Source organism: Trichosurus vulpecula, chromosome 1 (genome assembly GCF_011100635.1).
Source record: "Trichosurus vulpecula isolate mTriVul1 chromosome 1, mTriVul1.pri, whole genome shotgun sequence".
Lineage (NCBI taxonomy): Eukaryota > Metazoa > Chordata > Mammalia > Diprotodontia > Phalangeridae > Trichosurus > Trichosurus vulpecula.
Window position 1 is genome coordinate 57,061,882 of NC_050573.1, and position 143,303 is coordinate 57,205,184.

Genomic DNA, 143,303 nt, shown 5'->3' on the forward strand with positions numbered 1-143,303 from the left:
AATTGTTGGGACATGAGAGTTACTACCACTGACATGTGTAATCCTACATGTTCTTGATTTGCTCCAAGTCAATATGCTACAGTAGAAAGATCACTGGATTTAGAGTCTAGATTCCTGTGTCCTTCAAGCTCCCATTCCATCAGTCTAGCTATGTCTCTTAACTCCTCGGAGCCTCAGCTTTCCTATCTGAAGAACGGGGGACATGACTGCCTGCTTCAAGTGGCTATTGTGAACAAAGTGCTTTCTGAACTGTGAAGCATTTTAGAAAAGAAATTAGTTTTTGTCTTTTTATGCTTGGTGCCCAGCACAGTGCCTGGAATATAGGAGGTGCTTAATTAATTCTCGTTAAGACAATTCCAAAAGACTCATGATGGCAAATGCTCTCCGTGTGCAGAGAAAGAACTATGGAGTCTGAAGGCAGATGGAAGCATTCTATTTTCACTTTCTTTTTTTTTCCCCATGCTTTTTCCCCCCTTTTGTTCTGTTTCTTCTTTCACAACATGACTAATGTGGGAATGTTTTACATGATTGCATGTGTATAACCTATATCAGATTGCCATCTTGGGGAGGGGAAAAGGTGGGGGAGAAAAATTTGGAACTCAAAATCTTATAAAAAAATGAATGTTGGAAATTGTCTTTACATGTAAAAAAAAAAACTTGTTGAAGGGGCAGCTAGATGGTGCAGTAGATAGTGCACTGGCCTTGGAGTCAGGAGGACCCGAGTTCAAATGTGACCTCAGACACTTACTAGGTGTGTGACCCTGGGCAAGTCACTTAACCCTTTGTTTGCCTCCAAAAGAAAAACGGAAAAGAAACAAAAAAACAAATGCTTGTCGACCGACAGATTGTTGTAGAAGGACCAGATTGTCAGAACCAGAAGGCTTCTCAGGGGGCTTCTGTATTAAGTATCGAGAAGACCTGGGTTCAAATTCCACTTCTGAAACTAATTATCTATGTGGCCACAGGTGGGTCACTGAACTTCTAGAACATGGGGATAATAATGCCTGCCAGACCAACCTCGAGGAGTTGTTGTCAGGTTGGAATGAGAGAAGCGCTCTGGAGACTTTAAAGTGATATCTAGATGTCTCTTGTGGTTGTTACTATTATCCTTTGCTCATGTTCTCCCTCCAAAGCTGTTATCCACCCAAACACCTCCAATAATAAGGAACTAAGTGCCTTCCAAGGGAATTCATTCTATTTGTGCTCAGCACTCATGAGAAAAGGGAAATAAATAATAATACCTAGCACTTAGAGAGTATAAATTTGGAGAGCACTTTACAAATACTATCTCATGCAAGCCTTGAAACAGCCCTGGCAGGGAGGGGCTATTATTACCCCCATTTTCCTTGAAGAAACTGAGGCTACTAAAGGTTAAGTGACTTGCCCAAGGTCACCCAGCTAGTAAGTATCTAAGGGAAGATTTGAACTCAGGCCTCCCTGACTCCAGGCCCTGTGATCTGTTCGCTGAGCTTCCTAGCTGCCTTAGTGTAACTTCTACCAGGGGTGGGGAACCTTTGGGCTCGAGGCCACATATGTGATTCTCTAGGTCCTCAAGTGTGGCCCTTTGACTGAATCCAAACTTCACAGAGCAAATTCCTCTTAATAAAAGGATTTGTTCTGTAAAACTTGGACTCAGTCAAAAGGCTGCACTCAAGGACCTAGAAGGTTCCCCACCCCTGTTCTACACATTGCTCTTCATTCTTACCTTTGAAGCCAAACAGGACAAACCCCTACCCTCCATGAGGGCCCTTCTTATAGTTAAAGATAGTGATAACGCACCTCCCTCAGTCTTCTCTTCCCCAGGCTAACCACCCCCAGTTCCTGTAACTGCTTATCTGTGTTCAAAGCACAGGCTGATTTCTCTGCTAGAAGTGAAGGAAGAGGGGCTTAAAGAACCCCCTGGATTATCAAGAAGAACGAAAAGCTCCCTTTAAAAAAGGCTTCAGTGTAAACACAGAGAAGGAAAGGATCAGAGGGAACTCAGCCCTGTGCCAGGAGGATGTGGCACTCAGGAGAAAAGAAACAAGAAGCCTCTGAGGAGGAAGCAGTTGCTTGTCCCCTGTGGGATAATGACGAGGATGCGGAGGTGCCATAAGAAGAGGGAACATCCGGCAATGGGCAGAGGGAGAAGCCATGGTGTTGGCATGTCATGTGGTTGGCTCTTCCCTGCTGAGGGGGGACTCGGGCAGCCAAGCATAATCCACCTCAATAAAACAAGAGAGGCCTGCCATCTTGCCAGGGCTTGACCCTGTCATGTCACAAAGAGCCTCCGAAGGCCTGTCAGATCTAATGATTACTATCCATCCCTGTGCATGATAGTACTGCCTAAAGCAAGCCAGAAAACATGGCTGAAGATGATGACATCTTGGGCAAAAACCTGAAGGAAGGCCTTGGGAGTCCAGGAGGTAGGGTTACGGTATCAGTGGGAAGAGAGGGGGTACAAATTTGGATTATACTGATAGTGAGGGACCACAAGCAGCCAAGGCAACTCATGCCTTGTATAGCAGCACCCCAATGTCCTGTCCCTTCCGGTGGTATTCTCATGTTATGTCCTGAGTGTAGCATCTCTACTGGGCAGGCCATTAAGCTGGGCTCCTTGGCTCTTCTCCTTTATAGTCCAGCTAAATTAGTCCAATCCCTGGTCCCCAGATGGCATGCCAGGAACTCCATCTCCTATGTAAGTTCATTTGCAATGGCCACCCCGCCATGAGTGGATTGTACTCCTTCCTCATCTCAGTCTCTTAGAATCTCTCACTCCAGCAACGCCCCCTCTCCAAATAGCTTTAACACCACCTTACAAATGAAGCTTTGATCCCCCAATTGTGAGTCCTCCCTCCCTACGTTTATTTATTCCGTATGTAGTTTTTTGTATACACATGCATATGTACATATCGTATCCCATGATAGATTATAAACTCTTTAAGGACAAGGCTTATTTTATATAGTGCCTTGCATATAGTAGGTAGTTAATAAATGCTTGTTGGTTGATTGAATTTCTCATATTCATCACTTCTTATGGCATAATAACATTCTATTCATATTCAGTCGTGGGTTTTTCTAATCTGTTGTCTAGTTGGTGAACTTTGCTTCTAGTTTTTCGATAAGAAAAAAATACTGCTATAAATATTCTAGCATATGTTGAACCATTATTTCTGTCTTTGACTTCCCCGAGGATATGCTCAGTAGTAGGATTCATGGGTCAAAAGTTCATAGATCTTGAACTGGAAGGGTATGGACAGGATAATAATTTTTCTGGTATAATTTCAAATTGAAATCCAGAACTGTTGAACCACTGCAGAGCACCACCAACATTGTGCCTTTCTTCCCACAGTCCCTCCAACATTGACGGTTGCCATTTTTGGCTGATTTGCATGGATTAAGATGAAACCTAAGAGTGACTTTAATTTTTGTTTCTCTTACTGCATGTGACATGGGGCATGTTCTCTTGTGGGCTTAATGATAACTTCCTCCTCTCAAAGCTGGAGAAAGTAACAAAGGGAGCTGTTATTCCAGACCCGATTCTCACCAACTAGGAGATACTGATTGCTGAAAAATAGAAATGATGAGAGCCTTGGAGGGAAGTTACCAGCTTAGAATTTGTGATGCAGATGGAGAGGAAAGCTTGATTATATATCCATAGTTGGTGAGACCAGATTTCAGAGGGTTCAGAGAAAGCATGGGTAGGATCCCGGGGCTAAAATTCTGCAGGGAAAATCAGCCTAAAGGGAAGGGGAAACTCTCAAGAATGAAATTTTGAAGACAGAGTTCTGATAAGAAGGAGAAGTGGAAATTGTCTAAAAAGACTGATTTATGGATATCAATCTTTTAATAGACATGCACAGAAAATGGTGGCAAAGTCATGTAATGGTGGATAAACGCAGGAGTGTAGCAAGGCTCTGTAAGAACAATGTAAAGGAGTGTGACAATTCAGAATGAGTTGAATGTTGCAAGGAAGGCTAAGGACAACAAAAAGATGTTTGGTGGTTTTTTTTTTTAAGAAATATTGGGGGAGGGGGAGGATTCAAAGAAGAGTTAGAGGCACGTAAGATAATGAAAAAAGGGGCAGCTAGGTGGCACAGTGAGTAAAGCACCGGCCCTGGAGTCAGGAGGACCTGAGTTCAAACGTGGCCTCAGACACTTGACACACTTACTAGCTGTGTGACCTTGGGCAAGTCATTTAACCCCAAATTGTCCTGCCTTCTCCCCTCCAAAAAAAAAAAGATAATGAGAAAAGAAGAGTGAGCAAAACAAAACTACTCAATTCTTAATATGCTCTTTCATCACTGCCAAGAAAAACAACCTTGTACTGCAAAGAACAGGGTGAAGAGGACTCAGAAATCACATATGGAATTGAAGCCCAAGATAAATAGGAAGGGAGTAAGAGAGTATCTGGCTGTCCTTGATGAGTTTAGGTTGCCAGGCCCTATGTACTGAAGGAACTGGTGGATATGATCACCATCTTTGATAGATCAAGAAGAACAGGAGAAGTACTGTTCAAACAGATAAGGGCAAATATAATTTTCACAAAGAAGGGAAGAAAGCTGAGCGTTCAAATCAATCATTAAGTATTTATTAAACACCTACTATATTCCAGGCAGCTAGGTGGTGTAATGGATAGTACGCCGGGCTGGAGTCAAAAGGATCTGAGTTCAAATCTGACCTCAGACACTTACTAGAGACATGTGACCCCAGGCAAGTCACTTAACCCTGTTTGCCTCAGTTTCCTCATCTGTAAAATGAGCTGGAGAACGAAATGGCAAACCGCTCCAGTATCTTTGCCAAGAAAACCCCAAATGGGGTCATGAACAGTTGGACATGACTGAACAACAAAAATATTCCAGGTTTTGTTAGGTGCTGGGGATACTTGCACAAAATGAAACAATCCCTACTCACAAATTTACATTTTAATGGGGAAGACAAGTACATATGTAAACGTAATGGCGGACTGGTCCCTGAGCCCATCCTTATGAACATTTGCTGAAAGTCTCTGATGCAATTCCTCATGTGGAAGAAGTTGGGGAGCCTGATTCAGGGAGAGATGTGTTAGTGTGTAATGCAAGTACCTTCGAGAGACTTTGGAGCATGCATAGCATGTCCATAACTGGTTTTGGTCGGCTTCCTATGTCATGAAGAGGGACCTATTTGATTGACTGTATAGCTGGAACTGGGAGTTCATTCGAAAGTCACTAGCAGACTGGAGCCTTGGTCCCCTTCTCTGCAGTCCCCTTGACTTCTTGCCTGATGGCATTTTGTGTGGGAAGAGACAATGTCATAAGGGGAAATGTCTTGGGCCTTTCCCATCCATTACATGTAGCCTGTAAATATGGGTCTCGTTTGTTTGGCTGCATCTTTCATTTTAGCTGAATGGACTGGAAGCGAAGATCTTGTGAGTTTCAAAAAAGGAACGAGGTTGGGCCACTAGGAGGTCTGAGAGTGAAGTCCATGCTAGAGTCTATAGTCAACCAGTTTAATTTTGAGGCCCTAAGAATTGAGGAGCAATCTTTCAGGACACAGCCCAGTGGGCAGTGAGTCATGGGTTCATCTAGTAGCATCCTCACATTTGGAAGTGAATTTGGGGAACCAATGCTACTGTGAAATGGCCAACGAAACTGTTAAGTTTAAGCCCATTCTCCCTAGAAGCTGAAATGCTACAGGGGATAGTGTACCCCTCTGGTGGTGGTTGTACTTTTGTCCTTGTTACATCTGCAAAGTAATACCCCTTTATAAAAGCTAATTGATGTCAATTGATTAAATGAAACAAGGGTGCCAGCAATTGGTGGTTAATGGTGGGGGAAGGATCATACTGGCTCAAGTCAATAGCATTAGAGATCTTAAGCCCTAAGGGATAACCCTAGAACCTGAGAGGGAGATTTAGCCAGCCTTCCTCTGGGAGAATGAGGCCAGAGAGTACTTACTACATTTTGGCTTCAGATGCGGAGGTTCAAGGCCCTTGTCCTCAGAGCATTGGCTCTCTTCTCTCACTGGATAACATCAGGTGGGAAGAAGTCACCTGAAGAGAAGGGAACCGCTAGTCCACCTGTGACTTTTGAATGCATCCTCAGTTCTGTTTATATGGCTAATCATATGGTAAGTGGACCCAAAGCAGGTATTGAATGTCTATGCATGCTCCAAAGCTTCTCCAAGATTCTTCCATTATACATTACCCCAACTCTCCAGGAAGCAGGCTTCACAGCCTATTCCATATGAAGAACTGCATCAGATGCATTTTTTAAACACTCATTGGGCTCAGTGGCTGGTCTACTATTGTAACTATCTCTATCTATCTATCTATCTATCTATCTATCTAGCTATCTGTCTATCTATCTATTTATCTAGGAAACATAAATATAAAGTAAATAAATGCAAATATATACAAAGTAGTTAAATACAAGGTAGTTGGGAAGGGAGTTGTGTCAACAATCTGGCTAGCAGCTTCTGATGGGGGTATAAGATTCACCCACAGCCAGCACCCAGAAAGCTGCCAACAGCACAGGTTCTTCTGATCTGCTTAATTAAGGAAAGCAAGGTGAAGGGGTTGACAAGCTTACTTTTAATTCAGCATTCAAATATCATTCAGTTAGTTCAGGGGAAAAAGCCAGCACCCTGAACTTCAAAACAAAATGCAAACAAATTACAAACATCAACAGACTTTGTTTGATTCAAATCCCAACACACAGTTACCAGAGTTCAACAAAATCTCAGCATCCGGATTTACAAGCTGGAGGGCTCCTTAGCTACAGCTGCCCGGAGTCTCCTCATCAACACCATCTCCAGAGCCCCGCACAAATGGCTCTGTCCTCCCTTCTTATAGGGCTTCAGACATCATCAAACAGCATCTGAATCACCAGAGCTCAGGCTCTGGCAATTGGTTCTTGAGTTGGCCCCTCCCCTTAGGGCCCTGGGAGGTTCACATCCACATGGATTAGGTTAACACCTAATGGGCTTTGGGCCTGGGGCTTAGCACCTAGTAAAGCTCACTGAGATAAATTGAGTCACTCAAAGAAAACAAAGGCCATTCTGGTTACAGGAGTACATTAGCTGTAGGGGAGGGACTCAGGAAAGGTTTCATGCAGAATGACACTTGAACTTTGTCTTCAAGGGAGAGAAGTACTCTATGATGTGGAGGTTGGGGGCAGAGTTCTCCCATTTGGGGCATGGGGATGGCCAGTGCAAATTCACAGAGATGGAAGATGAAATGTCATATGTGAGGAACAGAGAGAAGGCCAATTTGGCTGGGTCACTGAGTGTGGAACGGGAAAGTAACGTCCACTGGGGCAGGAATGATAAGGTGGGGGGCATTTGTATAAGAGTTCTAAAAGCTAAATGGAGAAGTTTATACTTTATCCTAGAGGCAACAGTAAGCCACTAGAGTTGACTGAGTAGGGGATTCACATGGCCAGATTTGGGCTTTGGCAGAAGTGTGAAGTAGAGTGTTGAGAGGCTTGAGGCAAAGAGACCAATTTCACTGCAGTAATGTAGGCCAGAAGTGATTAGGGCCTGGACTAAGGTGGTAGCTGAATGGACAGAAGGGTGCCAATGAGAGAGGTGTCGTAGAGGTAGAAACAACAAGATTTGTTGGCAACTGCTGGGATATGTAAGGTGAGACAGGATAGAGAGGGTCAGGAATGCTGCCAAGCTTATAAACCTGGGAGACTGGAAGGACCACGGCGCTTTGGCAGTTTGGAAGAGGGCAGGGTTGGGAAGAGGAAGCGATTGAGTTCAGGTTTGGACGTGTTGAGTTTAAGATGTCTCTGGGGCACCCAGCTTGAAATGTTGGGGTGGGGTGGGGTGGGGAGAACTGAAGCTCAGGAGAGAGACTGGGATTGGATATAGAGCTCCGAGTCATCTGTACAGAGGTGATAATTAACTACTGTAGGACAGTGAGCTTGAATTCAGTTCCTGGAAAGAATTATTAATGGAATTCCTAGTGAACATCTGGGAAAGGAAACTGAGATGATGGTCAGCATGGCTTCATCAAGACCTAGTCCTGCTAATGTAAGTACTGTCCCTTTATATGGGACAGTGTGTATGGATGAGGTAAGCCTGCTTAGAATTCTAAAAGAAACACTTTCTGAAACAGTTACTCAGAGTTCTAAGACAGATGTGACTTATTTTTAAATGAGCAAGCTGCAGTATATTGGAGCTACATCAGAATGATTTAAAATTTTTATTAAAATTTTAAAAAATTAATTAATAAGCATTTATATTCTCTCCCATTCTCACTACTGGGGAAAAAGAGAGAAACAAAGCCTTTATACCAAATATACAGAGTCAAAACAAATTTCCACAATTGCCATGTCCAAAAATATGTCTCATTCTACATCTCGGAGTCTGTCTTCTTTCTGTCAGGAGTTGGGTAAGCATACTTTTCCATTGGTCCTTTTGGAATTGGGATTAATCACTCACTGATCAAAGTTCTTAGATCTTTCAAAGTTGTTTTTCTTTACGACATTTTTGTATAAGTTGTTCTGTTTTTTACTCATGTCACTGCATCAGTTCATGCAAGTCTTGAGTTTCCCTAAAACAACCCCTTTTCTCATTTCTTATAGCACAAGGGTATTCCATTTCATTTATAAACCATAATTTATTCAGTGATTCCTTAACTGATGGGCACTCCATTAGTTCCCAGTTCATTGCAACTATAAGCAGAACTGTTACAAAATTTTTTGCACATGAATTCTTTCTTTCTTTCTTTTTTCTTCTTGGGGAACAGGCCAGTGGTTATATTGTTGGGTGACAGGATATGCAGTGTAGTGACTTTTTGGGCATGGTTTCAATTTGCTTTCCAGAATGGCTCGACCAATTCACAACTCTACAAACAGTGCCTGTTTTCCTGCAGCCCCTCCAACATGTCATTTTTCTTTTTTGTTGTCTTTGATACGAAGACTATTTTATGACATAGGACAAATATGATCGATCAGATCACAGAAGTTGTGAATTTGGTTATTAACCACAAGTTATTGTGAAGTTAAAGAAAGTAGGATGGCTTGAGGCCAGACAGAATAAGGTAAAATACTCACTGGTGAGAGTCCAGGGTCGCAGGGTTAGTGCTTTTGGTACTGGATGGAGGTGGAAGCTGGAGAGCAAGAATGGCGTACGAACAGCTGGGAAGAACAGAGTGCCGGTATCATATGAGGACACATTTTGTAAGTTCTCAGAATTCAGTGGCAGGAAAATTCTGTCTTTGCTGGTGACCCTGTTTGCTTCATTTTGTCAACAAGAAGTAGATACCCCACGGTCTTCCCTCGCTGTCTCCACTGATAAGAAGCTTAGGGCTAAACATAGTGCGTACCTATTGGACAGCTAGATGGCTCAATGGATAATGAACCAGGGGGCAGGAAGGTCTGAGATCAAATTTGACCTCAGACACCTACTAGCTGTGTGTGATCCTGGGCAAGTCACTTACCCTGTTTATCTCGCTTTTCTTCTCTGTGAAACGAGGATAATAGCGCCTAAATCCCAGGGTTGTTACGAGGATCAAATAAGATAGTATTTGTAAAGTGCTTTGCAAACCTTGAAGCACTATTTAAATGCTATCACCTCTATATATAATCTGCAGTGGCTAATTCATAACCTGTGCTTGAGACTTCTGTTTTCCTGCTCTGTTCAACACAATAAGCTTTGTTGCGTCATTTCTGTGACCCCATTTGGGGTTTTCTTGGCAAAGGTACTGGGGTACTGTGGTAGTTTGCCATTTCCTTCTCCAGCTCATTTTACAGATGAGGAAACTGAGGCAAACAGGGTTAAGTGACTTGCCCAGGGTCATACAGCTAGTCCATCTTAGGTCAAATTTGAACTCAGGTCCTCCTGACTCCAAGCCCTGTACTCTATCCACAGAACCACGGTGTCAATAAGCTTTTATTAGGTGACTATTCTGTGAGGCTCATTGAATTATGGTTATACAAAGACAAAAAAAATTAGTCCCCGCCCTGGAAGAGTTTCCATTCTACTGTGTAGTGCCGTTCTATTTTAATCTTTAATGGATGTATTTTGGGTATTAGCTTTGACTTCTGCTAAAGTCCCCTTCAGGTGTATTATCAGGGCATGGGGGTGATTTGGGGTTCTTAAAGGTGATTCCAGTAGAGCACAAGCTGTTAGGCCCCTCCCACCTCTAAGTGCCCTGGTATGTTGGGACCTCAGAACTTAGTTACACATCTCCTTGGGGTTCTAGGGGTACCATGAGACATTTGGAGTGTATCTAATGCTATATCCCACGATCCCCCACTGGGTGCTTCTTTCTCCTCCTCATGTGGTACCCCAAAGTCTGTGAAACACTCTCCCATCAGGACCTATGACCAGGGTGGGAGGAGACAGGAGACCAAGTCCTAAGCTGAGGCTGGGCCAAAGACTCTTCTTCTCCCACCCCCACCCCCCACTTTTCCCAGCTGGTGGTGTGCTGCTTGGTTTTTGCTAAATTGATTTTGAAAATCTTTATTACAAGAGATAGCTTGCTGTGTAGGGAAAGAGGAAGGATATATTTAGATGTGGATGTGCTACAACCCCAAAAGCATCAATAAACATTAATTTTTAAAAATGTAAGCACTCTAAGGAAGAAGGCTATTTCCTGTTTGTTTTTGTATCCCACCATCTAGTATGGTTCCTTCTGCGCAGTAGGTACTTGATGCACGCTGGCTGAATTGCCAGAAGTCAAGGATAGTCACACCGCTGTGAAGCATCAGGGCTGGGACCTGAACCAATATCCCATTTCTGCAGCTTTGGAGTCGGAGCACCCAATTTCAAATCCTTCCTGTGTGCCTCTGGACATGTCACCAGCCCTCCCTCGGGTCTCACACCCCTCATCTGTAAAATGGGGTAGAGCCTATTGGACTAGAGACAGAAACGACTGACAGGATCACTTTATACATGTTCCCATCAGCTTGATTCTCACAACAACCCACCTGTGACTTGCCCTAGTAGGGTCACAAAGCTAGTAACTGAGGCAGGTTTATTCAAAGCCAGTTCTTTTTTGACAGATTCAGTACTCTATCCATTAACTGCACTACCTAAAACTTTACTCCAGGCTCAAAGGTTCCATTTTATTTGAGCCAGAGCAAAGAACTGATAGAGGGTTCTCTTCAGATTGGGAGTTGGAACTCCCAGTCATCTATGGGCCACTCCTGGGTATCTGAGTCTCTCTCTCTCTCTCTGTACTGGAGTAATACTGGCAACCTATACCAGCTTTTGAACTGCCTTCTCTTGGTCTGCAGAAAGACAGTGGTACCATTTTAACATTAACCAGAAATGGGAATGTAGTTATAATTTTGCCCACCAGGTGGCACTCTACTCCACCGACCATCCCACCAAAGATTATCCTGGCAGCCCACCCTGGACAAGCTATAAGCTTGAAAAAGCCTGGAAGGAAAGAAATATTCACTGATCTAGGTGATGAATGAACACAGGGCACAGACAACTGCCTAGCAGTTGAGAAATTGGGCCGTTTATGACATTGGGGTCCCCATTTCCACTCTCTGGGCTATAGGCTAGTTCATTCTCTCTTCTCAAGGTTAATATTACAGAAGGAGTCAGCTTTTTCATAATTCCATGGTTTATTCAACATAGTAAAGTTGTAAAGAAACGGAAGCGCTCCCCTTTTGTGATTCATTTTACCAAAATGTTATTTCCACCCCTCCCCCACCTCCAGGTTGTAAAAAATTAATAACGGGGGGCAGGGGAATGGGATGGACACATGTAGTGAGGTTGGCAGTGGCTGGAAAGTTCACCTCTTCTTTTAAGCCTCGGGCAGACAGGAAAGAAAGGGGAATTTTGAGAGGATTAAAGAATTGGGGGAGAAGGCACTTGAAAAGGATGGTCTCTATTTTTTCAGTAAAATCTGAGTGGTCTTCAATTGTGAGGACAAGGTGAGGGCGTCTTGAGGACAGAACAAGTTTCTATGGGAAGAACAACAGGGGGAACCAGGAAAGACTAAAAAGCCTGGGCCCCAGCAGTGATTAGACAACAGACATTTGGATGGTCCCAGACTGAACTGTTGTATGACCCTCCAGCCCTTGAAGCAAGAATGGAAAAGGCAAATGGTAAATTTATCCAGGCTAGGGGCAAGGCCAAAGAAAGGTGGAGATGAGCGAGAGACTGGCAGCAGGGGAAGGGAGTTTTCCTACGGGTAGCGACTCTCCATTGTGGGAATCTGCGGTGGAAAAGGAGAGGGAGGTAAAGGATAGTCAAGACTAAGATAAGCAATGGGTTATCAACCTCAACTACCCAATTCTTGAACAGTCTAGAGTACAGATTTAGAGTGGGAACAGACCTTTACAGATAAAGAAACTGAGGCTCAGAGACATAAGGGACTTGCCCAGGTTTCACACAGGAAGTAAGGAATTTGAACCCAGGTCTAAAACATGAACATTTATAAGGGGGAGGGGAGGAGTTCCCAGAAGCAGTGTTACACATTGGCATATTTGTTTCCATACCACCTATTTCCAAATCTTTCTCCTTTCCTGGCCCGGAGAGTCAATTCCTTGTAACGAAGATAAAAACAAAGGGAAAAAAAGCAGTTTAGCAAAACTAACCAACATATCAAACAAGTGCGACAATCACGCGGGGTTCCATACAAGGCCCCGTATATGTGGGAAGAAGGAAGGGACGCAAGAGATGCCACAGGAAGAGATTCCACAAGAGATGACAAGCAGGCAGACTTCAGAAAAACCTGGAAAGACTTGCATGAACTGATGCTGAGTGAAGTGAGCAGAACCAGGAAACACTGTACAAAGTTACAGCCATAGTATGCGATGATTAACTTTCATAGGCCTGGCTCTTCTCAGCAATGTAAGAATCCAAGACAACTCCAAAAGACTCATGATGGAAAATGCTGTCCACATCCAGAAAAAGAACTATGGAGTCTGAATGCACATGGAAGCAGACTATTTTATACTTTTTTGGTTTTCTTTCTTCTTTCTCATGGTTCCTCCCATTAGTTTTTTTTTGGGGGGGGGCAGGGCAATTGGGGTTAAGTGACTCGCCCAAGGTCACACAGCTAATAAGTATGTCAAGGGTCAGAGGCTGGATTTGAACTCAGGTCCTCCTGACTCCAGGGCTGGTGCCCCACCTCCCATTAGTTCTAATTCTTCTTTTACATCATGACTAATGTGAAATTTTGTTTAATATGACTGTGTAAGTAGACTTTATATCAGATTGCACACCATCTGGAGGGGAGAGAGGGAGGGAAAATTAAAAACTCAAAATCTTGTGGAAGTCAATGTTGAAACTAAAAATAAATTATTAAAAAAAAGAGAGGGAGAGGTGTTTTACATCTTTTTCAGGATCAAACTTCATTATTATAACTGTACAGCATTCAGTTTTGATTTATTTTTGGTTTTTCTTTCCATTAACTGTCGTAGTCATTGTCTATGTGGTTTCCCTGGTTCTGCTCACTTCCCTTTGCATCAACTCATTTAAATCTTCCCACACGTCTCTATTTTCATAGTCTCCTACGCTGTAGCAACACTCCATTCCATTCCATACCACAATGTGTTCAGCTGTTTCCCAATGCATGGGCATCTACTTTGTTCTAAGGTCTTTGCCACTACAAAATATTTTGGTGCACACAAAACCTGTGGATTTAGGTCCTCTAAACTCCATGTGAAGAATCCCTTGTGCGTGACCTCAGCTTATTTCACTCTATCTGGACCTGTTTTTCCATCCATAAATTGAGGACATTCCTTTTGTCAGGAAAGCGATACAGGAACACATGCGTTTGAAACCACCCTAAACAGAGCATCCACATTCTCCTTGAAAAATGTCCTATGGTGGAGGAGTGTGGGTGTAGAAAACTGCATATACCAGGAGACATGCTTATATCGTGCTTGGTTTTCCTGAATCACTTCTCTCTCTCTTAAAGAAATCTTTGTTACAAGCATGAGAAGTATGCAGACCCCCATCACATAAGGGAAGACTTACTGGGGAGGGAGGGAGTGTGTGTGTGTGTGTGTGTGTGTGTGTGTGTGTGTGTGTATGTGTGTGTGTGTGATATATATATAGAAATGAACAGAATGGAAAAACAAAGTGTATCAAAAATAATTTTTAAAAAAGAATGAAAATTTCCCCCTTCTTAAAAACCTCAAAAAAGAACAAAATGTATCAAAAATAATAATTTTAAAAAAGATTGTGAAAAATGTCCCCCATTCCTTCTTCAGCATCCCCCAATACTGCAAGGCAGTGGAGAGAGTGGTAGATCTGGAGTCAGAACAATGCTCCATCTCGTTCAGGGATATATGTACTGTCACCTCCCTTTCTTTGAGTTGCTCTTTCCCTGTCTGTAAAATGAGAGAATGTATGAGGGGGTCTCAAAGGTCTCTTCCAGCCCCCAATCTGATGGCCTTATAATTTCTCAGGAGCCAGCTGGTGGTAGGGACACAGCGTGTGACCTGAGCGCAGAACAAGGTGAAACAGAGACAACCAGGAACCCTGGCTTCAGTGGGCCAGCAGAGCTTGTCAGCTTCTCCTCCGTGAGGCAGCTATGGCGCTCTGGATGATCTCGACCACAACTGGGGAGCTCGCTGAAGCCTTAAAGCCCCCTACTTAGCACAAACCAATCCAACACCAGCTTCCAAGGGGACACGAGGGCTTTTTTTTTTAAAGTACAAGGTAGAACCTTTATTACAACTTTTTTTTTTAAATTTTCATTCATAGGTATACAACATCTGAGAGACAGATATGGAGGAGGGGAAGGGAAGGGATATTATTATAAAATGTCACATTTATTGCTACATTACTGTTATATACAAGACAGTTCTCAAAATCTACTTAAAAAAGTTAGGATTATTTAAAAATTCCAAATAATCCAGCCAGCTGTTTGGACACTTGTATAAAATTACTTTTTTTAAAAATGAGAAACAAAACAAAAACCAGTCATCTTGAGGCACTCAGAGACACAATTTCCCCCTAATTGTGAATTCCCCTCCCCACCCCACCCCAATAATTTTTTTCCTTTTTGCTGGGTTAGGAATATCTACGTGCGTGTGTATGCATACATATACACACACATATATGCATACATATGCACATATATATTGGATAGTTCAAAACTATAATAATGTGTTATTTGATTTAAGCACAAGGTTCCTCAGTCATGAAGCACATCTGGATTTACAGGCAGGCAACATCAACACCACAACTGGGGTCCAAAGAGGACACCGAACAGAACAAAAATACATGCTCCTCTTCCCCAACAAAAGATTATGGGGGGAAAACCCACAAACAAAACCAAAGAAGAAACACCACTGGTTTCTCAGTCTTCCTCCTCCCAGTTTCTCCCCCTGGAACTCAGAGCTCCCAAGAATTCATAGGCTGAGTGACTAGAGGGGAAAAGAGTATGTGTGTTGGGGAGGGGGGGGGGCAGAAACTGGGGAAGTTTTGTTCTCTGCTGATGGCTTCCACTGCCTGGCTACTGGGGAGGAGGGAGGGAAAGAGGTAGGGTTTGAAGGGAGATTATCCATTTTGTCCTGACCCACTGAAAAATGAGGCCAAGCAGTGTCGAGGACAGCTCCTCGGAGGGAGGTGTGGGGGGGTAGCCAGAGGGGATCTGCTTTTCTAGGAGGGTGGACACAGTTGGGAGACACTGGCATCTTCTCTGACCCCATTAAGTAGGAGCCCCTTGTTCTAGCTACGTGAAAATAGAGGAGATGCCAGCATCTCCCTGCTTCCCAAGACCACAGGTGGCAAGGGAATGAACATTCCTCTCTCCTCTCCCGGTCCCACCAAGACTTTCAACACTTCCACTGTTTAGTCCCAAACATTCTCCTATATCTGAAACTGCTCGGTGACCCGTGTTCCCCTATCAGTTCTCCTCTGATGGCAAGCCATGACGTCCACCCATGGGGAGACAGATTCCCAGAGAATATCTTGCTTGTTACGCACTAGTTTTGTGATCTTAGGGCAAGTCACTTTCTCTGGGCATCAGTTCCCTTACCTGTAAACAGATGGGCCTCTGAGAGCCTTTCTATCTCCAGAGTTATACCACTGGGACTTAAGGATTGGCCCAGTGCTAACTGTCCATAAAGTGGGACATTCCCATTCAATCCTGACTCTTGGGAGTCAAGATGAAAATGGAAGGTTGGTTCCTTCCATAAGGAATAACTTAATTCTATGCCTGGACTTATCTCCAAGTTGTCTAAAGGGGAGAAGAGTGGTGGGCTTGCTCGCAATTTCCTGGCTCACACGGGGACAGGGGCAGTTGTCCATCTCAGATGGTAGAGGGAGAGAACTGGCCTGTCTTTCCTAGAACAGGGCTTGGCTCCTCCTCCCTTCCTGACCATGGGACAGTTATGAAGTCCTTCTAAGCCAGATGTATGTGTGTCCCCACTTGGCCCGGAGAAGAAGGCCTAAGGAGGGATATGGAAGGGGCTTGTTTTTTGTCTGGGACTGCAGGCACAGCCATCCTGGCCATGGGGCATGGGGTCATGCTCATTAAGAGATCTGAGTGTCTTCTATCTGGGTAAGGGTGGGTATGTGGGGGGAAATGGGGAGGTATTAATGCTAGAGTCACATCACGGACCCAGTGACTTCCCAGTGCAGTTCTCTCCCACTTGGCAGGAAGATACTACCCTGGGGTGTATTTCAGGGTGGGCTTGGTAGTTTCTGAAAGGCCAGAGAACAGTATTACTTATGTCTCCATGAATTCCTGGCAGGGCCTGAGCTGATCCAGAAAGTAAAGTCCCATTCTAAGAACCAGACCAGGTTGGGCTTTGGCATGCCTGGGACTTGAGAACTTGGGGTTCCTGGTTTCTGTGAGTGTATGTGTGGGAACAAGGACCAGTTCCTTCTGTGCTCTTGGCTATCAGAGAATGAGGGTCATGAGTGTGTGTGGGGGTGGGGGAAAGGGCACTGTGCTGGTTGGACATATCCTGTGGTATCTCTATTGGGTGTTCTCAGCAGAGATGACCAAGCAGGGTCAGCCATGGGAGATGGGGTGTGCCTCATGCAGGTTAGCTCCACATGGGGTTACGTGCCTTGGCTGGCAGTGCCAGGCAAGGATTCATTCTTTATTGGGGGTGAGGGTGTAGGGTTGATTTCTTCCAAGATTCTTTTCTCCCCAACCCAGCCACAGGGAAAGAGCCAGGCTCTAAGTCTTCCCTAAAGCAAGAGATGTTTCAAGGGTTCTGATGACTGGTCCCTTCTTGGGAAAGCTGTAATAATGAACTGTTTTTCTGGCATCCCACCTACATCCCTGGGTCATGGAATCCAAGCTCTTTTTGATGGCCTTCTTGAAAGGAAAGAGGCAGTGGGGAGAAGGCTATACTACTATTCTGAGAGATCAGTGGTAGGGGAGAGGGGGCAGAAAAGATAGCCATCAGTGACATGGAGATTCCCAGTAGACCATCCTTCACAGGTTCAATTCTGGAAGCAAACTTTCTGACATGGGTTGGGGTAGGTCACACTGGGCGAGAACCACATGAAGTGAAGCTTTCCAGCCAAGAATCGAGCCTGAGGGTCTCCCCTGAAGCCCGAATCTAGCATTCTTCTGGCAGAAACCAGGGGGCCAGGTTTTTCTGGTGGGTACCACCCAGCTTCCTGGGTTATCATCTTGCCCTTGCCACATTCCTCTTCACTCAGCTGGGTGACCCTCCTGCCTGATCTGTGTCCACGTCCTCAGGAAGGCTTTTTTCCATCTGAAGTCAGAGTCTCCTTCTTATAGGATATGGGCAGGGTCCTAGACCCAAGATTTCACTGATTGAGCAAACTCTCTCTGCCACTGGGCGCTGGTATCTTTTTGGCATCTTGTCTTAGAACCCAACATGGAATTGGCTGAAATGGCCTCTAGATTGTGACTGGATCTATGATTTCACTGATTTAGGGAAACCACTACTGAGGCAGGCAGGCCTCTTCCTTTTCTGTGTCTCGGTCAGAACTGCCACATGATTTAAGTGACTTGCCCCGGGACACACAAGCCAGAATAGGGTAGAGGTGGGCAGAGGGGAGAGAGGCAGCCAGGTGTGGTAGATATAGGGAGGACTATGCCAGTTTATACTTTTTGGTGGGGAAGGGAGGAGGGGGAGAGAAAGAGCAGCAATGTTTGTGGTCCCCCCTCCCAGCCCCATCTATAGTCCTGAAAAACTCCCTACACCAAGAAACCAGGGAATGGGGAACCTCAGGAAGCTCAGCCTCTGGGAATCCAGGGGAGGGAGCAAGGAGAAGTGCTCCCTCTGCCCAATTCCTCCCAATCCGAGGTGGCTCAGAGCAACAAGGTATGTTCAGTCCATGAACTCTATATGGAAGATCTATGTAAGACATAGGGAACACAAGACTTGGACAGCTGGGGTGGGTGGGGAGGGGGAGCAGAAGGGAGCCTTGGAACAGATTTAAAAAATAACAACACAAGAAAAAGTCCCCTAAATAAAACCACTAAAAAAAAAAATCAAGCCCAAACAGAAAAAAAAAAAAACAAGATGAAACCGAGAAACACCCACATGGCTCCATTCACACTGAGCGGCTTCCCGAGGAGTCAACCTTGCTTTTTAACCCAGTCTCTTTTTAATACAACTTTTAATAATCTGGTTGATCGTAGAGAGGCAACATTTAACTATAGAAACAGCAGCAGAAAAGCATGGGACACAAGACTTTTTTTTTATACAAAAAAATTTGTTGCTTACAAAACATACGCAAAAGAAGCTTTAAAAAAAAATCCCAAAGTTATCGCTATTTTCTTCTACATAAAAAATCTCGTAACTAATGTTCTTTTATTCTCCTTTAAAAAAAAACAGCAAACAGAAATATTAGGCTTAGGCACAATTTGCTGCTGGCTGTCTGTGAACAAGCCAAGTTTAACACAGCGTCTCCCCTTCTTAACTGAATGATATGTATTGACTCTTCCATTCTTTATACTTAAGGCAATTTTTTGACGAAGTGTTTATTTTCTTTCCTTCTTTCCTTTTCCCCCCTTTCTTTAGAAAAAAACAAAAACAAAAACCAAAAACCAAAACCAAAACATTGCTCCTTACGGCGTGTGCCAGGGTCTCCCATCTTGGGGGCAGGCGTCGGTGGGAGGAGGGCCAGGATTTTCCACTTTAGGAAGATGGGCGAGTCACAAGGCTTCCTGGGGTGGCGGACCTAAGAGACAAAGAAAGGGCCAAAGAGTTCGGTGAGATGGAAAGGTTGGCAAGTCAGAACAACCAAGTAACAGCATTGGGAAGGTCTTTACAACGTGGAATTTCAGAGCTGAGAAGGACCTTAGGACACAGAATGTCAGAAGTGAAGGCTGACAGGCCATCCTGTTGTACTCAGCCCCAGTCAGACCACATTTGGAGAACGGCATTCAGATCTGGAGGCTGTCGTTTAGAAAGGGCAGTGATAAGCTGGAGGGAGCCCAGAGGAGGGCAACCAGAATGGTCTTAGGATCACAGATTTAGACTTTGCAGAGACTTGAGAAGCAGGCTAGTCCAAGGTCCTGATTTTACAGATACGGTAGAGGTGATGAAGAACCTTGACTGCAGGGTTGTATGAAAATCAAAGAAAGGAACTCGGGGGATGGTGTGTGTGAGGATGGTGTTCATTCTCAAGAGAAGACTCTAAGGAAACATGGTACCCATGTATTGGGAGGGCTGCACGTGGAGGGAATGTCCTAAGGAGCAGAGAACCAAGGCCAATCTAGGCTCTCCACATATGGAATGTTGGACCCCCTTGGGAGGTCTACAAGCCAAGGCTGGTTGCCACTTGTCAAGATTGTTGCAGAGAAGGTCTCTTAGTAAGGCACAGCTAGATGATCTCAGAGGTTCCCCCCAACCCTGTAGTTCTGGGATCCTTGAGAATGCAGAATGTCAGGGTGGGGAAGGGCCTAAGAGGAAGTAAGGCCAGCGCTATATTCAGAGTTGGAACACTTGGGTTCAAACCTCAATTTGCAACCCTTACTAGCTGTGTGACTTTGGGCAAATTATTTAACCTCTCTGGGTCTCAGTTTCCTCATGTATAAAACTGGTGGGGGGTGGGGAGAGAGTGAGGGACTAGAAAACCTTTGGGAGCCCTTCTAGCTTTAGAGCCTTGGAGATAGATGTACAAGTGAGCCCAGAGGCCCTGCACGTGAATGGGTACTGGACCCCACTGGAGAAACTCAGCAACTGGCATTTCTGGACTATGTTTTGCACAACATAATAGCTCCCGTGCCACATTTCCATTTCCTTTTTGTACTCTGGCTCACCTAACCTAACCCTCTTGGCTCTGAACTTTAGTGCGGGGCCTCTGGGGGTGGTCAGAGGGTGGGGCTAACCTCTCCTCCCAGAGAATGATTAAGGAGTGCAGGATGACAGCTGCCCCAGGGGATAGGGATGGTAGGGATGGAGGTGGGTGTATTGAGACAGAGATGGCTTTGCTTTGGCCCCAGACCAAGAGCTGGCTGTGTCATGGGCAAGGGGTACAAAGGGCCCAGCAGGTTTCAATTGCCCAACCTCTGCTGGGCTTGACTCTGACAACTGTGAGGTCATGAATTCAGACCAGAGAGGGAAGAGAGAAGGTGGCTGTGTGGGAGTGGGGGCTTGTGAATATGAGTGCATATGTGCATGCGCAGACGTTTGGTTCAATAAGAAAAACTTCCTAATAAGAGAGGGTGCCCAAAAGTAAAATGGTCTGGGCTGAGGGGCAGCAAACTGACTGTCACTGAAGACCAAGTGGTGGTGGCACAATCACCTGTCTTACACATTATAGAGGTGGCCAGGTGGTGCAGTGGACAGACCTCTCTGGACCTGGAGTCAGGAAGACCTGAGTTCAAATGTGACCTTGGACACTCTCGAGTTGTGCCACCCTGGACAAGCCACTTAACTCGTCCACCTCAATTTCCTCAACGATAGAAGAAAACTATAAAAACTGTAAAAATAAATAGGACCTTTACTTCCTGGGACTGCTGTGAGGATAAAGTGAAATAATGTTTGTAAAGGGCTTTGCAAACCTTCAAGCACTACAGAAGTTGTTGTTTCTTATTAGGAGATGATCCACGCTCCTCCGGTACAGGCTGGCCCAGATGTTTAAAGAGGCTTCTGATTCTCAGATTCTGTGGTGAAGGGGATCCACCTGCCCTAGTGCCCCAGCCTCTATGGATGACTGTTCTGGGATTGTAACATCTAGATCTGCAGGGACCTTTACAAATCATCCATATTCTACAGATAAGGAAAGTCAGTGGTCTGGGATGGTGGAGTATCGGGGTGGCCTCTGAAGCCCCCAGGCAGTACGCTTCAATTCAAACCCCAGAACTTGGGACTCTGGACTCGGGCATCCTTCTACCACACCAGACTGTCCTGTCCACTTTTTCAGGGGAGGAAAAAAGCTGGAAGATCTGGGTCCAGCCTGGAATGTCCTGACCATGTAATTTTGAGGAAGTCATCTCTCTCTAAACCTCAGTCCCCCTTCTCTAAAACGGGGTCAGTACAGTGGTTCAGTATATAGAGCGCCAGGCCTGGAGTCAGGAAGACCCGAGTTCAAATCCATTCTCAGACACTTACTGGCTGTGTGACCCTGGGCAAGTCCCTTAATCCTGTTTGCCTCATTTTCCTCATCTGTAAAGTGAGCTGGAAAAGAGAATGGCAAACCACTCCGGTATCTTTGCCAAGAAGATCCCACATGGGGTCAAGAAGAGTCAGACACAACTGCAAACAACTACACAACAACTATTCATCATTACATCTACCCTCACTAAGGCTACATTGGCATGGATGGAACAGAAGGAGCCCTGAGCTTGAGTCTTGGCTCTGGTATTTAATAGATGGGAGTCCATGTGGATTCCTTTATCTCCCGAGCCTCTATTTTAAATGCAGATTAGAAAACTTGTACCTCCCTCCTAGGAGAGCCGCAGGGGGGGAGGGGAAGAGGAGTATGTAAAGTGGAAAATGCTCCAGATACGGGGTTACCCTCATTGTTGTGCAGGGTCAGACACAGCTCAGCCCAGTTCAGTAGATGGGTTCTAGTATTTACGGACTCAATTATAAATTGAACTCATCTCCTGTTACTCAATCCACAGGAGAGAAGACGGACAGCCTCCCAAGGGTGGAGTCTCAAGAGTCATTTTGGGGGTGGCAAGCAAACGGCCGTGAATTATGAGGAGAAAATTTGGGGGCTCTGAAGGAGGGGGAGGCCAGCAGGTATCTGTCGTTTCATCTAGCAGCTGACCAAACAAACAAGCTGTACCATCCCGGCGGGAGGAAGAGACACACCCCAGCTGGAGCTGCAGGCTGTTGCTCTAAGGGGCTGGGTGCCTTCTACATACCACAAGGATGTGTAAGGCCCAGGTGCTTTCTGGGGCCATGTTTTTAAATGATGGTGTGCTATCTCTTACCACATACAGACAATCCTCAATTATCTGCAGGGGGTGGGTAGATACAGATAATCCCGAATACTCAAGGATCTAAAGTAATGGTCTGGGTAAGGCAATTTAAGCTCACAGAATGTCAGTTCTAGAAGGGCTTTGAGAGGTTATCCAGTCCAGCCCTTTCATTTTACTGATAGGGAAACTGAGGCTGAGAAAGGGTAAGTGGCTTGCTCAGGGCATTAAGTGCAACGCTCCTTCTAACACACCATCGCGGGCTCCAGAAGCCCATTAGTCATCAATAAAGGGCCAGAACAAAATAAGAGCAAAGAAAGTCAGGTTTTGGATACAAGGCAAGTTTCTTGGGGACTGGGACTACCACCCTCCTGTCTTTCTCTCCTCAGCACTCATGCCCGTTACACAGCAGGCACTTAATAAGTGCAGCCTGTTGATTACACTCCTTCACCTCAGTCTCAGGAATGACTGAACATAAGTTAATCTTTACTGGATGGCACGGAAATCACATTAATAATAACAGGGAGTGTTTATATGGCGTTTTCAAAACATTATGTCACCTGATCCTCACGATACCCCTGGAAGGCAGATGCTATTACTGTCAATCTTTTACAGACGAGTAAACTGAGGTAGACAGACCTTAAGCAACTTGTTCAGGGCCACCTAGCTAGGTAAGTATCTGACATCAGATTTGAACTCAGGTCTTCCCGATTCCAGGCCCAGCACTATCCACTGGGCCACCTCACTCTCAATTTCAGTTACCATTCAGGGTTATAACAACCACAACCACTACCACCACCACCACCACCACAACCACCACCACTACTTAATATCATACATTCTTCTGCCTCCCAGCTCAGACTGTTATCAGTTTAACAACTTCTCGCATAGTTCCCCCATACCTCCTTTCTCAATTGACTGTGGGCTTGGTAACAAGACAACCCAACTGGTTACATCTCTATATAAGGTAGAATAAATATGTCCCCGAACAAAGATCTGGTTTTCTCTTGCGAGTGTCTGCACTTTGGTGCATGGCCTTACGCCCACTATTTTGGCTCCCCACAAGGATTTCCAGTGGGTTACCAGATATGAGAAGTCACCAGATGAATGAAACATTAGTTTATTACTCATAATTAGGGAAACCAATATAAAAAGGATAAGGTTTGGGCGGGGGGGAGGGGGGCTAGGAGGCCCTCCAAGCTGACTTCAAAGTCTTCACCCAAATAGATGACTATGGTTTGCTCGACTCGACCCCAAGAGCTTTGCCGTCCACACGCCTCATTTTTCTTAGAATCAGATAGAGACATCATACCTTTCCTGATCTGACAAAGCTGTATTTGAAAATGTACGAAGCGCTTTACTTGCATTATTTCATCATAGCCTCACAAGCAGCCTGGAAGTGGGCAAGACTGGTATTCTTACTGTCAGCACCAAAAGTGAGACTGGAACTTGGCCTTTCCTGACTTTAAAGCAGCCACATGATCACATTCTCTATTGCAACGAGGCTGTCCTGCTCCTGCTGAGAGCAAGACAAAGCTGCTCCAAGGTAGGGCTGGCTGAGTGAGGCCTTCTAGGACAGGACTCACAAAGGGGTCCAAGCAAAATCACAGAATCCAAGTTGAAAGCAACCCCAGAGTCTAAGTCCAACCTGCCACTCAACAAGCCTCTCTTACACCATCACACTCTCCACACCTCGACCAACAGTCACCCAGCCCCTACTTGAAGACCCCCAATAAGGGCCAGGGAATCCACGACTTCCTGACGCAGTCCATTCTCCTCTTGGATAACTTGGACTGTTAGGAAGTTTTCCCTAATGTCAAGCCTAAATTTGCCTTAAAAAAAAAAAATCTACATTGCTCCTGGTTCTAATCCTTCTTTATCCTGACTGCCCTTCAGATACTGGAAAGACAGTCCCCATGCGTCCTGAATCCTCTCCTCTCTATTTTAAACACTCTCACTTCTTTCCAATGATCCCCACGTAACCTATACTCAAGGTCTTTCACCATGCTGGTTACCCTCTTATGGACACTGCAGCCATTAATGTCCTAAAATGTAGTGAACATGGTATTACAGATGTGGTCTTGTGGGCAGGACAGAGGTCAGTGGGACCATCACTTCCCTATTCCTAATATCTCTTAACGCAACCCGAGATGGTATGAGCTTTTGGGGCGTATCCCCGCACATCTGGGCATGTGCATGCATGCATACATATACACCACACACAAGCATACATACTACGTATGTCATGTAGGCACATACACACACAACAATAAATCACACCATGCTTTTGGTCCACTCAAACTCATTTCCAGCCTGCCATGTCACTCCCTTCTGGTACCCAAGAAGTTGATTTTTTGCACCCGAGACGCTTTCCATTCATCCCTATCAAATCACAGCTCAATAGATTTGGTTCAGTGCTCCAGCCTTTCGGGGAGCCTGACCCTGGCACCTAGAGAGACCACTCTGAAATAAGCAGATGCACTACTAAAAGATGGTTAACTCTAAAGTGGACAAGCTCCACAGCCAACTGTAGAACATCTCCAAACAATGTAGGAAGCTCAAGACATGAGACTAGGCCCAGCTGGTTTCAGGAGAGAGGGCAGGTGCTATACCTTTACATGTGTCCAACGGGGTTATGACCATCGCCCAGGCCCGGATGACCAGCTGAAAGTGTCATCTGAGGATCACCGACCACTCCGGACACTTTCTCTTCTTCTCGACGCTTCAAGCAGGCAGCTTTGGGGTTCAGATTGCGCTCTGTTGAGACAGGGGAGCAAGAACACAGACCCAATGGGGAGATGCCTGAGGAAGCAGTAGGGAGTTAAGAGTTTGGCAGGAAGGCCAAGACTGACAAGCGGATGAGAAAATGAGAAGAGGACAGAGTAAGCTAGAGATGAGGTGGGGCTGGGGGCTGTGCCTCCAAATGAAGAGGGAAGGTAGGCAGCAAGGAAGGGGCCCCGAAAGAATTTCTTCTTTGGGCTATTCCCTCTGGGGGAGGGGCTCCCTCCCTCCCATCTAAAACATCTCCCGTTCCCCCACAACGGCCTAGCTCACTCTGCCCCAGGGGGAGTTAACCTTGGCGGAGAAGGAGATAGAAGTGATTTCTGTGCCAAGAAATCATCATCTAGAGTGGGGCCCTCAGAGATCATTGAGTCTGTCTCACTTTAGACAAGGCCACCGAGGCCCTGAAGACCTCCAAGGAGCAAAGGGCAGATGTGGGATTGAAACCCAGGTCCTCTAACTCCAGAACCAATGGTCTCTCCACTGTATCATGTGGCATGGCCTGGCCAACAAGCATTTAAGTGCCTACTATGTGCCAGGCACTGTGCTATGTACCCTGGTGAAATCACAAGGTCTGAGGAGAATGCTACTATCCCCTCTGAGCCAGTCCACCATCCAGTCTGAGAAAGGTAAACGTTCTGCGGTTAGCTGTTCTGCTTGGACCCCACCAGGAGCAAGGTTTTCACATTTGGGAAGGCCAGGGAAGCTGGAATGCGTCCAGGGGACGGGGGTCCAGAGGGTGAACGAAATGAAGCCTAGCCTATAGGTGAAGAAAGTGGGGCCGTTTAGTCTGGGGAAGACAAAATTTAGGAAGGATGTTCAAATTCACTTCAGCTCAGCCTCCATTACTGTGTTAAGACATCACAAACCAGGTACTTATGGAGTGACAAAGGGAAAAAAAGCCATCCCTGACCTCAGGGAGTTTACATTTCTACTGGGCAGGAATACAAACATAAGACATACATGGAGAGAGAAGGGGACAGAGCCCCCTGTCCAGAGTGCTTCTGGACTGTCTGTGTAGAAGGGAGAGCGAAGTGAAAGGCAGACAGGGAATCAGAGGAGGTTTCTTGGAGGAGGGAGCTCCAGGAAGAGACAGGAAATGAAGGAAGACTGACGTACGAAGACCAGGAGGGAGCACCTCTGGCTACAGGGATGGATGGCCTGCAAGAAAGCACAGAGGGGCGAGGGCCTTCAGGGCTTATCAAGGCAATTCCCTCATTCTGCAGATGGGAAGACTTACAGGGAGGCCAGAGAGAGAGTTAGTATTAACCCAGTTTGTCTAGAATACAGAGTTGTCCACAAAGTGAATTACTGGACGTAAAGCTTGGAAAATCACGGAGGCCTCACGTTTGTATTTGGTCCCAGATGCCATAAGAAGCTCCCAAAGTTTTGTGAGCAGGAGGAGAAAGAACATTTAAACCCATGCCTTAGAAAGATGTTGCTAGATCTCACACCTTGGCATCTAGGCTCTGGCCCCGTTACTTTTCCCGGAATCGGACCCTCCACCTCCTGACTCTGGACATTTTCAGCTCATGCCTGGAATTTTCTCCCTCCTGCCTTTCCTCAAATCTTGGCTAAAGTTCCACCTTCTGCAAGACTCCCCCTTAATGCCGGTGGTTTCCCTCTGCTGATCTGCCCGTTGTTTCTCCCATTAGACGTGAGTTCTGAGAGAACAGAGAGACTGTCTTTCTGTCTTTGTAGTTCTGACATGTGGCACGGTGCCCGGCACACAGGAGTTGTTTAATAAATGTCTGAATGACAAGAAGGGACGGTGACACAATTAACAGAAACAGGAGAGTCTGGGCAGGGTGGAAGGATAAGGGGTACGGGAGTGAGGTCGAGGAGAGAGAGAAGAAAATAATTTCAATATTTTGACACTCAATCTGGGCTCCCACCAGCATCAGCCAGATAAAGATGTCCAAGCTTGAGGCTGGAGTTGAGAAGAAAGAACGGGGCTGGCCAGAGAGATCTGAGTCACTGAGGAAGGGTGTTAACTGAGACGAGGGAGCAAATGAGATCATGAGGGGAAGGGGGGAGAAAGAGAAGAGGAAGAAGGCTCAGGATGGAGCCTTGGGGGATGCCCGTGCTTAGCAGGCTAGAGATGGATGATGGACCAGTGCCTGAAAGGGAATGCCCGCACACACATGCACGCACACGTACACGCACACCCTGATACACAGACACGGGCGCACACAGACAGGCAGGTAAGTGTCTCTGGGCAGGGAGGGCTCCTGGCGGCGAGGGGCGGCACCCGCCTCGTACCGTACCTCGCACTTGCTGTTCAAGGCCCAGGATGACCTGGACGGCTTGCTGAAGGATGATCAGTTTGGTCTGTGCTTTGTCCGATTTTAAGTGCATCTGACACATGCGTCCCAGCTCTTTGAAAGCCTCGTTTATGTCCCGCACGCGCACCCTTTCCCTGGCGTTATTGGCCATCCTCCTCTCCCGGTCCCTCAGATCCTTCTCTTCCAGTGACAGGGCCTCGTCGGTACTGCTGGGTTCACAGCACCACAGGCATTAGTCAGGGAGGGCGGGCTCTCTCTGAGGGGCTGGCTTGGCAGGACGGGATGAGGCATAACAGGACATGGTGGGAGATGGGGCCCAGACTGTTACCATCCCATCTGGTCAGCATCCCTGCCTTGGGGTCAGCTAAGGGGCGGTCAAGACCTTTGGCAAGGACCCGGCTGGGCCGGGCACAGGGCCTGGGAGACTAGAATTGGGCCCGTATAGTAGACTCCCACCTGTAGTTTCAAGGAACAGTGTGTTGGTGTATGTGCATGCCCATAGCCATGTGTACAGCCCACACATGTAATACGGGTGGAAGGTGCTTGTCCCCACGTGAGTGCTTCTGTACATATGAATAAGTGAAGATTTAAACCAGGGTTGGAGCCCACGGCAACGTTAAGGGAGGCAAGAGGCAGGGAGGCTGGCCTCAACTAAGACATGACCCATTTGCATGAACATGGCCAACTCTGAGCCTCTTTCTTCTCAGCTCTAGGTTAACTGAACACGTCTGGCAGAGGCCCACCCTTGGGGGTGCCACCTCCTGAGGGAGACTCAGCTACAGGGATCAAGGGGTGGTGGGTGTGCAGTCTTCTAAACTGACTACTAACTTCCTTTTCCCCTGGACAACTTTTTCCTCCCAGAGCAAAATTCTTGCTACGATTCCCAGTCTCGGCATGGGCTACAGGTCATCTTTCTAACCAAATGGAGTAAAACATGCCTTCTTTGGTGGCTTCATGCCTGGGATAGCACAGCCTTCACAATTTGAAGGTGTGCTATATATGGTGGTGGTGGTGGTAGGGGTCTCTGCCTAGCAGGAAGGTACACTCAACTGGTCTGTCAATGTCAGGGCTTACTCCCTGGCTGCTCTGTGGATCTTAAAAGTGCTAGAGAAGAGGGTATTCTTATCATTATTATTAATACGAATTGCTATAAACTATTGCAGGGTCTGCTTTTTAGCTCACACCGGAGATTATGCAAAGAGGATTCAAATAACAGATCCCAGGACCAGAGATCCTGGGACAGGCACAGAATTGGGAATGCAGAACTGGACATCAGAAATGATGGAGTCAGCCAGTCATGGAACCCCAAATCACAAACCACAGAGCTCATGGAACATGGCCTGCAATCTGTAGGGGGTGCCTCCCAAGATCAACTGGACAGCTCCACACCAGTGGCTGATGGCCATCTACCTGTTCTTATCTGCAAACTGTCCAGGCACACTAACCCCAGGATGCAACACGAAGGAACTTGGGGCCTTCCGAGTCAACCTCCAAACCTGAGAATTGTCTTAAGTGGAGGTATATAATACCTCCTTGGGCCAGCTGGCTCTAGCTTCTGGTAGATGGGGGGGGGAACCCCCATACCTGCCTGCCTCTAGCTGCTAAGATGGGGGTAGGGGATGGCAACGCACTCATGTCCCAGCCAGCACCCTGAGCTCTAACCCTTCCAAATGCCATCTTGGGAAGTAGGCATAAAATAGGACAACAGCAGAAGACCAAAGTGATCACGAATGATGGTGATTTGTCCCGTCTGGATTGGTTCTCTCTCCCCCTCTCCCACCATCCCTTGCTTTGGAGGAGAATTTAGGTTTGGATGCCTGGCCCTCAACTTCGATCCTGCCCCAGCCCGGGCTCCGTCTCCATCAGCAAGTACAAGGTAGGGAGTGGGCCACCGGGGGGTCGGCTGGGGACTGTCTGTGGGAGATTGGAAAGAAATCAACGGGGGGGAAAGGAAAAAGAGTGGGAGAGAGAGAGAGAAGAAGATGAGAGAGAGAGAAGGTGATGAGCAAGGGAGGGGAGGGGATTATCAAACACACATTGCAACAAGACGCAAAATATTACGGAACAAGAGAGGCATGGGTGAAGTCCAAATGCCATGACGGGACAGCGGAGGGCAGGCAGAAGGGAGGGAGGCTCAGGCCCCAGGCCTGACATTCCAATTTGAGCAAAAGTGCTGCAGGGAATAAAGAGTTAATGCGGCAGAAGGGATTTGTTTTTTGCGGGCAGAACCCAAAAGGAGAGGAAGGGGTTAATGAGGAAGCACATAGGTTCCAGACTTGAAAGGCAGGGGAAGACAGACACAGAGAGGTAATTGCTCCAAGAGGTGGCATGGGCATACTAGAAAGAACTCTAGTCCTAGAGTCAAGAGTCCTGGGTTCAAGTCCTAGTTCTCATGCTTACTGAGTGGGTCTGGTCAAGCAATTTCACCTCTGCGCCTCAGTTTCCTCCATCTGTAAAATGGAGATAATGATGCTTGGGAGAGGCAGCAGGGCACAGAGTGGGGGAAAGCCCTCGATTTGGAGTCATAGGACAGAGAGTGTGAAACCTAGTTCTACCCCTTAGTAGCTGGGTGACTCTGAATGGGCCCCTTCCCTGATGTGCACCTCAGTTTTCCCCATTTGTAAAATGGGGGATGGGGAGGGGAATCTTGATGAGATGACTGCTAAGTTTTCTATTATGATCTCTGCTGGAGGCCAGGAGAGGTTGGGGAGGTAGGCTTTAAAACCCAGATGATCCCTATCTTCTGAGTGATAACTCAGGGGAGAAAAGTGGCATCTCCATGACCAGGAATAAGATTTTGGATGGGCTCCCAGAATACATCGACTAGCGGGAAAGAGGCCATCCAGGAAATGACACCTTGTGGTCTGGGCACGAGTCCTGTCTAGATTCTGCTACAGTGTGTGTGCACACGTGCGTGTGTGTGAGATATGTTCCACAGTCTCCACCACGTGACCACCTACCCCAGCAGAAGGAAGCGGAATATCCTTCAGGCCAATCCCAGGGCTCCAGCTGGGGCTGCCCTATCACCAGCTGTCAGAAGCTGGCAAGCCCAGAGCACCCAGGGCTACAGTCTAAGTCCCAAAACATGTGAGGTACGGTTTTAAATTCAGATCGACCACCCCCCGCCCCAGCCATGCCAGCTCCTCTGGGCAGATGTGTGCATGTGAGGGGCCCCAGCTCAGACACTCATCTAAGGTCTCTCACGATGTCAAGGACCTTATTCTAGGCATTCTATCAAGGGTCTGGTGGGGTATGTGTGTAAGACTCAGTGAGGGAGGACAGGGAGAGAAGCAGGGGTGGGAGGGGGAGGGAAAAGAGACGGGAAGCGATGAAGGGGCTGGGGAGGCCCCCGGGGTGGGCCCAGGAGCCGCAAGACAGACAGACAGACAGACAGCCAGACTGACGGACAGACAGACAGACAGCCCACGCCGGCCGGTTCCGTCCCAACGCTGGGCCCCCCCAGCACCGCGGGCCTCTCACTGACCTCGCACTTGCTGTTCCAGGTTCAAAATAACCGACACGGCCTGGTGGAGAATTAGAAGTTTGGTCTGCGGTTTTTCACTGTTAAGGTGGAGTTGGCACATGCGGCCGAGCTCTTTAAAGGCCTCGTTGATGTCGCGGACACGGAGGCGCTCACGGGCGTTATTGGCCACCCGCCTCTCCTTCTCTCTCTCCGCTTTCTGCTCTGGGGGGAGAAGGTCGTCCTCCTCATCCTCATCTTGACTAGGGGGTTCCGAAATGAGAGAACGAGACAGGGAACATTCTCCATGGGTGCCCTTTGGGCTTAGGGCAGGGGACCCCTGGCATCCTGTCCTGGCACCCAGCTTGCTGGGACTCCAAACCCCAGCCCTGTTGTCCTTCCCACCTTCTGAGTGCCTCCTGCCATCTTGCCATGGGAGTGTGTGTGCGTGCACGTGTGTGTGCGTGTGTGTGAGTGTGTATGTATGCATGTGGGGGAAGGCACCAGTACAGATAACCAGGGACACCCATCTGACTTATGGAGGAATGTGTGCATGTGTCTGAGGGCACTGGGCAGGCAGCCAGTGATGCTTGTGTAGGGAAGTAGGGCATAGTGCCCTATATTGCCTCTTCTACCCAGGGCCTGGGGTAGGGCAGAGGGGCCTTGAGGCTGAAGGGAGTCGACACACAGGGTGGGAGGAAGTTAAGACAGGATCCCTCTAACATACTGGCCCTTGGCCCATGGCTGAGCAAGGGCTGGGCCGCCACCCTCCCATGTGGGCTGTGGAACGTAGCTAGGAAGGAAGGGGTGGGGAGGAGGGGCAGGGAAATCAGGCAGAGAGGGATCAACTCCCAGGGGGCACCTTGTTCTAGTCCGGGAGGGCTTCATCTCCTTCTTCTCCTCCTCCGAGTTGTCCGCCACGGATGTGTTCTCTTCATCTTCCTTCTCTTCCCTCTTGATCTCACTAGTTCCTGAAGAAGCGCCGGCTCTCCCCAGCCCCGACGCTAAGCCTGCAGCAGAGGGCAGAGACCCAGTGAGAGACGCTGCTTCCATGTCCTACCCACCTGAGACAACAGCCCGGAGAAGAGAGAGTGCCTCGGACTTGGAAAACTGGCCTGCCAATGCGGATGCCTACGGGCACATATCAATCAGCAAACATTAAGTGTCTACTATGTGCCAGGCAGCTGCTGAGCCCTGAGGACACAAGTGGCAAAAGGCAGTCCCTGTCCTCAAGGGGCTTACAATCTAACAGGGAACAACACCAAGCAAGCTCTCTACAGGAGATAATTAATGAGAATTAAGATTTTTAGCCAGGATTTAAAGGAAGCCAGGGAGATGAGCATCCCGGGCCTGGGGGGCGAGCAGAGAGAACGGCTCCAGGGATGGGGCTATGGAACAGCCAGGAGGCCAGGGCCCCAAACTCCCCAAGTCCTCCCCCTACTCCTCCCTCATCTGAGAACCCCACCTCGTGCTTTACAGAGAAAATCTTCACCCCTCCTTACTCCACCACCCTCCTCCTTTTCTCAGCCAAATTCCACCAAACTGCTCTCTGTGTTCAAAATGCCATCACTTCCTCTCCTCTCTCTCAAACCCTTTGAAACTTGGCTTCTGACTTCCATTTGAATAAAACCGCTCTCTCCAAAGCTGTCAATGATTTCAGAATCGCCAAATCTGACGCCTCTTTCCTCCATCTGGACCACCATTTCCCATCTCTCTACCTTCAGGCTGGTTGTCCCCTACGCCCAGAATGGCCCCCTTCCTCACTTCCATCTCTTGGAATTCCTGGTTTTCTTCAAGAATCAGTTCAAGGTCCACCCACCTTCTGCATGAACCCCTTCCTGGACCCCCGCCCCCCACCTCCCGCCTGGCAGCTACTCATTCCCTCTCTCCCTCCCTAACTCCCTGATATTCACTTAAGTATGTATCCATATGTTCTCTTATATGGACATGTTCTGCTCCCTCCCCCCTCCCCCCAATTCAAGTGGAAGCTCCTTGAAGGCAGGGACCAATTCACATGGTGGTGTTAGCATCTCCAGCTTATTTTTTGGCTTGGGAGACAGAAGGTCTTTCCTCTCCCTTCCCCCACTCTTTCTAGCACCCACGTCCTTACCACTATAGGCATCCTGCTGTCGAGTGAGGTCGGGTAGTGAGCCGGGCTGGGAGGGAAGTGACACATGATTGTGAAGGAGACTGGAGTTGCTGGGGAGGCCATCTTCAGTGTGACTGCTCCCTACCTACAGGGCAGTCAGAGGAATGGGCCCACGAATGTGGTCTCCCTACAACCCCACCCCCTTACCTATGACCAAACACTTTGAGGACCAGGCAAAACCCCCCTCCCCCACCCATTCCATAACAGAGCAAGGGATGAGGACTCAGGACACTTCCCCCACTGTGGGGGAAGGCGTAGGCCCGCTTCTCTGTCCTCCACTTTTCCTAATCTGGGAAGAAGGTTAAAAAAGCCATAGCAGGGCACAGAGGATTAGATGAGAAGATTGGAGTTTGAATCCCAGTGGCCACTGTGCTACATCTCCTCTCTAATAAGGCTTCTCACCGTTGCTTCTTCTATCAAAGGAGGGGGCAAGTCAGATTCTTTATTGTGTGCTTTTCTAGAGGTAATTTCCCTTAGACCCCAGATTCAGGGCATGTCCCCAGCCAGCTCTGGGGTGGGCACCCACCCTGCCTCATCTGGCCCCTGCTCACCAAGCTTGAGTGTCGCCCCACCAGGGGCATGACGGAGGAGGAGAAGGCCTGGCTGAGGGCGCCCACAGTTCCACTGTGCCCTGGCGTGCCCCCAAGAATGCCATGCATGTCTCCCGTCTGCCCCACGGCATGACTCCTCAGCACGTGGATGGCTTCGTCTAAGTGGTCTTCCATCTTGTTTTGCTGTTGGGGGTGAAGAGGAAGAAAAGAGGAGGTGGGATTAGGGTTTTCCCTTTGAACACTGCTGTCCTGCCAAAGCCAGAGAGGGCATTGGGCTGACTGGCCAGTGTGGCTCATGCTTTGTGGCTCTGGGAGAGGGAACCCTATAACCAACCCTCTGGGGGAAGGGGTGTCATTTCCTCAGGCTGTGGAAGGGCAATCCTTCTCCCCCTCCGAGAAGCCAAGAGAACAAAGGAGAAATCCCTTCTGAGGGACTGGCATTCAAAAGGTGGTCCCTCTGTCTTACACTCAAGCGCACCCATCCCCACTTGCCCGGGTACCTCTATACACACAGGCACCGGAGTGGGAGAGGGTCTTTTTCTGTGGACACCAAAGCCAACCCTATTTGGAGGAGAGGCAAAAGGGAGCCCAGGGCAGCCCCTCTGAATTCTCCAGGAGTCTCCCCTGCCAGATGGGCAGACATGTTTGTCCAGGGGATGGGAGAAGAGGAGGAAGCAGGGACACTCACTAAATTGTGAAGAGTTCCTTCGTAGCTGGGAGATAAGGCACCGGGTGCTCCTGGTCGGGGCCACTGGGATGTGCCTGAAACACAAGACTTGGGTTCAACCCCAGACTCTATTGCCGCTAAGCCGTAAGACCCTGGACAAGTCACTTCCAGTCTCTGGGCCTCAGTTTGCTCACCTGTACAATAAGAGGGTTAGATCAGATGATTTTTACAGTTCTCAGCACACTATAAGCACTTAATAAATGCTGTTACGTTAGGTTTTGTTTCTTTTCCATCTATTCACCCAAAGGTCCCTTCTGGCTTTGACCAACAACGTTCTAAAGCCTGACGACCTGCGATGCCGAGGCCCAGCATTTACAACAGGAACGGGCTGATTTGTAGTCTAAGAGTTCTGGGTTTGAAGCCTGGCTCCAACACTTACTAACTTGGCAACAAGGCAGCAAACCACTTCCCCCTCACCAGGCCTGTTTTCTCCTCTGTAAGACGGGGATATCAGCACCTGTGCTACCCAGCCCCAGATCTCCAGGTTTTTTTTGAGGAAAGTGCCTGGTGTTGTAAAACCTGATGGGGTGTAGAATTTCTGATCATTTATCATTATGACCTTGAGACACCTGCAGTGCTGACTCATGCCACAGGGGGGCACCATCCGTCCACACAACAAAATTCTGTGTTGACCAAAAAATTCAGTGCAGCCCAGGGAGTGCTAATGGCAAGTGGGAAGGTTTTTAGGGCACTGGGAGACCTCCCCTTGTATCTCTCTCCTAAAGTCTTCCCCATTTAGGTCTCCTCCAGTTCATCATGGCAAGAATCAAACACCAAAAGCAATACCTCCACTAATAAGATTGGAATGGGCAACAGGAAAAATCTGAAGGGGAGGGAGTGGGGGATTGGGGCACGCGTGCCAAAGCCAACACGGCGTGGGAAATCTGGAGTTAGACCCTGCTCCTGACCCTTTGGCAAAGCACTCAGACCTCTCTGGGACTCAGCTTACCCACTTGTAAAATGAGGGAGTTGGTCTTGCTCCAAGTCCTATGATTCAATGCTAAAACTCAGGACATCAGGCATGGGAGGAAGAAGCATTACTATCCCTTCTGCCGACTTAACCTCATCTCCCTTCAGCCTCCAACCACAGAGCCATCTCAGGGGGCTGTGTGCAGGCAGCCACTTTCCAGGGGGGTATAGGGGAAGAAGGGCAGGAAGTCTGGGAGCAGAGCCTGGCTCCTAGAGGGTCAGAGAAATCAATTCCCCTGCTAGCGCACTCTAAAAGAACTCAGGAAGATAGTGGCCCCACCACCCCAACACTCCCCGTCGGCCAGCAGTTTAGCCTAGAGGGACAGTTCGCTTGGATAGCCATCCAACAGTCTCCCTTATCCCGTCTAGTGGTTCTTGGGGCTACAGGGGAGAGAGCTTCTGGGCCCATTTAGCGAAGTGAGAGTCAGTAAGGCTTGTAGTGAGAGCGGGAGGTGGCCCTGAGATGGCTGGTGGCAACCCCACCTACTAGGGGACCAGAAGTATTTTTAACCTAACTGCCAGGCCTTCCAGAAACCCAGAGATTTCACTTCCCTCTCCCTCCAGCTGATCCTGGGGGGGAGGGGGATGTGAGCAAAGCAGGGGACTGAGTGCACACCTATAAGCTACTTCTATAAAGATATCTGGATGTGTGTGTGGGGGGGTGCAGAGGGGAAGAGAGAGGTAGGAAGGGAAACAGAGGGAAAGGGAGAGGAGAGAAGGGGGGAACAGGAAAGAGGAAGAGGGATGGGGAGGGAGACAAAAGGGAGTGGGGAGCAAGAGAAAGGGGAAGGGGAAAGGGGAGAGAAAAGGAAGAAAGATAGAGAGAGGAGGAGAGAAAGAAAGGAAAGGAAGAGGAGGGCAGGGAGGAGAGAGAGGGAGGGAAGGGAGAAAGGAAGGATGGAGAGAGGAGAAGGGAGAGGGAAAGTGGTCCATTGTTGAAAGCTAGCAACATGACCTAAATGGGCATATGTGTCCATCTGTGCTGCTGGCATGGGAGGGGATGAGCGTGTACATGTATGTTACAGTATGGTAGGTCTGTGCATGAAGACCAGGATGGGTGGCGACATCAAGCAGAAAGCTAGGCCTGGAATCCAGAACTTGGGTCTCATCCCTGTTTTGCTGTTCACTCGCCATGTCCACCTGGACACATCACTCGGCCTCGGCCAGGTTCACTCTCCTGACCCACACACTCCTTTCCTCACCTCCTCCCCACCATGGTCAAGTGATACTCCAGGGCCGTGAGGCTGCAGCAGGGGAGGTAGGTTTGGACGTATGTGCTTTACAGCTGAGTGGTTCACCTGAGGGTGGGATCCCATGTATCCGTGTGTCAGAGAACGTGGCTGTGAGCACAGACAGGCATGCATATGGGAGAGGGAAAGAATGAATTTTTCAAGCACTCATGAAACGTACCAGACGTGTTAAACACCAGGGACACAAATATAAGGGGTAGAAAGGCCCTGATCACAGGAAGCTTACTCTCTAAATGGGCAAGATATTTCATCCAGGGGGATGAGTGGGGACTTTGCTGTGAGGGCCAGAGGCAACAGTATTATGATTCTGACTTGTTTTCAAAGTAAGAAATAAAAAGGAGTGAATGAGTGTGGCAGAGGAAGAGGAGGAAGACACCTGACTAGATACGGTGGGCTCTCACCAACAGGCTACCCCTTCAGGGGGTTGCTCATTCATTACTGGGTATGTATGTGGGGAGGTGTCTATGAGTATAAGGACATTAGATTGTGGTGGTGGGGGGGGTGTACACATGGGGGTTACAGGTGTGAGCTCATCTGTGGATGAGTGAGGTTGTTCATATAGAGATGTCCATGTGTACATGAGGAGATGGGTGTCAGGCCAGGACATCTAGATTCAAACATCTCACTTATCTGATGTGTGACTCTGGGCAAATCACTTAACCCAGGGACTCAGTCTCCTCTTCTGTCAAAATGAGGCTAATACCACTAGCACTACCTACTTCTCCCAGTGTACCTGAAGAACCCTGTAGGTGCTCTAAAAATATGAGCAGAAGTTCTATGTGTGGGGCAGCCAGGTGGCACAGTGAGTAGAATACTGGCCCTGGAGTCAGGAGGACCTGACTTCAAATTCTGCCTCAGACACTTGACACACTTACTAGCTGCGTGACCTTGGGTGAGTCACTTAACCCCAATTACCCTGCCTTCTCCTCTCCAAAAAGAAAAAAAAAGAGAGTTCTATGTGTATAGGGAGGAAAGGTATATAGTGGGGATGTGAGGGAGGGTGGAGCTGAGCCCAAGTGTGAGGACGGGGAGGTATGTGTGCATGAAACAGCCCATCCCACAGACCCCTCAGCTTGTTCTGGGATGGTTGGTGGTGGTGTGGCTGCTGATGTGAAACCCTGCACACCTCGTCTTATTGAGGTGGGCTCAGAGAAGTGTGTGATGTACAGAAGGGGGATGTGCAGGCCACAAACCCACCACACCAGGATGCTTCAGAACCAGCCCTGCCATGTCTGAGCCCCAAGGAACCTTCCTAGGGCAGAACCCTCGAAGCTGCCCCGTTCTCTGGCAGCACAGTGGACTTCACCGGCCACATCCCCCCCATTCCTGGCTTCATAGGGGCCTTCTCTTGTTTTCTCCCTTGGCTGAGACATGACCTCAGCTCTCAAGTCCAGCACCAGGGCTTGGGGAGGGGGCCAGAGGCGCTGGGTATGGCTGTGGCTGGGGAAACTCATAGCTCATCCTTCCGTGCTTTGTTGCCTGGTGTTTGGGGGTGGAGAAGGGGAGATGGCTGCTCTGCCGTGGCCAAGGCGACAGCATTTATTAAGCGCCTCCCATGTACTTGTGCTACACGCTGGGGGTGCAGTGGAATTAACTCTCGCTGGGTCAGAAGACCCGAGTTTGAACCCAGGCTCAGACACCATCACCTGTGCGATGGCAGGCAAGAACAGGACCCAGGTATGTCATACTTGCCTGTGCTTTGAATTCAACGGGCAAATTTCCCATACAGCCACCTTTCCAGGGGGGAGCCAGGTGGTGCAATGGATAGAGCGCCAGGCCTGGAGTCAGGAAGACTCATCTTTGAGAGTTCAAATCCGGCCTCAGGCAGCTATGTGACCTTAGGCAAGTCACTTAACCCTCTTTGTCTCAGTTTCCTCATGAGCTAGAGATGGAAATGGTAAACCACTCCAGTATCTTTGCCAAGAAAACCCCAAGTGGGGTCAGGAAGAGCTGGATATGAATGAAATGACTGAACAACAAAAACCTATCCAGTAGGCCAGATACGTGAATGGGATGACCCAGAAGGGCAGATTCTGGTGGGTCCCAATCCCTCCTGCCCCTCCCCCCATTCCTCTAGATCACATACCTGCAAGTCCCTGAGGGGAACCCACCGGGGTCGAGGGGTTAGAAGGAAAGTTATTGCTTGAGTGGTCTGGGGAATAAATCTAGAGAGAAGAGAGAAAGAGACACATTATTCAGGTGGGACCCCTGAACTGGTGAGACATCTGGGGGCTGGTGGGCTGTGATTTCCCCCAATGTTGGATTACAAAACAAAAGGAACCAGGTGGCCTCTCACTGATGGCTGGGCTAAAGCGGTAGAGGTGGCCTTTGAAATATCACCATTACTGGGGCAGCTAGGTGGTGCACTGGCCCTGGACTCAGGAGGACCTGAGTTCAAATCCAGACTCAGATACGTATTAGCTGTGTGACCCTGGGCAAGTCACTTAATCTTAACTATCTCCAAACAAAAAAATAAAATAAAGAAATAACACCATTATTGCAGATTTCTTGTTTTGTAGTTACTGATAAGAAGAGCAGGGACGTTCTACTGTGTGGAGGATCTGGAGGCAAGGGGACTTGGGTTTGAATTCTAGTTTTCACAGTGTGACTTTAGAGGCCTCATTTCTTCTGTGAATGGATAACCCCTAAGGTCTCTGGTCCTACTGTCAGAGTAATTGAATCCGAGGCCATAAGATGTGAGTGGACACTTGGGAGTCAGGAGGCCTGGGTTCAAACTAGATTCTAGACATCCACTGATACGGGACCAGGAGTCTCCTGATAGTGAGAATGTGGCCTCTATCTGATATGAAAGTCCCTGCCAGGGCTCCTCTGGAAAGCAGAGGGAGGTAAAGAGATGGGAGCATTTCCTGGCTTCTGGCATGACTTCAGAACTAGTGCCCTGGATGGTTAAGTTTTCAGCCTTGACCTGTCTGTCCCCAGTCAGATAGCTAATGAAGCCATGGCAGAGGGTATGAGCAGAGGCCCTGAGAAGCCTGGTTACCATGGTGGACTGGGGCAGTGTGGCCTGGAGGATGCTCCCAGGAGAACATCCTGGATGTGGGCTCGGGCAATTAGCTCCAGAGAGAGGAGAAGGTATGCTGGCTCCGAGTTGGAGGATCTGGGTTCAACTCCAGGCTACCCAGGTGACCTTGGGGAAGTGATAACTCCCCTGGGTCTCAGTTTCTCCTTCTGTAGAATGCCTCCAGAGATATGATTCTATGAACAGCCTCGCCCCCACCCCCATACTCTGGTCAGATGGAAGTCCTTGGGCCAGGGGGCAGATGAGGTCTGGGCAGGCAGTGGGAGGGGGTGGCCCAAGGGAGAGGATGATGGTGAGGGGAGGTATGGGTATAGTCGTCGAATGTGAGGCCCCCCAGTGCCGCTGTTCCCACCATGCCTTTCGCTTCCTGGCACATACACCCGGTGCTCTCAGTTTCAGCCACCTTGGGGCGACTGTGGTGAGGCTGTGGGGGGAAGCCGTGCCGGGGGGAGAAGGAAATGGGACTACCTACAGCATGGCAGAGCTCAAGGGCAGCCTGAGTGAGCTGCGGGGAATATGGGCTCCCCAGCTCAGTCGCGGGGAGCAGGAGGGCGAGCTTCTGCCACTGTCTCCTCTCTCGGTCAGTGGACTCTGGGAGCTGGGGCATGGAATAATGGCCGAGGGGCCCAAGAAAACAATGAGGAGATACACGGGAGGAGCCTCAGATCCCCTTTTATCATGCCAGCATCTCCCCTTCTCCCACCATCTGAATGAAGGGTCTCAGGAGGGAAACTCTGGGCCAGTTCTCTGCCACAGGGCTGGGGCGCACCCTTGGTAGCACTCTCCCCTTCCAACACACGAGGAACCCTCCTGGGGGCAAAGGGAGGCCTAGAGCCTGAAGTACCCTTCCTAGGCTTAGGCAAATCTCTCTCTTCAATTCCCTAGTCCTGCCCATCAATATCCCAGGGAGAGAAAAACTGGCAGGAGCAGCTCTTACCGAAGCCAGTGCCTTCCCAAGTGCATCTCCAGAGCTACCAGCTGTAGTCCCCCTGTTACCTGTGATAGAAGGAGAAAAGAGGCCCAAGTCACCCCACCTGCTCCCATCCCACAGGAGGAGAGAAACCTCCTACCAGACATAGGATCTCAAGTGTTAGAGGGTCCACTATCAGACAGCCATGACCAAGATGGAAGAGGAACTCAAGTCCCTTGACACCCAACTCAAGTGTGCCTTCCTCTGCTCTGCTGACACAGCTTAAAGGGAGCCATCCAGAGGTGCAGCTGGGACTAGCACCTAGATCCTGATGGATGCCCCAGCTCCCACCCCTGCCACCAGACATTTCAAACATTCTGCTCTATCCTGGCTCCACTGAGGCTGGGCAATGTAAGGGTGAAGCCGGTGGGAGAACCGTGAAGAGAAAGGAAAATCCAGTGGTAGGAACAAAGTGGTACTTACCCATGATGCTGTCTGTGCCACTGATTGGTGGTGTGTGGCTTGAGACGCCATAGGGAGCGGTGGCAGAGGAGAATCCGGACACTGATGGGATTCCACCATTGACCTCCCCTGAATGCATCTGGTAGTTCTTAGGAAGACCCCGCAGAAGCGGAGGGAGAAGGAGAGAGGGGTCAGATGGCTGCAGCCAGACATGGACCGAGCTACTAACCCTTAGGGGCAGCTTTCTAATCTCCTTGGGGGCTCCCTGGGGGAGGGGAAGGTGTTTTCTTTAAGGCAGGGGCTATATTCCACCATTTTGCCCCCACCTCCCTTCAATATTGTCTTGCTTCAGGCAGGGACTACAGGGAAGGGAGAGCTTTCCAAAGGGTTTTCTCTTACCATTCGTTCATGCTGGTGTAAGTTACTGAAGCCGCCGCTCTGAGGGAGAGGGGAAGGGGAGCTGCCCAGCATGGGGGGAGCATAGTTGGACTGGTTCATGGTGCCCGATGGGCTCCATAGGTCCGCTGAGTTGTGTAGTCCATCTGTAGGGAGCACAGGGTCAAAGTCGAGGGAGCAGTGTGTAGAATTAGGGTTACAGGGATACAAAGGTGATCCCAGATGCTTTTATCTACCTACTTTTCCAACACTTTTTACCTGGAGATTCACATGCCACCTCGGGAGCATGTAGATCTTGGCACTAGACTGAGCCCTGATCCCCAGTGAAACTTTGACTTGGACCCTGGACTGAGTGCTGCACAGTCCCAAAAGGAAGTCTGACCCCCATAGGTGCTCCCAAAAGGCAAACCCTTATCCCCCAGGCAGTAGAGTACAGATGGCTCCCAGGCATCTCAGCCCACGTGATGGGCATCTAGGCCTGACCTTACATATGGTTGGCAGAGGTAGGAAACCAGGACGTCTTCCTCTCTCTATCCCATGAACCATACCTGGCATGTAGAAGGCTGCAGGGTACACAGTACTGGCAGGTTTGGAGGAAGTGTATCCCGTGGGGTCTCGGCTGTAGTCATCACCTGAGTTGGAGGGATATACCTGCCAAGGAAGAGATTCAGTCAGAAGGAAAACTACCAAATGTCCAGCCCTCCTTGTCGGGAGGCAGCAGCAGCAGGTGCAGTGGGCAGAGCACTGGACCTGGGGACTGGAGAAGCCAGGCTGGAATCTTGCCTGAGATCCTTACTGTGACACCAGTCAAGTTCTTGGCCTCAGGTTCCTCTTCTGAAAAATCAGGATGATAATAATAGCACCTCTAGCTCACCGGGCTGTTAAGAGGCTCGAACCTTAAAGGTCCATATAACTGCTAATCCTGCCCCTGCCCCTGGTGCCAACACACCTGCCATCCACTGGACAGGGCTACTGCGCTGCTTCCTCCCACCCCCTGGCACCTGCTTGGCCCAAGCAGGAGAATTCTCGATTTTTCCACAAGTTCCTTAGGAGTGCGGGAGATTGTTGGAGAGAGGGTGACACAGGGCTCTAACTCCTTAGGAAAGAAACAGGAGGGAAGGGAGAAGGAAGATGGCAGGGAAGCAAAGAAAAAAAATGGAAGAAGAAATATCAAAAAAGGATAGTATGTTGTGGCAGAAACTTGCTGAGATTGGAGTCAGGAGTCTGGGTTCCAGTCCTGGCGGTGGCACAACTCATTGGATGGCTGTAAGTCACTTTTCCACTCCAAATTTGTTTCCTAATGTGACGTTTTCTGTTCTAAGGGTCCTCCCACCCTGACATCCTGTGTTCTAAGATTCCCCTCAGCTCTGACACCCTGTGTTCTAAGGGCCCTCCCAGCTCTGACATCCTGAGTTCTAAGGCCCCTCCCAGGTTCGCAGGCATGGTTCCCCACCCCCCTCCCTGGTCTACAGTTTCTCCGCTGTAAAATGGGCCAATAGCACCTGCTGCACCTCTTGTGAAGGTTTAACAGTGATAAAGCACTCTGGGAGTGTTAAAATGCCAGTAGAAACAGCAGTGATGATTCCTCTCTAAAGCCCCCTGCGAGCCCCAGTCGTGAAAGAGGAGGGAGGAAGGATGAGGCGCTTGGCCTGAAGCCCCAAGAGTGTTCTCCGAACAGTTTCCTTTGTGGTCTGCCTCCCCTCCCAGGGGCTGACTGAGCCAGAGGGGACCGGTGATCAAGGAGAGTTAGGAATAAAGACCCCCATAAAATCCCCTGGCTAGGCCCCCTGCTGTCCCTTCTCCTGCTCCTAACCTTCAAGTGCCTAGGTGGGGAACAGAAGCAGGCCCTGGGTGGGGCCCAGGATCTTTGTTTCCTTTGCTGCCCCTCCCCCATCTCCAGGCCCCTCCAGTTTGGGAGAAGAGGAGTGAGTTCCCCGCATGGGCCTCCTTCTGCTGTGGGCGGGGGGCTGGGGTAGCCCAGATCCCTTACACCGAGATTCAGTTACATTTTCAGCAGATGGTAACTTAGGTTTTAGAGGCCCCAGCAAGGGCAAGCTAATAGTGGTTTTTTTTTTTTGGTCTCTGTTTGAAAAGGGTGGGGGTTGGAGTGGGAAAGGGAATGGGATTTCTTCTCCACCCCCTTTTTTTGAGGACACCTTCCTCAAGAATGCTCTGGATCAGTCCAGGACCTGGGAACCCCTCCCCCCACCCTCTAGCCCAACCATTCACAAAGTTTCTCTTTCCTTCCTCCTTTGATGAAGGCTGTGAAAGTGAATTGGCCAACCCACTGGACCTGGGACTCCCCCCGGGCTCGGCCAGATGTAGAGAGGAAGCTAGGCTGGGCTAGGGCCAGGGGAGGCAATGGGGTCAGGACAACCTTGGCCAGCTGGGTCTGTGCCTGTGGAATTTCTGAAATCCAACCCCATGGATTGGGCCTGGGATCCCTTCTCCTGCTCTGGACCCAACAAATGATGACGGTAATGCCCATTTTTCTCTAAAAGGTCCTTTCCTCATAAACCTGTTAGGTCCATTGTGAAGTATCACCTCCACTTTAGAGATGAGGAAATCAAGACATTCCCATTCTCCCTCCACAAACTGGAACCAGGACACCCCAGCTCTTGACCCAACTGAAGCCACCATTCTTATCCGAGGTGCAATGGACCAAAAGTCAGGAAACCTGGCTTTGAGTCTGGTTACAGCTCTGACTAGATATATGCCCCAGGTGGTTCCGACTGCATTTCTGGGGGTTCAATTCATCCCTCTGTAAAATGAGATTGGACTAAGTGACTGCTACAGTTCCTTCCAGTTCTGCCATTCAGCGTTCTAAGGTCTCTTTCAGGCATTACTTTCTCTGTTCTAAGGGCCCTCCCAGCTCTGACATCCTGTGTTCTGAGGGCCCTCCCAGCCCTGACATCCTGGGTTCTAGGGATCCTGCCAGCTCTGACATTCCATGTTCTAAGGGCCCTCCCAGCTCTGACATTCTGTGTTCTAAGGACCAATACGGCTTTAAAATGAGCTGATTCTCCAAGGTGGCTGGCAAGGGGAAAACACAAAACTTGGGGATTTAAGAAGAGGGAAGAAGAGACCTCAGGTGGGTGGTGTACTGTAGGCCTGGGCCAGCTTGGGTGGATGGGGGAAATGAAGCCTCTTTCCCTCTGGCAGAGAGGTGGGGTGGGGGTGGGGATATGTGGCGCCAAGGAGCCCAGAAACGAAGGGAATGAGAAGGGCTACAATGAACAAGAATTCAGCAAATTGACTTTTTCTATAATTTGATTAAATAGCGGGAGCTGGGAGAGCCAAGCCTGTCTAAGAGCTCCGTGCCATCTGTCGGGCCCTGGCCCCCCGCCAAGGCTTCATGCAGCTGTGCTGCAAGGGAGGGGTGGGGGGGATTGGGGAGGGGAGAAGGGGAGCGAGCATGTGTTTGTGTGTGTGTGTGTGCGCACGCGCGCGCGCGCGCTCTCGCGCACACTCGAGCTGGTGGTGCTACTGGGAAGCTCCTTGATGTGCAGATGTGGGGGAGGCAGGGGAGAGCCCCTCTCCTCCACCATCAATACTTCCTTCCCTCCCTCCAAAGCCCAGTGACTACTCTGGGGTGGGGGTGGCAGGAAAGTGTGTCAATGGGGATAGAGGAGTCAGGTTTCAGGCCCTGGCCGCTCTCCCTAATACATTCTCCCCTCCCACCCCTCCCAAAGTCCCAGGCAACCTATCGTCCCCTCTTTCCCCAAATAACAAACTGGCCCTTCAGTGTACCACAGGATAAGACCTGCTCCTTTGTCAGGGACTCAACTCCCGCACCCCCCCCACCCCGAGACTGAAACTGACGTTAGACTAGATGGTGGGGGACACTCCCAGAGAAGAGATTCTCAGATCCTCCTTGGTTCTCTGGAGCGGCAGTAAGAGGCCCTGATTAGAGACAGAGAGCCCAGGTTTCATACCTGGCCGTGCCCATGACTTGCTGTCACCTTGACAAGCCACTCTGATCTCTGAGACTTCGTTTCCTTATCTATAAAATGGTAGTGGGTGTGTGTGTGTGTGTGTGTGTGTGTGTGTGTGTGTGATGTGAGGGGTGTGAGGGAGAGGTCAAACACTGGAGTGAGAACATGGCGAGAGACTATGGCAACCCCACCCTAAGAATGAGGCTCAGAACCATCCGAGCTGGAAGGCACCTGAGCAATCGGCCATCGGTCTGACAGATGGCCATGGCATATCCTTGTGGTCACGTAGTCATTTAGGGCTAGGGGGAGAGCCTGGATTTGACCTCTGATCATCTAACCCCAAGCCCAGCCATCTTTCCATCACACCACAGTCTTCAGAAACAGGACAGAGGTCCCCCACCCATCCTGAGACAACTACTTGGAGCCCCAAGCTGGCGCTGTGGGCTGTGACTAATGCCAAGGGACCACAGTCATGTGCTCCAGTAGACATATCTGTACAAGCTAACAAACATGGCAGGGAGATCTCAAGGAAAAGTGTAACCTTGGCACCGGTCACACAAGCTCAGCTCGGTCATGGAGAATGGGGATGGGCATATCATAGTGGGATCATTTACTGGTCCTTGTCTTTGCTCCCATTAGGGGCTCCCATGTACATGGCTATTCGATGTCCCAGGGATCCCCTCCAGGAGGGGGCCCCCACAGAGAGCTGGGAAAAGCTGCTGGGCTCCGGAGACAGCTGACTTTTAGGCAGTGCCCTGACCGGAGGGGCGAGGAGAGACTCTGTGTGCCAGATGTGAAGTGGGAGGGAATCTCAACAATGAAGACTAAACTATTATAGTTATTCCTCCTCTCTGGGCCTCAGTTTTCTCATCTGTAAAATGGAGCGGGTGATGTCTAATAATTCATGCTATGTATTCTAGGGTTCTTCCCTGGATGTTCTGATAGGATATTCTATGATGTCATGATTCTTTGAGTGTTATGTCTCCCTAGGGTTCTTAGACGGAGGCCTGGGAGTAGGGGCCTGTGTGGGCATCTCCTGGGGTGGGAGCATGGTGGCAGGGCCCCTCCCCCACCCAATACAGACCTCCTATGTAACAGATACCCATGTCTAGTGATCTCCTCCCCACATCCATCAAGACCAGCCTACTCACCGAGGAGGGGAGTCCCGGAGGCACCTTCCGGACCTTCTTAGGTTGCCCATCTAGCCGGGCAGAGGCAGGAGAAGGGGAAAACAAACAAAAAACCATGAAACCACAGGAAATGTTCATCTTTGCTCGTGCAAAGCAAATAGGATTTCAAACCCCTCTGCCAATGCTTGCCAATCATGATCTGGAACATCCTCCCCTTCCCTCCCTCCCTCCCTGTTGAACTTCCCTCTGTCCTTCAATGCTCAGCTCGATACCCCTCCTCACAGGAAGCCACGAGCCATCCCATCACGTGGCCTCAGATAACACTCAGGGTGGTACCATGTGTCTGGGACTTGGTTGATGTATAACCTTCCGTTGCTTTCTACTTATTTCAAGGCTTAGAAACCACTCATTGTCACCCTCACTATCATGTAAAGTGATCTAGTGACCTTAGCTCGGTCATACGTAAAATGGAGATCATGATATTTATACTACCAAACTCGCTGTGGGGGAAGAAAGGGCTTTCGAAATCCCTTGAAGTGCTACAGAAGAGGAAGCGTTACCCTTTTCATCATCATTCCTATCTCTATAGACAGACTGGGAGCTCCCCAGGAGCACAGTCCAAGGGGCCTCCTTTCTCACCCATAGTGCCCAGCAGAAGGCTGGGCACATAGAGGTGGGAGTCTGGGTGTGCAGAGGTGAGATAAAGAACATTAGGGCACATAACAAGGGTGCCCTTATCTCCTTAGACCTGAGGGAGTCAGGATTTAGAGCCAAAAGGAAAATTCAAGGGAATCCAGACTATATCCCTTATTTTATAGACGAGGGAACAGAAAGCCAGAGATGAAGTGGACACCCCCGCCCCCCAGTAATAAGGGCCTAAGGCTGGATTTGAACTCAGGTCTTCCTGGTGGCATGATGAACTGGAATTCAAACTCAGGTCTAGTAACTCTAAAGCCAGCACTTTCCATTGGACCACATGCCTCCTAGGGTGGGGACCTAGTACAGGGCCAAGGTCAGAGCAAGCCTCACTGCCCCACATACCCTTGGTCCACTCAGTGCAGCATCACAACTGCAAAGCCATCACAGATGCTCGAGTTAAAACCAGCTGGTGGTCCAATCTGCCATTCACTCGCTGACCCACAATACAGACCAGCTCTACATTCAGGGCTGTGAGAGAGGGAGGGGGAAGTCTTAGGCTCCCATCCTTAGGGAGGTCCCACATTGGCTGAGGGCAGGCAGCCTGACAGAAAGGCCACAACTCTCGAGTCAGGACCCGGCTCCTTCAGCGGCTAGCTGTGTGGCCTTGAATAAGACTCATGTGGCCAGGAGACTTGGCTTCCTCATCTATAAAAATGGAAACGGTAAATTTCGCATTCGAGGTATCGAGGTGGAGCAGTGGATAGAGCTTTGGGCCTGGAGTCAGGAAGATCTGAGTTCTAATCCAGCCTCAGACACTTACTAGCTGTGTGACCCTAGACAGGTCACTTAGCCTCTGCCTGAAAACTGGGGCAGTAACAGCACCTCCCTCTCAGGGACTGATGAGATAATATTTGTAAAGCACTTGGCAAATCTTAAGCACTATATTAATATTAATCATTATCATTAGAAGCAGTGCTAGTGATAACAGTGGTAGTTTACCACCACCACCACCACCACCACCACCACCACCACCACCACCACCACCACCACCACCTCCTCCTCCTCTTCCTCCAGAGTTAACGTGAGGAAAGCACTTTGTAAACCGATGTGCCTTGAAATGGAAGTTCTGTTGTTACTACTCCAGTTTCTGAAGCAATGAGACCTCACCCCTACACTAGAAGTGCACAAGGTCAGGGAAGGAGGGGGGAGAAAGTCTCCAGAAAGGGAACTCGTCCTTTGACCTCCCTTTGCTCAGGTCCTCCTGTAAAGCATTCCCCAAACGCTGACTCCAAGCACATTTCGGGGTGCAGAGAGGGGAGAAGAATTCTACAATACAGTCCCTTTGCTGCTCATTGGCATCTCTCTGGGAGACAGGAATGTAAATCCAGCTTTATTTGCAGGAGTGGGGAAGTAAAGTAATTTCCGAGGGGTGAGCCATGCGGTTTCCCCGGGAGCTTTCCCTGGGAGGATCAGAGAAGACCGTACCATCCCTGCCACTGGAGCAACGCCCGCCGGGCAGCACCTGATATCCTGGGGCCTCTGGGACACACCTGTCCCAGCTCCACGTGCTTTACTCATCCCCTGGGCTAGGCTGGGTGGGTGGTTACTAGGAAAAAGAACAAAAGCTGATACCTATAAAGAGCCTGAAGGCTGGGGAACGGAGCACTTCACATATATATTATCTCCTTTGGGGATCCTCACGACAACCCCGGGAGATAGAAGCTATTATGACCCCCATCTTATAGATGAGGAAACCCAAAGACTGAGTGTGGTTAAATGCCTTACCTCAGGGTCATTGGACTAGGGTGACTCCAGGCCCAGCGCATTATCTACCATGCTATGTCTGGGGAAGGTGGGGGAGCCGGGAGTCTTGGGAAGGGGCTCTTTCTGGGGAACAAATGATGGGACTGCTTTTCAGGGAGGGGGATGGGAAGAGCTTTGGGCTGGGACTCTGAAGATAGGACCAGCTGAAGGAACTGGGCATGCTCAGCCTGGGCTGGGGCAAGGTGGCAGGGTAAACCATATATGATTTCTGTCTCCCAGTGTTAGAATAAGACTGTTCTTCTAGGCTCCAGAGGGAAGAACTAAGAATAATGAGTGGAAGCCATTGCTGATGGGACAGATTCTCCAGCCCAATGGAAGGGGAAATCCCTCAGCCACCAGAGGTGTCCCCGAGTCCTGGGCTGTCCTGGGGAGACCTTTGGTTCTAGAATCACCACACTGAATCTTCCAAGGAACCTCAGAGGTCACCTAGTCCAAATTCTTCATTTTACAGATTAGAAATCTAGCCCTGAGAGGTTAAGTGGCAGAAGATCCTGCAGTCAGAAGGGGCCTCAGGAGGCATCTCGTCCAACCTGTCTGGGAACCTGTCTTGGACAAGGTAACTCAGCAAACACTTATTAAGTACCTACAACATGCTCCTTCTAGCAGGGGGTCGATCCTGCTCCGGTGATCTCCCAAGCCAGCCTCCAATCCACTATGAGAGCTCATTTACCAATAAGTAAATAATAAGTAAGAACTAATAAATAATAAGGAAGAATCTTCCCAAGACACGCTCCTTGACTCAAAGAAGGGGAGGGGTTTGATGAGACTGAACAGAGGATGAGACAAGTACATTGGCGAGCTAGATCCAAGCCTGTGTCTTCTGAGGGCAGCCTGGAGAAAAGGCCAGAGATGGTCCTTTACACAGTGTCTGAAGGTCTGAAAAGGCCTTTATAGAGCTCTTTTCTTAACTGATTCTTTGCAGGCAGGTGTCATCACTGTTCCCATTTCAGAGAAGAGGAAACTGAGTCTGAGAGTAGTTATGTGACTTGCCCAGGGTCCCCTAACTAGGAAGTATCTAGTATCTGAGGCTGGATTTGAACTCAGGTTCTCCTGACTCTAGGCACAGTGATTTATGGGGCTTTCTATCCCTGGAGGGGAATCCTATTCAAGTCTGGGTGGGACTGGATGCTCTTTTTGCTCATTTTCAGCTGAGATTCCTGGTTTCTGATTCTAGCCAGGACTTGCACTCACGGGCTGGGTGGGAAATGCGCCCCCAGTTCCAGCCACCTCCGGCCTTCTCCCCAAGTTGTTGCTAAGAGGGACCAGGGTGAGGAAGCCCCCGTCTGAGTGACTCCCGGGCGCTGTTATTTTGGGTGTGGATTTTGGTTGGGAGTGAATCTTCCCATTGGGTCAGGCAGGCAGGAAGGCGAGATCAGAGCGTTCTGAGCAAGAACATTTATTGCTCTCTGCTGATAAGCATCAGTTGGCAGTTGGAGTCACCACTGCCATAGCTGGACACGGCCTTTAAGGAAACGGGCTGCCAGTGTAAGGACTGGCTCCATTTTTAAAGGTGGGGGAGGGAACCAAGGGGGCAGAAAATGTGGACTGCAACCAGGCCAACCAACCCCACAACCCTGTCCATCTGATTGGCAAGGGCCTTCTGGCCAGCCACTGATCAGCTGGCACACAGGAGTAAAGCAGTATTGGGCCGGGTCCATGCAAAGGACACGGGAGCTCTGGGCGCTCGGACACACAGTGTATGAGTTCAGGCACACAGTCTATGAGTTTGCGGGGAGCTAGCTATACCATGGCCTGGGCTATCTACACTGGCCGAGGTTGGAAATTAGGAAGACTGGGATTCAGATCCCACCTGTGACACTTCCTATCTATGTGATCCAGGCAAGTCACAGAAAACTCTTGGCCTGAGTGTCCTCGTCTCTAAAATACGGATAATGACAGCACCCACCTGGCAGGGTGGTCATCTTGCTCCAAAGGGACAAGGTATGGAAAGCACCTGGCTAACCTCAAAGCACACTATACATGTGGGTTATTACTAATATTCCCCAGAACACCACCCCATCATTCTCGTGAACCCTTCTTTTCTTTTTCTGGCTCAGGGTACGTAACGGTCTCATTGATATGAGACCTATTAAAATCCTTTAAGGCTGGTCACTGCACTCCATGAACCATACCCACTCTGTGTGACCTGGAAGTCATCTCTCTCCCGCCTCAGCTCTTGGGGCACTCTGGGCTCCATTTCTGCAGAAATTACCTGCTAGTCACAAACATAAGAAGGGTCTGTTGTTTCATGAGCATGGGGAGCTCCTGGTATGGGAATTCCTTCCGCCAAAAATAAATGGCAAAAGCTGGTCTCTAACCTATCAGGAGTAATGACCGAGGGGAGCCTTTCCCCAGCCCTCACTGCTCACTCCCACTTGGCCCTGGATTTGGATGGTCCTACCTGGCCAGAGGCAGATTCACACCCCCCGCTCCATCTTCACCCAGAGCCCTGCTCCATTCTGACTGGTCAGCCAGGTTACTGCTTATGCCCCTTGGATGGACAGAGGTCACTTCTATTAAAGACAGAAGACCACCAGGTCTTATCTACCCTGGTACTGCCCCCTAAGGTCCATGGGATCTTCCCACCTACTCCACCGCTATGCCCTCAGAAACCCCTGGCATTGCTATCCTACTCAATGCTATACTCCAAGGCCCTCCACGCTTTGTTCCCCATCCAAAGGTCTGCTGGGCCTTCCCATCTGCCCTACAGTTGAGCCTTTCTATACTGTCTTGTCTTCCCTGACTGGAATGCAGACTCCTGGGCTTTTCTATCTGCATCTCGAATGCCTGGCACATGGGAGAGTACTAAATACTTTTCCACTCTATGACCCATCAAGTTCTAAGGAGCCAGGAGGCCCTGAGAGGCAGGTCACTTGCCCAGGGTTAGGCCCTGGAAGAGTGACGGAGGCAGCTTTTCGGGACTCTGGATTCAGCCCTCTCTCCAATACATCAGGCCGCCTCTGAGATCACACTGGAAACCGAGTATAACTCAGTTCTGTGTCTCCCCACTAGGATGTAAGCTCCACGAGGGCATGGACTACGTCCCAGTTACGGACTAATAAATGTCTATTGAAAGCAGAGATTTCTTTATTCTATCCCAGAGGCCAGCACATATTTTGTTGGTGGAACCATTTACTAGAACAACAAGGGACAGGTCAGTTGGCCTATGTGAATCTCAGTTTCTTTATCTGTAAAATGAGATCTGAGGCAGCTGGTGGCTCAGTGGACGGAGCACGGGCCTGGAATCAGAAGACCTGAAGGTTCAAATGCGGCCTCAGACACTTACTAGCTGTGTGACTCTGGGCAAGTCACTCCACTGTGTTTGCCTCAGTTTCCTCATCTGTAAAATGAGCCGGAGAAGGACATGGAAAACTACCCCAATGTCTCTGCCAAGAAAACTCCACAGGGGTACAGAGGGTTGGACACAACAGAAACAGATTAAACAAAAACGACATAATACCACCTGTAATATCTAACTCAAAAGATTGTTGTGAGCCTCTTACAACCACACTTGCATACAAAAAACTCCCGAAACTTTGCAAATCTGTAGATAAATTACAAATGCCAGCTATTACCATCAATAAGTTATAGACTAAAAAGAAAAATCAAAAGTGAATGTGGTATAATTAGTATGGCTGAGCGTGAATACGGAATTCCTCCTTTTTTTTTTTTTTTGCAGAGGCGAGGGACTATGGGTGTGGATCACTGCATACCCTTGACTTCTCCATGAAGCCTTTTCTGATTCCTCCCCAGTTGCTACTGCATCTGCCTTCCTCCTCACAATTACCTTGCAATGCATGTGTGAGTATGTATGTATGTGTGTGAAAGACAGTGAGTGTAAGAGTGTGTGTGTGTGAGTACGTATGAGTGTATCTGAGTGTGTGCGCATGAGTGCGTGGGTGCGTGGCTGCATGCATGTTTTATCTGCCGTCTCCTCTGACTGAATATAAGCTTCCTTAGGGCAGGAACCACTTCCTTTTTACTTGTGCATCAGTGCCCAGCACAGTTCCTGGCACAGGGTAGGAACTGAGTGAACGCTCGTGGTTGGGTGAGGTTTTGTCAAACCGCCTTTCTCCGCCTCATCTCTTCATGTTACATCCTTCCTTGAAAAGGATGGCATTCTAGAATACTGATAACGATTCCAACAATAAGATCATCGGTGCCATGCTTTAAGTTGTGCCAACATGTTCCTGTTGGGTCCTCATGTTAACCCTGGGACATAAACGCTACTGGTCTCCCCATTTTACAGTTGAGGAAACAAAGACAGAGGTTGGACGACTTGCCCTAGGAAGTGTCTGAGTCTGGATTTGAACTCCAGGCTCAGAGCTCTGTCCCCTGGGCCGCCTAAAGTTGGTGATGTAAAAACAAAATTATAGATAAAATTTTTAAATGAAAATTAAAAAGAAACAGGTGGTTTAAAGAAGGAAAAAAAACCCCAACAGAGTGGCCCTCATGGAGCTTAGAGTCTGTTTCCTCTGTGTGAGTCCTACCCTTCAGGAGCACTGAGACAGAGGAAGTCCTCATTCTGAAGTCAGGAGACCCCGAGCAGACTAACCCAAAAGGCAGAGGGCTGGTCTCAGCCCTTTGAACCCCACCTGTGACACTTACGAGACCTCAGGGAAGTTATTTTACCACCAGGGGCCTCAATGTTCTTCTTTGTAAAATGGATTGATTATGACACCATTTGGAATGCCAAGACTTCACAAAATTGTGGCAAGGCTTAAACCAGAATGTGCATAAGGCATTTCTGCAAATTTTAAAAGCATCATAGAAACATCAGACATTCTCATTGGGCCTGGTCCTAACAACGCCTCTGTGTGATCGCAAGTCTCTTACCCAAACCTCGGTTTCCTCATCTGTAAAACAAGGCAAAACCATACCAGACAGCTTCTACAGTCCCTCCCAACTGAAATCCTCTGTTTTAGGTTCTGATGTCGCAGTTAGCTCCGACATTCTGACTTCATCAGGGTCCACTTAGGATCTCTATGTAAATGACTCCCAGATCGATAGCTCCGACTCTGGTCTTGCTCCAGGCTGCCTGCCATCTCAGCAACCGCTGACTGGACATTCCAGCTCAAATGTCCTGGGTTCAAATTACTGCTCAGCACCTTCGGGCCCCTGCTGAACCTCCTCCCTGTTACCGTGCTGAGTCACACAGGCCGACAAGCTCAGCTCATCCCCTACTCCTCGTTCTCACCCCACACATCCCATCGGTCTGCCAACCTTGTCATTTCTTCCTCCTCACTACCCACCTTGGCACGTCTCACTTGGACTCTTGCAATAAGCTTTTGGGTTGGCCCAGGGCTGACCAGGCCACCTCCCTACTCACTAAACTCCAGCGGCTTCCTAAAGCCTCTGGGATCAAAGAGAAACATATCTGGGGCACTGAAAGCTCTCTCAACCTGCCCAATCCTTCTCTTCCAGCTTTCCTTATTCTCCTCCACACATTCCACAATCTAGGGACACTGGTCTCCTTACTGCTCTTCACAGGGGTCCCCTTGTCTCCCACCCCCATACTTTTGCACTGGCCATCCCACCTCTGCCTGCTGGAATCCTTGATTTCCTTCAAGACTCAGCTCTTAAGCTACCTTAAACAAGAGACCTTCCCTTATGTGCCCCTCAAATTCGCTAGTGCCCCCTCCCACCCTGGGTTCATTTTCTAGGTGCTTATACATGTCCATGTTGGCTCCCCTGCTAGTGATTTTTTTGACAGTAGGGACGGTTGGCCTTTACATTCCTAGGGATGAGCACAGCAACAGGCAGCTGGAGCTTAATGAATGCTTACGGATGCCCTGAGTCTGGGTTCTAGAAGGCAGCTACAGAGCTGGCCTTGGGGCCAGAAAGACTTGGGTTCAAATCCAGCCTCGGACACAGCCTGGCTGCACGACCCTGGGCAAGTCATTTAACCCCTTGACACTCTAGGCCAGGAGTGGGGAACCTCCTCCAGGCAATTCTAGAAGATGTTCAAAAACTTTCAGAGAAGGTATGGAGCTCAGTGGGTAGAGGGAGTTTTCTTACCTGGGGGTTCCCTTGTACAACAAAATCTCAGGTCCAGGCCCTACCCCTCAGTCTATGGCCCTTCCCAGCTGACAGTCTCTGGTGTGTGTTCTGAGGGTCCACCTAGCCGTGCCATTCTATGATGTACGTTATTACATGATGTATGATCTGAGGGCCCACCTAGCCGTGCCATTCTATGTTGCATGTTATCACATGTTGTATGATCTGAGGGCCCACCTAGCCGTGCCATTCTATGATGCATGTCATTACATGCTGTATGATCTGAGGGCCCACCCACCCAGCCATGCCATGATATATGTTATTACATGTTGTATGATCTGAGGGCCCACCTAGCCGTGCCATTCTATGATGCATGTCATTACATGCTGTATGATCTGAGGGCCCACCCACCCAGCCATGCCATGATATATGTTATTACATGTTGTATGATCTGAGGGCCCCCCAGCTGTGCCATTCTACGTTGTGTGTTCTGAGGGCCCACCTAGCCTGCCATTCTATGTTGTATACTATGTTGTGTGTTCTGAGGGCCTATGTAGCCATGCTATTCTATGTTGTGTGTTCTGAGGGCCCACCTAGCAGTGCCATTTTATGTTGTATGTATTCTATGTTGTATGTTCTGAGGGCCCACCTAGCAGTGCCATTCTATGTTGTACGTATTTTATGTCGTGTGTTCTGAGGGCCCACCTAGCCGTGCCATTCTATGTCGTATGTTCTGAGGTCTCCCTCAGCTCTTCTATTCAATCTGATATGTCCTAAGGACCCTCCTGGCTCTGACATCCTTCTCAAAGAGAAGAGCCTCTTCTTTCTTCCCCCAGCCCAGTACAGGTCTGGGAGATACAGGAGAACTCAGAAAGGCTTGTCACCTGGGAGATTAGCAAGTAAGATGATTTCCCCCCCACAATGCCACTCACCAAGGTTGCTGTCGGCTGCCCTCCGTCGAGGGTTGTTGGGATACGGGTAATACTGTGAACCTCCCTTGACCCCTGTTGGGGACAGCGTGCTCGGGCTGTTGATTCCCAGCTCACTGGGCAGGAAGCCAGCCTACGAGGGAAAAGAGCCATCAGATGCCCAGCCCCCGTTCCCCAGGGCAGCCCCAGCCCCCGGGCCATGGCACAAGGCTTCTTGCTAAGCACTCAGAGATTGCCCCCAAGGAGCCTGTCATCTGGGGGCACACAAGGGCTCCAGCAGGACAGCTGGGCAGCGCTCTAAAGGCAATTGGGTGGGGCTGCCAATGTCCAAGCAAGGTCACGGGGAAATCTGCCGCTGACTGAGTGTATGCTTTTGGACGAGCCCCTTCCCCAAAACGGGGCTTGGTTTTTTCATCCAGAAAATGACAGGCTTGGATCACATGACCAGCTCTCAAAAGGCCAGACCCCTGGTTCTCTCCCTTCCAAACTGACAACTTTCCCCAGAGTGTCAAAATAATACAGGGCTGTGAGCAGAAAAGGAAGTCTGGGAACCCCTGGCCCAAACCTGCTTGCAGATCATTAGTGGCTCTCATAGTCTCTGTTCTACAGTTCTCTCAGCTTGAATGTTCTACGACGGAGCTCCTCCACGGAATGGTTTCCTTTAGTTTAAAGTGGGGATGGAGCAGTGGGTGGTTCAGTAGACACAATGCATTTACCAGCCTGTAGTCAGGAAGACCCAAGTTCAAATCCAGCCTCAGACACTAGCTATGTGACCCTGGGAAAGTCACTTAACCCTGTTTGCCTCAGTTTCCTCATTTGTAAAATAAGCTGGAGAAGGAAATGGTGAACCATGCCAGAATCTTTGCCAAAGAAACCTCAAAAGAGAGTCATGAAGTCAGACAAGACTGAAAATGACTGAACAGCAAGCTGAAGAGAACACTAAGCTGAGACAAGAGCAGCTCTAATCCTGTGGGCAAGCTAAAAGCCCCGAGGTCTCCCAGGGAGGAGCCAGAAGGCTGGATTCCAGACTCTGGGGGGGAGAGTAGAACACAGCACTCTTAGGAAGTGGGAGACCTGCTTCCTCATGGCAGCCTTGGCCAGTCACTTACGCTTTCTGGGCCCTGTTTCGGCAATAGCTGAGGGCACCATTTTCTCCAGCATTTGAAAGAGATGATATGGGTGGAAACACTGGAAAGGATTCTGAAATGGGAGCCAGGAGGTAGGGGTTTGAATTCTGGCCCTTGAAACTTCCGAGCCCTAAGAGCCTCCCCCGAGCTTTAGTTTCTTCATCCATATAGGACTATTGATGATAATAATTAACTCTTACATAGTACTTTCAAGTCTTTAAGAGCGCACGTGCCCTGCCTCCCTCCATGGACACGAGATAAGAAGAAGGCCTCTTTCGAAGCCCTATAGAAATGGAATCTACTGTTACTTGATTTTATGCATTCAAAACCAGGATTCTGAGAAGAGGCTCGTATGTTTCTTCAGGGGTCTATCAATCAAAAAAGGTGCAGAAGCCCTGATTTACCCCGACTCTTTATTTTACAGATGACAAACTGAAGCTCCAGAGAGAAGGATTTGTCTAAGGCCAAAGAGGCATAAAGCAGTAAAGCTGGGGGTCCTTCTGACTCCAATTCTGACTGACATTCTCTCTGCTGCTACTGCCTAGTGACGGGAACACATGAAAGATTCACCATTTTGAACCCGCTCCCACAATGCAAATCTATGTTCCTGGCTCATAGCTCTGGGACAAACGCAACCCCTCTCATCTTCAAGATGAGGGAGCGGAGGCCCAAGGTCACACCGATGACCTCTTCTATCAGGAAGAGCAAAGGTGGACAGAGATCCTCCAACTCCAAGTTCGGGCTTCTCTTTTTCCTGGACCAAAGGAATTGCTGAGGCTGGACAGTGACCTGCCTGAAGCACCCAGGTCATTTGGGGGAGGGGGGGAGGATTCTAGGCCTTCCCAACTCCAACAAAAATGCCTATTTTCAAGAAATGAAATGAATGAAATTTTCAACATTTCATTTAATTGGAATATTAACAAACAACATCTTCAATATGATTTCCATCATTTGTGATGCAAAGGTTGACGTGCTTTGCAAGATTCCTGTGAACTCGATGCAGTAATACCACATTGCCTGTGTGTCCAGACTTTAGGGACGCCCTTACTTTGCTGCCTCATCTTTACGTACTTACTTATCAATATAAGTGTTAGGGACAGGGACCAGAACCGTGATTTCATTTAGCACAAGGAAATCCAGGGTGAAGACATTCCCTCTACCGATGCCGGCTGGCACCTTCTTACTGCGTATGTACACACGTGTCAAATTGCTTGCCTTCTCAAAGGTGCAGGAGGGAGGGAGAGAATTTGGAATTCAAAATTTGGAAAAAAGAATGTTAAAAATGTTTTAACATGTAACTGGGGAAAAAGGCCACCAAAACCAGAAAGAACCTGAGTCTTAGTCGCCCTGAGCACTGAGGGGTTAAATGAGTTGGGTGGGGTCACACAGCCAGGATATGTCAGAGGCAGGATTTGAACCCAGGTCTTTTGGGGTTCAAGGCAAGCTACCTACTAACACTTAAGAGTAATAATTACTATAACTATTGCTACTACTACAAATAATGACATGAGGAATGACGTTCTGGACAGCCGTAAAACCCCGTGGCTCTGGGTTCTGAAGTGGGACCGAGGTCCTTTCCCATGCTTTTTTGGGGGAGAGGGGGAAGATCTCCCTGCTATCCAGCCCTTCCCCAGCCCCCAAATTCAAACCTCTGCCAAATGACAACATTAAAAATAAAAAATCCCCCCTCGTGGGCCTTTGGCACCTGTCCCGCTGCTATTTTCACAGCTTCGGTGGTAAATTAAATTCACCGCGGCCGGCCCTGGAGCCAGCGCAGCTGGTGTAGCAAAAGGAAACATTCTCCGTTCAGAGAAGAGGAAATTATGACAAATTTGTGCAAAATTAAAACATGGGACTTAACAAAAAGGGAAAGAGGGAGAGAAAGAGCTACCCAAACCACACCCTACAAAGAGCCGAGCAGACAAGACAGGGAGTGAGGCTGGGCCAAGGAGAACGGCACCAGGATCTGCCCCTGGTCGCTGGTGCTTGGACAAGCCCCTTACATTCCCCCCTCATCTGCCCACTTTCAAATCTCCAAGAATCCTGTCTTCCTCTTACACAGTGTTCAGTGGCCATTTTCTAATATTTGTTTCTCTCTTCTAAGGTTCCTTCCAGTTTCAGCATTCTTTGTTCTAGGAGTTAAGATCCCTCCTAGCTCTGACATCCCCTGTTCTAAGAACCCTCCCAGCTCTGACATTTCTTGCTTTAAGATCCTCCCACCTCTGACATCCTGTGTTCTAAGGACCCTCTCAGCTCTGACACCCTATGTTCTAAGGGCCCTCCCAGCTCTGACATCCTATATTCTAAGGACCCTCCCAGTTCTAACATTCTATGATTTAAGGACCTCCCAGCTCTGACATTCTGTGTTCTAAGGGCCCCCCCAGATCTAATATTTCCTATTCTAAGGGCCCTTTCAGACTTAACATGGTATTCTAAGTGCCCTCCCAGTCCTGACACTCTACGTCCAGTGACAGATTCCTCCCAGTGCATGAGCTAATATCCTTTCCACTCTCATACTCCATATTCCAAGTGTGGCAAATCACTTTAAGGAGGCCATTTAAGAAGCCTGACAAACTCTCATCTTCCTTGTCCAAGGGCCCTTGATTTGAGGAACATAGCCACTGGCTCCCAATCCCAGCCTGAGCAGCACTCAAGTAATCCCAGTGACCCCCTCACCCCCACTCCCTTGGTTGTATTCCAAGCTCCAAGTTGGACTGCTCAACCCCTGGGGAAAATCCAGAAAATGGGAGGAATGGCCATTCTCCCCCTCCCCAAAGTCCTGGAAAATCTGAATTCAGGCTGTTTCTGATGGTTGAGAAACTGAAGCCAAGAAGCCCAGGGCTACTAGTCCTAGCCCCAAAGAGGAAGGAAGCTGGACTTCCTGAAGGAGGCAGGGCCTGCTGGGTCCTTCTTGGACTGTCCCAGGCCAGCACCTGTCTCATCACCCAACACTGAAAGCCTCAGGGCCAGCAGCCCATTTCAAGGGAATGAGACCTGAGCCCAATTTTCAGTTTTCCTTTCATTCTATACTGGGCAGGGCTCAACATACAGGGAATGGGCAGTCCTCAGGAACGCCCCCTTTATGGTTACCCCTAAGAGAAGCCCTTCTATCTGCACCAATCAGACAAACTATTCCGTTCTACTGTTTCTTCTCACTTACCTGACTGAGTACTGGCATCCCAGGGTCTCTCCCAAAGGTTGAATATGAGGTTCTCTCGCTGTTCTTCCCTAGAGGAGAGAAAGCAAGTTCCCAGGTGAATATTAGCAGGCAGGACTAGGCCACCTGATGATGGTGAGGCAGGCCAGGTTGGTCCAAGAACTCTTCTTAGTTCTAGGGGAGGTTCATGATCAGGGTAGGACTCACTTGGGTAGGCCCTCCTACCCAAAGGGAGCATCAGTGGCTAGTCTCTGTCTCTCCACTGTCACACAAATGGATTTTACTCCACCACCTCAAGCCCAGGGTAAGAAGTAGATGCCACCTTACAACAGGAGTCAGGAGACACCCCTCCCCTCCCCCGCTCAGCTTTAGTCTCAGATTTGCCACTGATGCTTCTATGAGTCGCTGCAAATCACTGTCCCTTCCTGGACCTCAAGTATCCCCATCTGTCAAATGAGGGATTATGGACAAGATAACTTCAAAGTCTTCTTCCATGTCCCAAGGGCCCTCCCAGCTCCGACATTCTATGTTCTAAGGACCCTCCCAGCTCCAACATTCTGTGTTCTAAGGGTTCTCCCAGTTCTGACATTCTGTGTTCTAAGGACTCTCCCAGCTCTGACATCCCGTGTTCTAAAGGTTCTCCCAGCTCTGACACTGTGTTCTCAGGGCCCTCCCAGCTCTAGCATTCTGTGTTCTAAGGGTCCCTCAGCTCTACCACAAACTCTGTGTTTTAAGGTACAGGCTGGAGAAAGCGGAGAAAGGGCGCAACCAGCTGGGGTCCTGCTCTATATCCCCTGTGCCCACCTCCTTCTCTTTTCAAACTGTCAATGAGGACCTGTGGCTATAGAAACCTATTTATTATCTCAAGATACAAACCAAAGCAGGAAATCACCAGCAACAGGTCAGAACTCACACACACACACACACAATTACCTTCTTCAGAAGGTACAGGACAGGTAAGGGAGGATGGGATAGGCACATGGAGGAAGAGGAACACTGCACCCTAAGAAGATGCACCCAAATAAGGCCATCCAGGACCCAAATACCAGGAGCAAGGTGGAGCACATTTAGTGAAGACGGACAGAGGCAGATTCACAAGCGATCCTGCCACTGGAATAGATTACAGACAACTTAGGCGGGAAGAGATGAGCAGCTTACAATGGACCCAACTGCAAGCCTGGCAAAGGACCTCAATTACCCAGACTTTTGCTAGAGCCCAAAGCAGAGTAGCCAATGATTTCTTGGTTCACCTTAATGAGAATTTCACTCTTCAAAAGGTAGAGGAAATAAAAAAGGGAACTGGGATTTTGGACCTGATTCTGACCCACAAAGAACTGGTTGCTGGGGGTGGAAAAGACGGGCCTCCTGGGCATGGGAAGATGCGATCACAGTCTCTTAAGAGTTTGTAGTGACAAACAGCAGACAAAAGCTGGGGGCCATCTCACAGGAACCTTCGTTTTGAGGAGAGCAGGTTTTAGGAGGTTCCATGAAAGTCTGGATCCCACATGGACTAAAATTCTGGAGGGGGGAAGTCAATGCAGAAGGAATGGGAGGGAAACTAGAGAATGACACTGAGGCAAGGCATGGAGAAAAACAACTGAGATGAGAAGGAAAGGCATTTAAAAAGACCAATGTGGATACCAAGGGGACTCACTAACCAAGATGGTCATCAAAGACATGACACAGAAGATGGAAGCCAGGGTAGATAAGAGACCATCCATGTCAAAGGTCAGGGGGTCTGGCAGTCTGTAAGCTTGGTGAGTCAAGCTTAGCTTTCGTTAATGAAGGAAGGTTGTATCTAGGACTAGGGAGGTAACAGGCCTGGGGTCCTCTGTCCCAGTCAGACCATGTTCTAGGATGGACATTGTAAGCTAGAGATTGTCCAGGAGGAGGCAGCCCTGATGCATGGGCTGAGATCAGGACATAGGAGGATCAATAGAAGACACTGGAGAAGTTTTACCTGGAAGAGTGGTGGCTTGGGAGAAGGGGAATGACAGCTGTCACATGGAAGTGAGGAAAGACTTGACCCCAGAAGGTAGGGCCTGGAGCAACAGCAGAAACTGAAATTTAGCTTGGCACAGAGAAAAGTTTCCTAACAACCAGCTCCCTCAAAGTCCAATGGGCTAACTCGGAGGGTGAAGGGCCATTCCTCACGGCAGGGCCTGAAGCAAAAGGTGGATGAGCTCTTATTGGGAAATGTCTTCTCAGATATGGGGGCATCAGAAGGCTGCCTAAGGCCCCTCCACACAGGATTGGGTGACTTGCCTTGGGAGAGAGGGGGGAGAGGGAGAGAAAGAGAGAGAGAGAGAGAGAGATCCTCAAACGATCAAGCTCCTGTACCACATCCCCTAGGACAGAACCACCTGGCTTGGGCCCCTGGGGTGGTAGGATACTGGACTGGTAGACAGTCCTCTGGTGCTGGGTGGTGCTTGGAGGGGGATGGAAAGCTCCACCCTCTTACTCACAGGGCAGCCAGGACTCCTGTTTTCAATCTATACCACATGGTTTCATCTCCCCTTTTCATTTTGAATGGGCTTCAGAAAACTGGGGGGGGGGAGGTGGTGCTAAAAAGGAAAAGGGGAAGAGAAGGCCTTGTAAGAGTAGAGGGAGAGGGGAAAAGGGGAGAAGTGGGGGGATAGGGGAGAAAGGGAAGCTGAGAGATGAGGGAGGAAAGTCAGAGGATGGAGATGTGGGAGAGGACAGGATACTGATGAGAAAGGAAAGATGGGAATAGGAGAGCTGGGAGGGGCAGGGACAAGAGAGGGAAGGAAGCAAAGGCCCGGGGAGGCAGCTCCCGTATCTCCCAAGTTTACTCTGAGCTCTTCTCACAGACACCCAGGTGTGCCATCATGGGGGGAGGGCAGAGGCTCCTGAAACTAGACCCAAGAACATCTCAGACCCTGTGAAACCAGGCCTAATTCTCCAGTCGATTAACCAAAGGAGCTGGAGGAAGGGGTTCCTTTCCTAGTCCAGAGTCTGAAGGATGTTGGAAATAGAGCTGCAAAAGCAGCCCTGGGCGCCTGATTCCTGCCCACTCCCTCTGTTGCCAGCTCAGCCAGCTGGGGCCTGAGGTCTTCCTAGGAGGCGAGGGGCAAGCAAGAGCTTTCTGCCTCCCCCAAGCCCTTATCAATGGAGGAAAGCAACTGACTGGCTGAAGTCTGGTCACTTCTGTTCAGGGACCAGCAGGCCAGGCTCTGAATCTTTACCTGTGCTGGAGAGCCATGCATGGGCTCCCTCTAAGAGAAGAGGAAAAAGTTGTGTGGTCTTTGATGAACCTCAGAACACAGGGATCTTAGGACCCCTAATAGGAAAATGGGATTTCAGAGATGGGCTAAGTCAGTCCACAGAACAGTGCGAGCAGTCATGCTGTCCAGCCTGCCACTTAGTGGAGGAATCCCTTCAAAAATACCCTTGAAAGGTGGACACCCAGCTTCTGGCTGATGGCTCTCAATGACAGGAAGCTCACTAACTCACAAGGCAGCCAAACATCCTGTCCTTCCCAGTGGGACAGGAATCATTTTACAGGGACAAGGAAGAAAGCAGGAGATGAGAGGGACCCAGGAAGGTCTGGCGATTGTCCAAAGTCATCAAGGCAGGCAGGATTCAACCCCAGATTTTCCCCTTTCTCCCATGGCACACTGAGCCCTGGACATGGGGTTGAGCCACATTCCTAGCAGTACTGCAGAATCAGGTGCGGTCTCCTTCCTCCCTGTAGGTAGAGGGAGATGGGGATGTGAGACAGCTGGAGCTGGGAGAGGGGATGAGACTCAGACTTGGGAGGGGGAGGCAAAGAGAGACAGAGGCTATCCTGAGAGAGGCTCATGGATCCGTGTGGGACCGAGCCAGCCATCAACTGCCTTCTAAGTGATGCTCGAAGGAGCTGCTCACACAGTATGGCGTTGGGGAAGGCAGCCTATGCTCATTGTCAGAATGAGTCAAAGAAAGATCCTATCTTCCCAGCACAGCCCTGGGAGGCAGGAGCCAAGAGATCTGAATGTCAGTAAGTCCACCAGTATCAGTCCATGAGCTTGGATGATTAATTTGGCCCAGACATTGCTGTTCTCTGAACCTTGGTTTGTTGCTGCTCAGTCGTTTCCGACTCTACGTGGTTTTCTTGGCAAAGATACTAGAGAGGTTGGTCATTTTCTTCTCCAGTGTCTCCATTTTACACAGGAGAAACTGAGACAAATAAAAGTTAAGTGACTTGCCCAGGGTCATACGGCTAGGAAGTGTCTGAGGCCGCATCTTAACTCAGATCTTTCTGACTCCAGGCCTGGTGCTCTATCCACTGAACCACCTGGCTGCCCCTAACCTCACTTTGGCTATCTATAAACTGAACACACCAACACCTACACCGTATACAACAGGACTGTTTTGAGTCAAATGCATTAATGTGAATTATTAGTATTAATAACAAGAGACCAGCATGAGGGCTGGCTCGAGCCAGTGTCAGGAATACTCTGTGACCCCAGGCAGGTCGCAGTCCCAGAGGTAGAGAACCGGGTCTCTGAGGACATCTAGATTAACCTCCCTGTCTTGCCCAGACTGGAAGTGAGGTGGCCATTCACGGGCCCAATCCCATTACTTTGGCCTGCTCCAGTTCTGACCTGGACCCTCCACCCCAGGGAGCTTCATGGTGGGGGAGCTTTACCATATTACAGGAAACTCTCCTCAGCCCAGCTCATTCTAGGGCAGAACTCCCCGATTTGAGGGATCCCACTAGCCTGCATGGCAGCAGCGATCCCAGATGTGTGCAGCTGCCACCATGCTTGGCCAACTCCATCATTTTGCAGATAAGGAAACTGAGGCCCAGAGCAGTTCTCTACACTGCTCAGTATTATGAAGGTTGTCAGAGGTTACAGGAACCTAGGTCCTCTGACATCGGCCCTAGGACTCTGGGCCATCCTGACTCTTGTCCCAGGCAACTAAGCTGCTGATTTAGTGCCAACCTGCACTGGTGGAGGGAGTTTCCTAACTGGGAGTTCTTTATACCCATCAGATCCTAGGACTGCTCCCCACACCAAAGTAATACTGATAATGACAATATCATACAGTATTTTGTTTTGTTTTGCTTTTCAAAACCAAGGCATTTGGGCAGCGATACACCTCCCTCCTCTTCTGGTCCATCTCTCTGTCTGTCTAGCTATCCCCCCTGCCCAGCCCCCACCCCCCCATAACAGGGGCACTCCGTGGAGGGTACAGAGCTGCCTCCATCAGGAAGTAGGGACCAAACCCAAGTAAAATAATAAAGAAATAAAGCCATCAGGGACCTTATCTTATCTCTATTCCCAAGAGCCTAATGGGCCTGGGCCTTAGCCAGGGGTAGTGGGAGGGGAAGGGGTAGAAGGAGGGGGTGGGGAGAGGAACCGATCCCCTACTTCTTCAGCAATAGCACACCCCCTGATACTGTGTGGGAAGCAAATTTGTTTTTACCGTTTCGAAAGCTGGAAGTCGATGGAGTGTTTAAAACTGACTGGGCAGATTTGCATTTTTAAGTGGTTGGGGGAAGTGGGGGGGGGGTTGTGGGGTGCAGAATGGATTGCTGGGAACTTGGTTTATGATTCCTCTGCTGACCTGGTGTCAGACAAATGCCGCCGCCACAGCCTTACTGCACAGCTCTGTACCCTGAACCCAAGCCTGGCCTGGTTCCTGGGTGGGGTGCTAGGGTTTGGTGCATACGCCAAGATACAAGGTTCTGGCACCCATAAACCACTCCCATTGATGTGACCTTTCTCTGGAAGCCGATCCCAGCCCCCATCCTCTTAGAGCGGAAAGAAGAGGGTATCTAGGAGTCAAGGGAACAAAATTCCAATTCTCATTCTGCTGGTGTGACCCCATGGGCTAGCTGTTTAATCTTGCGGGGCCTCAGTTTTGGAAAGTGTGCGGAACCGATGATGTCGTCCATCGTGACCTTTCACCTCCCTGTCCGAGGGGGTTGCTTAGGGTTGCTCTAAGACAAGGTCACCCATCACAGGAATGAGAGGCACTTCCCAGGTTGCCATGTGCTCCTGGGGCACCACCCTTCCACCATCGCCAGGACCAGCCCTATGTCCCAGGGCTCCATGCAGCCCTGACAGGCCACACTGGGCCCAAGAGCAGCAGCAGAAATGCTCCAAAGATCAGAGATTGGAGCTCAGGAGGACCTCCAAGGTCTTCTGGTCCATCTCCCACCTCCCATTTTTTAACAGACAAGAAAACTAAGACCAAGAAAGAGTAAGTGCCCTGTTCAAAGTCCCACCAGCAGTGAAGTGTCAAAAAGAAGAATCCGAACCCAGATCCTCTGATTTTCCCACTGCACCACAGGGATTCTCACAGGTAGCAATCTTCACAACATCTTTGTGAAGTAAACAATCCAAAGATCACCCCCATTTTATAGAGGAGGAAACCGATTCTGAGACCAAAGAAGCCCATCACCATCGCCCAGTTCGATGAGGTTCGATTGGAACTCTGGTACCCATTGGGCCGCACGTCTATTTTCTATGCTCTAGGGTCCTTGCCAATTCTGACATTGTGTTATTCAAGGTCTCTCCAAACTCAGAATTCTATGTTCTAGGTTTCAAAATCTCTTCTAGCTTTGACATTCTATGGTTCTGTGCTTTCAGAGAATCCCAGTGAGGGGATGTTGGGGGAGGGATGCTATAGAATGGAAGGGGCCCAGGAAGCAAGAATTCTCCTATAAGCTGCATCCCCCATAAGGGGATAGCCTCTTATACCGTGGTATAAAAGGCTTCAGGGGTGAACTAACCTCCCCCTAGGGCAATAAGACTCTCTCTCTGATCTCAGGGTCACTACAGGATTCCTTGCTGGTATCCCCTGACACCACTGCAGCCTACAACAACTGGCTGGCACAGAGTAGGCACTCCATAAATGCTGGCCAACTGATTGACTAAAGGAAAATGACCAAACCTGGCTTGGCTGTTTCTTCAGAGTTGCTGAGCATGGAAAAAAGAAAGGTAAGATCTAAGAGCTAGGAGGGATAGAAGGTGAGAAAGGAGAAATATGGATTTTTGTTGTTTAGTCATGTCCAACTGTGACCCCATTTGGGGTTTTCTTGGCAAAGATACTGGGCAGTTTGCCATTTCTGGTTCATTTGACAGAGGAGGAAACTGAGGCAAAGTGAGTGTCTAAGGACAGATGTGAACTCAGGTCTTCCTGACTCCAGGCCTTGTACCTGGAGACACTCGACCATTTAGCCCAAGGACAGAAGTAGATAAATGGACAGAGGTCTGATGGCTGGCTGGCTGGATAGACAGACCATTCATTAAGTATCTACTACGTCTCAGGCACTGGGGATAAAGCTTGGTACAAAAAACAAATTCAAGAAAACAAGACGTCTTCTGCCCTCAAGTAGCTTCCATTCTAACGAGGAAAGTCAAAACAAAAAGGGGAGCTGGACAGCAGGGAAAGGGAAGCAGGGAGATCCGATCCATCACCCTCTCATTTTCTATACTAGAAAACTGAGGCCCCGGGGAGAGACCTGCCCAAGGTCACATGAGTAATTAATCAGGGGCAGAGCTCCAACACAGAGTCTTAGAGCTGGACAGAGAGCTTGTCTCTCCCCTCTAGATGACTACATCTCAGAGAAGGTGGGTACACAGGTAAGAAGAGACAGAATTTGAACCCAGGGCTTCGGACTCCAAATGCAATGCTCTCTCCTCCACACTGTCACCATGACAGCCTCCTCCCAACCTTTAAAGCTCCACAGACCCTCACAGGTTGGGAACACCACAGCAGTCTGACTCCCTGGGCTCTGATTTTCCATCAGAAGAATGACTAACTTCCTGCCTACATCTCCCGCTGAAACAGTAGCAAGGTGACTGCACCTCAGAAAGGCAAGAGCTCTGAATCCAGGGTCAAAACCCCACCTCTGCCCCCTTGCTAGAGAGACTGGGCAAGTTACTCAATCTATCTAGGCTTTCTTCCCCTACAAAAGGCTGGCCTGGCCTCTGAGGTCCCCTCCAACTTGGAATCAATCTATGATCCCATGAAGCACCTCTGGGTGAGAGAAATGCAGATGTTCCAAGACCAAGTCTTTGGGAGGTACCTCAAAAACTCCCTCCAGTCCCAGCCATTTTACAGATGAAGAAACCCAAAGAGGGGAAGGGATTTACTCAGTCGTGGTGTCCTTCAGTGACCCCATTTGGGGTTTTCTTAGCCAAGATACTAGAGTGGTTTGCCATTTCCTTCTCCAGCTCATTTTACAGATGAAGAACTGAGGCAAACAGGGTTAAGTGACTTGCTCCAGGGTCACACAGCTAGGAAGCACATGAGGCTAAATGTGAACTCAAGTCTTCCCAACTCCAGGCCCAGAGGTCTATGGACCGTACCATCTAGCTGCCCCCTTTCCTCAGTGACACAGTGAGCTGACAGCCCAATCAGAACTAGAACCCAGCTCTTCTGACTCTGAGGCTGCTAGGAGAAGCAGTGGAGTGAAGTGCTGGGCCTGGAGTTAGGAAGACCCGAGTTCAAATGTGACCTCAACTTACTAGCTTGGTGACCCTGAGTAAGTCACTTAAGCTGTTTGCCTCAGTTTCCTCAACTGTAAAAATGGGGATAATAGCACTTAACTTGCACAGTAGTTTTGAGATATATGTGTAAAGCAGTTAGCAGAGTGCCTCACACACAGCAGCAGATGCTGTATATTTATCCTCTGTCTTATTCCTGGGCTCTTTCTACTTCATGGAGATGGAACCTATGTATTGGATAGTCAGGGATAGCAAGAAAACACTCCCAAACAACCTGGAGCTCAGGCAGGACAGTGGAGTGGACCAAGCAGTGGATCTGGTATCAGAGGTCCCAACCTCTGTGGGCTTCCTTTTCCTCCTCCATCCCTCCCAATTCTAAATTCAACCATCGTTATGCTCCTTTTCTGGTCTTTTCTCCCACACCCCCTTGACTCAGTTTCTGACTTGTGGGCTCTATCTGCCAGTGCATCACCACAGGAGAGCAGGTGCGGCCACGGCTCTGGGGGCCCTGGGGAAGGAGGGAGGGGATACCACACACGGATGGCCTCCAATTGTTCCATCCACGGGGGCCTCTGGAGGCTCCTCCTCCCTCCCCTTTCTGCTCCCTGGGGTCCTGAACTCCAGCAAGCTGAACTTGTACACTGGGAGCTGGGCCGAGCACTCCAGGGAGCCCCCAGGCCTGTAAAGGTGGCGCCGGCAGAGGCTTGGAGGGGCTTAGGGATTCGATTAGCTGGTGCCCGGCTGGGGGAGGGGGGGAGTGCCTGAGACGCACATCCAGATAGAAATAGCCACTCTCCTTAATAATTTTTTTTAAAAAGGATGTAAAGATGTGACTATTGACAACCGAGGCTTCACGGGCAGATTAAGCCATTGTCCGGGACGCACCCCATTCGTTGCTGTGCACAATACACACAAGATTAGAAACCTGCCTCTGAAAAGAAGCTAATTACTAGAAATAATTAACTAGAAAGAAATCTGTTATGGTTTATCAGTTTCCCTGCTGTTTAAAGCGTCCCATTCCCTCCTCCCCACCCCCCACCCTCCTGCCACCGCCGCCGGGGAGGGGACGCCATCAGGGGGACAGATTTCAAGGATTCAGGTTTTTTTCTGAAGGAGGAAAATTCCCGTCACAGTGCATGCACACGTGTGTTTGGGTCAGGCTGTGTTTGAGAACAGTGAGACCAAGGCTTGCGTAAGTCAGCATGTATGCCCGTACACACGTGGGTATTGAAGATGTCACCAGATCCAACCCTACTACATTCATAGGGATGAAATGTGGAGTGGGGATGGAGGGGAAGAAGGCAATATTTAGGGTCCTGCTAGGTTCTATGAGGCAGCCCTGACCTACCAAGCCCCCACTGGTTCAAATTGTGGCCTTAACATGTACTAGCTGAAGCATCCTAATCAAACCACTGCCCCTTATCCAAGTCAGTTTTCTCATCTCTGAAATGGGGTCACCAATCAGTGTTCTCTCTCTCTCTCATGGGGTGGGGCTGTACATGAGGAAAGCATGAGAGTTAATACTCTTGTCAAAGAAAGAACTGAGCTGTTACCCTCTCCTAGAATCCAATCCAGTCCATCTATAAAATGAGCTGCAGAAGGAACTGGCAAACCACTGCAGTATACCTATCCATAAAACTCCAAATGAGCTCATGAAGAGTCAGACACAACTGAAAAACAACTACAGTCGGAGCAGCCTTAGGACCAAAACTTCTATCGAGTTTTGAGTTAATATCAACTGACTCTGTGAGAGCCGTTTTAGAGATTGAGAAACCTGAGATTCAGGGAGGAAGTGGGCTGCTCATGGACAAAGAGGTACCAAGCATTGGCTCAGCCACTCACTACCCAGGGTGACCTTAGTCAAGCCACTTCCCCAGTCCCCTTATCTGTAAAATAAAGGGGGAGAATTTGGTTTAAGTGACCTCTAAGACCCCCTAGGCTTAAATCCTTTGAAAACTTTGGGCATCTTTCCCTTTCCCTGACAAATGACAGAGCTTGAGTTTGAACCCAGGTCTCTTGGCTCCAAGGCAAGGGCTGTTTCCGGAACACACAGGGCTCATGGCAGCCCAGGAATAGTGATACGCTTGTCCCAGGAGACCTAGAAGGTGTGTACTGTGACAAACAAGTGTTTCAGACCAGGAAACAGGAGCCCCTGGCCCGTCACTGACTTAAAATGTGCTCTTAATACTCTTTTCTCCTTCTGCAGAACTCAGTTTCCCCTTCTGTAAGATGGGAATGGGTATGGGGCTGCGATGAGAGCCAGATGGGAAGATGGATGTAAAAGAGCTGCATAAATGGGAGGGATTCTATCCACGATTTCAGCAGAGAGTGAAGCCAGGCCTAAGAGGGCACAGGGGACCCTGAGCCTGGGGCAGGGGCTGAGCTGTGGTCCTTCAGGCTCTGACCTCTACCTCTGCTGCTCCCTGAGAGGCCTTCAATTCTGCACTGGCGCCATGAGTCCCCAGCTGCTCCCAGGAGGGGCAGAACGGATGGTGTTATTAGATGTGATTATCATTACTGAGTTATACTTATTAATACACTCCCTCAAGGGGGCCTCCAGGGAGCTTCGTCGCCATCACAGCAGCAGCAGCCACAGCTTTCCCAGGGGCCCCGCTGGCTCAATTCTTATTTGGGCCCATTCGGTGACTCTACCCCTTCTCCTCCAGGTTTCAGGCTCAGGGTGGGAGAACCCCTACAGGGCCACGGAGCCTTAATGGAAAGGGCCTGGTGGTCTAAGCACTGCTCTGCAGGTGACTTTTGATTAGCTTGGGAAAGTCACCGTTCCCTCCATGCCTCAGTCTCCTTATCTTTAACATGAGGGATGGGGATAATACAAGTTATGGTGTGAAGGGACTGCTGGGCCCATAACCCTTTTATTTTACAGATGAGGAAACCGAGGCCCACATAGGCTAAAGTGACTTGTCCAAGGAGGCAAGACTTAAATCCAGGTCATCTAACTCAAGAGCTGGTCTTCTTTTCACACTGCTCTGACATTCTATTCCTCCAAGGTCCTCCCAGTTCTGACATCCCATGTTCTAAGGGCCTTTCAGTCCTGACATCCTGTGTTCTAAGGCCCTCCCAGCTCTAACGTCCTGTGTTCTAAGGCCCTCCCAGCTCTAACGTCCTGTGTTCTAAGGGCCTCCCACCTCTAACATCCTGTGTTCTAAGGCCCTCCCACCTCTAACATCCTGTGTTCTAAGGGCCTTATGGTCCTGACATCCTGGTGTTCTAAGGGCCTTACGGTCCTGACATCCTGTGTTCTAAGGGCCCTCCTGGCCCTGACATCTTGTATTGTAAGGACCCTCCCGGCTCTGACATCCTGTGTTCTAAGGGCCCTCCAGCTCTGACATCCTATATTCTAAGGCCCTCCTGGTCCTGACATCCTGTGTTCTAAGGGCCTCCTAGTCTTGACATCCTTAGTTCTAACGGAGGGCAGAATTAATGGCTGTTCACCTGTGGAAGAGGGATGGAGCCACATGTGAGGGAACTAGGAGGGCTGGGGGCAGAGGTGGGGCAAATGTGATTACTCCAGGGGTGAGTGATAAGCCCATGAGGACTACATTCTGACAGGGGAAACCCTGAGAGCAGCTTGCCAGTCCCTGTTGTTTCCCGACCCTTTGTCCCCTGAGCCTACCCAGGCCTCTCTCCAGCTGCAGGGCCCTTGTTATACAGACAGCCTCCACCCCTACTCCGACCTTAGGCAAAGCTTCTCAGTGGGGCTCCCAGGGCCAAGGGAGGAAAAACCAGAAACTGGAGCTGACTTTGGTAAGTGAATCATGGAGACTCTCAGAAGCGGCAGGAACTTCAGTGAAAGTCGAATTGGGCTCGTCCCCGAGGACCAGTCCTTTCTACCATCTCGCCCATATCCGACACGGACACCTCCAATGAAAGGATGTCACCCATTACAGTTTTGGAGAAGTCTGGTTGACAAGCGGGTGTTGTTTATCTCTAGTCCAAGTCACCACACCTGAGCAAATATCACTTTGCCAGCATCCCCAGTAGGAGGTGGCTGGTGCCACAGTGGATAGAGCGCTGGGCCTGGAGTCAAGAAGATCTGAGTTCAAATTTGACCTCAGACACTTCCTAGCTGTGTGACCCTGGACAAGCCACTTAACCTCTATCTGTCTCAGTTTTCTCATCTGTAAAATGGGGATCATAATGGCACCTACCTTGTAGAGTTGTTCTGAGGATCAAATGAGATAATATTCATATAGCACCTGACACACAGTAGGTGCTTTACAAATGTTCCCTCCTATCCCCAACAGCTCAGTCAAATTAGAAAGAGCACACTAGCAAGAGAGGGAAGAAGGAAGAAGAGAGGAGGGAGGAAGGAGACCAAGACGGAAAGTAAGTCAACACAACAGCCCCCAGGCAGTGAAATTAAATCCTTGCCCGGCATGACAAAGTCCCTGAATTGCTAAGTCAAACCCAGGCCTAGAGGACAGGGCTCCTGGGTTCAGTCCCTAGTGCAGGGTCTAGCCTGTTGCAACTGGCCCCAAATTGTTGCCCCAGATCCATTTCCTTCTAAGGAGGAATATGCAGAGCCCAGGCTAGGGAGGGAGCCTAGGATGGGAGTCTCCTGGTCTTAGTGATTCTTATTTTCCCATGTGGATTTTATCATTTTTCCTAGAGCTATAAAATTATCTTTTGGGAGTATGATACAGTAATGAGTAAGTTTTAAGTAGAAATAGTTTTAAATTTTAATTTAGGTATATATAATTTAGGCAGTACTATCATTTTTATTATATTGGCTTGACCTACCCATGAGCAATTAATGTTTCTCAAGTTATTTTGGTGTTGCACTTCCTGTGCCTAGAATACCTGTCCCCAACCTGCATCTGTTGAATTCCTATTTACTCTTGAGAGGCCACCTCCAACGTCACCTCCTCCGGGAAGCTTTTCGGATTGGATTAACCTCCTTTAAACTTCAAACAACACTCTATTTCTACCTGCTGCAGTACATTTAGCAGGCGCAGGCTGGTACAGATCAGTTCTCTAGGTTTGCTAACTGTGAATTCCATGAGCACAAAAGGACTACGTCTAGTTTTAACTTTGTATTTTCCCCAATGTCCAGAACAGACATTTAATAAATGTTTGCTAATGAATGAATGATTGGGGTAGTAATTAGCCTATAAATCAGAGGGCTCCACCTTGAAAGCTCTGAGTAGGAATGGACAGAACTCTATTCATCTTCAGCTGCTACTTCCCTCACGCTCTGTGGCTTAGAGTATGTACCCTGCAAATGTTTGACTGACCAGAGTCAAGAACCCTTCACAGGCCACCTCTGATATGAACTTGGTCAAGATGGAGACTCCCACTCCTAACTACAGGCTGCCCCTCGCCCCCAAAGCAGACCAACTCCCTGGCCCCAGTGCCTCCCAGCCACCCTCTGGGGGACCACTCACCTACGAGTCCAGATCCCAGGAATGGTGTTGAAGATATGCTATTGTGAGAGGCAAGGTCTCGGGGCTCTGTGTAGTGAGAACCTTCACTGTAAGCCTGCTTTGGGATGGGGAAGACAAGGGTAGGAGAGAAAGAAGGTTCCTTGAGATTCACATGGATAGATGCATGTATGGTCCCTACATCAAACACCAGACCCAAAAACACTTGGGGAAGCTGGGAGTGACCAGCCACTTAACCAGACTGTCTGCCTGGTTTAACTAGAGGAAATCTTCCAAGCCTTTTAAAAAATGTGTTCCCTTTTTGAAGGAAAATGGGGGAGTAAGTCTGTAAGAATACTGAGCTAGCCTTAAGATCAGCCATAGATTTGCTGAGTGACCTTGATCTGAGTAAGGTCACTGAACATCTTTTAGCCTCTTTTTCTTTGGCCTACTGAGAAAGAAGAATGGAAGAATCCTTTGTCCACCTCCCAAGGGAAGCGTTCCATTTGGGACCATGCTCAACACCTTTAGCAGGGCTAGAATTAGGATCAACATCCAGGTGGACTGGTGCATGTCAGAGAGAGACGGGCTGGGGTGAGAGGAGCCAGGAAGTTAGGAGCCATCAGAGCCTTAGGGGACCTTAGGGATGAGGGTTCAGAGTCTTCAGTCTGTGTCCTTTCAAAGGCAGGATAAGAGACAGCTGGCTGACATGGAAGCCATTGGTACTGCAACACTGAGTCACATCAGATAGGGCCTTACCCTTCCTTGGTCGAATGAGGAATTGATTTGATCTCCTGCTGTTCCCCATGACCCAGAGCTTGATCTCTCCTCCAAACCTACCAAAGGGCAAGATAAAAAAGAGTTATCCTCAGTATCAAGGTCTGACTTGAGGCACTGCCTCCCCACTTTTACCACTGTCAATATGGCCTGAGTTCATCCCCCCCAACATGCCACTGACAAGCAGAGCTAGTTGTCCAGGACAGTTCCAATCCAACTGGACCACCAGCCATTCCTCAGACTCCATATTCCCTCTCCATCACCCCTCTAAGTTCATCTAAACTCTTCTGCCTCAACTGAATCTTTGTCTTCTTTTGAGGCTCAACTCTCAGCTGCCACCCCTCCATTTTCTTGGCACCGTACTTTATTTGTATAACTGTTGTTTCCTCCCAGTAGAGCATAAGCACCTTGAGGCAAGGGCTGTCTTCTGTCTTTGGGACTCTATATAGAGTCTGGCACAGTGCTTAGTACACAGTAACTATTTAATAATATTTTGAAAAACCAAATTGAAATCAACAGCTTCCCATTTTCTATGGTAGCAAAGAACTGGAAACAAAGTATATGCCCAACCACTGTGGAATGGCTAAACAACTTGTTGGGTATGCATATAATGAAATATTACTACAACTTAAGAACCAATGAATCTGAAAATTAGAGAATCATAGAAGACTTCTATGAACTGATGCAAAGTCAAGTAAGCAGAACCAAGGGAAAAAATATACACACAATGATTACACTGGAAATGGAAAGAGCAAAAAAAAAAAAAAAACAAAAAACCCAGAACAAAACAATTGAATTCAGTGAAATTATAATGCCATGTTTAGTCCCAAAGAAGAGCTCTATCAACTTTCTTTGCAGAAGTGAGAGACTATAGGAGAGAAAGATCCTTTCTATTACTAAATTTGCTTGAGAACTCTGTTAGTATTCCTGTTTTCCCTCCTTGCCCTTTTCTAGTTTTTTTTCTGGTTACAATATGGGGGATAGTTTTTTGGGAAGAATATATATTTAGAAATGAAAATAATGATGGCTCACATTTGCACAACTTTTGAAAGCACTGTGTAAGCTGTGCTTCTAAGAACGCTGCTAGAGAGGATCAGTAAGGCAAGGATTAATCTCCCCATTTCACAGATAAGGACCCTGAGGTTCAAGGCAGATTGCATTTCTATAGTGCTTAACAGATTTCAAAGAATTCTAATTACAACAGCTGGTAAGGAAGTCTGGCAAGGCTTATTCCATTTCACAGATGAGGACACTGAGGCTTAGATACTGACAGGTGACACTCCCATAGTACTTTACAGAGATTTCATTACAACCTTCCAATGAGGTCATGAGTGCAATTTGTCATCCACATTTTAGAGATGAGGAAATTGAGGCCCAGAGTGGGGAGGTCCTGAAGCAATAAGGGGCAGAGGGTGGATCCAAACCCAGGCTGCCCGACAGCCAAACCAAATTTACCTTTCCATTCTACTTTGGTGTCTTTGTACCTGTGTTTGTCAGGTGAACCAGGACTAAAGGTCAGAGAACATTTTCAACAGAATTCTAGATCAAGAGTTCTTGAGTTTCTGCCCCTGGTAGAGGCGGGGCAGCCCATGCCAGTGTCAGACAAATGGGCCCCTGACTGGTCTTCAGGCTACAAGTGCTGCTTCCATTCATGATCTGGAGCAATGGGAAACCATGGCAGGTGGGCAGGGGTGGGGAAGGAGAGGAAGCGAGAGAGAGAAAGAGAGGGGGTGCGGATAGGAAGAGAAAAGGGAGGGAGAGAGGGAAGAGGAGGGAGGGGGAGAGAGATATCACACGTGTGTGCATGTGTGTGTGTGTGTGTGTGGAGTGGGGGGAGGGCAGAATTCTCTTTCCTGGCTGGCTCATAATCTGCCTTCAGGCCCCAACCCCCCACCACCATTTACCTCGGCTACCATCACACCCAGTCCTCAGCAAAGATAAGGCAGAGGCTGACACCCAAGACCCTAGAGTAGGCTAGCTTACTCTTCTTGGAAGAATCTGTTTTCAGAAAAGGACCCTCCTGAGCATTTTTCTTCCTCCCCCTCCACCCAATTTCTCTCCCTAAGGACACCTTTACAATCCCTGAATGTCAGAGCTGGAAGAGGTCTGAGCAAAGAAAACAGGGACATCAGAACTGCAAGGACCTTTAGAACAGGGAATAGAGACTGTCATCAGAACTGGAAAGGAGAAGGATCTCTTGTGGTTCTGGGCCTGGCTCCACCCCCCTCCCTCCTCCCAAACTCTCCCAGGGTGGGGACATAGTTGGGGTTGTGGGCACTCCTTCGGGGTCCAGAATTGCTGGGGAGACAAACCCTTGTTATCACGGCACACATGGTAACGGCTGATTAGAGAAAGGAATAAAGGACTAAGTAGCCAAAGAGGCATTTTAGTTAGCTGCAGGGTTCAAGGTGACGCACGCCAGGCCCTTTCCTTTCCATTTGGAAATGTTTCCTTAGCTCTAAGGTGATGGCTTGGGCATCAGATGCTCATTTCAGAGATGAAGAAATGGAAAAATGATCTAGCCCAGGTCACACTGACTTGCCCTGTGACCCCTGCTGGGGATCCCAGTCCCTTATCTACAAATCGAGGATGTCAGGCCCTTTAAGCACCCCTCTGGATCTTCACGTTTCAGCCGGGCCAGGGCTTCTGCAGGGCTTTGGGGGAAGGAGAGAAAGCTCCCTGCCCTCTCCTCCCCTGGCGGCCGATTATCAGAGCAAACACGCTGGATCTGTCTCCCCAGCGCTGCTCACTGCTCATTTCACCAGAAACTTCTTTCAAATTACATCCTTCTATTTCGGTGCCTTTGTGTTAATCATTTCCCCAGAGAATTGGTGTTTAATTGCTGTCTAATTTGCATAATTATGCATATTAATCTCCACACCTAATGAATATTCATACTTCTCATTTAGATTTTGTTTTCTAATCAAAAATTTCCAATGTGATTATGGTGCGGAGCAGGATGGGGCGCTAATAATACCGCGGGTACTGGGGGATGCTGCCAATTCTCCCACCGCTGACTTCCCACAATCAACTTTTGCTTTGCTTATGTGTTTTCTAAAGCAATTCAGCCTCAGAAACCCAGCAAACACCCATCAGAGGAAGAAGACAAAAGCCTCTGCTCCCGGTTCTGCAACCCCGGGCTTCAGCACCAGGAGCCCTTCCCTGCTTGCCTTTGCTTTTGCCTTTCCTCCCAGTCCTGGCTCCTGAGTAAAACCTCTGGTTTCTGAGTTGGCTCTCAGATCCTGCACCTTCCTTCTGTTCCCTGACCTCTAGTTTTCTGCCTGTAGTTTCCTGGCCTCTGGCTTCCCAACCCTTCATCCCTCCCTGCCCCCAGCCTGCGGGAGTGAAGGGGGCACAGCGAGCTTGTTACTGATCCAGGCCAAGGCCCCTGGACCACAGCTAAAGGCCCCCAGGCCTTCTGCTGGAAGCTAGCCTAGCTGTCAGCCTGGGCAAGATGGCTGACTGGCCCTCATCTCCCACACCTGCCGCAGGTGCTATCAGCTTGAACCATAGTCCTGGGAGGCTAAGACCCAACTTGCATTTTAAGGAGAAAAAAAAAAAAGAACCCTTTTTCAGACCTCCCTCCCTATTCAGATGGTACAAAAATAGGGACTTCCTCCCCCCACTCCCATTAATACAGTTATTAAAATCAAAACCCCCACAGATTAATTATGCATTTTAATAACTCAGGTCATGAATATTCATAATGCGTTTCTTGCTCATGTTCTAATTAAAATGTACTAATAGAATAAGATGTAGCTGTCAGAGTGGAATTTTTTTTTTTACTCTCTCTCTCTCTCCTTTTTAAATGCCAGCACTAAGGAGAGCTGATATATGATAATCCTTGGATTGGCACAGCCCAGCCCAGACTCGATACAAAGAACGGGTCTAGCTCAGTCTAGGGACTGGTTTAAAGGCTTCTCACCTCATCAGGTTGGCCATGATGCCTGCTGGGCTCTCCCTATGGTGGAGTGACAGGGGCCTAGAAGTCCCTGGCATCTAAGCTGACAGCTTCTAGCTTGGGGGAGGGGGCAAGAGAAGGAAAAGCAGGAGACAAGGAAGGGACAGGAGGAAAGAGCAATGCTTACGGAGCAATCAATTTTTCTTTTTAAGGTTTCCTAGATGCCAGATGAGCAAACGCCTTGCCTGCCAAAATCAAGGTCCACTTTGGTCTGGCTGTGAGCCTGGTAGATGCCACCCTGCTCTGACCAGCCAAACAGGCACTGGCCAGGCTGGCTTCAGCATCAGATCCTTGAAGTCCTGTCTGGGAATGGTCCTTCAGCCAACATCTACCCAGAAACTGGCCAACAGCCACCAGGGGCTCCAAATGTACCCACTCATGATTCAAGGAGCAGCACAGGGCCCTCTGTCTCCTCTTTAAAAGAAAGGAGCTAGATGAGAAACAGCTGTCTTGTTTTCTTCCAGCTCCGACATTTCATGTTCTAGAGCCCCTAGCTCTAACATTTTAGACTCTAAGGTTCCTGACAGTCTATGCTCTAAATGCCCTTATACTTCATTTTGTCTTGTTCTGTTTTCTATGATCCTTCTGAGTGATGACATCCTATGCTTTTTCTTTTGGAGGGGAGTAGGCAGCGCAATTGGGGTTAAGCGACCTGCCCAAGGTCATACAGCTAGTAAGTGTATTCTATGTTTGAAGAATGGCATCTGTTCTCTTTCTCTACTCACAAGACAACTGCGCTAGGATCAAGCTCTCATCACTTCCTGCGTGGACGTTACACTAGCTTCCTAATGGATTCCTCTGACTTGAATCTCTCCTCTCCCCTTATCCATCTTGTACACATTTGCCAAAGTGATTTCCCTAAATCACAGGTCTGATGTTGTCCCTTCCTCTATTAACTCCAATGGTTCCCTACTACCTCTAGGATTAAAACCAAATTCCTCCAATTGACATTTAAAACCCTTCACAACCTGGCTTCAATCGACCTTTCCAGCTTGATTTATTAGACATTACTCACTCCCCTTCAGCCAAACTAGGCTTACTGTTGCTCCCCATACGTGACACTCCATCTCCCACCTCAGAGCCTTTGTGCACGACTAGGATGCCTTCCCTCCTCACTCCTGTTTCCCACAAAGCCCAGCTTAACTGCCACCACTTACAACAGGCTTTCCCTGATTCTCCTCCCCACCCTGTTAGTGTCTCCCCTTTCATAAACTTAGCCCATACTTATTTTGCATATATTCCCATGTTCCCGATAGAATGTCAACCCCTTGAAGGCTGGGTCTGTTTCTTTTTTGTCTCCATACACCCAGGGTCCATCACACACACACAGTAGGTATTGTAGACTGAACTCTTCCAGATGAATGGTTTAAGGCCTTTCCCAGCACTGATTCTTTCTGGGAGAGAAAGGAAACTGGAAAAACCTGGCCCTTCTCACATAGCAACAGCAAAGGCCTGCTAAAGGCTCACTTTGTGCAAGGTACTGAATGCACTCCTCCAGAAGCATCTCCTGCAGATTCCTGGATGACAGACATACAGGGGCTTGCCTAGATCCCACTGGAAGCTTCCTGATGAAGTTAGCAAATAAGCCGATTTGCTGCTCTGATCCGCTCTGACCACCAAGGCTGCTCCCCCCCCCCCCCGCCCCAATAAGGTCAAGGGGGATTTGTAATTAAACACTTTAGGATCAGAGGATTTAGAGCCGATCGAGTCCAACCCCCTCATTTTACAGAAGAGGAAACCGAGGATCAGAGACAAGTGACTTGTCCAAGGTCACCCAATAAGTAGCAAAGATAGGACAAGGGGGTATCAACTCCAAATCCAGTGTTCTTTCCCCTGAATGTTAGCTCTAAAGCCCTGTTAGACACAGACAGCTTTCTCAACCCAGCCCCAGGCCTGACTCTACCTGAAATTGTAGGATCCGTATATGCCTCTCCTCCCCGACTCTGGAGGACACCCCACTAAGGCTATCAAACTTGAGCAGATGTGAACTGTCCTCCCAAACCTGCGCCCTCTCCTCCCTAACCCACATGTCCAGCCCTGGGATCAATGCTGTAAGAAATCAGAGTCTCTGCTGAAGAGCTCAGGGAAGGAGAGAAAACCAGGGCACCCCCACAGAGAACAAAGAATGACCTTCGGCCTTGCAACTAGGGTCTGAACCTCCAGACACAGACGGCAAGGCAATGGCCAGTAATCTTCGCATCACTAGAAATGGCCAAGAGGCTGGACGGGCCCTCAAAGATGATATGCAGCAGCCTCGGGGCTTTTGCCCTGAAGCCTGTGTCCCTGGGAGGTCCCTTTCTCTCCCCAAGAGGATCTAGGGTTCCAGAGGGAGAAGTCTCTGTGTATTTGGGGCAGGGGCTTCATGCCAAGAGGTGTCGAAGTCAACATTCTACCTACTGGCTTTGGGAGGGACCCGCTAGCTCAGAGAAGAAAGGGCGAGTCGAGAGAGTAGTTACGCTATGCCACTTCCCGCTTCCTACAATCACATACTCAAACATTGTTTCTCCCGTGACACTTTCCCCTGTCAGTTAATGGCCAGCCTTGGTAAAATACCAGGCCAGGAGGCTAGCAGGGGCCTGCCTGCAGGAAGCCCAGGGTCTAGCTCAGGGCCTCTTTATTTCCTTGGTGTCCTGGACACCTCTGCCACAGTCTACGGACCGCTTCTCGGAATCTGGGTTTGAAATGACTGAAGAAAATAAGATGCTTAATTTCAGTGAGATTAATAAAAATAAAGCTGCAATTTTTCCACCATTCAGAGAAGCCCTGAAATCTTTCCATAGACTTCTTGGGAGGGTGTGGACCCCAGATTAAGAACCCCTGCCTTAGCTGGAGGAAACACAGATAACCATAGGCTAGCGGGCTCAGACAAACTCAGGCTGGGCTGCGCTGGGCCAGAGGAGTCCAAAGGACAGCTAGCTGTCTGGGGGTCCAGGCTGGGCAGAGCAGGCTTCTCAGAGGCACCAGCATTCAAGCTGGGGCAGGGATGAGGAGGGTGAAGGCCCTTCCAGCCTAATACCCTGCCTCAGAAGCCCACTGGTCTCCCTTGGGGCAGCAGAATCATCAGCCTATGTAGGGGATGGAGGCCAGGTCACCTTGGCTGTGTGGTGCCTTGTGGAGACGGTCAGAAGGAGAATCAGGGGGCTGAGCTGGGGGTATTGCTTTGGTATTTGGGGCTAAGTTAAGAGCTGGAAAGGACCTTAAAGATTCTTAATTTGCTCATGAAGCTGAGGCCCAGAGAGGGGAGGGGGCTGGCCCAAGGACATGAGGGGCAAAGAGCAGAATTGTGCCTTCTCAACCAGGGTAATGCTGCCTCTCCTTAGGCTTAATGATGTAGGGTCCCCACCGGAGCCTCAGGACAACCCGCTCTGTCTCAGTCTTGTCCCAGCACTAAACCCATTGAGCAGCTAACGCCAGCTCCCGCTTTCAGCGTGCCTTATGCTATTCAAAGTATTTTTATGTCCATTTCACTTGAGCTGGACACCACCCACCCCTAATTGGGGCGATGGGGCAATTTCCTCACCCGTAAAATGGCGAGGACACCTGGCCTGCCTTCCTCGCCAGGCTGTGGTAAGACTCCAGGGAGATGGGAGCCAAGCTCTTTGGAAGCTATAAAGTGGCTAGATACACGGCAGGTGCTTCAGGTATACTGCTAATCATTGTGCCCATTACACAGACAAAGAAAACAGAATAAAGGAAAGAAGTGACTTACTCAAGGTCACAAAGTAGGATCTAGTGTGGACTACCAGTGACAAAGAGTCATAGAAGCACAGCATGTTAGCACCAGACAGATCCTTAGGACAAGAAGGATAAAGGCTAAGACAAGAGTATAGAATGTCAGGGCTGGGAGGGCCCTTAGAACGTGGAATGTCAGGGCTGGGAGGGTCCTTAGAACCCAGGATGTCAGAGCTGGAAAGGACCTTAGCGATCATTTAGTCCAATCCTCTGACATTTACAGGAAGGTAAATAAAGGCTCAGAGAGGGTGGTTTTCTCAGGTCACACTGGGGCACTGGCACACTCAGCTCTCCCAGCCCTCAGTCCAGGGTTCTAGCTGGTTCCATTCTATAATATCAAAAAATTGATTTGCTCATCAGGATGCTTTGTTCTAGCCTAAAATTTGGTGTCTATGGCCCCAGTTTCCTCTATACCCAATCAGTTTCCTGTCCCGGTGAAAGGCTCTTTGTGGAACTGCCCGAAGTGTGCTCAAGCTAGAAGCCCTCCACCCTGGGCCCACTAAGGGAGGCCAGGAGCTTCCCCCCCCACCATGTGATCTGGGGCATGGGGACAGAGGCCAGCAAAGAAGGGCATCAACAAGCACTGGCACAAATAATGCTTCCCTCCACTGTTGTCCTTGGCTGCGGGTGGCTAGTTGCATCACCCCTATGGCATTCCCTGGCTGTAGGCTGACAGGCTCGCCTCCACGACAGAGGTGAGGAAACCGGGCTGTGGACAAAAGGCTTCTGTGTCCTGCCTTGGGGTCAGAGGGTGACTGGGGGGAGGGGGGGCAGTGCCAGCTCCTGAGAAGTCCCTCAGAACACCCGGCAACCTGACATTCCACGGGAACATGCTGATTGTGGCACACGGCTATAAATATCATCTCCCCCCCCTCCCCTGGAACTTCTTTACTTTGAACTCCTATAGTGTTGCTCATAGATGGCCCAAGACATGACAAAACCCAGGTGCTTTGTGGGATTAGGTTCCCTAGCAATAGCTAGTGTTCTATAAGGCTGATGCCTCATTTTTCCAACATTCTGTGTTCTAAAGGCCTTAGAACCCTTTCTGGGTTCTAAGAGCCCCACCATCCATGATGTTCTGTGTTCTAACAGATTTCCCTACTTCCCTAATAACAAAACCAGCACCAACTAAAACAACTCTGAGGACACCTTCACATGAGCCAGAGCAGCAAAAAGAAAAAGGACCAAATTCCAGTGTGGACAGTGCTTTGGGAAAACCTGGACTCCCAGGGCACTGCTGGGGGTGGGAGGAGGTCCCTGCTTAGCATAGGCACCTGGGCCCCCACACACGGGAGGGGGAGTTCCCTGCTAGCACACACACAGGTAAAGGGGAGGGGGAGACCCCTGCTATCACATACATACACATATAAGGGGGGGGGCCCTCTGCTATCATACACACATGTAAGGGAATGTCCCTGCTAGCACATCCACATGCACACACATGTGTATATATGCACACACAAGTTATAAAAATAATGAGCAGCTCTCCCCCAATCATATTATTCTTGGGAATTTCCTCCAACCAAAGGGGAAGGGAAAAAGAAGACTCCGTTCAAGTATCTGTAGCAGCATGATCTGTATCCACACCAATGACGTCATGGCTATTTTTTAAGATACTGGTAATTTTTGTAATTATGACGAACCAGTAACAATCTAAATGTCCACAAGTGCCAAATGGGGAAACAAAATGGTAGCTGATGAATACCAAGCCTAGAATATCACAACATGATCCCAGAACAAATGAGGAATAGGAACACAAGAAGATTTATAGAAAATAATGAGACATAAAAGAGGAAAAGCAAAAGCAAAGTCATGTGGATCCTCACACAGACTCTGACGACCTAATGCCCTAGTGAACAGCCCCAACGGGGAGTAAGTGATAAATCCTTACAGATGTCAAAGAAGTAGATCTGAGACACCGATGACTTAGAAACGAGGCAAAGAGGCCCGGACAGTTAAGCCATTAATGAACCTGAGAGCTGGTCACTAGCAGAGCTGGGATTTGAATGTACATGTTCAGACTCTCCAGAACTCTTTCCAAAACACCCATTATCTGTGTGACTGTGGGCTAGTCACTCGACCTCGTTGACTTCTAGGTTTCCCATCTCTTACTCATTATTAGATAGGTCTTTAAAATTCTACATTCCAAGGTCTCATCCAGTTCTAACATTCTACACTCTAAAGGTCCACCTAGTTCCAACGTTCTGTATTCTAGGGCCTGTCAATTCCACCCTTGCACCATCATTCCAATATGCCGCCTTCTCTCCTCTGACACTGCCACCCCTCTGGTACAGGGCCTCATCACCCCAAGCCCGGATCATTGCAATAGGTGGGTCTGCCTGCCTCCAATCTCTCCCCCTTCTCTCTGTTGTTTCCTATTTATCCTGTCTATAGCTTGCTTTGTATGTTTGCATGTTGTTTCCCCTGTTAGACTAGAAGCTCCTTGAGGGCAGGGCCTGGCACGTAATAGGCACTTAATAAATATTGACTGACTGATCCTAAGGTCCCTCCTAGGTCACCAAACATTCTACGTTTTATGTTCTGAGGCTGCTCCCAGCATGGTCACAACACTCCCTGCTCAGGAATATGAGAAACCTCATTTGCCTTTTTCCAGAAGGGACAGTTCTTGGCCTCAAGTAGGAAAAACTCAGTGGGGGTTTCTCTTCCTGGCATTAGTCCTCAGCCCTGGCTCGGTGATTAGACCCTTCCATAATCACTAGAAAATCCATTCCCTGCCCTGTCAGGTCACTTGGGCAGGAATGGGAACTGAGGCCATTCAGGGGCCCATAAGGCACGGCAAAGATCAAAGCACTCTGGAGATCACCCAGTCCTAGCCCCTCTTTCCTACAGATGATGGAGATGGAGTCCTCAAGAGGGGAAGGGACCCCCCAGAGCCACATTGGTGGAATGTATGCAGCCAAGGCAGGATCCAAAAGCAGGTCCCCCAACTCCAAATGCAGCGCTCGCTTCTCTAAACCACATAGCCTGTGGCCATGCTTGGCTCAGTAGGGATATGGGATGGTAAGATGAGGCAGGGGAAACAAATGAATCAGGTCTAAATGTGGCCAAGGCCTTTCTACCTGTGTCACTATGGGTTATCACTTCCCCCTGGCTGGGCCTCAGCTTCATGCCCTTTCCAGGGTACCTCAGTGAGTCTGAGTAATCCTGGAGAAGGAGGAGAGCCGCCTCCAGCCCACTCCCCTGGAGAATGAGCCGCTTTGTTCTGGGATCCAGCCATCCTGCCCCACCCCAGCCTGGTGAGGCAAGGTGGCCTGGGGCCCATGGCCCAGGAGGGTGGGGAAGCCACAGCACGAGGGAGAGGGTGGGGCATTGGCCCACGCCTTGGCCCACTGATCCCATCTGAGGGCATGGCTTGGAGTCAAGCCTTGGCCAGAGAGGCAGGTAACTTAGGTTCCAGGCCTAGGCTGGCCACCTGTCCTCGAACAAGTCCCATTAGGTCTCTGGGCCTCAGTTTGTCTAGCTGTATAATAGGTCTAAAAAGCCCCACCTCCCTCACAGTATTATTGTAAGAGAAGAGTCAATGAAGTCATAGTTGGGAAGCACTTTGGAAGCAGTAACAGCAGCAGCCCCAGTCTGGGTTTTCAGCCATTTATGTTTCTAAAGTGTTCTGACTCCCCTACCCCCAAGCTGACCCTGGCCCTGGGAAGCAGAAGGTGGGGGGTTGCTGGCTTGCTCAGTGTAACAGCCAAAGGGATCCCTAGGGCCATTCAGCAGAGGCTCCCAGGCAAATCAGGAGTCTGACTCCAGCCTCAGGCTCCAGGTCTGGCTAGCTTGCCCTGAGGCCTTAGCCAGAAACAGGAGTCCGGGAATGGGAGACTTAGAACAGAATCTAGGACATCAGATCTGGGGAGGCCCCTAGAATTGGAAAGGCCCTTAGAACACAGGATGCCAGAGCTCAAACTGCCCTTAGGACAGAGAATGTAAGAGCTGGGAGGGCTGTTAGAACAGAGGACGTTGGTATCAGGAAGGGGCTTAGAACAGAGGATGTCAGGCCTGGGAGGGCCCTTAGAACCTGTCTCTGTTGGGAAAGCAGCAGAACTAGGTTCTGACTCCAGACCCTGCCTCCAAACTTGGCCCTCTTCCTGATACCCTGTACTTCCAATGATAACAATGATAACTCAGCTCTTGATGGTTTAAGCTTACCTTCTTATTGAAGCCTCATCACAAGCCTGTAGGGGGTATCTTATTCCTGTCTATTTTACTATTGAGGAAGCAGACTTAGAGTGAGAGAAAGAGCCCAGTCTAAGATCACTCAGTGAGGTCAACGAGAAAGCTGAGCTATGAACCCAGGGCCCTGGCCTCTGGTCCAGGACTCTTCCCACTACATCCCATGCCTTTTCTCAATAGTGTTCTGCAGCCTTTCCTCAGTCCCCTAGGATACATAATCAATGTTCTTCTCAGGTGACCATCTCACTGAAACCAGGCTGAAGACAGAAGGGCTGTCTTTCCCATCCTTCTCACCCAGAAAGATGGGAAGGGATGGCTAGCTTCTTCAGCTTCCCAAAGCTATAGGTTCTTAGAGCCCCTAAAAGCTCTGTGCTTCAACCAGGGGCTGCTGCTTCTCTTGGACGTGACATCCCCGAAGGTTAGGAAGGAGGAACTAGCCGGCCTTGCCAGCTCTCCAGTGCTCACTGAATGATGTGGACCGAAATAGCAACTCTCTCTTTCCAGTGCCCCACAATGCCCTGCAGAAACATCCGAAATGGGGACTTGGGAATCCAGGGATGAGGGCATCACTGATCACAGGCTCCCCACCCTCCCAAACCTCACACCTAGATGAGAAGCAAGAGTTTGACCCAGGTTTGTGGGCGGCTGAAGGCAGGCCCCCAAAGGCTGTTGGGACACGGGGGATTTTCCCTCCTTTCTTCTAGCACCCCACTCAGTTAGAGGAAGGTGAGCCTGCAGCTTCCCGGCCTGGGGATGAGGGAGGAGAGCTTCCGGCAGCCATCTTTGGCTGGCTGAGGCTAAGTCCAGGGTGGCTGCCTTCTGCTCCACCTAGGGCACTGAGGTGGCAGGGAACTCGGAGACCATCTGAGATACAGAGGGAGAAGTTGAATCTCTAGTCTAGCCAGAAGGAAGGGACATAGAAAGTCCCACAGGGAGTCTTGATAACATCAATAATGATGATAACTGGCATTTCTAGAACACTTTAAAAGGCATACAAATGACTACTCTTAACGCCCCATTTTACAGATAAGGAAGTTGAGGTCAAGGCATTAAGTGACTTCCCTGGGACCATACAGTTCGTTAAATGTCTGAGGCATGATTTGAACACAAATCTCTTGACTAAAAGTCCAAGGCTCTTCCCACCAAGCCACACTGTCTCTACCGGCAAGGAAGCAGCAGAACTAGGTTCTGACTCCAGATCCTGCCTCCAAGCCTGGCCCTCTTCCCGATACCCTGTACTTCCTCTGCCACCAGCTCTTCAAGTCCCATTGGAGCCGTTGGGCAGAGGGAGAGGGGGCTTAGAATCCTGGGGTAGAAGAAGACAGTCTAGCAGAGTCTTTGGGTGGACCTCTATCTGGGAAGGCCCCCAAACAAGAGCTTCAGCCCAAGAGTCCCCATCCCCCCACCGAAGGCCTCTTGGCTCATACAACTGCTTACCTCATAACCTCCTCCTGTTTACTTGGGTAAATATTTGTGACTTACTTGGGGAAGGGGATCTGGGAGGTAGGGATGAAGGCAGGGGGATTTCCACACCATCAGATGGTCTCATTATTCTCAACAATTCATCGTGCTATTGTATACTTCCTCCAAGGGAGAGGAAAAAACAGCTCCCAAGCCTTGTTGGGAAGGGAGGGCAGGGCGGAAGGCAGAGGGGGATGATGAGGGGTGGGCATAAGAGAGAGGTAAACAAGGGATTGGTGCTGTCACCAGGGACAAGAACGGGAGGGAGGGGAACATAAGAGGCCAAACACGAGAGGCCGAGACAGAGGGTGAGTCAGTTCCCCAGGAAAAATCATCTGAGACAGCCAACCCTGTCCTGTGCCCCCAACAAGGTTGGGGGTGTGGGGGGGGGGAGCTTTCCTGAACAACTTCCTGCGGCTGCAGCTGAGCCTTCAAGGAGCCGAAAGGAGCAGGGCTGTGCTTTCCTCTAGCCTATTAACAGTTGTCACAATCAAAGCAGTGGGGTGGAGGGTATCAGGGTGGGGAGGGAGCAGGAATGAGGAGCTGGGGGGGGGGGAGAAGTGCATTGGGGGAGGGGGACACATGAGTTATACCCTCTGCTTGAGGAAAAACCCAATCAATTGTTTTGATACCTGTCTGCTTGAAGGAAGCTGGAGGGCTGGCTAGGTGTCACTAAGACATGTCTTAGGATGGGCCATCTAGATCTAGGAGGGACCTCCAAGGGAAGATTGCCCAACCCTCTCGATTTACAGGGGAAGAAAGCAAGGCCCAGAGAGGAGAGGGAGATGATTGCATTAAGGTCATATAAGTTATGGAGGTGGGTTTTGAACCTAAGGCCTGACTCCAAAGGGCGGCAAGATGGAGCAGGGGATAGAGCACTGGGCTTGGAATCAGGAAGACTCATCTTCCTGAGTTCAAATGTGGCCTCAGACACTTACTAGCTTTATGATCCTGGGCAAGTCACTTAACCCTGTTTGCCTTAGTTTCTTCATCTGTAAAATGAGCTGGAAAAAGGAAATAGCAAAAACATTCCAGTATCTCTGCCAAGAAAACCCTAAATGGGGCATGGGGAGTCAAACATCACTGAAATAACTGAACAACCACCTGACTCTGAATCCAGAGCTCTTCCCACAGCACTCAATTACACTGTAGGATCCATTTAGATTCCAGGGTCCTGAGTTTTTGAGGAGGCTAGCACGGGAGATTCACAGAATGTTTGATACAGCTGGAAAGAAACATCATGGAATCTGACATCTGCATTTCACAGATAAAGACATTTTGGTCCAGCGAGGGGAGGTAACTTTTCCAAGAGCTTCTTGGAGTTTCAGGGTAAAGGAGGAGGAAGAACCCCAGGTCCCAAATCACAGCCCTGCTACTCACTTGCTATGGAATGTTGGCTAACTCACTGGCCCTCAGTGAACTTCAGTTTTCCCCTTGGCAAAGTTTTTATAAGGCCCTAGCTGGCTCTAAATCCTCTGAGCCTGTTGTTCTAAGCTTTGAGAGGATACTTCTTGTCCTCCAAATTCCAACTAGGAAGTTGACCCATTCTAATAAAAAGGGCCTCCCTTGTCATATTACTCCTCGGACTGACCCAGCATCCAAACTTCTCCCTCATCTCCCACCGGCACCCCTGGCATGGATGGCTCAGTCCATCTCTGGAGAAGTGAGTGGGTGGCCAAGACCCAAGAAGTGCCCTCAGACGCACACGGCCTCCCGCTCCTTCCTCAGCCTGGCCTGAGCAATCAGCCCCTGACGGGAAGCGTCAGGGCTTGATGAACTCTTGTTATTTGGCCATCAAGCAGCTTGTAAAGGACAGATGTGACCTATTTCTGAGGCTGCCAAGCACTTCTGGATTCGGAAAGGCCATTGATTATGTAAAATCTTTACTTAAAATGGAAAGTGATGGAGGAGGGACTGACTGGCCTCCCAGATCCCCCAGTGATCCTTGAGTGACTGGAGCTGAGTCACCCGACCTGTCCTCCAGGGCCCCACAATTCTCTTCACAAACAGAGACTTAGGGAGGCAGGAATCATGATGTCCATAGCATGAGATAACTTAGTTCCCTGCTCCTGAAGAACAGCTTGATACTGAGTCCTAACGGTAGGCCCTGTTTGTCCCACGACACACATCCCGACTTGTTAGGTGGTGAAAAGGCGATCAGGAGAGTACAGCTTCCCAAAGTAAACCAGACATACCTTCCTCTGAGCATCACCTCATGACACACACGCGCCATAGTCGGCATTCTGAGCCCTACTTTCAGCGCTTCTTAAACACACAGAAGCACCAAAAGGGTCAAAAGTGGAAAAAATTTAAGAAGCCTGTCTATGATATAGATGAGTGAAGCTAGACCCAGAATGAGCCCTTCAACCAGCCAACTATTAGTCCTTACTTACTGAACACCTACTGTATGTCCCACCCACTTTCGGGCACTGAGTAGGATGCAAGAGGGAAGCTGGAGTACACAGCTGACGTGTACACGAACACTTTCAGGTGGTCAAAGCATTTTCATTACAACACTATACGGTTCTAAAGGCCTGACCAGGTCTGATATTCTAGGTTCTAAAGTACTATGCAGCTCCAACATTCTAGATTCAGAGAGCCTCCTTGCAGAACCAACATCATAGGTCCTGAGGCCCTGACCAGCTCCAACATCCTTGATTCTAAGGTCCTGTGGAGCTCTGACATTCTGGGTGTCTGAAGCTGGATGGCCAGAGGGGTGGAGCTAAGATGGAGGGAAGGAGACAACAAAAGGATTGAGGTGAGCCTCTTTTCCCAGCCCCCACTGGGAGGCTTTAACCTCACTGGGGAATCCCCTCCCTCTCTTCTTTGTTATTTACTAAGCAGAGAGCTCTGTGCTTCAGCTCTGAAGACCCTCACCCCAACCCCCACCCTCAGAATCCTCCACATCAAAGCCCAGCCCAGCCCAGATGGGAGTTGGGGACAAACTTCAAAGGCAGCTCCATTTGCTCTCTCTCTTCTGCTCCCACCCCAATGTCTTTCCTTAAACAAAGGTTCCCAGCTCTCCTCCCCTGGCTCAAGCCCCACCCCAGGTCTCAGGCAGAATCAATAAGCTCCTGGGAACAGCCTGAGTATAATAAGAAAGAGGCCTGACTCAGAAGTTAGGAGACCTGGATTCTAGCATCAATGTCACCTTGGACAAGTCACTGACCCTTCTCTAGGTCTCACTTTCCCCATCTGGAAAATGGCAAAGATGATGATCTGCCTCCACGGCTGCTGTCAGGACGACATGAGGAGTCAAATACGGGCATACTCTTGAGCTAAACTGCTTTCACTCCCTGGACCTCAATTTATCCATCTGTAAAACAGGGGTGAGGCCTGGATGATCCTGAGTTCTGAAGTATACCATGGAGGGCCTTAACAGCCGAGATGGGCCTGAGGTCCCAAAGAGGACAGCAAATAACTCACAATCCTTGTCTCCACTACCCCCAGTCACCTGCCTCAATGACATCCACCAACACTCTGATGACCCATAGAAAGAATCCTTGCTCTCCTCACCTCCAGTGCCATCCAGTTTCCACCCTCCTTGGAAATGGCTTCCTCGGTGAGATCCCAAATCGGGGAAACACCTGCCTGGTTGTCATCCGCCGGCCTTTGGTCTTGCCCACTTCTCCCTTTACCTGCTCTGCCCTCAGAGATGATCTTGACTGAGCATCTTGTTGCCCCCACCACCATCTTTTCTGCTTATACAATCACTTTTCAAATCATCTTTCCTCTTCTTTATGAAGTTCCTATATTCAATTAAGGCAAAGACGACAAGTGCTCTCCAGGTTTAGTGCTGCGCCAAATTGCCAAAGAGAATTAAGCTAAAAGAATGAAATTCACCTCAAGCCATACAGGATCAAGCACAGCAAGCTATAAAATGAGAGAAAGCAAGTTAGTAGGAGGATGTCAGATGTTTATGACTCCAGGTTGTCCATGGTGGTACATATCCAATCTTGAGCTAAAGGAACACCCGGTGCCAACTTCTCCAACAGGTATGGTACAGGTACACAGCTCAGCAGGGCAGGCTGAAGGGGTTTGAGAAAGGCAGTCCCCAGGAAGGGGAGCATTGGGGAAAGGACCCCTGGAAAAATCGAGGTGAAAGATCCAGGGGGACTTTCTGGAGTGTGGGTGATTCCCCCAATGACTCTGATCCCTCTGCTCTTTGCCCTAGGTCCTGCTGGGAGGTAGAGGGGGATTCATGGCATCATGTTGGTAGGGACCTCAAACGAAAGCCAACTCAAGCCATACCTGATTAGGAAGCCTCTCTAGAACACATCCTTTGACTAAGGGTAACATTCACCCTCTGCTTGAAGACATCCAAGCGATGGGCAACCACCAAGGCAACCCCATGACGCTTTTGGACGACTCATTATTAGGAAGGTACATATGGTATACTCTATGTGCCATATAGCCACGTATCTGGTCAAAACCAACCTCTCTGCAGCTTTTCTACCCGAAGCTATCAGTTCTAAAGACAACAGGAAGGAAGGCGAGCTGAAGCACCCTTGGAGGTCATCCAAGCCAACTCCTTCACTTTACAATAGGGGAGACCAAGGCCCAGGGAGGGGAAGGGACCTGTCCAAAGCCACCTACGGAGCAGAACTGGTATTTAAACTTTGTCCCTATCTCCAAATCTATGGCTCTTTCCGCTAGCACTTACAGGACCTGCCAGGGCCTGAAGCATGAAATGTGTGTGAACAACAGACAACTGGGCATTCTCCTTAGGAAAAAATATCTGACTGGAAGTGAAGCATTTTCCCCATGGCCACGATGGCACCTTTAGGACTGGGACTTGTACTTTTCACCCATCTACCCACTGGTTACTTGTTCTCTCTCCACCCCCAAGCTTCTGACTCTCATCCTAACAGCATTTCCATTCATCTTCAGCAGTCTCCTCACTACTCAGTCCCACCTTAATATTACCGTAGGGGGGCAGCTAGGTGCTGCAGTGAGCAGAGCACCGGCCCTGGAGTCAGGAGGACCTGAGTTCAAATCCGGCCTCAGACACTTGACATGTACTAGCTGTGTGACCTTGGGCAAGTCACTTAACCCCAATTGCCCTGCCAAATAACCAAAAAAAAAAAAGTACTGTAGGATGCCTCCACCTCTCTCTCTACCTGCCCACACCAGATCCTATTCCACAAGCTAAGGCTCTGTCAGAAATCAGATTCTCCAAATTCACCTGGGGGCATCTGGCCCTCTCCTCTAGGCTCCCAGTGCCTTGCTTTGTCAAAGCCTTTTCCAGACACAGACAGACAGCCAGGCACACTTCCATCTGTGGAAACACACTTCTCCATTCTATCACACCACTCCCTACCTATAGATTACAACCACAATCAATGACTCATCTGTTGAGGAAGAAGCCTTATCCTTTGCCGTGGCCCCAGATTTCCTTCGATGCTGTTCCCTCTCCATTGAATATGCCACCCTCCCCTCCCCAACCTGGAGATATCCAGGAAAATGTGCTGGCTTTGTAGTCAGAAGTCTTGGGTCCCAATTTCAGCCCTGCCCCCAAACTAGCTATATTAATCTGGCCAGGACACGTTCCTACCCTGGGCCTCCGTTTTCCAAGCTTCGAAACCACCATAAAAGTCTCTAGGCAGCTTTAAGGTTTACAGAATAGAAGAAACCAGGTTCTGAGGGGACTTGTCCAAAGTTCTACTGGCAGCGAGTGCCCCCGCCAGGATGGACATCCGGGTCCCTCCTGGCTTGAGCGGGAGCGGCAGAGTCCTTCCCACCGGATCAGTCCTGCCTATAGGAATTGGGCCAGGTGAGCTCTAAAGCCCCTCAAACAGAAATGGAGGTTGGGTCAGCACCCATGCTTCTGGCTGGGGGGTGGGGAGCAGCAATCTTTCCCTCCTCTGTATCCCCAGAGGCTCTGCATCTGAGTTGCTCCTCCATATACCACCTCTCTGACCAGAGTGGAAGCTCCCCAAGAGCAGGCACATAACCCTTTTCACTTCTTTGTGTCCCTCATGGGAGCCAGCACTCAATAACATTTGGTTGTCTGAATGAACAAATGCAAAAATGCATGAATATATTACTCTTCCTGTCATCAGAGCACGTGGGAGTCCCCCAAAAGGGTCAGACAATTTACACTTCAGTCATTGTCCACAGAAGGACTTGGATGACGGCCCCATACGAATCATCCTCCCCACTGTTTGTAGGGGCCTAGATTTAGAGCTGGAAAAGACCTCAGGGGCCATCTAATTTTACAGATGAGGAAACTGAGGCTTCCAAAGTTGAAGTAATTTCCCCCAGGCTATATAGATGAAAAGCAGAAGTAACAATACAAACTATATACCTAGCAGCCCATTGAGCACACAGCAGGGCACTAAGCTGGCAGTAGCAGAGAAAAACACCTGCCAGGCACTTCCACTCCTCTCCTCACCTCCTCCCATCCCACCCCCAGTCCCTGCTCCCTCTTAGGACCTGAGCACAAGGTGCTGGACTTACCAGCTAGGATGGGCCTTGGTCGCTCCCTCTGGCAGGAGTTTCCAGCCATTATCTTCATGGCACCTGCCCAGTTGGAGGGTGGGAGAAGATGAGGGCTGAGACACTCCTGACAGCAAGCCTGGCACCTGCCAACCCTGACTTCTGCTTAGGAAGAACAACTCTTCCTGCCTTGTTCCTCTGAGCTAACTAGTCCCACAGTGGTTCTGGGTCTGACCAGCACCCACTAATACTCCTGGCATCTGATAGGACAATGTGATACTTGGGAGAAAAAGCCAAGTTGTTAAGGGTGGATGTTTTTTTTTAATAGAGGGGGCTGGGAGACAGCCTTGGCCTCAGGAAGTAATCCCATTATCCTGTTGGAACAATGGGCCCAGAAACCAGGGCTGAGCTAAAAGCTCTTAAGTGCCACCCCCTAGTGCCTCAGGCCCTATTTGCCCATGACTCACAGCCCCAGGAACTGTTACCCAAACAAGGCTATACACACACCAATAGTCCTAGGACAGGCGGAAGGATATTTAAAAAAAGCGGGGAGGGAAGGGTTAGACATACCGTGGCCTAAGAATGTAATGGAATCCCCCGCTGTGCCCTCAGAGGTGACTAATGTGATGTAGACTGAAAAGCGAGGAAAGAGCTCCACAAACTGATGCATATTCGAGGAAGCCAAGAGTACAGGCCTGGTGACCACAGAACTACCAAGAAAATAAGAAAAGAACTACCCAGGCTCTGAAGAAGAACTGAGAAGACACGCCCACCCCTTTGTAGGGGTGCACCCGAACAGATTTTCAGACTCCTCTGATACACTGATCAATTAATTATCCAGATTTCCATCCCCAGTCCTTTTCTTCTTTGTCTTTCACAACTGTCTGTTATATGGATGGCTTTCTTGGAGGGGAAGGGAGGGGATACTGGGGAAACTATGGTGTTAAAAAAAAAAACCCAAAAGGCATCAATAGAAACTTAAAACAAAATGAAAAGGGGAGCTGAACAAGAGGGAAAGAGAGTAAGAGAGCTGGGAGGGGCTGGTTTTGGGGAGCTGCTTCCAAATGGCTCTCTGGAGAATGGTCTAACCTGGCCCTTTTCTCTCTGCCTCCTCCTATTAATCCCCTGAAGAAGCTGCCAGAACCATCTTCTCAAGTCCAGTTTAGGTCACTGCTGTCCTGCTCACACACCTTTGAATCAGAAGAACTTGGGTGAGCCCCAGCTTGTCTCTTCCACTGCTCTGGGAATAACCCCACTCCTTCCCAGGTCCATACACACCAGTCCATAAGGATTCTAACCTTAGAAAGAACATCTACTGGGCTGAGTCCCCACTAGCCTCTCTTTCTCTGTCCATCATTTAGGACAGAGTTGCTTAATCTGATTACTGTATTTCAATATAATTGGTTTCTTACAGAAGTCTTATGGATTTTATTTTATGCATTTAAAAATATTCTGAGAAAGGGATCCATGACCCCCCAAAAAGAGTTAAGAACCCCTGAGTCTACAACACACCCACACCTAATAATGCAGGGAAGAGCCCAGACTTGGCAATTCAAAGACCTGGGTTCTAGTCCCAATTCTGTGACCCTGGGCAAGTCTTTGGACTCTGGCTTCCACACCTCTCCAGTGAGGTTGGGTGCTCATGGGTGGGGGCAGTAAGAATTCAAGGGGAGACAAACAAGAGCTCCACTTTTCCTTGGAGGGTGGGGGGAACGAGGTGAGGACATCCCTATGCTAATGCTGCTGGATATTCAGAAGCAAAATGCCAACTAGAGGGCAACAGGCGGCCATGGTCAGCAATGCTTCCCCCCTCTTGCTATGAGAAAATGGTGATGGGGAGGGGCTTTTCATAAGCCTTTGAAACAAGGAACCTTGGTGATTTCTGACCAGTGGAACTAAGGGGAGAGGGACTAGGAAACACAGAACCATGCAGTCTTTGATTAAACCTTTCTTAGAACCATCATCAGAACCTCACTCAAAACTCTAGAACATGGAACCTTAGATCCCTAGAGTATCATGATGACTCAGAAACCTTAAAAATTCAAAACCAGGAACTCTATACTCCTGGAGTATAAAACCAGAGACTCTCCAGACCTAAACCTGCCTCTTTAAATCACAGATACTGAAGACTTCCAACAGAACTAAGGTTCTTTCCAATGACCTCTTATTCAATGCAAAAATCTTCCCTCCAGCATCCCTGATGAGTGGACATTCAGCCTCTGGTTGAACATCCTCAGTGATGTGGAGCTCCTACCTCCCAAGTCAGTCCGAGCTGGGCTTTTTAGACATCACTCCCAGAAAGGGCAGAAGAATATTTGGGGAGAGGATGGAGAAGTAGGGGAGAGATTTATAATTGCACCATCTCTGGAGTCAGAGGGGCAGCTCAGTGGCACAGTGGATGGAGTGCTGGGCCTGAAGTCAGGAAGACTCATTGTCCTGAGTTCAAATTCACCCGCAGACACATACAAGCTGTATGAACCTGGGCAAGTCACTTAACCCCGTTTGCCTCAGTTTCCTCATCTATAAAGGAGCTGAAGAAGGAAATGACAAACTCCAAGAAAACCTTCAAAATGGTATATGACTGAAGCGACTGAACAACAACTTGAATGAGAGGATCTGGGTTCAAATTTCCCTTCCTCCCTCCACCATGCCCCACAATCCCTAAGTGACCTTAAAGCCACTGAGCCTCCTTGGGCTTCACTTTCTTCAACAGCAAAATGACACGAGTTGGATTGGATGACCTCAAAGGTATAAAAATCTACAGATCAGACCCATGACTTGATCCTCGATGGGTGACCTTAGGTAAGCTACCTTGTCTATGCTACGTCCTCATGTGTGAAGAGGGGCCGACACAGAGAGATCTGCCTGACACCCCTCTTCTGGGATATTCGGAGAGGAGACGGGGTGCTAGCAAAAAAAAAAAACACACACAAAGGAGGAGGTAGGGTCAGCTCATGTTGCCCCTAGTGGGAGAAGGGGAAGGAAGAAGAGAAAGATCAGTCCTTGTAGATCTGGGCGCTGAAAGCGGAACTAGAAGGCACAAGTCCGGCCAGAGGTACCTGGCCACGCTAGCTCAGACCTGGGCAACAGGGACATCGGGGTTCACAGATCATGGATTCATCACTGGAAGGCCCACAGGGATCACTGGCTCCAAGGGCCTCATAGTACAGATGGGGAAACTGAGGTCACGTTGGGAATAAGGAGGGCTGGGATTGGGTTCCCAGCTCCCTCATCTTCAAACCCAATATCTCTCCCAAAACACCACACTACCTCCTAATATGTTAGCTGGCCTTAGGGAAGAGAAAATGCCAAGGGGACCCCAGATCCCAATCACTGCCAGGTGTAAGGAGATCAATACTAGTGTGATAAAACACAGATGTCACAGAGTTGGAGTCACCCCCTAGGAAACTAGAGAGGGTAGTTAAGAAAGCTGGGTCTTAGAGTCAGGACGATCTGAGTACAAATGATAACCTTCAGACATGTATTAGCTGTGTGACCCTGGGCAAGCCTCATTTTCCCCAACCGTAAATGGGGACGATGATAGCACCTACCTCACAAAGGTAGCAAAGGGCCCAGGCCCTTAAAAAATGTTTATTCCCCTTCCTTATTCTCCCCCATACCTGCCCTGGTTTCCCAAGAGGCCCAAGGCCATTTTAACTGATCTGTGAGTCTGGCAAAGTCATGCTTCTACAACAAAGCTGACGCAGTACTTTCCTTACAACACATATATCCCAAATACCTGATGAGGAAATCGAGGCTTGGGAGAGGTAAGCTCACTAGGCGGTCACCTGGTCAGCAGGTCTTACAGCCTCCATTTTACTGAGGAGGACATCAAGGCTCTAAGTGAAATAATTTGACCAACACTCTCTCCACCATCCCTCTTGAGAGATGAACAGGTAAGGAAGGCCAAAGCAAGCCAGGGTAGCCAGGTTTCCCAGGAGGCAGCTTTCTTCCTCGAGCTCTGTTATCAGCATGGGCTGTGCAGCAGAACATTCCTCAAAGGACAAGCAGCCCTCCTCTCATCTCAACCAGAGGGAGACCGGGGGGCCCACGGCAAGCCCCACCCTGAGCAGCCACCAGGCTCAGCTGCTCCCAGATGTGGGAGGCCTGGCTTGTAAGAACACAAAAAGCCAGAGTTGTCTCTTGCTTTGGATGGGTGGAGCTGGTTTCCCTAGGGCAACAATTTACCAGGGCAGGATTAATGAGAAGTAGAGGTTGGAGGAGGGAAGAAGAAAAATACCTTTTTATAAGGTGCCATCCCCAGGGGGAAGGGCCTAACCTGGGCCACAGGCAGGGATGGAGAGAAGGAGCTGCTTTCTCAGGAGGGGCCCAAGATCATGAAGGAGGCAGGCACCATCTCAATCCCCCTTTCCATCCTATCTCTGGAATCAAACTATGCTAGCAGGGATAGAGTGGGAGGGTAGGGAAAAGAAGGTCCCCACGGTGCCTCAGGAGACAATGCCCACAATGGGTGACGCCCTCTACCAGGAGACAGGAAATTTCAACTCCAGTCCCAGCTTTGTTATGAACTCTGTGTGCCCCTAGCAAGTGGCTTACCCTTTGGCCTTTGGTTTCTCCATGAGTAAAGAGGGAACAATAAAAGCCAACCCTGCCTACATCATAGGGGTATTTCTAAGAACTCTGGTACCAGATGGTACAGTACTTAGGCCTAAAAGCCAGAATGTCTGAGCTGGGAGAGGGCTTAGAACACAGAATGTCAGAGGTGGGAGGGACTTAGAACACAAGATGTCAGAGCTGGGAGGTCCCTTAGGACACAGAACCTTAGAGCTGGGAGGGCCCTTAAAAGGCAGAGTTTTAGAACTTTCTGAATTAAATGGGAATTTGGGGGGGAATTTTGTGGAAGCCACAGACGACATGCAAAGGCCAGCAGACAACACAGAAAAAGTTCAGAAACTCAGAAATGCATGAAATATATATATAGCATTATGTAATATATCCCAAATTTTAGAATAAGGTACTAGAAACACCCCATAAAAGAAAAAGAAAAAAAATGAGACCTCTCCTCTGGTATGAAGGGAATGTCAAAAAACTACACAGATTTTCCAGATCTCGGGGGGCACCGTGTGCCCAACCTCCAAGGGGTGGAAGGGGTAACTATAGTCCAACCCTTTCATTTCACAGACAAGTCAGACAGAGGAAGTGACTTGGTCACAGTCACATAGTGAGTGTCAAACCCCAGTCTCCCAAGCCCCTTTCCATGCAGCTTCTGTGGTACCTACATCATGCCTGGAGATTACTATATAGACACAGTGATGATCAATAATCACATCCTCTTAGAACTTAGCCCAGAGAGGTGTCCAAAAGGACCACTGGACCAGCCCAGCCCAACCCCCACCAGAGACAATAGAAAATGTCAATAAGCACAACCCACTGTGCTGTCCTGCCCTGGCCACAGGCTGCTTTCCTTCCTGTGCACTCTGGATCAGCACTGGACATGGGAGTACCTATCTACGGGGCAGATAGAGGTGAGTAAGATACAGTCCCTGTCTGCTGTGGACTAGACGTGCCACGAGAACTTCACAGACACTGAGTCTTCTCTCTGAGCCCTCATGCAGTGAGGGGTCTGACGGAAAGGACACTCTGCCAGGAGTTTAAGCACCAGGAACTAGAACCTGGTCACTTATTAAGCATGTGACCTTGGGCTTGTCACCCTCCTTTCTACGTCTTGGCTTGCTTACCTGTGGAATGGGGATAATACTTCCTATCATAGTACCACTTTGCAGGACTATCATGGGGATCAACTGAGACCCTCATGAACTTCAAGGCATCTGCTGTTTCCATTACTATTACCCCTTCCTTCGACTGTGTTTTCACTAGCCTCTAGTGGAAGCTTAGCATCACGAATGTGGGCAACACACAGGATTCTGAGGACTCCAGAGGCTTTACCAAACTGCCAAAAGAGTCGAGGGTATAGAAAAGGCCATGAAACCCTGGGGTTCGAGGACAAAATCTTAACAGGGTAGAAGCATCATCATCACGAGGCCAACCAGGAACAGAGATACTAGCTGGGATTAGGAGATAAATGCAAACTTCCCTGAGGCTTCTCCAAAACACCAACCCATCTCCTGCCCATCACCCTTCCTCACCTGCTGCCTCTTCAGCTAATCCCCTCCCCCCATTAAAGAGCTCAGAATCTGAGCACACCAATATTCTAGGATTCTTCTCATTCAATATTCTAAGATGCTAATATTCAAATATTTTAGGACTCTGACACTTAAAGATTCTTTTCATTGTTTATAGCTGAAGGGAAGGGAGGGGTGTGTGTGTTTTTGTGCTTTTGGTGGGGTGGGGTCAGTGGCAAAAAAAGATATGATTTTGAAAAGCAGTATTTTGTGCCCAAGATTTGTGCCAGCCTTCCCAGGGCAGCCCTGGGACCTTCCCATTCCATTCCGTTCTGTGCTTCCCTCCCTTAAACAAAATCCATCCTTGCTGCCCTGGTGATAGGGAAATGTCACCCAGAGCCATCCATCACTGAGCTTCTGGAGCCACTGGCTGAGAGTGGAGGCCATGCTTACTGTCCAGAAGGCCCTGACCCCAAGGGGAAGCTCCAAGATCTCTCTCTTCCTTCAGCTAATCTCCAAATGGTGATGGAAACTCCCTTCTTCTGAAGCTTCTGAGAGAGCTACCAAGACTCCCTCCCCTCCCTCTACACAACGGAACTTCTCTGCTTGGCTTTGCACCTTCTGCAGAGTAAGGAGGCTCAGCAGAAGGAAAGAATGCTACCCGGCAGGGCAGTGAACACCCCTTACTCTAAGCAGCAGAAACAGCCCAGGATTCCCCTCCCTCTTCCTTCCCAGAACCCAACTTGCTGCTTCTTTTGGATTCCTGTTTTTAGTAAAAAGCACGGAGGACTTGGGTTCACATCCCAACTCTGACACTACCTGTGTGAGGCCTCTTTGGGCCTCAGTTTCCTATCCTGTAGAGAGAGTTGGACTTGGTTACCTTTCAGGTGCCTCCCAGCTCTAAATCTACACTCTACTTCCAGAGTTCTAAGACCCTCTCAGACTCCAACACTCTATGGCCCCTTGACTCACAAAGGTCTATACGAGGCATCAAAGCCAAGAAACTTTCCAATATTTCTCTCTACCCAGAGCCCTAAGACTGAGCTGGGAGGAAAGGGCTTTGGGGATGTGAGGCCCGCCAGGGGCATGCAGTGGTTTACTATTGGGCTCTGGGAGCTGGTGGGGAGCAGGCCTAAAAAGAGACATTTTTATGAACTTACCCAAACTTAACCAAAAGCCTTGTCCTGATCAAAGGGAGGCCTTCATCACACACTCCTGCGAAATTCAGGGAACAGAGCAAATACAACAGGAAGTAGGGCGACCACAAAGTCCCAGCAAAAGGCAAAGATCTTCAGTCAGCCTGATCACCCGAGGCTGGAGCCACCAGACTATCTCAGGCCAGGATGAGGCTCCAATCCCACTTTCAGCAGGCATTCCCAAGACCTCCCATTTCTGCTGCCTTCCCCAATAAGATGATCTCCCATTTACACTGTATAGAGCCTGCCCCCCTAGGGACTTCCAGGTTGTCTCTCTATTAGCATATGAACTCCTCAAGGGTAGGAACATCTTTCATTTCTTAATTAACGAGTGCATGTTGACTGACTTTTGGACTGAGGACCTCAGAAATCAAACCTGTCAAGACCAGGAGGATTCTGATATTGCTTACCATGGGGAGAAAAGCCCAGAAAATAAAGATTCAGGGAGGCAAGGGATCTTAGGGATCCCCCTAGCTTTGGGTGCCAGCATCAAATCAACACCGACTAGATTAGACAAATTACAGCCTCCCTTGGAGTCTCAGTTTCTTTTTCTCTAAAATGGAGAGGGGTAGCTAGGTGGCGCATTGAGTAGAGCATTGGCCCTGGAGTCAGGAGGACCTGAATTCAAACACTTGACACTTGGCACACTTACTAGCTGGGTGACCTTGTGCAAGTCACTTAACCCCAATTGCCCTGCCTTCTCCACTCAAAAAACAAAACAAAAAAAATAAAATGGGGATAATCACCCTTATGCCACAAGGTAGTTGTGGGCAGAAGACATGGTGTAAAGTTACAGAGATCTGAGGGATATCATTTCAGCTTCAGAAAATGGGGAGAGTAAGGCCCAGGGGGTCAGGTCAAGCAGCTTGTCCAAAATCATACAGGCAGAAAAGTGGCAGAACAGGGGATTCAAATTCAAGTCTTCCCTCCCAATCCAGTCCGGTTTCCCCAGTAGCAGGCTGGGCTTCCCCAGGGGACAGTGTTGGTTATTAACAGTCTGGGCTGAAAGGCATTTCTCCCAATGGCTGGCTGGCCCACCATCCTCCCCTGAGGCCATGCTGACCTAATGGTTCCCTAATGTGGCCAGACAGCTTCTACCTGGCCTAGGCCAGGTACAGCAAATCTATCCAGCCAACTCAGCCTTCCAGACTGCCTGCAGGGGCAGGACAAAATTGTGTTCTACCACAGCCAGAAGCTTAGAACCTACAGTATCAGTATCTGAAGGAAAATTAGAACATATAAGGTCAGAATGGGGAGGGATGTTAAAACACAAAATATCACAGTTGGGAGGGACCTTAGAATAAGAGGTCAAGGATGGAAACTCAGAATGTCTGAGCTGGGAGGGCCCTTAGAACATAGGGTCATCAGAGCTGGGAGGGCTCTTAGAACTCAGGATGTCAGAGCTGGGAGGGCCCTTAGAACACAGGATGTCAGACCTGGGAGGGTACTTAGAACACAGGGTGTCAAAAGTGGGAGGGCCCTCAGAACACAGACTGTCAGAGCCTAAAGGGTCCTTAGGACATGGAATTAACTAGCTAAAACCACTCTGTCTCACTAATGGGGAAAGTGAAAGCCACTCAGTCACTGCTCTCTCAAGCCCCCTACTCGATGCAGGAATCCCTTCTACACTAACCTTAAGCAGGCACTAGTACTCTACCTCAGTGTCTCTATGGTGAGCTCCTCCGCTCAGTGAGCTCCAGCCTGTCAACATCTCCTAAAGTGTGATGCCTAGATCTGACCATGATATTCCAGCTAGGGTCTGACTAGGGCTTAGGACATCCCTCATATGGATTGTATTCAAGCAGATGTATCTTATCAGTGACTCATTCTAGGCTTAAGGTACACTGAGACCCCCAGGTCTTTTTCCCCTCCCAAAGGAAATGCTACCCAGCCTAACCAGCTCTCTGCTGCTTCATTTGGATTTCTGAATCTACCTGCACGATTTTGCATTTATCTTCATCTAGGTTCCAAGTATTTATTTCCTTCTGAAATTTATCTGTCCTCTGTAGAAAGAATTAGCTCTTCTTCAACCTTAAGATTCCCCACCTCCCAAGCCCACGTGTTGTAGACACTTTCCCATCTACAAACAATGCAGGGAGGAATCAGTTCTTTCACAGGACTCCGGCCTCCTCCTTTCTTGTTCCTTAATCTCTTATAACACTGATAGCTACAAATATGAATGGGGCTTTGAGATCTGACTCTGTCTTTTCCCTCCATTAAGCCTTGATCTGTAAGTAGAGAGACAGGTCCCTAAGACAATCTTCCACCTTCCATGTTAACCCCTCCACCTTGAAGGAGCAGCTTTCCTAGAGCCCTTGCAAAGACACCTGGAGATCACTTAGCAGTGGGAGACATTTCTCCCAGGCTGAAGCCAGGGAGGGTTCATTTTCTTTACTGGGAAGCCACAAGCTTCCTTACTTTCACTGTTTCTTCACCAATTTCTCCTTCCTCTACTCCAACTTCAAAAATTGTTCCAGGAGTCAATAGCACTTAGTCCTTCTCATCTCTGGGTTATCAGACAACCAGAGACCAGGAGATGGGAAAGCCAGGATACGATATCAGTCACTCCAAGCAAGAGGCCTGGTTGCAGGGGGTGGGGAGGGGAGTGGAGAACAGAACACATTTCGGTTTATTTCGATATTTGACGAAACAACAAGGAAAATAAAATCACGATACCTGAGCCTCCAAACTGAGTGCTGGTCAATGTGGTGGGCCTGGATTTTCCATTGGCCACTGGCAACGGGAACATCTAAAAAACAGACAAAAAGAGACACAGAGGGACAGAGAAAGATAGAGGGTGGAGGGAAGAAAAAGAGATTTGGGTAAGACTTTGTTGTTCAGGTGTGGGATTAACTTTTGGTATGGGGAGGGGTGGAACATCCAAAAAAATCTTTTTAACCCAGGGCTGAACTTTTAAAGAAAACTATAATGTTGAATCAAAAATACTACAGATAATAGGAATTAAAACCTCTCATTTTTATTGATGGGGAAATTGAGGCCCAGAGCAAGGAAAAGACTAGTTTGATGCTTCCTAACAAAATCAGTGGCAGAGCTGGGTCTAGGGCCCAGAGCTGCATCCAAAGAGAAAGATGCTGGGGATTATGGCTGAGTCTAAGGGGCCTCAATTCCTCCTGCATTCATGGCCCAGCGGTGTGAGTCATGGAAAATCATTGGAGGAAAACAAGATGTTCAGTGGTTTTAATCCCTACTACAGAAACAGTGTGTCTTCATCAAGAACAGGTAATGCCAGAATAATATCCTTTTTCTGGACAGGGTTACTAGACCAATGGGGAATGTCATAGCATTCCTAGTCTTCAACAAGGCATTGTGACCAGGATCAACTTATGGGCAAGACAGACACAGACCACATAGAAGTGAGGCAGATTCAAAACTAGCTGAATGGTGGGACCCAAAGAGAAGTATTAATAGGTCAATGCTAATTTAGAAGGAAGTCTCTAGTCCTCCACTACTATGGATCTGCCCTTGGCAGGGTGCCATTTAAACATTTTAATCTCCAACAACAATAATGGAAAAGGTAGTAAGCGTTTTTTAACCACCTACTGTGTGCCTGGCACTGTGCTAAGCATTTTACAAATATCTCACTGGACCCTCACAACAACCCTGAGAGGTAAAATGATCCCCACTTTACAGATGAGGAAACTGAGGCACATTAAAGGTAAGTGATTTGCCAAAGTCTGATTTTATTATTTTGTTATTTTCATTTATTTTTTGTTTATAACACTCAGTTCCACAGTTTTTGAGTTCCAAATTTTCTCCCCCTCCCCACCAAGATGGCACGTAATCCGGTATAGGTTCTACATATACCTTCACATTAAACTTATTTACACAACAGTCAAGTTATAAAGAATTATAACCAATGGAATGAACCATGAGAAAGAAAGAAAACCAAAAAACAAGGAAAAAAAAAAGAGAGCGAATAAGTTTGCCTCAATCTGCATTCAGACTCCGTAATTCTTTCTCTAGATGTGGATAGCAAAGTCTGATTTTGAACTCAGGTCTTCCTGACTCCAGGCCTGACACCATTCACTGTGCCACCTAGCTGTCCTCTAGAATGGATGGGCTGAATCTAAATAAAGTGACATTTAAGAGGCATACACGTAAAGTCCTACACTTGGATTCAACCAACCAGAAGGGAAGGCATGGCCTGACAACAGATGCCATGAAAAATACCAGGTAGCATTAATGGTCTCCAAGTGCCACGCGCCAATCATAAGATACGGCCATCATACAATTACTGCAATGGTAGCCTGTACTAAAACGCCCTGTGTTGAAAATGGAGCGAGGGGTGGCCAGGCCCTCTGTCTTCTGCCTGGAAAACCATCCAGTCCTGAGCAACAAATTACAGAGTGGAGATGGACAAGTGGAACATATGCAGGAGGCTAACCAGGATAATGGGAAGACGTTATTACGAGAGGTCCAGTTAAAGGGACCAGAGATGTTTGGCTCCAGAAGAGAAGGCGCAGGCAAAAGAGGAGAGCAGTTTTTGAATATCTGAGGAAGAAGGATCCCACTTATTCTGCTTGGCCCTAGAGAGCAGAAAGTGAGAGAAACTGACAAAAACCATAGTGGAAGATCTAGGCTCTATGTGTGAGAAAATCACCAAGTGCTCAGGGCTACCCAAACTTGGGATGGCCTCCCTTTGAACTTGTGAGGATTCCCCATTCCGGGAAGAACCCTTCAAGCAGATCAAAGAAACCAGAGAAGTGCATCCTATTGAACCAGAAGACACTGGAGACCCCTTCCTGCTCTGAGGGCTTGTCATTCTATGGATTTCTAAGGTCTCTTTTAGCTGCTGACACTGATTGAGAAGCACTCCGGTGGGAGGGAGCTCAGCGAGGACCTGTTTCAATCTACTTCCTTGACACATGAAGTGGGCCTCAGTTTCCTCAGAGAGAGAGAGAGAGAGAGAGAGAGAGAGAGAGAGAGAGAGAGTGTGAGAGAGTGTGTGTGTGTGTGTGTGTGTGCGCGTGCGTGCGTGCTCGAGTGTGTATGGCAGATGGAGGGGCACTGAGGAGACTGGCCTGGTAGACAAAAAGTAAAGGGTCTGTTTACGTAGAGAAGTGAGGAAGGAAGAGATGGCAGATGTTAAGCTGGAAGGGACCTCAGCTGCAGGTATTCTGGAAGTAGAGCTGCTGGGTGAGACTGATCGCAGGTCTTCTGATGTGGTTGGAAAAGGAGGTTTCGGCCAAACTTGGGACAGGGGGAGGGAGGCAAAGGAGAGGAGCTTCAAGAACTCCAGGCTAAGGACTTGAGACCTTCTCAGAGTCACTAAAGGGCTTCTGAGCAGGAGGAGGGGTGGGGGGTGAGGAGGTGAATGGAAAGCTGCTGTAGAAACCCAGCAGAGAAACGAGACCCGGCCTTGCCTGTCTCCCATCCTCTCTTTATTCCCTGCCTCCCTGGTACCTGAAAAAAAAAACTGCCTGGGTATTTAATTCCTCAAAGATTAAGCAGATTAGCAACATTAAAAAAATCCTAACAAGAGAAAAAACAGCCCATCCCTCTGGGGCTGGGATCCCTCTTCCTCTAAGCAGCTATAAGAGAGACAGGGCCCTGGCTGGGGTTCTGCTTCCTGAAAAAGGGACAAGGTCTGGGCCTGGGATGTCATTGGGTAGAAGATCGCTCAAAGCCCATCACCCCTTCCTGTCACTTATAATATCAAGGGAGCTGCCTCCGGTATGTAGTGACTTACCCAAGATCCCACATTTGACCAGTATAGGTAAGAGGTAGGGCTAAAACCCAGATCTTTCAGGCTCTGAGGCCAGTCCTGTATCCACTAGGCAAGGGGTGGGGAACCTGTGGCCCTCTAGGTCCTCAAGTGTGGCCCTTTGACCAAATCCCTTTGGATTTGGGCAAAACTTGAGCACTTAAAGGACCACAGGTGGCCCTCGAGGCCACAAGTTCCCCACCCCTGCACTAGGCCATAACTTTTCTTAGTGGAAAAACACTCACTTTGAGAGTTTTAAAGTTTGCAAAGTGATTCCCATATGCGAACTCAATGGGCTCTAACCATTATGGAGTTTTAGGCACTTGATCAAGGCTTAGATCCTCACTTCACAGAGGAGTCTGAAGATCAGAGAGGACAAGTGATTTGCCTGGACTTACACAACATTCCTCTTGACTCCCAAGCCCATCACTCTTTCTACTACGGTCAATTGAGATGAAGTCTGATAACCCGAGCCTGTGAGAGCTAGTTAGTGGAAAGAGACACCTCGGCTCGGGCCTCTCCTTGGGGGGCAATTCCAGGCCTGAGCCTAGTGTTTGCAGGCCTCAGGGCTCCAGCTCCAGCCTCAGAGGGCTCCTTGCCCTTCCCTGCCACAGCTACCAGCCAGTTTCCCCACAGATTATGCCCCTGCTGGGAGTGGGCTACCTTCCTGCTTTCTCTAAGTCTGATCTATCCTTCAAGTCCCCTGAGAAGACCAACAGATCATTCTTCCCTGATGCCTTAAGGTTCTCCCAGAGCACCTTCCCCATTAACATCCATTGTACAGTGACTTGTCCACGATCATACAGCAAAGAGCGGTCCAGCAGGAAGTATGCTGGAGTTGGAGGCAGGGGACCTCTTACAAGTCCCTTCCCAAATCTGGATCAGTTTCCTAATCTGTAAAATGGGAGATGAAATGGGGAAGAGGATGGACTAACTCACGGGCTCTTATTTTGGGCTCAATAAACATTTTTCTAAAATAACTCTATTTTAAAATACTTGGTTTTCTTTGAAAAAATCCTATGAATTTTCTTTTATGCATTTAAAAACCTTATTTTGAGGCATCCCTCCATAGATTTCACTAGACTCACAGCCAAAGGAGTCCAAGTCACAAAAGAAGGTGAAAAGACCCTGGTGCAAAGACTCTCTAAAGTCCTCTCTGGCTTTAAAGTCCAGGATTTTGTGAGACTGCTAGCTACCCACGAACCCAGGATGTGACCACCTAGAGGCCTCTCTGGCAAGCCAGGCCAGGGAGGTGAGGTCTCCCTGCACAGGGCTCTTACAGCATTCCCCTTCCAAACACACAGCTCAATGCTCCCTTCAGTCCTTTGGGAGGGCAGGGGCAGCACTTCACATTGAGGTGCCCTCCCTACTCCTCCTACAGGGCCTGACCAGGAAAGACCTGGGCACAGTAAGAAATAGTGATTGACCCACTGAAATCAGTGCTTTGGTACTCTTCTAGACCAAAAGGCAGCAGGGGGATGGTCCAAAGGGCCCTGGAACAAGAGTTGGGAGGCCTGGACCCCTGCCCTCATCCACTTACATAAGGTAGGACGGATAGTCTTGGGCAAATCAGGCCCTCTCTCTGGGCTTCAGTATTCCCCCCTGTAAAATGAGGGGCTTGGGAACCAGATCTCTAAAAGGCCATTTATTTAAAGCTTCTCCCTGGCTGTGACATTTACTGTTCTAATGTCCTTCCCAGCTCTTCCATCCAGTGTTCTAAGGTTCCCTCCCCACCAACTCTGACATTCTGTGTTCCAAGGACCTTCCCAGCTCTGCCTCTTTGTGTTCTTAGGGCCAGATAATCCTAGTTCTAAATCTATCACTATCTCCCTGTGGGAACCAGACCAAGTTACTTCCCAGATCAAGGTTCCTACCTTCCAGGTCAGGGATACCTCAATTGATTTTGGGTAGGGCCTTCTAAGGTTAAAAAAAAAAACAAAAACAAAACCATTGTGCATCAGGCTTCCTCTTACACCCTGGGATAGCTCAGTCACAGGATGCTGAAACTGAAAGGAAGCTTAACAGGCCTAATCCAATGCTGCCACTTTTTAGATGGGGAAAATGAGACTGGAAGAGGGGAAATCACTTGCCCAAGGTCACACAGCAAGGCAGATAACAGAACCAGGACTAGAAGCCAGGTTTCTTGACCTTGAGGCCAAGTCTTTCCACAATAGGGCACTTCATCCCTAAAACAGAGGTCTGGCTGTTGGGGCCTCTGAGGTGCTAGTGCGTGGAAATGAGTTCAAATGAATGAACCTGAGTTCACTGAGCATTGTCTCCTGTTTTGTCTCACTGGCAGCCTTTTTTTTTTTTTGGGTATGCTTTCTGCTTTGGGGGCTTCCACCCCCTTGCTATTTATAGACCTGCTTTACAACCTTCTGCCCACCCACACATCTCCTAGGGGCGGTCCTGGAAGACACCCAGGCCCCCCACTCTGGGATCCCTCCCCCAACCTCCTGGTAGACACGTGAGCTCTTCCTTCCCCTCTCCCTCCCTCTGCTTTGTGGCAGGGGATGGGCTGTGGGGCCCCCAGCTGACGTGTCATTTCTGTCTCTCTCTCTCTCTCCTCTCTCTCTCTCTCTCTCTCTCTCTCTCTCTCTCTCTCTCTCTCATACACATACACACACACACACACACACACCAAAAAACAACCCCTCCACTTCCCTCCCAACAGCCTTCCCCCGCTCTGCTCTAAGGGGTAGGAAGGGAAGAGGAAAGGGAGGGCAGTGGGTGCCATCTCTCCCTCTGCCTGTCTGTCCTCAAAACTGTACTCTGCTTCTCTATATTTACCTCCCAAATTTTCACATCATAACATAACTAGAAATTGGGTTCAGCAGAAAAAACCCTAACCTGGGGAGTTAGGAACTCTGCCTTCTAAGGCTCAGTTTTGTCACTAATAAGAACAGGTACCATATCATTCCCATTTTAAAAATGAGAAGAATAAAGATCAGAGAGGTGAAGCGATTTGCCTAGAGTCACACAGGAAGTATCAGAAGCCAAGTTCCTTATCCTAAGTTAAGGTGTGTAAAGCACTTTACATAAATTATCTCATGCAATCATCACAACAATACTGATGAGAGATAGGTTCCAATTTCTGTGTAGCTGAAGACAATCATCTTGCCTTTCTGACTCAGTTTTCCCATCTGCAAAATGAGACGGTTGCACTGAGTGGCTTCTATGGTTCTTCTCCCTTCTAACTTTGAACATCCTGTATTCTATGGTCCCTTCTGGCTCTGACAAATAGATAAGGCTATACTTTTTAACTCACAGGACCAAGGACAAGGAATAAGTTATTTGACTGGCCTGACCCAATAGGCAGAGGGGTTTATTAATCCCGGGCCTCATCAGACTCGACTGTTGCTGAGAACTGGGCAAAAGAAGCAGGCCAGTGTTTGGGGTCCCTGGGCACCCTGGTAGGGCTCCAAGCCTGTGATCTCAGCCACCCATGCCTGTTATGGGCTGATGCCCTGGGACATTTCAGTTTGACAAAACAACTCTGAAAAGAAACCCAAATTACTGAAGCACAGAAAAAAAAATAAAAAACGGCCTTAAAAATACCACTCGCCTTTCCGGAGGCCAAGTGGAGCTGGCTCTCCTTGCAGGCCTTTTTTCTGAGAAGAGGAGAGTGTTATATGGATTTTTTTTTAATGTTTCAGGTCAAACTGGATTTAATCTGGGAAATGAGCAAAGAGCCCTGGATTCTATTCCTAACTCTGCCACTGCCTTATTGGGTGACCTTGGTCAAGTTGCTTCCATGCTCTATCCTTACCCAGATATCAGTTTTTTTTCTCTATAAAATAGAGATTTTAAAAAAGTAATGATTAAGCATCAGTCATGTGTAGAGATCTGTGCTGAGATCCAAAATAAGGAAGATATGACCCAAGCCTTCAAGGTTCCTATAGAAGCAATGAGACGCAGTGGAGATAACCCAGAACAAAAACAAGCCAAAAAAAAACCCAAGCATGTTCCACTAGATGGTCCAATAATACTGACAGTTAAACCTCTGCAAAGAGTTTGGCGTTCATCCTCCACTAGCCCTTCCCAACCACCTGGGAGGCAGGTTCTCCAGGTACCACCTTTCTGACATGGCAGCGAATGAATCCAGCACTGGGCCTGGAGTCAGGAAGACCTGAATTCAAATGCAGACTTAGAAACCTACTAGCTGTGTGACCCTGGGGCCAGTGACTTTCACTTCTGACAGGCTCAGTTTCCTGATCTTTAAAAGGGGGATAGTAACAGCACGTAGCTCCCAGGGGTGTTGGGAGGCTGCAATGGGATAATCCTTACAGTGATTTGCAAGCCTTTAAGTGCTACATCAATGCTGGCTGGTAGCAGTAGCATTTGAGATGAGGAGCCAGGGGTTTTGGCCGGGGTCAAAGTCTTCCTTTTTTTTTTTCCCCAAGGGGGGAAGGCAGGGCAATTGGGGTTAAGTGACTTGCCTAAGGTCACAGCTGGTTAAGTGTCAAGTGTCTGAGTCCAGATCTGAACTCGGGTCCTCCCCACTCCAGGGTCAGTGCTCTATTCGCTGCGCCACCTAGCTGCCCCGTAAAGAGTCTTCCTGACTCCCACTCTCTATGTCATGTTATGTGCAATGTCCATTCCTGGGATACTGGCTCCTGATCTCTGGTCTGCAATAGATTCACTGTACATCCTAGGACAAGTCTTACCTGGATTCACTTTTCTCATCTGTAAAATGGGATGAACAAGGCTCCCCCCACGTGGGGGGCTCTCCAGGATCCATCAAGATATCTCACGGGATGGGATATGTTTGTTTTGAAAGCTCTAAAGCCCTCCTTGTTATACATTTGTATTTTTACTCATCCCTCCCATCAGATCAGGCTTCCTATTGCCTTCGGGCTCTAACAGGAAATTCTCCATTTGCCTTTTAAAGTCCTCCAGAACCTGGCCCCTGGCCACCTTTTCTAACTTTTTTTTAACACCTTCATCTATAGAGTATCCATTCTTCCATCCAATGACACCAGCCTCCTGGCTGGTCTTTACACAAGACACACCATCCCTCGACTCTGGGCATCAACCCTTGCTGTCCCCCGTGCCTAGAACACCTTTTATCTTTTCCTTCCAGCCTCTCTCCGAGTCTCAGCACATCTCCCCTTCCGCAAGAAGCCTTTCCTGATCCCCCTCCATGCTACTGCCTACCCCTCTATCACCTCTAATTTATTCTGTCTGTATCCTATTTGTCTACAACTGGCTGCATTGTCTCTGCCATCAGACTGGGAGCTCCTTGAAGACAGAGGCTGTCTCTTGCCTTGCTTTGTATCCCCAGGGTGTCACACAGTGCCTGGCACACAGCAGGTGCTTAATAAATGCTATTTGGTGGGCTGGCAGAAATAGTACCAAACAGGGGATTATTCTCTGATCCTTTACCAGCAGCTGCCACTGGGAAGTCTTTTGAGCGGCAGCTCACTGCAGTGAGTAAAAAACCGACAGGACCTGGAGTCAAGAAGCTTCGAATTCAGATCTTCCCTCACTCCTTCTGTGCAGACTGAAGGGGGGACCAGTTTGGAGAACATGGTTCAGGAGAGTTCCTGGACCCAGGAACAACAGTGGTGGCCAACGTTTATATAGCCTTCAAAAGTGTACAAAGGATTTTATGTTTATTTTTTCATTTGAGTCTCCCATCTACCCTAGGAAGCAGTGGTGGTGGTGGGATCTCATCGTTTTCAGTTGTGCCTGAATCTTCATGATCCCATTTAGGGTTTTCTTGGCAAAGATACTGGAGAGGTTTACCATTTCCTTTTCCAGCTCATTTTACAGGTGAGAAAACTGAGGCAAACAGGGTCAAGTGACTTGCCCAAGGTCACACAGTCAGCAGGTATCTGAGGCCAGATTTGGACTTAAGAAGATGAGTCTTCCTAACTCTAGATCCAGCACTCTGTCCACTAGATAGGTGTCACCTAGCTGCCCCTGGGAGCTGGTGCTATTGTCATCTCCAATCTACAGATTAGGAAACTGAGGCAAACAGGCAAAGTGATTTGTCTAGGGTTACACCACTAGTTAAATGTCTGAGGCCAAATACAACCTCATGTATTTGATGCCAGATCCAGTGCTCTGTCTACCTTGACCTCTTGGCTCAAAGCCATCTGAGCAGCCAATGTAGGACTTGAATCCTGATCTTTGGACTCCAGTGACTTTCCCATGGCACCACCATTGCTTTTGTTATAGATGGGGAAACTGAGGCTAAGATCAATGGGTTTGCCTCCATCATCAGCTAATAACTGTTGAAATAATTGTTACTAATAAGAATGCCTATCTATGTAGTTTGCCCTTTTTTTCTTTTAGGTTTTTGGAGGCAGTCAGGGTTAAATAGCTTGGCCAGGGTCATAAAGCTAGTAAGTATCTGCGGCCAGATTTGAACTCAGGTCCTCCTGACTCCAGGGCCAGTGATCTATCCACTGTGCCACCTGACTGCCCCCTTATCTATGTGGTTTAGGCTTCCAAAATGCTTCTTACCATAATTTATTATTCGAACCTCTCAACAACCCTGTGAATTAGGGTTTACTGTCCTCCATTTTATAGATGGGTAAACTGAGGTTCAGGTAGGACAAGTTATCTGCCCATGTTCACAAAAGCCAAGATCTCCCAGGTCTCTACCTCCTGTGCCAGGCTGATCCTGCCAGGTGGTGGGCCAGCCAGGATGCTGGAAGAGATGAATGGAACGGGCCAAGATGTTAGAAGACCCAGGGGAAAGGGGCTGGGAATGGCACTAAGTACAGCTAGAAGCCAAGCCACAGGTCACCAGTCTAACGCCCACCTCATCTTTCTTTCAACCAGGCTAGCCTCCTTGCAGATTCTACTCAGTCAATAAACACTGATCAAGCACCTACTGTGTGCCAGACATTGTACTCAGTGCTGGGGATACAAAGAAAGGTAAAAGACAGGCCCTGCCCTCAAGGGGTTCCCAGTCTAAGAGATGACAACAGGCAAACAACTCTGTACCAGTCAGATGTACAAAGGTATATTGGAAATAAGCCACAGAGGTTAGACGATGAATTAAGAGAGCCTGAGAACAGCTTCATGCAGAAGGCATTATCTTTCTGAAATAGCGGCCTCTGTCTAGCTGTCCCCCGTGTCCCCATAATTCAAGGCAGTGATCTAGAGAAAAGAACCCTGGAGTTGGGGAAACTGGGGAAAGAGACACATGTTTTGAGCCCAGTTCTGCCACTATTTTGCCAGAATGACCTTGGTCAAATCACTTCCCTTCCTCTATGTCTCAATTTCCCCAAAACTAAGGTTCTTAACCTGGGGTCCATAAACTTAAAAAAATTTTTTGATAACCTGTATTTCAATAGAATTGGTTTTCTTTGTAATCCTAGGTATTTTATTTTTTGCATTTGAAAACTTTGTTGAGAAGGGGTCCATCCATAGGCTTCCCAAGGGGTGCAGAACCCCAAATCTAGAAGATCTCTCTAAGCTCCATATCTGAGGACCCTTTCTCTTCCAGAACACATACTCATCTACCTATGTCCTAAGATTAACAGTGACTGGAGGAATCCGACAAGGTCCTTTCTTTGGGGGTGGGATGTGAATTTCTTGAATAAACAGCTTTCCTTCTTGAACCCTTAAGTGAATGAAGTCTGCAGAAGGGAGGAAGCCCTCAGGAGTGTCCTCGGAGAAGAGCGAACAGAGGCACTTGACTATATTTGGCTTGCAGGGAACAGGGCGCGAAATGGCACCAAAAATAGTGGGTGTTGTGTTTTGTTCAGAGCCCAAGACAATCAAGCTGACCCCCAAGAGAAGTTGACTTTTCACTCCCTGTGTCTTCCCTTCCCCTGCCCCCGCCCCCAGAGGTAGGGGACTGGTGGAGGCCATGCCAACTTGCTCTCCTTCCTTCCTTCTCCCCAAAGAGGGACTGGGGTCGAGAGGAAGAATTGGGAGCCTGCTTCTACCTCTGAGAGGTGAAAAGGGGCAGGGAGCAGGGAGGGCCTCAGGGCCTTCTCTTCCACAGATCCAGGGCAGAGGCCTGAGAAGTTGGGGGAGGGGAGGGACAGGACAATCAGGTCCTCGGGCCCTTTAAACAGCCCCCAAAGACTGCTTACCATGCTGAAGTCTAGTAAGTCACTGAGTTCTTTGTCTGTCCCGACTGTAGCCATCCTTTGCTGCTGATTCATACTCCCACAGACTCAACAGCGGCAACAGCTCCGGAGGGCCTGGAGACACTGTGGGGGATGGGAGGGGGAGGGATGGAGTAGATATACACATGTCCGGTGGGGAAGAGATGGGGGGGGGCGGGAGAGAGGTGAACAAACGAAAGGAAAAGAAGGCAAGATAGAGTAGTGAGGAGAGAAACAGACAGAGGGGAGGGCCAAAGGGAGAGAGAATGACATGCACAGAGACAGAGATGAGAATCAAGGCCACACACAAGGAGGGGGGAGGATGGGAGAACAACACACACAGAATGGAAGAGACAGAAGAGGAGGGAGACATACCCGAAGAGAGAGTAGGAAAGACATAGAACCCCAGAGAAGGGGGAGAGACAGAGAAAAGAGGAAGGGAGAAGAGACCCAGAGAGAAGAGACACACACCCAAAGATAAGAAGGGAGAGAGAAAACCACCGAGAAGGGAGGAAGAGACAGATCCAGAGGGAAAGGGGGGGGATGGACCCATAGAGAAAGAGGGGGGAGACAGAGAGAAAAGGGCAGGGGGAATACAGCCCCATCGAGAAGGGTGAAGAAGAGGGACCCATAGAGAAAAGGGGGAGACCCACAGAGGAGAGACAGAGACTCACAGATAACGGGAGGGGGAGCAATACAGATCCAGAGGTGGTGTGGTGAGTGTGTGTGTGGGGGGGGGCGGGGTTAGAGAGACAAAAATCCAACGAGAAGGGGGAGAGACACAGACCCACCAAGAAGGGGAAAGAGACACAAGAGGAAAGATACAGACCCACAGAGAAGGAGAGAGATTCGCAGATAATGAGGTGGGGGAGCAATACAGATCCAGAGGTAGTGGGGGGGGGGGGCCAGGAGAGGTTAGAGAGACAAAAATCCACCGAGAACGGTTAGACACACAGACCCATCAAGGTGAAAGAAACACAAAAAAAAGATAGATACAGCCCAATGAGAAGTGGGGGGATGAGGAGGGGGGAACCAACAGAGGGGGAAGGGAGGGAAAGAGAGAGCAGAAAGCTTTTAATGAAGAAGGCTGAACTCCGGAGGGTGGGGGCGTTGACAGATGAATGTTTTGTAAACGCTAAAACCCTGGCAAATCCTTCCCATCTCAAAGGGGCCCCTGGCCGGCTGGGGGCCAGTGCACATGGTGCCCCGGGCGCTGAACAAGTTCCCCATTCAGGTTCACACTCGGATGTTTGTTTTGGGGGCTGCCAGCCTCCCAGCTCTGCTGGGGGTGGGGGGGGGGGAGAGACGACCAACCAATGAGGAAAGAAGGAGAGGAAGGAAAAATATGGGCCACTCGACATCCAGGGTGGAGGGCCAGTTATCGCCTTTGGGGGATCTTAAAGGGCCAGCCGGGCCCTTCCCCCTCTTAAAGGGCCAGCCCATCAGGCACTGAACAATGCAGGGACACCCAACCACCACTAAATTAATTCTCCAAACTCTCAGGAGCAGAGAGATCCAACTATAAATATAAGAGCTGTAGGTATGGGCTTTCTTTCCGGAAATGGGAAGCGGAATTATTGGGAGGGGGGAGAGAGGACAACTAAGGCTGCTTCCCACTTCAGGATCCCTCCGGCCAAAGCTGGGGTAGGGGTGGGGGGGAACCAGGACGTGCACTGGGCAACTCTCTTTGCACCCATAGCCTGGGCTCAAAAATGGGGGGTGGGGTAGAAATTGAAAATTCTCCCCCTTCTCGGAGCGGCCCCCAGCGCCAGATGTCAAGACGAATTTCAATGAAGTGCACAACACACAAGCGCGCGCACGCACGCACACACCCCGAAAAAAAAGTTAAAAAAAAATCAAACGAGTAAAACTCGGCTCCTCCCCCCCCTTCGGGGGGGAGGGGAAAGGGTACACGAGGATTTCAAGTGGGTCTAGAGCAGCACCTAGCATACAGCCGGCGCTTAATAAATATTTGTTGAGTTGAATATGCTCCTCCCCAAGAAAACAACAAAAGCCAATAAAGGCTTTTTATTTAAGGTAACTTGGGAAATAATTGCTCCCCTTCCTCGCCAGGCAGTCCTCGACTCTCCCCAAGGGTCCCCGGGGGCGGATACCCGCTCAAAAACAAGAAAGGGAGGGAGAAGGGGGTTGCGTGTGGGGTGGGGGCGGAGAAGGGGGGCGTGGTGTGGGGGAGAACTATCCACCTGACTCAGGCTGAGGGGAAAAAAAAAGGGGGGAGGACCATTGCCCCTAAACAAGACCCCCCCTCCCCGGAAAAAAAAGGTCACCAGAGATGTATTTTTAATTTAACACCCCGCCCCAGGCGCGAAATGTAAAGGAGAAACTGACCTTTTCCACTTAGTCCAGAAAAAGTCCTAACTTCATGAATGAGGATAATAACTTTTCTCTCCCCAACCCCCTCTCAAAAGCTAACTTGGAGTAGCTGAAGGGAAAGGGGGGGGGTCCGGGGTGGGTGAAAAAGAACAAGTGAAATCGATGAGCTCAGACAGCCGCTGCCAGTCTCTTTCCTCCTCCCGCCCCCCCCACCCCGACCGCGGCCAAGGCACGGGGAGCCCGGGCGGTGGGGATCCCTTTGAAGCCCACGGAGCGGCCGGGGCGTGTTATGCCTCAATCTGAAATCATTCACAGCAGTTTTGCCGCCGCATGCCAGCGGAGAAAGCCTTTCCCCGAGTTAACGCGGAGCAGATGTTCCACCGTACCCCTCCCCACCCCCGTAGCCCCCTCCCTCCTCACCCCCCCCCCAACATGTACTTCAACCTGAGACACCAGTTAGGAGAGGCACCTTCTTGCCTTCAGACAAAAGGGCTTCCCCACCCCACCCCCCTCCCCCGGCCTGTTCCCAAACTCAGGGCCGGGGCCTGCAAATGCCAGCTCTTAGATTACGCCTCCCCCCCCCCCCCGCCCCACTTACACACTCACTCCACCAGGGGCAGGCCCCGCTTAGGGGCTCTGAGTGAAGGGGAGAAGGGTGGGGGAGAAAGAACATGAGCCCCAGCTAAGCCAACCAAACTTTGAAGAACAGACCAAGTTGGAGCGTCCCGTCCGGTCCCGTCTCCCCCCCACCCCATCCCAGTCGCTAAAGTTCAGCAAACTATGCACATTTGGGGATGCAAGAAGGCCATGGGGTAAAGGGGGCTGGGGATCGGTCTTTCAAAGTGCCTCGTACTCTTTCCCTCCACACCTTTAAAAAAGGGGGGGGGGGGTAGACCCAGCCTCTCCCTCCGGGCCCTTTAAACTTGACTAACAGAACAATGAGTCCCCTCCAGCTGCCGCCTCCACCCCTCCCCCCAACCAGTGCCCCAAAGCTAGTCCCCAGGAAGCCACGGGGGCCAAACAGCAAGACTGGCCCAGGGAAGCGGGGAGCGTTCTGCCCCACAAGCCCCCCCCACCTCCCCAAAGCACTGTGCGTCCCCCAAACTTCCTCCCCTGGAAAGAGAACTGAGCCCAACTTTGTCACGGCTTCGGCCTGGGGTGCCTACACAAAGCCCTTGGGAGGGGGGCGAGCAAGTCCCCAGAGCCGTGCGGGGCACCCCCACCCCACCTCCAGCCAGTTACCCCCCCACCCCAGCCGGCGCAGGCTGTTTACCTTCTCTGTAAGAAATCTCATCCGGCGGGCGGGAAGCTGCGAGCCAGGGTCGCGAGGGTTGGGGGCATGAAACAGCAGCGGAGACGGCGGCGGCGGCGGCAGCGGCGTCCCCCCAACACCGCCCGCCCGCCCGGTCCTGCACCAGCCCGGCTCCGCGGGCCCGAAGGCGGCGTGGACAAAAGCGGTGGGGTCTGGCCGGGCGGGCTTCCCCGAGCCCCCCGCCGCCGCACCGCGGCCCCGCGGGCGGCTGCTTCCCGACGACTCGCGCGTGGGCGCCTCGTCCCTTTCTCTGTCCCCCTTCCCCCCCAGCCCCTCGGCCGCCCCCTTGCTCCGTAGCTCGCGGGCGCCTTGGGCCCCGCGAGGCAGCGGCGCGCGGGACTCCCCGGCCGCGTTCCAAGTGCCGCTACAATGTATCCACCCTGGCCGCCGCCGCTACCGCCGGCGCGCGCTCACATCCGAGCCCTCCGGAACCCCGGGGCTCCGCTACAATTGTAACCACTTCATCTTCCTGCGGCAGGAGACATGTTCCAACCCTTCCCCCCCCCCACCCCCCAGCCGCCCCCACCTCCACCTCTCCCTCCCAGTCTCCGTCCCCTCCCCCTTCCACATTGTCACCGCTCCGCCTAGGATCCCCCCGCTCCTCCCACCCCCTTCGTATCCTTCCGCCGTCGCTGTCCAGCGGCCCGCGAGCGGGCAGGCGGGCTGCAGTGAGACCGGGCTCCGGGGTAGATGGCCCCAGGGCCCTTGGAGGGCGCGAACTCCGAGCCTGGTACGAGCGCTTTCCCCATGCTAGTAGGGGAAAGGAGGGGGAATTATGCAAAAGCAATGAGAATTCCCATTCCTATGAATAAAAAAAAACAACAAACAAACCCACAAGTGATATTTAGAAGACACCCTACCCCTCTCTTTTGGGCTTCTTTAAAAACTCCTTGTGTCTGTTATTCGGCAGGTTCCCTGGCCCTCTGTTTCTGAACCCGTTCCTGCCATGAGCTCCCTGGAGGGGTGAGAGGGGGAAGAGGGTATCGAGATGATGACCAGGAAGGACCAGAGAGCCTATGTGGGGCCCAGGAGGGGGAAAGGAGAGCGAGGCCGGGGCGGGGGTGGGGGTGGGGGGGGGCAGTGCGGGAAGTGGACTATGTTTCTTAGCGGAGGAGCACGTGTGGGTCTAGATTTAGCAAGAGGGAGGGAGAGAGGAAGAAGGAGGCATGACGACACAGGGAGGACCAGGAGATGGAATGATAAGCCCGCAGGGCATCATCCAACGAGAGGGTGCGTCGGCAATGATTGACAGGTCAATTGGCTAGTCCTTTGCAGGGTCCCGCCTCCTTCCCTCTTTTCTCCCTCCTTTTCTCCCCTCCCCTCTTCTCTCCTCCCCTCCCTCGGCCCGGCCCGTCCGGGCTCCGCCCTCCTTGCTCAGCTCAGCGCCCACTGTGGAGGCCGGACTTTCTGAAGCGAGAGGCCGCGAGAAGCGGTTAGGGGGTGGGTTAGTGGATTGGGTTTTTTTTTTTGTTGTTTGTTTCTGCTTTTGGGTTCTCGTCTCCCTCCCGCTCCCCGTCTCCAGAGCCGCGCTGCTTTACGTGGGTCTGGGCTTTGCTCGAGGGCGGGCCTGGGGCTCATTTGCAAAGTGTCCCTGGAGGGAAGGGGAGCCATTTGCCTGGGGAGAGGGGGGTGTGCAGACTGGGCCAGGAGGAAAGGGATGGACCTCAGAGAACCAATTTACACTTTTCTATTTGTCTCTCTGGAGACTCACTAAGCCCTGGGAGGGATCTAGAGCCATTGGACAGAGGAGTAGACGAGGCCCAGGGAGGGCCGGAGGTCACAGGTCACTGAGAGAGTGAGTGACCGAGTCAGAAGAAGGACTCAGGTGTCCTGCCCTCCACTCCAAGGCTTCTTCCAGGGCATTACCTCTCCCTGTGTGATCCTGTAACCCTGGCTCAGTTTGTTAATTGAATTTTGTCTGAATCTAAAGTGAGGATTGGCCTCCTGTGGAGTTGCCGGGATCGTGGAATTAGAACTTCAGAGAAGGAAAAATAATCAGGCACATTTCTTTTGTACTTTTAGGTTTACAAAGTGTTTTCCGAAGCAACCAGCTGGGATTAAGGTGTGCGGGTTGGCCCCATTTTGAAAGAACCTTAGGATATAAAATATTGATCTGGATGAAATCTTAGCACAGGGCTCGGCACATAGGTTGTGGTCATTGAATGAATTACTGAACATTAAAAATAGAACGTCAGAACTGGGAGAGACATTGTAGCATAAAACGTCAGTGCAAGAAGGGACCTTAGAACTTAAAGCAGGGACCGTTAGAGCTGGAAGAGACTTTTAACAAAGAACATAGAAATATCAAAGCTGAAAAGTACCTGATGCATCATCTATCTGACCTCCTCATTTTAAAGATGTGGAAACTGAGGACCAGAGAAGGAAAAGAACTTGCCCAAGGTCACACTACAAGTTAGTGACCCTTCTGACCTCACTAGTGTTATCAAGATGAGATGATATAATGCATAAGGTTCTTCACATCTCTGACATTCTCTGTACTGACATTAAGCACCCCTCTAGCTTTGACAATCTAAGAGCCCTCCCAGCTCTGACATTCTGTGTTCTAAGTGCCCTCCCAGCTCTGACATTCTGTGTTCTAAGTGCCCTCTCAGTTCTGACATTCTGTATTCTAAGTGCCCTCTCAGCTCTGACCTCCTGTTCTAAAGCCCCTCCCAGCTCTGACAAACTGGGTTCTAAGGGCCCTCCCATCTCTGACATTCTAGGCTCTAATGGCCCTCCCAGCTCTAACATCCTGTTTTCTAAGAGCCTGTTCTGTCATCCTGTGCTCTAAGGGCCTTCCCAGCTCTGACCTCCTATTCCAAAGCCCCTCCCAGCTCTGCCATTCTGTGTTCTAAGGCTCCTCCTAGCTCTGCCATTCTGTGTTCTAAGGCCACCCCCCCCCCCCAGCTTTGATCTTCTATGCACTATGTTCTAATATTCTCTTAGTCTATATGAACCGATTTTGTAAGTCACAAAGTCCTTGAAATGTCTGGAGAAATCAGGAAGCTCTTTAGGAAGCATTTACTTTAGGTTAATAGCCTCTGGTGAACTTTCCTGAGAACATAGTCAGAGTTGAGAGTGGAATAGGGATGGAGGGGTTGCAATCTCTGTCAGTGACAGGAACTCTGGTATCTATAAGATTGTGGATCTGTTTGCATATTTGAATATAAAATTCTAAATGAATGTAATTTATTATTATCATCATTATTAGCCTCCTCCTACCTCTGGGAACTGAGAAGTTTAATAGTTTGTCTCTGGGGACTCTACTGGAGATGCTAAGAAAAATAAATTTTATGTCAGCAACTAATGCCCTACTGGAGAGGAAAAAAACAACCACAAAGTAGATTTGGCTGTCTATTTGCTTTGAATCAACAACCAGACCTTTGGGTGCTAGGGATGTGTTTTCCTTTTTAGACAAAGATGACACCCCTGCAACCCCAGCATTGCAGAGGTGGCAGCAGTGGGAGCTCAAATCCCAGCTGTCTCACGAGCACACAGGGTGACCTTGGTCCAGTTCCCTTCCCCTCCCTTTCAGTTTTTTCTTCTCTAAAATTCAATTCCATTCAGTAGATATTTATTTAATATATGTACTATGTAGTGCAGTGGATAGAACATTGGCCCTGGAATGAGGAAGACTCATCTTCATGAGTTCAGATCCAGCTTGGGCACCCTGGGGAAGTCGCTTAACCCTGTTTGCCTCAGTTTCCTCATCTGTAAAATGAGCTGGAGAAGGAGATGGCAAACCATGCTGGTATATTTGCCAAGGAAACCCCAAAATGGGGTCACAGAGAGTCAGACACAACCCAATAACAACAACAAAAATGTGTGGAGCCCTGTGGTAGATGCTGTTGCTATGGATATGAAGTTGAAAAAAGGAAAGAGTCCTCACCCTCAAGGAGCTTATACTCCGCCAAAGTGGGGGTTGGGGGATGGAAGGAGAATGTAACAGGTACACAGATATGATAGGAGGGAACCTGAATGGGGGAGAGGATACTAGCAATAGAAGGGTATGAGAAGCAGGGTGAGCAGCAAGGCTTCACAAAGAGTTTTCGTTGTTGTTCAGTTGTGTCTTACTCTTCATGACTCCGTTTGCAGTTTTCTTGGCAAAGATACCAGAGTGGTTTGCCATTTCTTTCTCCAACTCATTTTACAGACGAGGAAACGGAGGCAAACTGGGTTAAGTGACTTGTCCAGGGTCAGACAGCTAGTAAGTGTCTAAGGCCACATTTGAACTCGAGTTAGAGGCATCCTGACTCCACCTCTGGCACTCTCCCCACTGTGGCTCCACCTAGCTGCCCCATGAAGGTAGTAGGTAGCATCTAAGTTTAGACTGAATAATCTCTAACATGCCTTCCAGTTCTGAAATGCTGTGATACAATGTCCCTCAACCAGTAGGCCATAGGCTCAGAACTGTGTCCCTGACAGTGTGGGTGGGCTGCTCCCAAGCCATCTATAGTCTAAGCTAGTGGTCCTTCACTTTATGTTAATATATACAACGTTCCATGTCCCAACACCAGGCCTTTGCAATGCCTGGAATACTCTCCTTCCTTGTGTCCAACTCTTGACTTCACTGGCTTCCTTAAGGACTCTGGTCAAATTTCACCTTCTGCAGGGGAAGCCTTTCCTAGTCATCTTCTTCCCCCTGCCCAGGGACTTTAGTCTTCGCCTTCCATATTACCTTCATATACTTGCTACATATGTAACACTTCTATTACCCTGGCCCCCCACTGCCTGTGTGCCAAGTAGGTTACATTTTACTTTTCCCCAGGGTTCTCCGGTACCCATAAAGTGATTGGGCTGGTGTATCTAGGCTCTGTGCAAATGGCTCTAGCCTCCACTGATAGTCCTTCAATTGCAGGGGGACATAGGAGCTTTTACGTGGGAATATTTACTTCAAAAGGTATAATCACAAATATACAAATTTACTCCTCCGACACATAGGAGATATAATCTCCCCTCCTCCTTTGTACTCCCTTAGTCTCTGGGGAGGGCAAGAGAAGTAGGTTCATAGCTTAGCTTAGCACAGTCCCAGATCCAAAACCAAAACCCTCTTGGGGTTTGTGTCCCAGCTACCCTGACTTCTCAAGACCTCCGCATTGGGTTAGCTGGCTGTCCCCACTCCACCTGAAGTCTTGGCTCCAAGATCTTCATGGCTCAAACTCATGGGGATCCCATGGGGATCACCTCTGGCACTTGAAATCGAGGGGAATAAACAACATAGAGCCTGAAACAAACATCTCCCAGGCCCATTTCTCAGAGCTGGGTAAAAGAGAGGGAGAAGGGGAAGGAAATCCTTCCTCTTTCACCAGTTCAGTTCATGGCATCCCAGCTGTCAATGAACTGGCATCTTCACTCTCTGCCTGTACATAAACTGGGATCTTCATCCTCTGGATGAAGCTTTTTAGAGAAGGCTAACAGAACACAGCAGAAAGAGGGTCAAAAACAGAACAGTGAGCAAAAGGTAATTGGGCTCAGTCTCAGCAGTTTAAAAGATGAAGGCAGGCAGGCATTTAGGGTTAGCACACTCCTGGTAGGGGATGAAGAGCCCTCCATGCCTGGGAGGCAATCTGGACATGCTCCACAGGTCTCTCCATTCCCAGACCAGCCCCAATGACACATCTCTAAAACATACCTGATTATTCACCTTTAGAATGGAAGTTCCTCAAGGGCAGGGTCTGGGTAAGTGTTCTTTTGGCCTTTGTATACCATCCACTTAATTAGTCCGGTGTCCAGCCCCAATAAGACTGATTGAGGAGGTCAGTTTCAGGGTTTATCAGTCTGGGCCTCATTGGGGTTCAATCTGTGACAGGGTTGCAAACTGCTCTGAAGCCAAGGCTCAGAGCCTCAGATCCCCGACCACCACTATCCCTGATCATTATTCCATGGGGGACTGTGTGTGTGTGTGTGTGTGTGTGTGTGTGTGTGTGTGAGAGAGAGAGAGAGAGAGAGAGAGAGAGAGAGAGAGACGGGGAGAGAGGGGGAGAGAGAGAGAGAGAGGGAGAGAGAGAGACCATATCTTTGGAGCAGCTGATGACCTTCTGGCACTACCCTAAGGTCAGACCCTGTCCTCCTCTCAATTCACCCCATGCTTCAGCTCCTTGGGTCCTAGGTACTGAGCTTCATTTGGCTGCTGGCTACATGGGGGGGTGGAGAGGGATGGCCGTCATAGCTGCTTCCCTCTTGTAAAAGGGAGGAAGCTCCTTCCTTTTATACCCTTCTTCCACTTCCCATGTAATAAGATCCCCTGAGCATGAGCTCAGTTTTTCCAGTGCTGACCTAGGGCCCCCAAGCCTTCCCTGAGCCCACTGCTACCTCTCTACCCCACCCTAAATCCCCACAAGGGAAATGAGATGGATTCCACTTTGGGAGGATAGGCAATGAGTCCAGAGATCTGTTTGCTGTTCTTAGGCTAGGCTCATCACCTAGTCTGAGCCCTTTGTTCTGGAAACCTCAGACTAAAGAAAGGAATGGTTTGCCCAAGGAGGTCACACAAAGAGTTAATGGTAGAGTTGGGATTAGAAACCAGATCTCCCTGTGAGAGGGAGGGCTCTTCCACCTGTACCAAACTGTATCTCTCCCTACATTTCTCTGCTTGTCTATGCCACTCTGCTTTGTTGTTGTTCACTTTCGTTCAACTCTTCATGATCCCATTTGGGGTTTTCTTGGCAAAGACACTAGAGTGCTTTATTCTTTCCTGACAGATGAGGAAACTGAGGCAAACAAGGTTAAGTGACTTGCCCAGGGTCACACAGGTAATAAGTGTCTGAGGCCAGATTTGAACTCAGGAAAATGAGTCTTCCTGACCCACTGCGCCACCTATCTCCCCCTATCTATCTCTGCCTAAACCACAATGTGTCTCTCTATAGCAGGCAGTCTCTGTCTAGAGCAAGCTGTCTCTCCTTACATGATGTATTGGGGATCCTTGAAGAGTCTGGGCTTTGTTTCCTTTGATTAATTCAGTGTCTTTGATTGAGTCTTACTAGGTGCTAAACCCCAGGCCCAAACCTCTATCTATTGGGTGCTAAGCCTATGTGGGTGTGAATTGGTAACTGAGGTGGGGCTAATGAAGGGAGGTGCTAACACCAGAGCCAATCAAGGAGCCTAAGTGCTGGTCACTCAGATGATGTTTGATGATGTCTGAAACTGTATAAAAAGAGACAGAGCTATTTGCTCAGGGCTCTCACTCTTGGTGGTGTGCTGATGTGGAGACTCCAGGCAGCTGTAGTTAAGAGCCCTTCAGCTTGTAGACTGGATGTTGGGACTTTTTTAAACGCTGGTAACCATGAATTGGAATTTGAATCAGACAAGGTCTGTCTGTTGATGTTTGTAATTTGTTTGCATTTGCTCTGAAGTTCAGGGTGCTGGCTTTCCCCCCTGAACTAAGTGAATGATATTTGTATACTGGATTAAAGTAAGATTGTTAACCCCTTAATGTTGCTTTCCTTAGTAAAACAGATCTAAAGAACCTGGGCTTACAGAGTTCTGTGAGCTGGTTGTCGTTGGTTTTACACTCCCACAACAGCTGCTAGCCAGATTGTTGAAACACATGACACTGGCTTTGTCAAGCATACTGCCTTTATCCACACACCACACTACCCCTGCCTATACCATAATGTCCTTTTCTGGCATTTTGTCTCTGTCTATACCATTCTGTCTCCCTCTACCACTCTACTTCTGCCTATATGGTTCTACCTTTGTCTGAACCACAGTGTCTAGCTATCCCATCCTGCCTTTGTCTACCACACTGCCTCCATCCATTCAGACTGTCCATACATTTCACTCTCTGTCTATACCATAGTCCCTGACTATACCAGTGGTGTCAAACTCAGAAAGGAAATCACTTATACATACATAAGGATCCCTGCAGGTGGCATATTGACTTTATAAAATGTTATAAAATGTAATGTTATCCATTTCATTGTATTTTTGCTTATTTTGCTAAATATTGCCTAATTACATTTTGATCTAAGGGCTTATGTTTGACACCTCTGTGGTCAGTATGTTATTCTGCCTGTCTATACCACAATCGGGGCAGCTAGGTGGTCAATGGATCAAGTACAAATCCTGTTTGCCTCAGTTTCCTCATCTGTAAAAGGAGCTAGAGAAGGAAATGGCAAACCACTCCAGCATCTTTGCCAAGAAAACCCCAAATGGGGTGACAAAGAGTCAGACATGACTGAAACAATTGAACAACACACCATAGCTTGTCTATACCACCACCATACCATGCCTTTCTGTCTATATTGCACTCTCTCCCTTTATCTTCACCATGCTGCTTAAATCATGTATGGTGTCTACACCATACTGTTTCCTCAGATGCTTGTAGTAACAGGAGGGATAAGGGCGATACTTAACTCAAAGCAATGAATGGTGGCAGTCCAAACAGTCGTGAGACAGAGAGGCTTCTGTTTCCCTCCAAGGATCTACTAGGTTGGCATCCCACCTCTTTGGGAGCTTGTTGTAGGAATATGAGGGGGTAGGGAGTGATGGGAGCTCTGTTCTTGCTTAGCTGAGTTAGCTTGGGCCTATTCCTCTCTGGGCCTCCACTCCCCCATCGGTAAAATGAAGCCATTGTGTGGGGAGATCTCTATGATCCTGTGACTACCATGAACTATTTAGGAGGCTATATCAGGGGCCTTTTCTAATTCAGGGAAAAGATCCAGAGGTCAGAGGCCCATGACTGCAGGTGCCTCCCTCTGCCCCTTGGCTGGAACCCAGAATGGACCCTAACATGGCAGCCAACAAAATGAGAAAAGTGACCCCTTCCTAGGATCTAGGCAGATACCATGAAGGCAATGGGACCCCAGAAAGTATGATGACAGGGAAAGAGCCCTGAGTTTGAAGTCAAACCCCGTCTCTGCTAGTTAGTCACATTTCTTCTGTGGGTCTCAGTTTCCCTATCTGTAAAATGGACTATGTCTCGAAGGTTCTTTCCAATTCTAAAGTCACATGATCTGAGTTTGTGTTCTCTCCAACCCATACATACACCACTTATTCATTTGGTGGCTTCACCCAATTGACTTCACTCTTCCAAGCTTCAATTTCTTCCACATGCAAAATGAGGAATTTGGATTACATATCTCTGAGGTCTCTTGGGAGCTCTAATGTCCTATGCTTTGACAACTCCATCACTTCCACATCTCAGGCTCTCTGGGTAGTCTCTTCCCTCAATACCACAGGGGATATACCTTTAGATGGTTATTCAGTATAGCAGAATTGGGGTCTCCCTTCTGCTCAGTCTGGTCATCTTCTCGTGACCATGGGTCTAAACTCAATTTTTCCTTCCCGGTGCCTTCCCCTTCTCCCAGCCTCCTCTCTCTTTACTCCAGGGAGCCTCAGAAACATAAAATCAGTAGCAGGGCTAGACTGGAATGAATTTACAGGGAGCCAGGGTAGAGAGAAAGAAAGCAGAGAAGGAAAGTCCAGGAACAGAATATAACAGGAGGAGAGGAAAGAGAGAGAAAGTGCAAAATCACTTCGGGAAATAGGTGCCTGGAGGAAGACTTCTGACAGAAGGTTTGCTTAAAGTTATTGTTTTGCCTGGGGGGGTATGTGAAGAGAGATAGGGTGGTGGGTGGGAGTGGGTGGGAGCTGAGCTCCTCCAAGGGAAATCAGAATTCCCTTCTGGACCTGGAGGAACTAGGCTTTCCCAAATGTGTGACCCTGATAGACAAGTCACCTCTCACTTCTGAGCCCAGTCAGTTTCCTCTCCTCTCAAATGAGGGAGTTGGATGAGAGAATAGCTAAGGTCTTCCAGCTCTGACTCTTGGTTTTAAAGCTACCCCCAACTCTGACATTCTATGATCTCTATTCTAGGTTCCTTTCTAGTCTCAAAATACTCTTTGCCCTAAGGACCCACCTAGCTCTGACACTTTGTGTTCTAAGGCTCCTCCCAGCTATGATATTCTGTGTTCTAAACCCCCTTACCTCTGACATTCTATGTTCTAAGGACCCTTCCAGCTCTTACCTTCTGGGTTCTAGGGACCCTCCTAGCTCTGACATCCTGTGTTCTAAGGATCCTCCCAGCTCTGACATTCTGTGTTCTAAGGGCCCTCCCAGCTCTGACACTCTGTGTTCTAAGGGCCCTCCCAGCTCTGACACTCTGTGTTCTAAGGGCCCTCCCAGCTCTGACACTCTGTGTTCTAAGGACCCTCCCAGCTCTGACATTCTGTGTTCTAAGGACCCACTCAGCTCTGACATTCTGTGCTCTAAGGATCTTCCCAACTATGATATTCGGTTTTCTAAGGACCCTCTCGGCTCCAACATTCTGTATTCTATATTAGAAGGTTCTTTCCAGCTCTGACATTCTGTGATTCAGAAATACAAAGCCAGCCTGATTAACAATTCATTCTTCCTCCCTCCCCAGCACCAGCCTCCGATTCAAGACTAGCCTGAGCTCTCCTCCTTGCTCATGGCAATTTCTCTCGTCTGAGTCATGTGCTCTCAACCAGAAGACCATAACCAGGCCCCAAGAGCCAGTAACACTGGATTTAGAGTTCAAGGGCTGTGATTTGTAATTGAGTGCCTCAATGGCCCTCAGTTTACCCATCTGCTTCTTCCCTATACTTGTTTTCCAAGAAAAAGAAGAATCAAGTTGTAAAAGGAGATGCATATGTGCGTGTGTGTGCATGTGTGTGCGTGCGTGTGTATGTGTGTGTGTGAGAGAGAGAGAGAGAGACAGACAGAGACAGACAGAGAGAAAGAGGGATTAGACCACTTTAAGGTCCCTTCCAACTAGATATCCCTCTAAATATCAATGAAATCTCCTCTAGTCTTTAGGTAAACAGTGTCAATGCCCACCCTGGGAAACAGCATGCTCAAGGCCCAGAGGCTCTCAGTCTCTGGACCTCCAGACAGTCTCTTCTGACCGACCAGCAGTTGGTTAGGGCAATAGTCACTTTAATAGCTTAAACCTTAAAACTTTGAGGTTTACAAGGTGTTTTCATCACAGATGAGGAAACCAAGAGAAAAGAAATTAAATGACCTGCCACACAAGTCAGAAAGTTTCAAAGGCAGGATTTGAACCCAGATTACTTGGCTCCAGGGTTGTCCTCCTAATTTCTGGAGCCATGGGATTTGGCTCCTTGCTATGGGCTCAGCACTGCTAAGGACTCTGCAGTAGGGCGAGTCAAGCTCCCTTGTGTGCCTCATACTCTGAGGACTTCTGGAGTTGGAGAGATCCAGTTTTCTGCCTGTGGGCCAGTAGTCACAGGAATCTCTGGGTGGTAGTAGAGGGATCCTTGCATAGGAACCTGGAGAGTACACAGGGCTTTTGGCTCACCTCTACCAATCGTGTTCTGTGTGTCACTGGACATTCTTTCCCTCTCTGTTCCTCTGAGAACATCGGACTAACTGAACTCTCATTCTGGGACTTCATTGGAGGGCATGCCCACAGACTTAGGGATAATGGGTTTTCTCCCCCCCAGATGTTCCAGGCGTTCACGATCCAACAGGTTTCATATCTGCTTTCCTCAGAGTGGTTGAAGGACCCTAATGCATGAGGGACCACAGCTTAGCCCTAAAGTATGTCTGAGAGCATGGCCATCAAGCTGATGCTCTGTGTAAAGTTGGGGCAGGGGGGTGGGTGGGTAAGCCTGCTCCTATCACCTTTCTTTTTCCTTACCCTCCTTCTCTCCTCCTTTCTCTTTGTCCCTCCTCCTCCCTCCTCCCTAGTCATCTTCCTCATCCTCTTCCATTCTTCCTCCTCTTTTTCTCTTCTCCCATCATCTTCTTTTTATTTCTTCCTTCTTCTCTTCCTTCTACTTTTCCTTCCCTCCTTCCTTTCACTTTCTCTTCTTTTTCCTCTCATATTTTCCTTTTAATTTTTCATTTCCTTTCTTTCCCTGTCCCTCTTCTTTCCCTTATCTTCTTCATTCCCCTTCCTTTCTTTTTTCGCAACTCCACCTCCTTTCCTCTCCTCCCTCTTATTCCTTCTCCCCATACTTGCTTTCCAAGAAAAAGAGGAATCAAGTTGTAAAAGGAGGTGTGTGTGTGTGTGTGTGTGTGTGTGTATGTGTGCGTGTGAGAGAGAGACAGAAAGAAAAAAGAAAGAAAGAGAAGGAGGAGGAGAAGACAAGAAGAATGAAGAGGAGGAAGGGAAAGAAGGAGGGAGAGAGGGGCAGAGATAGAGACAGACAGACAGAGACAGAGACACAGGAGGGAGGGAAGGAGGGAGGGATGGAAAGGTTCATCCATAGCTGTTCTTTCTGTTACCTCCATTTTGCTTCTTTGACTTGCTGCCTCACATAGTGGCTCCTCAGACGTGCTGGTGGTCTCTTCTGATTTCTGTGTTCTGTGTTCTAAACTTCGTGTTCTATATTCCTCTCCTCAGCTGTGCTGTCCTCTCCTTCTCTGCTGGGTCCATGCTTTGTGTCCTGTGTCCATGGATTTCATGCTCCATTTTCTGAGTTCAATGTGTTGTTCCATATTCCATTGTCCATGGTTTTTCCTTCTGTATTTCATCTTCAGTGTTTGTTCTAAACTTTGTGTTCTGTATTTCCTTCTTCAGCATTCTGTGTTCCATGTTTCCTACTGGGTCCAAGGATTCCATTGCCCATTTTTTTTTAGTGTTCCATATGCTGTGCTCCATATTCTGTTGATCTAGGTTCCCTATTCATGTCTCTATATTCTATATTCAGTGTTCTATATCCCCCTCCTTAGCGTTCTGTGCTCCATGTTCCATACTGGGACATGTTTCATGTTTTATGACCTTGGATTCCACGTTCCACTGTATGTGTATGTGTGTGTGTGTTCCATGCCCTGTATCCTGTATTCCAGGTACATTGTTCTTTTCTGTGTTCCTTCATCAGTGTGCTCTGCATTCTTTGTGATATGTCCTGTAGATACACAGGGTTCTGTCTTCCATTTCTGGAACACGGGAAAACTCCTGGTGGGAGATAGATTCTGGAAGCTAACTAGTTCTAGGTGTAGTCTGACCAACACTGCTGGATATGGAGTCCAAAAGAACCTTGGTTCTAATCTGGGCTCTGCTAATTCCCACTGAAAGGCAACATGGTGTAGAGGAATTATAGGATGAGAGATAGAACTGAAAGGGACCTTGAAGGCCATCTATCCAACTTTCTCATTTTACAAATGGAGACATGGAGGCCCAGAGAAGAAAAGGGACTTGCTCAGGGTCATATAGCTAGTAAACAGTAGATCTGGGACTTGTGTCCGGACACCTCTGACTCCAAATTCATTTATCTTCTGCCACTGCTTAACAAAGTTCCTGCCCTTATGGCTGATCTGAGAATTAGTCAGAAGCACAGAATTCAAACCTCAGCTCCACCCTTGTGAAGTGTGTGACTCTGGGGAAGTCAATTCCTTGCACTGAACCTCAGTTTTCTCATCTGTAAAATGGATAAATAATACCTAAAAGGTTTTGGTGAGGAAAGCTTTTTGTAAACCTTAGCCATGGATATGAGAATGATTGTTACTGGTATAATTCACCCAGGCTTTGGTAAGAGCTCTAAGAGCAATGGAACTGGTCATCCTCCTCTACTCAGATAGGGAGATATGAGGGGTCCTTCTTGCTGGCTCCCACAGTGAAGGGAGGGGTGGACTGCTTGATGGAACCAGGCTGGGAGGAATCTCTTGCTACCTTTCAAACAGATGTTCTGCCAAGTTCACAAAGCACAGAGAGGGGGAGGTGACTTATTTGGGTCCTCACAGCCCTGAGTGGCTTCCTCTGGGACTGCCCCCCCCCACCTTCTCTGCCCTTTTCTTCGCACCAAGCCAAGCCAAGCACCATCCAGGTCTAATGCCTCTTCCCAGGCCCAAAGGCATGGGTATGCCTACCTAGCCCAGCCCAGAGACTGTGACAATCTAAATGCAATCACTCTTTGGAGAGTCACATCCATCCTTTAGGGGCTGGGGGCTGGGGACCATGTCAGATGACCAAATGTAACTGCTAGGCAGCTGGGCACCAGAAGAACCTTGGGGACTCTACTCACCCATGCCATGTCAAAGGACTGAGCCTTGCACACAACGAGCTGGTGGGGTTAAGCCAACTGGGACCAACATGAAGATTACTCTTTTAAACCAACAGGCAAGTACAGGTATTCCAGCAGTAGGGATGGGGGAAGGGAAGGGAATAAGCATTTCTGAAGCCCCTATTATATGCCAGGCACTGCGTTAAGCACTCTGGAAATACTGGATCTCATCTGATCCTCACAACAACCTTGTGTGGTAGGTGCTGTTATTTTCTGCATTTTATAGATGAGGAAACTGAGGCAAACAGAGGTTAAGTGATGGACTGCAAAGAACCATCCACTCTCTCTTGCCAGCTCTTCTAGTATTAGATCAGTACAGGGCTTATGTCAGGGATCAGTGTGGGGTCTTGGCTGAGTCTAAGGTCATTGCCCAAGTCCAAGGTCAGCCCTAACCTGGTTTTTCCAGGATGCAGACCCAGAGTCCAAATGGCTGGGAGAGGTGATTGGTGATGATGTAAGGTAGGTGACTAAGAACCACATGCGGCTCCATGTCCCCTTGCCTCACTTTTGGGGACATAGCCCAGGTCCCTGGCCTGCTGATTGACAGAGTCATCCCTGTACACAAAGGGCATACAGCCCTATTCCTGGAGCCCAGTTTCTGTAAACACAGTGTGATTATTGCTGTCTGTTTCTGTTATTGTTATTTGTAGAATTAATTACTCTGATGGCCTGGATGAAGCTGAGGTTGCTATGGGTGTTAGTTTTGGCTGTCCTCAGCCTGCTTCCCACACTTCTTTGAGCTCCCACTGTATGTGGGCTGTACCAGGTGACCTATGATTCCACAGTTCCTTGGGCATGGCCTCCAAGGGCTGGGCTGCCTGGGATTGGTGGCCTTGGGCCAGCTATGCCTTTGTTTTTTCTTTTCCCTCCGCTTCTCCCAAGCCCTACTTCCTTCTCTGAGAAGGCGTCCTTGACTGTGCACAGCAAGCTTTCTTCATCTTCACAATATCATTTGGGTGTTTAATTGGGTACCTGAACCTTAACCTACTTTTCCCTGTCTGAGAAGTTTGTCATGAAAGGTAGCCTCATATATTATTACACATTGGTACACATGATTCCCTTCTCCTATTTTATGGTCCAGTCTCACTGGCCTTTTTACCGCTCTTCCAAATACAGGAAGTTCCACCTTCTTCCTCTGTACCTTTCTATCAGTTGTCCTCTATACATAGAATGTCCTCCCTCTTTATCTCTTCCTATTACTAGAATTTATTTCCTTCAAGATTCAGCTCATAGGCCACCTTCTGCTTCAAGCCTTTCCTTGTTCCCCTGGATGCTAGTGCCTTCCCCACCAGAATCACCTTCTGTCTATCTGTCTATCTATATCTATCTATCTATCTGTCTATCTATCTATCTATCTATCTATCCATCTATCATCTAGCTATCCATCCATATCATTCATCTACCTACCTATTATTTATCTACCTACTCATCCCTCCATCCATCCATCTACTCACCTACCTATTATCTATCTTTCTAGTATCTACATTTGCGTGTCATTCCCACCCCCCACACCCCAATAGAAAGTATACTCCTTGAAGGCAGTGACTGTTTCTGTTTTGTCCCTAGAACATAGTAGATGTTTACTGATTGCTTGTTGAGTAATTGACTGAGTCTAGTAGAAAAGATAGGAGATGTAGGTTTTAACCCAGGTTCCTTCGCTAAAGTGCTGCATGATCATGAGCAAGTCTCTGCCCTTCTCTGGGCCTGTTTCCTCATCTCTACAAGGAAAGCTGGAAGCTCTCAGAGGACAGGGACTGGTTTGGTGGTTGTTATTGTTTGACTTTTCACCCAGTCAGTGCACAATGCCTCACATATGGTAGGCACTTAATATTTGGTTTTGGATTGGATTGCAGGGGTTGGAAGAGATGATCTGTGATTGCCTTTTCTTTTCTTCCCCGTCTCTTCCTTTTTTAAATTTTGGTCCCATCTTGGGACTAAGGCAATACAGATTAGCAGCCAGGCCCAGGGTCCTCAGGTCTTGGGGAGCTGCATGGGGATAAGAAACTCTTTCATCAGCAGGCAGCTAATATGACTTGGAAGTAGGATTTGAACCCAGGTCTTTCTTTCTGCCTCTAAGGCTGACCTTCTATCCACTGTACTACGATGCCTCGCTATTTACTAAAAATGCCTTTAGAGTAAACTGAGGTCTCATTGTGGGTGGGGGGAAGGATCAGGGCCTTCAATTGGAAGGAATCCAAGGTTATTATAATGTAGCAGTGTCAAACTCAAATAGAAGCAAGACTCCTTGGGCTGCATGTTGATTTAGAAAACCACAGATTAACATTAGCTACATTGTATTACATTTGTGTTTATTTAGTTAAATGTTCCCTGGTTCCATTTTAATCTGGGTCAGGCTGCTTTTGGCACCTTTGCTATAGTGGATTGCAAGGCAGAAGACATAGGTTCTTTCCAGTTGGACTTCTCCCCTAACCAGCTTTATATCCCTGGGCAAGTGTCTTCCCTCTTCTGAGCCTCAGCTTTGTTTATCTAAAATGGGCAGATTATGACTAGATGGAAGGCTCCTATCTCTCTCCCAGAGCAGTAATGACAGGAGGCTTCTGAAGGCCATAGAAATGGGACCTCTAAGTGCTCAGATGAATGGATAGAGGCTCCTAGTAATTAGTACTTTCCTTATCTGTCCCCTAAGCTATTGTTCCTAGGTTGCTTTAGGAAAGATCTTATGGGGGGTAGGGTGTGGGCAGCAGAGTAGCTGGAGTCAAAATTAGGGATGTTCCACTATAGATGACTGGAAGGCTGTAGAGGAACAGGAGGAAGGGAGGTCAGCATTTCTTGTTGCCTATAGCCTAAATATATGGCCCTGTGATGTTCATTCTTTCATCATATTTATCAGTCATCTATTTTAATTATAATGATAATAGCTAGCATTTGTATAGTATTTTACAGGCATCAACCTTATTTGATCCTGACAACGGTCCTGCAGGTTGGTGCTACCATTAGCTCCAACTGAAAGATGGAGAAACTGAGTCACAAGTTGGTCAGTATCTGGGGCAGATACTGATTGAATGAATGAATTAATGAACCCAGGTCTTCCTGGCTCCCAGTGCCCAACTCTGCTATTTAGCCATGTTGCCCTTTGCCATAAACTGTGGGATAGACAATGATACATAAGATATTGTGGTGTGATGGGAAGTACCCTAGTCTTTGGAGACTAAAGAGGTCTGAGTTTTAGCTCTGGCTCTGCCCTATGTGACCTGGGGCAAGGCCACATTCCTGAGCCTCAGTTTCTACAGCCTGTCAATGAAGGGGCCTGACTAGATGACATCTAAGGTTCCTTAGGTCTAAGGTCCCTTAGGCTTAAGGTCCTTAGGGCATTGGACTTGAAGTTAGAAAAATTCATCTTCCTGAGTTCAAAAATCTGTCCTCAGATATTCACTACCTGTGTGGCCCTGGGCAAGTCACTTAACCCCATTTGCCTCAGTTTCTTCATCTGTAAAATGAGCTGGAGAAGGGAATGGCAAACCGTTCCATTATCTCTGCCAAGAAAACCCCAAATGGCGTCAAGGCAAGTCAGGCACAACTGAAATGACTCACCAACAACAACAAAAGGTCTAACCTTTCAATGTTCTGTATCTTTAAGGATCCCTTCAGCTCCAAAACTCTCGAAAAAAGGGAGAGTCTTAGACTACTGCAGGTGGCAGTTATAGGGATGGTGTTTCAGTGTGTTCAAGACCCTGGCTCTGTTCTCAGGGTCCTGAATTTGGATACCTGGCAGGATTCTTCTGAAGATCAAGAAAGATAAAGGATACAAAGGGCGTTTCATACCTTAAAGCTGTAGATAAATGGTACTTCATTGGCACACAGGAGCATAGATTTAGAGCTGGAAGGAATCACAGGGCTTATCTAGACTGATCCCTCTCCTCTCATTGTACCTATGAGGAAATAGAGGCCCAGAGAGGCTAAGTGATTTGCCTAAGGTCACACAGCTCCTAAACAACCAAACCACGATTTAATCCTATGGCCTGTCATTCTCTAACCAGTACTCCTTCCTCTGCAGTTATGATTATTGGGAGGAAGCTTTGAACAGCTAGGGAGGCTGGGGGGATGGGGGAGGGTGCCCAGTGGCCCCTCTGGGAGATGAGCCAGGGCATATGTTGGAGAATGAAGATTTGTATTCAGTCACTGAATGAGTCACACATTCCAAGTTGAGGCTGCTGAAATGTTTCAGGGCTGACTTTGTGTTTCTCAGGCCAGCTGTGTGTGTGTGTGTGTGTGTGTGTGTGTGTGTGCGTGCGTGCGTGCGCGCGCGCGTGTGCGCATGTATGTGCACGCACATGCACATGCATGCCTGTGCATGCATGTGTATGTGATACATATGTGGGTGAGTATGTAGATGTGTATTTTCATTTGTATGGGTGGATATATGTGTGTTTTTTTCATATATATGTTGGTGCATTCGTGGGTGACCATATCTAAGAATGACACTGGGTATGTATTTATATGCGTTTCTCTGTGTGTTAGAGACAATCATTATATACTTCTATGTGTGCAATCACTGGGGAAGGGAAGAGAAGGTAACAATCATTTATTAAGGGATGTAGTAATGTGCCAAGCACTTTGTCTGTCATTGGACCTTCACAACAACCCTAGGAGGTAGGTGCTATTATTATCCCCATTTTACAATTGAGGAAACTGAGGCAGTTTGCAATTAAGTGATTTGCCCAGGGTCTCACAGCTGGGAAGTATTTGAGGCTGGATTTGAACTCAGTTCTTCCTGACTCCAGACCCAGAGTTCTGTCAGTTCACTAGATGACCTAGCTGCCTCCATTTGTATAGGTTGGTGGGTATTTCTGCAGGCAAGGGGAGAGTAGCTTGGGTTGGTTTGTGTTCTACTCAACAATTGTCTACTATTAGCAAACTGCTGAAGTCCCTGCTTCATACCTCTCTTTGAAACATTCTTCTCTTTGAAAGGTCCAGTCTTTCTGGTACACCGATATCCTTCTTTCAATGCTGTAGGGTGGCAAGTTGTAGAAGCCTGTGGTCTTTGAAGAGCTGATGAATTGAGGCTCATCCGATGGACCATGGTAAGGTGCACATGGTACACATGAGCAGGCTACAATATATTGCAAGTAAGAAATTAATTATTTTGGAGAAAGTGGAAAAAGTATCATCGGAGAGGTGTCTGACTGGAAACCGGTCCCCATCGAGATTGAAGAATGACCAGTGGACAGTTTGAGTCTTCCACTGGTATCCATGAAATATCGAGGGGAAGACTTATGAGGGGACATGGATGAAACCCACATAGGCTGGGCAGAGATGGCTGGATAAGAATCTTTATTGTTAGAGAGAACTACCAAATTAACGGGAATTGTGGGAAGGAGCAGTGCCATTAATGAGATCAGAGATCCATGGAAATATCTGACATATGTGTTGGGAATATCCAAATGGAGCTTGTGATGTCATCATTTTGGAAGTCCCCTCCAGTGATATTTATCACAGTCCATCCGTGCCTGCCCATCCTGTGCGACTTTTGTCCAGGGCCTTCCATGAGTTCACTACACAGGGTGCACTCAACATGATGGAGACCTTCCTCATTTTCTGCCAACATCACAAGGGTGCCATTGGAGTACTCTGCATGTCTGCCTGTCATCTCTCACCTGAACATTCACACAGAAAAGACCAAGTGGATAAAGATTATCCAATACTCAGATTACAACATGCATTTGGATAAATCTTGTCTATCAATAGGTATATCTGGAAAAGACAGTACAGAAAGTTAATGAGTTGGCCTTGGAGTTTAATAGGAGGAAGATTACTGTACCTTTTTAATTTTAATACTACATCTTTTTAATTCTACCGTATGGTGAAACAACAGTCTCTGAAGCACTGAGAATGAATATCTCAGAGGCCTGTGGTGGGTGTGAGCAGTCAATCCATAGACATTTATTAAGTGCCTACTATGTGTCAGGCACTGTACTAAGCAGGCTGCAATTTATAACCCTGAAGGAACTCCAAGGAACAGGAATAAAGACACCAAAGATTCTATAATTTAAAGAAAAGAAGGGCTGGTCTTGAGGTGAGAGTAAGGGAGATACAAAGTAAAAAAATATAACTATCCCTTCCCTGGGAGAGTTTACTTTTCCTGGGGAGGATACAATGTACACATTAATAAATCTGATACAAGATAATTCAGAAGAGAGAGAAAAGTGACTGCTAATGAGGTTTGGTGTGTGTGGGTATGTAGTGAGGTGTGGGGGTGGGGTGGAGGAGGAGAGGTGGGGATAGATCTGGGAAGGCTTCATTGAGAAGGCAGCATCCCAGCTGAATCTTGAGGAAGATAAGGATTCCAAGAAGAGTTAAGTAAGGAGGGAGCACATGGGGCAAGCAGCCGTGAGTGCCTTTCCATGCGTGACCAGCAGGGAGAAGGGAAGGTGTTTCCCAATGGGAGTGACCTAAGATGTCGATTTCTTGGTATTTTGTGTACTCAAACACACAAGAAAGTAACAGCCTCAGAGGTCAAGTGATTTGTCTAAGGTCAACCAAGGACTAAAGAGCAGCCTGGATTTAACCTAGAACCTTGGACCCCAAAGGCAGCGCCTCTGCTGGGGTTTCTCCATGTGTGCCAGACATGTGTTTGTATGAGATCCCTTGTGGCCAAGCAAGAACAGCCTTATGGTTCTGCATGTTTCCAGGCATGTGAGAGGCAGTGCTTATATGTTTCCATATGTGAGGGACAGAAGAGACACTTCAGCTGGGTTTCTGGTTGTGAACCACAGCAGCCGTGTACCTGAACCAGTGTCTGTGTGAACAACAGTAGGTTAGTGTGGGTGGCAGGCAGGCAGGCTGATGGGCCTGTGTCTCAGGCTTGAGAGTGTGCAGTGAGGACCAGTACCCCTGAAGTCACTTCACAAATGGGGGCCCTGGGGAAGGGGAAACAGACAGCTGTGTTTTGGAGAGAGGAGGGGGCAGGGTAGGAGGATCTTGGAGTCTCTGTAATTTGAGAGAATCTTGTTCCTCCAAACTCTGGAAACCAAGAGACCTTCCCCCAGTGTCCTGAGGGTGGGGGGCGGTGAGGCCAAGGAGGAAAGGGGGAGGGGAGAGGATGGCATTGAGGGCCAGTGGGACTGTACCTCACCCTGGCTGCCCTCTTCTTGTTCCCTCTCTGAAATCCACACATTCCAAACCATCACAGCTGGGATAGCACTTTAGCCAGGAAACAGAAACCAAATATGAGCCTGGGGGTGGGGGTGGAGGCAAAAAGAGACAGAACTGGGCAAGTAAGATGGGGGGGGGGGCGGAAGAGAGAGACAGAGAGGGAGGAGGAAGACTAAGAGATAGAGACAGAGAGATAGAGGCAGAGAGGGAGGAGGGAGACTGAGAGATAAGAGACGCAGACATACAGAGAGAGGAGGGAGCCTGAGAGATGAGAGACAGAGACACACACAGAGAGATAGAGACAGAGAGACAGAGACAGAGAGGGAGGAGGGAGGCTGAGAGATGAGAGAGAGAGAGAGAGATGGAGCAGGGAGATTGAGAGATAGAGACACACAGAGAGAGTTAAAGACAGAAAGACAGAGACAGAGGTGGAGGACAGAGACTGAGAGATGAGAGACAGAGACACACACAGAGAGATAGAGACAGAGAGACAGAGACAGAGAGGGAGGAGGGAGGCTGAGAGATGAGAGAGAGGGGGGTGGAGAGAGAGAGATGGAGGAGGGAGATTGAGAGATAGAGACACACAGAGAGAGTTAAAGACAGAAAGACAGAGACAGAGGTGGAGGAGGGAGACTGAGAGATGAGAGACAGAGACAGAGAGAGTTGCCTAGGATGGGAGAAGAGCCTATACCTCTCCCAGGAGAATCCTTTAAAAATTCAGTGTTTATAGGATGAAGGCACAGAACCATAAAACCCTGGAGCCAGGAGGGAACTGAGAACTAAGAACATGGAATGTCAGAGCTGGAAGCGACCTTAGAACATAGAATGTTATAGTTGGGAGAGACCTTAGAACATATAACATAGACTTTCAGAGCTGGAAATCTTATAATACAGAGCATACAATACTAGAGCTAGAAAGGTCCTTAGAATAGAGAATGTCAGTACTGAAAGGGACCTTAGAACACAAAACATAAAATACCAAAGTTGGAAGGACCGTTAGAACCTAGAACCAAGGGGGAGCTTAGAGGGATATTAGAATCTGCCTAGTTCTATCTCTCCATTTCACAGATGGGACAATTGAGACTCAGAGAAATGAAGCAGCAGTGCCCTTCAAAGTCTTTTGTAATTTGGCTCCAAAGTCACCTTGCCCTGCTCTTCTACATACTCACAGCTGCAGTTGGACCATTTTTTCTCATCTGTCTTCTCATCTAAATACCCCTCTGCACCTTAGCTTGTGATTTTGCTTCCAAATGTTTTTTGCCTTATCTTTCAAGACCCAGCTCAAGTCCCCACCTGTTCCAGGAAGCTTTCCCTGATCACCTACAGGGATCTTTCCCTCCTCTGGATGAGTTTCTCCAACTCTAACCAAACCTTGTAAATAATTCAACATTATTAAAGGTTCTTTTAATTGAATTGTCTTGCTCATATATGTACTCCCTGAATGGATTGTAATTCATTATTAGCATTGGGGACTGTGAGAATGGTAGGGTCTTGAATAGAAACTCGGCTGAACTGTCCATGTAGAAGGGTGAGTTGACTGACCTAAATGAAAGCTTGGATCAAACCTCTGAGGACTTAGGCAGCATTCTCCCAGGTGTAGCACCTAGAAGTATATAGGAAATAGCCTGGATCTTGGGTCCCCTGAATCCCTGGAGTGGGAGGAGTTCCTTGGTCAGCAGCATCCCCTGGCATATGCTAGAGAAATGATTAATCTTAGTAAACTGAGTCCAAGTTGAGTGGGAGGGCTCCCCTGGGACTCCTCCTGTGTGTTTGACTCTGCTTCTCTTCTTCACCCTTTCTCCCACCCCACTGACCCAAGGACCACTCGGAAATGAGCTGGGGTAGAAAGACCTGGGGTTGTTTGCACAGAATTCTAGCCAGAGATTCCAGAAGGGCCTCCACACCCAGGAAGGAGGGGCAGAAGAAAGCAAGAATACTGTGAGTCTATCATAGAACTCTAGATTTAGGATGTCAGAATCATGAAACTTGACAACCTTCAGATTAAGAATCTTAGAACTAATTAGCACAAGTCAATAAAGGTTTATTATTTAGAGGCATCTGAGTGGCCCAGTAGGTAGAGAACCAAACCTAGATAGAGTCAGTAAGACCTGAGTTCAAAGATAGCCTCAAATTCTTACTAGCCATGTAACCCCAGATAAGTCACTTAATCATCACCTGCCTCAGTTTCCTCATCTGTAAAATGGAGAAAATAATAGCACCTACCTCCCAGGGTTGTTGTGAGGATCCAATGAGAGAATATTTGTAAAGTGCTTTGCAAACTGTAAAGTGCTATATAAATATTAGCTGCCACTATTAAGTACATACCTATGCAGAGAGTACTATAGTCTGAGGGAAATGGAAAATTAATAATTCGTGGTCCCTTACTTTGAGGACCCTATAGTCTAGTAGGGGAGACATAACAGCAGTGCACAATATCACTTGGATACGTACATTGCAGAGCTTTAAAAGAAGCATTATATGATATTTAAGGGAGAAGATATAGTTCGAGGATCAGGAAAGGCTTCCTGGAGGAAGTAGCATTTGAGTTGGGCTTTCAACAGATGAAGAGCAGGGAAGAAGGGCATTGCGGACATGGGGAACAGACTGAGCAAAGTCATGGTGGTGTGAGAAGGTGATGCACAGTTTTTTGGGAGGTAAGAGACGGAATTATCCAGGCTGATTGGAGTGAAGAGTGTGTGGAGGGAAGTAATGGGAGATAAAACTGGAAAGGAAGCGTGATGTCAGATTGTAGAGGGCCTTAAATGGCAGGCAAAGAAGTCTGAACTTCCGCTTGGGAGGCAATAGGGAGCCACTGAAGATTTTTGAGCAGAGGAGAAACAAGACCAGATTTGTATGTGAGAAAGATTGTTCTGCCTGGATTGAAAAGGGGAGAGAGAGGACGTTGCTGGAAGAACTAGAATGAGGCCGTTTTGCTAGACTGGTGGAGGAGATGATGAAGACTTGAAATGGGGTGGCGTCTGAGGGTTGGAGAGTATCAAGGAAGAGGCAGGTCCAGGAGTAAGGCTCAGCTGTGTGGCTCGGACCCCAGGAGGCGAGCAGGGCTTCCAGCTTCCAGCTTGCAGCCTAGTCGGCAGCCCGCAGAG

The 143,303-nt window shown here is 48.8% G+C and overlaps 1 protein-coding gene across 8 annotated transcripts; it reads right to left on the reverse strand.

The window, feature by feature from the left end:
• Window positions 1-18,478: 18,478 nt before the first annotated feature.
• Window positions 18,479-119,162, reverse strand: TCF3 (transcription factor 3). 8 transcript variants are annotated; one of them, XM_036752523.1, is made up of 20 exons: window positions 119,057-119,162; window positions 115,435-115,554; window positions 104,329-104,401; window positions 74,576-74,652; window positions 73,841-73,934; window positions 59,974-60,041; window positions 55,690-55,819; window positions 46,319-46,368; window positions 41,781-41,883; window positions 41,236-41,378; window positions 40,858-40,984; window positions 40,402-40,460; window positions 38,511-38,589; window positions 34,167-34,240; window positions 33,479-33,661; window positions 32,889-33,012; window positions 31,641-31,788; window positions 27,301-27,524; window positions 24,865-25,009; window positions 18,479-19,059 (listed from the first exon to the last, which is right to left on the reverse strand). In XM_036752523.1, the coding sequence occupies exons 2-19, from the start codon at window positions 115,504-115,506 to the stop codon at window positions 24,867-24,869; spliced, it is 1,971 nt and encodes a 656-aa protein (XP_036608418.1). In that variant the 5' UTR covers window positions 115,507-115,554; window positions 119,057-119,162; the 3' UTR covers window positions 18,479-19,059; window positions 24,865-24,866. The 8 variants fall into 8 exon arrangements, with proteins under 8 accessions (XP_036608418.1, XP_036608378.1, XP_036608403.1 ...); XM_036752483.1 differs by lacking the exon at window positions 27,301-27,524 and adding an exon at window positions 30,803-31,041 and having other exon boundaries at window positions 40,858-40,975; window positions 73,841-73,937; XM_036752508.1 differs by lacking the exon at window positions 27,301-27,524 and adding an exon at window positions 30,803-31,041 and having other exon boundaries at window positions 32,889-32,934; window positions 73,841-73,937.
• Window positions 119,163-143,303: the final 24,141 nt, after the last annotated feature.

Coding starts and splice junctions, on each gene's coding strand:
- TCF3 (XM_036752467.1), bottom strand. CDS start 115,506: ATGAATCAGCAGCAAAGGATGGCTACAGTCGGGACAGACAAAGAACTC. Junction 40,985..41,235: donor TACACCAGCATGAACGAATG/GTAAGAGAAAAC, acceptor GGTCTTCCTAAG/AACTACCAGATGCATTCAGG. Junction 38,590..40,401: donor TTGGGAAGGCACTGGCTTCG/GTAAGAGCTGCT, acceptor TCTTCTCTCTAG/ATTTATTCCCCAGACCACTC.